This window comes from Callorhinchus milii, unplaced genomic scaffold (genome assembly GCF_018977255.1).
Source record: "Callorhinchus milii isolate IMCB2004 unplaced genomic scaffold, IMCB_Cmil_1.0 Scaffold3, whole genome shotgun sequence".
NCBI classification, from domain to species: Eukaryota; Metazoa; Chordata; class Chondrichthyes; order Chimaeriformes; family Callorhinchidae; genus Callorhinchus; species Callorhinchus milii.
The window spans coordinates 30257217-30394145 of record NW_024704744.1 but is presented as its reverse complement, the minus strand read 5'-3'; the positions used below and the strand labels follow the sequence as shown (position 1 = coordinate 30394145).

General features: G+C 39.9%; 1 protein-coding gene across 4 annotated transcripts; it reads left to right on the top strand.

Annotated features, from left to right (window-relative positions):
- The first annotated feature begins 25864 nt into the window (after positions 1-25864).
- Positions 25865-107222, top strand: l3mbtl3 (L3MBTL histone methyl-lysine binding protein 3). 4 transcript variants are annotated; one of them, XM_007899247.2, is made up of 22 exons: positions 25865-25898; positions 39017-39168; positions 42153-42264; positions 45072-45231; positions 48445-48592; positions 49248-49347; positions 50752-50846; positions 52336-52440; positions 54292-54427; positions 55417-55508; positions 56868-57019; positions 59953-60029; positions 61882-61967; positions 62932-63042; positions 64421-64535; positions 70066-70168; positions 80465-80632; positions 82315-82449; positions 96576-96655; positions 97733-97896; positions 98428-98490; positions 106365-107222. In XM_007899247.2, the coding sequence occupies exons 2-22, from the start codon at positions 39052-39054 to the stop codon at positions 106506-106508; spliced, it is 2463 nt and encodes an 820-aa protein (XP_007897438.1). In that variant the 5' UTR covers positions 25865-25898; positions 39017-39051; the 3' UTR covers positions 106509-107222. The 4 variants fall into 4 exon arrangements, with proteins under 4 accessions (XP_007897438.1, XP_007897437.1, XP_042189214.1 ...); XM_007899246.2 differs by lacking the exon at positions 25865-25898 and adding an exon at positions 25922-26041; XM_042333280.1 differs by lacking the exon at positions 25865-25898 and adding an exon at positions 26337-26419.
- Positions 107223-136929: the final 29707 nt, after the last annotated feature.

Sequence of the window (136929 nt, the reverse complement as noted above, 5' to 3'; positions counted from 1 at the left end):
GATGATGAGACTGTTAGCTTTAATTTGAGGTTTGAAACATGTCACTGTGTCACAACAGTATAAGTATCCTCTTTCTTTACAATGCTATTGCAGTAAAACATGTGGGCAACTGTTCTCCCTGCATCCCTCTTGAAACTGGTGTGAAGGTTGAAGAAACACCAGCAAAAATGAATGAGCTACAATTGTAACATGTTCAGTGAAAGGCAGAACTCAGACCGCTGCGAAAAAGACAGGAAGTGCCAGAAAAGGCCACATGGGTAATATATAATTTTGAATAAATAATTGTTCCAGTGAATCTTAATATGATGTACTGTTGTTGCAGTTAATTAGTGTGCATTTCATACAAAGGAGTGTGCCAGATTACATATTACTCTTGTAATTGCTATGGTAATTCGCATGTTTATATTATAGTGAACAACAGAAAGTTCAAGTTCTAAAAACTTGCACTGTCTCAAAACAGCATAATCTTTCTTGGAAGCCTTCCAAAACCTGTTATTGGTATCACAAGTGTTCTTATACTTAATTTTAATTTTACTTAATCTTCTGATTTGGCATTAAAGTGCTCAAAATGTGTTTCGACCCACCCAAGAGATGATTGGTAAATTTATGAATCTTGGGAGTATAATCTTATGGGATTTCTTCATTTTACCCTCACACTGCCAGGCTTGGTAACTTTTATGAGAATTGGATAATCACGCTTCAGACAGAGGTCTGACAATTTAGACCAACTAGTGATTATCCTCCTTGGGGGGCAGGTAAGTGGGGGCTCCAGGGTGACATTCTTGGCAACGGAAATGTCGGAATCTCTGTCGAGATCTTGGTAATCCAGTTCCTGAGCCAGGCGGTCTACAGTATTCCAGGGCACTACTGATGACAGCACAGCCAGCCTGGCTCATTGGCAGGATTTGGAAGGGCAGACTGGTCACTGGGGTCATCTCGCTCAGTTCCTGTTAACATTGCACCCTAATGGGTAGAGTTGTCCTTGCTGGACAAGCCGTGGGAAAACTTGCCAGACAGCGATAACAATGCCAAGTTATGCGGTTTTAGCTGGTTGCACCCCAGAGTACCCCAACACACACTCTGGGGGCCGCAAGCTTTGGATCTTGCCTAATACTTTCCAGTTTGGGTAAACAGGATGTATCCCTCCAGGGAAGGAGTACACATTCCATGTCAACGATCTATCTCTGGAATTCCCATGTGTAGGTGGGATGCAGGGAAATCTCAGTTTGGTTTGGATACTCTTAAGCATGGTGATGAGTCTCATCTGTGTATCCGACACCCATCAGACCCCCAAAAAAGCTAAAACTACATCTGTGCTAAGTCTTCTGGCACCAGTAATGATATGGAACATTATTGCACCCATTGTGCTATAATGATTAGGTGTAAAGACAGGAGTCATTCTTTGAAATACCAAATTGATATTTATCTGTTTATTTACATTGTTTGTGGCAGAATTTCAGTCCAGTGAGTAAGAATTGCCTCTGAGTACTGTTGGAGAGAACGTGATACAGGAAATGAAAGAAATCATTACCCTCCCCCCTTCTCAAATCAAAAAATAAAGGAAGCCAAACAACACTGAATCAAGACACAGGTTCAGGGCATTTCAATCTTTTCTATGTAATTGGTTCCTACAAATATTGAACACTGGTGCTCAGGCATTAGAGGTAGTGGCAGCTGGGGACTCCTCATAATCCAATGTGAATGTAAAAGCAGATACCCTGTCTCCACGTGTAATCACTCTCTGGTGCAGTTCTGCAAGTTAAATGGGAAGAGAAAATGCAGTACAACATGTCCTGTGATACAAAAGTGTAAAAAATCCAAATATCTTTCCAGTAAGCTTTTCAGTGGTTCTATAGTTCAACGGTTCAATTGTCTGTTAATTGAAAGATCGATGATTCAAATCCACCCAGAAATGATTTTTTCTTGATTTAAGATTTTGACCTATAATGACTGATTCCATTGTCAGCCTGGCTCAGTTGGTAGCACTCTCACTTCTGAATCTGAATGCTGGGGACTCAAGTCCTACGTCCATATTTCAAACTCACGTTAGTGTAGGTCGACATTCCAGTGGGATGCTGGAGGTGCACTGCTTTGTCAGAGTTACTGTCCGTCAGATGAGAAGTTAAATTGTGATCCTGCCTGCCAGCTCAGGTGGACTTTAAAGATCTAATGACACTATTTGAAAAGACAAGGGGTTTTCTCATAGCTTCCTAACCAACAGTTGAGCATTTACTTTAGGCTGTTTGTGAAACATTACTGCGTGCAAATTGACTGACAAGCTTGCTTACTAATACAGTCACCAAATTTTACAGCAATTACACGTGAAGCATTTTGAAACATTTTGATTTCGGTACGACCTGTATATCAAATGTACAGATTATTGGGTATTACTCATTGTGTAATAATAATCCTTACATTTTTATACAGCACCTTGTCACAAGGACATCTCAAAGTGCTTCACATGATATACTGTAAAAATATAGTTACTTTGTATTTTTGTAGGCAAACATGGCAACCATTATGCACAGAGCAATGTCCCATAAACAGCCATGAAATGAATAACCAATTTTATTTGAGGAATTGTTGGCCGGGATACAGGGAGAAACACCCTTCTCTTTTGGGATAGTGCCTTGGGATCTTTAACGTCCACCTGAACAGCATGTGAGATCTCAGTTTAATATCTCCAACAGCAACAACAACAGCAACTTGGATTTATATAGCACCCTCCACGACGGACAGCGTCTCAGACCGCTTCACAGTAACGGATCCCGGGACCGAGCCAGGGGGAGGGGAAGGAAGGTGACCAAAGGTGCGGTCGAAAAGAAAGGTCTTCAGCAGAGACCTGAAAAATAGGAAGGGTGGGAGCGAGGCGAATGGAGTGAGGAAGGGAGTTCCAGAGCCTCGGGGCATAGTGGCTGAAGGCACGGCCACCGAGGGTGGAGTGGAGGACTTGGGGGACGAGGAAGAGGCCAGACCCAGAGGAACGAAGGCAACGGGTACTGTTTTGAGGAGAGAGGAGGTCAGAGAGGTGGGGGGGGGCAGAGGAGTGCAGGTACTTGAATATAAGGGTGAGGATCTTGAAATCGATCCTCTCTGGGATAGGCAGCCAGTGCAGTCTGGCAAGAACTGGGGTGATCGGGGAGCGGATTTTCGTGCGGGTAAGAATGCGGGCGGCAGAGTTTTGAATGATCTGGATTTTATAGATGGTAGTGGTTGGGAGACCGGCGAGGAGGGCATTAGAGATGTCCAGCCAAGAGGTGACAAAGGCATGGACCAGAGTTTCAGCAGCTTTTGGGGAGAAGTATTGGCGGAGATGGGCGATGGGTCAGAGGTGAAAGAAAGCAGTGCTGATGAGGGACTGGATGTGGGCGAGGAACAACAACAACAAGAAGATTGCATTTACAGAGCGCCTTTCACGTTGGGAGGACGTCCCAAGGCGCTGGACAGTTGGGTCGGGACCCCAGCAGTGGGGAAATGTCAGGGTGAGGGGAGGGAAGGGAGGGAGTGAGGAGGGGGTAGAGAGTCAAGAGGTGAGCTGAAGGCACGGTTGAAGAGAAAGACCGGCCTTGAAGGAGGAAAGGGAGGAAGCAAGGCAGGCACTGGGGGATCGAGTTCCAGAGCATAGGGGCTGCGAGGCTGAAAGCCCAGCCACCAATGGTAGGGTGGTTAGGGCGGGGGAGGTGGAGCAGACCGGAGCCAGAGGAACGGAGGGTATGGGCAGGTATGTGGGTGGATAGTAGGTCGGAGAGGTAGGAGGGTGCAAGGCCGTGAATAGTCCTTGTAGGTGAGGATGAGGATCTTGAATTTGATCCTCTGGGGGATGGGGAGCCAGTGGAGGCGAGCGAGGGTGGGAGTGATGTGGTCCCGTAGACTGGTGCGGGACAGTACACGAGCTGCAGAGTTCTGAATGACCTGCAGCTTGTGGAGGGAGGTGCCGGGAAGGCCGGCGAGGAGAGAGTTCCCGTAGTCCAGCCTTGAAGTGATAAAGGCGTGGACCGGTGTTTCAGCAGCGTGAGGGGTGAGGTAGTGCCGTAGTCTGGCGATGTTCCGGAGGTGGTGGAAGGCAGTGCCAGCTGTGGCACGGATGTGGGGAAGAAAGGACAGTTCAGGGTTGAACAGAACACCAAGGTTCCTGACTGGCTTTGAGAGGTGGAGAGTGCAGCCTTGGATGCTGACGCTGTCAGCGCCTGAGGTGTGGAGGCGCTAACGCGAGCCAATCAGGAGGGCCTCAGTTTTGCGCACATTGAGCTGAAGAAAGTTGTCTCTCGTCCAGGACTCGATGTCAGACTGGCAGGCTGTCAGGACATCGGTGGTCGTGGAGTTGGGGGTAGAAGAGGAAAGGTAGAGTTGGGTGTCATCCGCATACATGTGGAAGTTAACCCCATGTCTGCGGATGTCATCTCCAAGAGGGAGCATGTAGATCAGAAAGAGGAGGGGGCCAAGGATGGATCCTTGGGGTACCCCACCAATGACCGGGTGAGAGCGGGAGGAGAAGCTGTTTGTGCAAATGGTTTGTGAAGCAGAACTCGAACCAGGCGAGTGCGGTCCCACTGAGGAGGATGGCGTGATCGACTGTGTCGAACGCGGCGGAGAGGTCCAGGTGTAAACGGAGGCAGAGGGAGTCCTGGTCACAGAGAGAGAGGATATCGTTTGTGACTTTCACAAGCGCAGTCTCTGTACTATGGGCAGGGCGGAAACCGGACTGGAGGACAGTACCTCCAACAATGCAGCACACCTCAACACTGCACTGAAGTATCAGCCAAGACTACATGAGTTCAAAGTCCTAACATGAGCTTGAACACAGACCCCTTTGACTCAGAGGTGAGAATGCTATCAACTGAGTAAGGCTGACACAAAATTATGTATTACATAAAAATGAGGTCCAACATCAATAGTTTGTCTAAAGAGTTAAAAAAAAATGTTGCAGCTTTGTGCAAGGGGAGAAATTTTTATAGTTAGGATTTGCTCAACCATTGAGTTAGGCCAATAATCTGACTATAAAAACAAGGTCTGTGGAAAAAAAAGGCAACTTGGACAAATGGGCACTATATGGATGGTGGCGAACAGACTGCAAGGATGATGCTGGCCAGATTCTTGAAGGTTTTTTTTTATTATGGCTGTTATTGAAGGTTTGATACTGAGATTGTTGTCTTTTGCAGGAAATGGCTTAACTAAATTGATATCCCATAAAAGTGACATCTGAAAAATAATTTCCAGCATAAAAATACTGTCCTGCTAAGAGAGAAACCAAGTAGGTGGCTGAGGCTTTGGATGTTACCTTTATAAGGAAGCTGGGTTGTAATCCAAAATGTATTTTAACAATGTCCTATAATTATGGAGCAGAAGGTGTTTAGATATTCTGCAATTTTGACCCCATATTAACAAAGAGTGAGTGAAGTTGAAGAGAATGATTCCATTTGTGGTGCTGAATTAAGTTCATAAATTTCTGTCATGAATTTTGACATTATTAATTTCTCTTCAGAAGGCAGAAAATGGCTTCCTTCGGGCAAACTAAACCAAAACAAGGAGACAAAATCCTAAAATTAGACAATTGGAAGTAACATCAAAAAATGTCTTCGTACAAATTAAGGGTTACAAAAATGTAGCTACCCTGGAAGAAATAAATGCAGAATTAATTTAAGTTTTTAAAAGGAATAGAAAATAATAATAATCTTTGCATTTGATATAGAGCCTTATCATGTTATCGAGACACCTCAAAGTGCTTCACAGAATATACTGTAAAGTAGAGTGACTGTATTTTGTGGGTGCAACGCAGCAGCCAATTACACACAGCAGTGTCCCACAAACACATAATTGAGTGACCAAATTATTTTTTTTGAAGGGATTATTACCCCCGGAAAAACGATTCGCTTATGACTAACATATCAGGTTCCTACTTACTGCTAGGTAAACAGAGGGGTCTGCAGTAAAGAAAATTGCCCAATGTTTCTCCTTGTCCAAAAAACGAACCCTGGTCCTCTCGCTTGCGAGGCGAGTGCTTCAACCACTACACTACAGGACTCCACTTAAACACTTGGAAAGTAATGTATTAAAAGATATGGAAAAAGAGCACGAAAACGGGATACAAAATATTTAGGGAAAATTCCATCTTGGCCAAGATTTATGTATTAACATAGGAAGGCGGGTGAACAAAGCTGTGAAGAAAACGGAATCCCATGATTTATCAATAGGGGCATAAAATATAGAACCACCCAAGCAATGATTAACTTCCCTGAATTATTAGTTGGATTTCATTAAGAGTATTGTGTCAAGTTTTGTTTACTCTACTTCAAGGAAGACATCAGAGTCATAGCGATGATGCAAAGAATATTTGCTGATGATACCAGGGCTGAGCGGTTTGAACAGATTAAATTAACATAATTGGAACAGAAAAGGTTGAGGCCTGATAACGATTTTAATAGAGTATATGGGAAGAAATTATTTCCTCTGGTAGGCGAGTCAGTTGACCAGAAGACAGCAATTTAAGATAGTTAGCAAGGAAGCAAAGGGGGAGATTTTTTTTTGCACAGAAAGTTATTAGGATATGGAATGGCTTAGTGAGTGTGATGATTGTGACATGATCTGTATTAGCGTTCAAGGGGGAACCAGATAGATATCTAAAGCGGAATAATCTGTAGCTGTATGGGGAAAAGGTAGCTAAATGGAACTGAGTCGATTGTTCTTTCAATAGCCAGCACAGAAACAATGGGCCGAATGTCTGCCTTCTGTCTTGTAAATTTCTATCGTTCTACTCTATTAGCATTTTTTTAGCCTTAATTTTGAAGCTAGTTTTCTGCATTTCTATTAAGAACTACTGAATCAGTGTCCTCACCAACAATCTCACAAATAAAAATTGGGCGATTGCAAGCATCACCTCCATCCTCGCTTGGCTCCACTGGCTCCCCATCACTCAGAGGCTCCAGTTCAAGATCCTGGTCCTCACCTTCAAACCCTTCCATGGTCTTGTTCCTTCCTACCTCTGTGATTTCCTAACCCCCCTACTAACCTGTCTGCTCCCTCCGCTCAGCGGGCTCCGGCCTGCTTCACATCCCCCGCCTTGCCCGCCCCACCATTGGTGGGCGCGCCTTCAGCGTCTCTGCCCCCACCCCCTGGAACTCCATCCCACAGTTCCTTCACCTCAACCCCTCCCTTACCTCCTTCAAGACACGTCTCAAGATCCTCCTCTTCAATCGTGCCTTTGGTCATCCTCCTATCCTTACCATCCTCGCCTCCACCCCTCCTGATCCCAACCACCAACTCGGGTGCGGATCCCTGACTGTCCAGCGTCTTGGGATGTCCTCCTAACGTGAAAGGTGTTATACAACTGTAATTTGTTGTTGTTGTTGGACCTCCTCCGTGGCTGTTCGTGGGACATTGCTGTGCACAAATTATTCACATACAAAAAACACAGTCATACCACTTTACTTTATATCCTGTGAAGTGCTTTGAGATATTTCAACAATACGGTAAGGCATTGTATCAAATGCAAAGGTTATTACAGTATTATTATGATATAAGTGACTTCAGAGGTCAGAATGATTTCAACAATTTGCTAAATTTGGATGCTCTGAAATGCTACATGACTGGAGTAAATCTAGACCCAGGTGAAAATTCTCTCCAGTAAAGCATTGCCGTGATGTAATACATGGCTGTTCTCAATGGTTTAAATAGCTTTCCCCTTTACTGTACCGCTTTAATATGGTTCTCTAATACATTTGCGGGCAAGTTACTTTTACCCAGCCAAACATCACTAAACTTCATAACATCAAGCTCATACGTATCATTACTGGTAACATGAGGAGAATAGCTGTAGAGACAGAATTAAAAAAGAGACATTTTTTTGTCTTGAAACCAATTATAATATAGTGCATAGTCTGCCCTTATTGTTTCTATGGAAACTCTGTCAGGGCAGCCTGTACTAAAAATGCACGGGATCCCAGTCAGTCAGAGTTCATCGGCATAACTGTAAAGCAGATTTCAGGAGTAGCCAAATTACAGCTTTCAGACATCACAGTGATAAGAGCAGACTGTTTAGTTCACTTCTTAACCACAGATGAATTGGATGGCGTCTGACTTATTGGTGTACCCTGCTTATAGGATATTTAACAACTTGTTTCCAGATATATGTTCATCAGTGAATGTTTGATAATGAACACAATTGATCTCTTGGGGAATGTGTTTGTTCCCTTTTCCTGAATATTAATTTTTAATGCCAATTTCAAATATTCTATTTCTCAGAAACATTCCCTCTAATGTATTGTGGATGCTTTGTTTTATCCACCTAAAATTGGTGCCCAGTTATAGTAACACATACCTGCAATAGGTTAAATGGCCTCCTACTATGTGGTAGGTTTCTACATAACCAGGGCAATCTTGGACCTCTGCTCCTTGATTTGCTGCAAAATAATAATAATAAAAATCCTTACATTTGACAAAATCCCTTTCATGTTAGGAGTATGTCTGAAAGTGTATTTTTTTAGGCAAATGGGACATGCCATTTGCACACAAAAAATTCCCACAAACATTCATGAAGTAAATGACCAATTTTATTTGTGGGATTGTTGGCTGGGACACTGGGAGAAACGTCCTTCTCTTTGTTCGAATAGTGTTTTGGAATCTTTAAAGTCTATCTGAACAGGGAGATGGGATCTCAGTTGAACGTTTCATCCAAAGGATTTTATAGAAAAAGTGCTAATCATCTTTGAATCTGGATATATAATAATATAATAATAATAATCCTTGCATTTGATATAGCGCTTTTCACATATTCTTGATATCTCAAAGCGCTTCACAGAATAGACTGTAAAGTGAATTGACTGTATATTTGTGGACAAAACATGGCAGCTAATTGCGCACAACAGTGTCCCACAAACAGTTGGGGATTGAAAATGACTAATTTATTATTGTTTTATTTTAGAGGGATTATTATTAGACGTGTGGAGTAAGGAAACTTGCCCAAGATTTCGCCCTGTCTGGAATTGAACCCAGGTGTCTCGCTTGCAAGGCGAGTGCTCTAACCACTGAGCTACAGGAGTCCACAAGATCCTCTACAGGATCCCATCTTGAAATAAGATTGGGAAAGTAATGAAAGTTGGAGTGAAAGACAGAGAGAGAAAGAGAGACAGAAAAATGGAAAGAGGAAGAAGATATAATAGAGGACAAGAAAGACAGAGACAGCAAAAGGAAAGTTATTTTTATTGTATTAATGTTTTGAAATGTTTATTTTAGTCTTATCAGATTAACATTACAGTAATAAAGTTACTTCTAATATCAGCTTTATTACTGGGTCAAAGTTTAATTCAGTATCACAGTGTGAGAGCTGAAATCATGAAATTGATCAGCCCAAAGTGCAGTACTTCCTGTTTTTTGTGCAATCTAAGGGTTAACAGTTTCTTCTGAGAGTGATCACATCATTTTATTTTATTACCTGGCAACAGGTGGTGAGTCACCTGTTGGTGGGGTGGAGAGCATTTCATTATGAAAGAGGTTTTCTGTTTTTTTTTATTTTAAATTGTACTCTCTAATTCTTCTTCCCGCTAAAGACTACACTCACTTTGAGATGTCCTCCAAATGTGAAAGATGCTACATAAATGTAACGTGTATTGTAATTGTACTATACATTGCTTCCGTGGCCAATTTCTGTAGAGAAATCATTAGGGCCAAGGCGTGGTTTGAGACTGCTCAAACCTTTGGTTCTACTTTTACTTAAATCGATTATCCTGCTTGTATTGATGGCTCTCTTTATTTTAAAGATTAGAAAGTTAAAGCTCCCATCACTCTATCCAAAAAGAGAAGAGAGTTTCCCCCCAGGAGCCAATAATCCACCAGATAAAATTGATCATTCACTTCATTGGCCATTTGTGCAAATTGACAACAAAAAGATTACATTTGGATAGCGCCTTTCATTTCGGAAGGACATCCCAAGGCGCTGGACAGTGTACAGCATTTCAGACCCGAACTGGGGTCGGGGGGGAGAAGGGAGGGGAGGGCAAGGGGGGGTTGACCGATGGTATGCTCAAAGAGGAGGGTCTTGAGGCGGGACTTGAAGGAGGCTAAGGAGGGGGGGAGGCGGAGTAATAGGGTATGGAGTTCCATAGGTTGGGGGCAGAGTGGCTGAAGGCTCTCCCACCAATGATGGGGCGGGTGAGTTGGAGGACATGGAGCAGGCCGGAGCCAGCTGAGCGGAGGGAGCGTGCGGGTTGGTAGGGGGTTAAGACTGCCATGTTCAACTATAAATATACAGTCACTAAATTTTACTTGCTCCCCCTCTTCCCTTTTTGAAGGCACATCTCAATATGTACCTCTTTGATTATGTTTTCAGTCATCTTTCCCAGCCTTATCTCCCTTGGCTCCCACCCTCAGTTCGGTTGCCCATTCAGCACTGTGAAGGCGCTTTGTGACATCCTCCCAAAGTGAAAGGCGTGATATAAATGTAAATTGTATTGTATTTTCTTACAGCAATTCACTCTGAAATGCTTTGAGATGTTTCCACAATATAGATGCTATATCAAATACAATAATTATTATTATTAGTGTCAGCCCTGGCTCAGTTGGTAGTGTTTCATTTTTAAGTCTGGAGGTGATGACACTCCAATGTGGTGCTGGGTGTATGATGCATTGTCAGAGGTGCCATCCTTCAGCTGAGACACTAATCCAAGGCCCTGTTTCGGTAGACGTTAAAAATCCTGTGGCACTATTTGCAAAGAGAAGGGAATTTCTCCCAGTGTCCTGGCCAACAATCCCCCAAATAAAATTGGTCATTCACTTTATGGCTGTTTGTGGGATGTTGCCATATACAAAATGGCTTCTGCATTCTCTCACAACACACACAATTACTGCACTTTACAGTATATCCTGTGAAGCGCTTTGGGACTTCCTCCTGACGTGAACGATTATACCAAGTGTACCATATATCAATAACAAATGTAAGGATTATTATTATCTCTTCTCAATCTTTGGAAAAGGGACAGGAGTTTTGCATGATTACTGATTACTCATTGAAGTATTCCAGACACTGTGAAATATCAACAAAGCTGGATACCACATAACAAGTTCAGCTCTGAGAACCTCTTAATTTAGAGTTCAAGAACCCAGAATCATCCTAGTTGCTCTTCTTTGAACCCTTCCCAACTTCAATGTACCTTTGGGAGAGTTGAGTTGGAGTGTTGCTGCATGTTGGCATATCATGGATATCTAGATTTCTTATTTCAGAAATACTGTTAAGAAATAATAATAATAATCTTTGCATTTGATATAGCGCTTTATCACGTCTTTGAGACGTCTCAAAGTGCTTCACAGAATATACTATAAAGTGAATTGACTATATTTTGTGGGCGAAATGCGGCAGCCAATTGCGCACAGCCATGTCCCACAAACAGTCGTGGAGTGAGTCACCAAATTATTATTATTTAAAAAAAAATTTTTTGAAGGGATTATTGGCCCCAGAAAAATGATTAGCCAATCAATTAACTAGATTGTTCATCATTGGTAGGTAAACTGGCGTGTCGAGTAAGGAAACCTGTCTAATGTGTCTCCTTGCCCAGGAATCGAACCCAAGTCCTCCCACTTGTGAGACAAGTGCTCTAAGTAATACGCGACAGGACTCTGCTCAAACTTCACCTTAAAATATCTCAAATGGGACCTCGCCAATGATCAATACAAGAACAAAAATACGTATTTTAACTTATAGCTACTTTGTCTCAAGATGCAACTCAGTACAGTGTTTGATTAGTTTTGTTGACAGCAGCTTCCCGTTTACTCTAAACGACCATCGAAAGAACTGTAATAACATCCAAATCACATACATACCGTTTTCCTTCCCCCTCTCTGCTAATGCACATCCCCATATTTTGCACGTATTTACTGTTTGATGTTCCACTATGAATTACTTTGCATTTTCTCCATTAAAATCCACCTGCCATTCCTTGCCTCATTTGATGAAGTGCTCAGATCATCTTGTCTATGAACTAAGCATAAATTACTAATAGTTACCACTGAATGTGACTTCACATTTAACAATATATTACTCATGCAAGAAATTAGACATTTTAGGAATTAAGAACAGATTGTGGGCTAAGAGCCAAAGTACAGTGACGTTTCTATGCAATCTGCTTTAAGTTTCAAAATGTTGAGCATTGTAGTTTTTTTTTGTCTCACACACTATCTTTTACATGGAACATTACACCATTTAACAAAATTGATCAACTCCATGGAAAGAATAAATAGATCTTTTGCATGAAGTGGACCCAAGGGAAGCTCAAGTTAATACTATTAAATTAGTTTTTCTGTCCTCTCACCCTCCCATTGTTTGTCAAGGAGATCACAAGAATAAAATCAGTGCAATGTTTTATAGATAGACTATTCAAAACTCCTATGGGATGAATAGAGTGAACCTCAGGTTTTTGATAAGGCTTGTTAGTGTGTTTAGCACAAAACTGTGTGGGAAAGTGAAAAGAATTGCTCTGTAAATCGTCTCAGATTCTTTTGTTTTCACATTACTTGAGGTCGAGGACATACACTGTCATGACAGCAGCATTATGTACTTCTCTTGTTTTCAAACCCACAAATCACCTCCTGATTCACCCAAAGTTCTAATCCTTTTTGAACTCTAATTCCCGAATCTACATTATTATTAATAATAATTATAGTGATCACTAATATTAATAATAATCCTTGGTATTTAGTATTGCACCTTTCTTGTCAGAAGGACATCTAAAAGCACACAGGATTCACTGTAAAGCATAGTGGGTGTGTATGTTTAGGTGAACGAAGGAGCCCATTTAAGCATAGCAATGTCCGACAATTAGGAGGACAAGTTTGCAGGGCTATGGGAAGACAGCGGGCAAGTGGGATTGATTTGGAGAGCTCTTTTCAAAGAGCCGGCACAGACACGATGGGTCGAATGGCCTCCTTCTGTGCTATATAATTCTATGATTCTACGAAACAACCACAAACGAATGAGCAATTTTACCTAGGGGATTTTTGGCCAGGACACTGGGAGAAACTCCCTTTATTGGAGTTATGAAAACAAAACTAAAAATTGCAATCAAATATTTCTACCAGTTGTTGTAGTGGAGAGAAGAATTTTCCTGAACACAAAACACAGTCGAATATTAAAAAAAATGTACAAATGCACATTAAAACCCTGGCTTTACTGACCTTTGGTGGCAAGCAAGAGTTGTCATATTATCAGTAGTTTTGCCGGAAGATCAGCAGAATGGCAATGGAAGAATGATGCAAACTTGTGCCAAAAGATCCCCAATTCTTATTGACAAGGACAGAATATCACCTTTGGGTAAAAGTTCGGTTCAGCATTATGTGCAGCATCTTTGATGATGCACAACCATAATTGGCAATTTGTGTAACATCCTTCCAAAAACTTCCGAACTCAGAAGCAAGAGTGTTAGGAACTGCACCAGGTTGACATGACTACTTTTTCACATTTAATAATCTTCATGGGCTGACTGGTGATCTTATCTTTAAGGCATTTCTTGTCAGATTGGTTTGGAATCAGAGTAAGGTGTGGTTAGTTAGAGGCTGTGGGTTTATCAGTGCCAATACAGAATGTGACAGCTGCATCCAAGATTACACCTTCAAAGCAAGTGTTCTTTAGGAATAGGACAAGACTGTTCTACACTTGTAATGTAATCCACTTTGTGAAGGGGTTCCCTTTTGGCTTTCTGTGCCTGATTCAAAACTTCACTCTTTCAACCTGAGAATGGATGTCTTCTTAATGACATTGTTTGACTTTAGAAACAAAACATCACAACTGCCTGATTCACTGTCACTTTACAAGATGTAAATGATTATTATTCAATAATTAAAGCCTTATTAATCATACATGAGTCTGGAGCCCAATATTAATGAACAATAAAATTGAATCAACCATGTACATTTCTTGCTGAGAAGCTGTCAGGAAAATGTAAATGCACTGCTCTGTGTCTACAGCAGAAACTCAGGATCAGAGGTTTAGGTCATGTGAGTAAATGCTATTTTTTCAAGAAAAGGAACTGAATAGAAATCCCATTTTTTTTTCCAAATAGGAACCCCATGGAGCTGCTGTACATTTTCTACCTTTATAACATGATGGTGCCGGATGCAGCACAGGATAACTAAGCCCGGTTTAGAAGGAACAGAATCACTGGAGCATGGCCTGGTTTAAATTAACTTGAATGTGTGTGTATATAAAAGACCTTGAATTTATAATTTGTTGTTCTATGCATATATGTAAGATCACATTTAAAACTAAAACTATTTGTTGTCTGAAGAAACTGTTCTTGTTATACAGTATAATGACTGAAACTGGTTGAGGCCAGGACACTTAACTCACTTGGAAAAAAAAACGTGATGGCATGATGAGAGGACAAGGATGGTAGGGTGGTTATTGTGGAAGAATGAGAGCAGATGAACTGAAGGGCCATCTTCATCTAAATCCTCATTTGAGATCTTGTGATCGATATACAGTTTGCTCTTTAGGTTCTATCTGATAGTTAGTTCAGACTTTGTAATGTCAACACTGTTAGGACTCGTAGAAGGGTTTTTTCAAGCCTTGTGATTTAGGGTTATAGAATTAATTAATATATGTAATGTGGTCTGAGAGGATTTGCCCTTGTTGCTATTAGAACCAATATGTGATACAGAGCACCGACCTATGTATCTCAATTACAGGCTGTTACAGGAAAATGGAGTTGAAATGTCAAAATTGCACTTGCATAAAGGTATCTAGATTGTGGTCCTATAATATTTTTTGCATCAAAATATTAACACGTAGGTTGCACTTTTTCAGTGTTAGGTTCCAGCAGGGTCAAAATCTGATGGCCATGCACATGCTGTTTGCAAAACGAGGCTGTCACCCCAGCTCAATGTGTCTGCCATGTAATAATAAAAATAATAAGTTTTGCATTTGATATAGCACCTTATCACGACATTGAGAAGTCTCAAAGCTCTTCACAGAATATACTGTAAAGTGGATTGACTGTATATTTTGTGGGTGAGACGTATAAAGGTCAATGGGAAAATTAAATGATGCAGAAACAACATGCAAGGTGTGAGCTCTGGTCAGGGCGAGGGGTGGGTGCGTAATGGTGTGGGAGATGGGGAGCCTATGCTTCCTTTCGTGGGAGGGGGCTCTCTACCTCTTCTACCTCCTACCGCTCTACCCAAGGGAAACACCATTAGGGATACCTCTCTCTTTCCATCTCACAAACATATGGGATGGATTGATACAAAGGCAAGTGAGCAGGACGTATGGCTGGAAGCTAGGGGTGTAAACACAGTCTACAAACAACAACAATTTGCATTTATATAGCACTGCATCGCGTACATATGGCAGGCACATTGGGGATCTTAAATACTTATTTAATATAATTATTCTTGACATCCTACTGTTGTACTTAGTCATTAGTTAGTTCTGCATGTTCATATTTCCTGTACAGATATATATCAAATGCAAAGATTATATTGTTATTTCTAGGAAATTCTTTTGAGTTCACCAGCAAAACAGGTGGCTGTGTATAGTATAGTTAATGGGTTTTCAAAGAAAATTCTTGTCGAAAAGTAGGACTTCTTTTTACTCTGACTACTGTGTCAGTCATTGCCTTTTGACAATCTCTTTCTATTCTTTATGAAATTATCATTACAATGGGATTTCCCATTACAAAGATTGGTTGGGGATGATGTATAAAAGGACATAGGATTTAGAAAGACATAGTAAAAAACTCATATAGACCTCTATGGGTTATATCTTCATCTCCTTTTTCCTTATGGTTGTCTCTATGCTGATTCTTCAAGGTGTAGATGACTTTGAATGGTTGTATCTGTGTGTATGAAGAAGCAATGGTGATAGCTTAAGTGGGGGAGAAATTGTAGGTTGAACCTCGCAGGGAACATTGTCAAATGCTTTCCAGTCTGAAGACGACTGGGAAATGGTTTAGCAAGTGCTCGGAGATGCATGGCCTAGTTACCAGTGCAGACTGCAAGCAGTGCCATCAGGCAGGGGAGTTGGAATTACAAGCTCATCTGTCTGCACAACTGCACTTATGCCACTGCTGGCTGATTCTGCTGCTGTTGCTCTGATTACCTGCAGTGCTTGTGGCTTTGCTGGTGTGTGTGGTAAGTATAACAGGGGTAATCCTGTCGAACAAGAGCAGATGCTACCTGTGAGCTGCGCTTGTGCTTTCCCCAGAAGTCCAGGATGTGACTGCTACTTCAGCTAATAAAACACAGGCATATACTGCTGAAACATTGCAATGCTGTGTGCCATTCAGTGATGACTACTAATTAGAAAGAAACACTATGTTTGTCACAAGCATTTCATGGCTGCATTATCACAGTCATGCAACCAAAGCAAAATTATGCACCTTCCTCTGGCCTGGTATTTAACTCTCCCACTGCAATATCTCGTGGGGAGAATTATGTATAGGGCTTCACTTTGAACTCCAATGTTTTTTCAGCATTAAGATAGAGATACTTGTACAGCTAACATTTTAATAAAGTTCCAAATGATCCTTTAAGTATTTTGGGGTCCAATAGAGTCTTAAAGGGGTCAGGTTTGAGTAGAGGTTGAACAGATTTTCATCATCTCTGTTTATACTGCAGCAGTGCACAGTGTAGAAACAATTTCTTTGTGAAACCATCTTCTCAAGGTGGTCTGGGCACAAATGAAATAAGTCTAGATTCAGATGAAATTTTGTCCCGAACTTGTGTAGGCACAGGCTAGAAGATCCCAAGACTCCAACCTACACTGACTTGTCACTGAGCACTGAAGGCAGATGTCTGTCAAGATAGCTGAAGTGATGAGGAAACTCCGAGGCTTGGGGTAACAGCTGCTGGAGGGGCTACTTGGAGTCCAAGTTTGTGAACACTTGTTGGTACATCCAGTGCCTGGAGTCCATCTTTATTTGGTTTGCAAAGAGGTAAGAAGATGCTGCTTAAGCTCTTCACCTCCAAATGGTGGAACCATTGCTCAATGGGAAGGGATGTGTGCCTGAGCTGTGGGCAGGAAGATGGTGGCAATGCTCTCACACGTTTCATGCTGAGGTATGTTGCCCACAAAAAACTCATAGAAGTTCTTGATACCTGCCATCCAACTAGTGAGAGCTCAAACCCACACTTATCAGATGTCAAATTACCAACTAGTGATTATCCTCCTTGAGGGATGGGGTGGAAAGGGGGATGTGGAGATAAGTAGGGTTTCCTTGGAGTTAAACTGGCTTCAAGGTGACGTGTTTGGCAATGGTATGTCAGAATCAAGCCAATCCTCTGTGATAGTTTCGGTAGACCAGTTTCTGAGCCAAGTGAGTTCGTTGTACTCCAAGGCACTGATGAAGGCATAGCCACCCTATTTCATCGGCAGGATTTGATAGGGCAGACACTGGGAGCAGGGATTCTTCCCATTCAGTTCCTGTTAACCCTGCAAGTGAAAGCCCTAATGGGTAGGGTGGTCCTAGCCGGACATGCAGTGGGAAAGCTCACCAGATAATGCGTTCCATGGCAACCTATGTGGTTTCAGTTGGTTAGACTCCAGCACACACTCTGGGTTCCCCAAGTCATGAATCTTTTCCACCTACACCTAATGGTCTTCAGAATTAGGTAATAATAATAATAATAATATAATAATCCTTGCATTTGATATAGCGCTTTTCACGTCTTCTAGACGTCCCAAAGCGCTTCACAGAACACACTGTAAAGTGAATTGACTGTATATTTGTGGGCGAACGCGGCAGCCAATTGCGCACAGCAATGTCCCACAAACAGTCGTAGATTGAAAATGACCAATTTATTATTGTTTTTGGTTTTTGGAGGGATTATTATTAGGCGTTTGGAGTAAGGAAACTTGCCCAAGGTTTCGCCCTCTGCCTGGAATTGAACTCAGGTCTCTCACTTGCAAAGCGAGAGCTCTAACCACTGAGCTACAGGACTCCAAAGCAGGACTCCAAGCAGGATTAATTCCTCTACGGAGAAATTGCACATTCTATATCAATAAATATCTTGGGGTTTTCCATGTAAGGTGGGAAGCACAAAAAGCTTAGCTTGGCATGGATACACTTAAGTATGGTGATGGGTTTCTGCATGTATCAAACACCCAGCTGACGAAAATAACGTATATGAAGACTTTTATGAGGTGTTAGAGAGTGACTGCATCTAATGAAATATATCTCAGGAAAGATTCAGGAGAGAGGGAAACAGGAACAAAATTGATGAGAAAAAGAAAAGCTATTGGAATGCTTGTTCTGTTTATCGCCTGCAACTTATATGATGAAACACAGCTGCAAATCCAGGATCTGAATATTGCATAACTTGTTCTATAAAAAGTCTGCTCTTTCTCTGTAACTGCTGCAGACAAATGCTGTGCGGAGACGTTTCTCCCTGTTGGTTAGTGAAAGCAACTGAGGAGAGTCTCTGCTATTCATATAGCCCAGAGTTATTGATGGTCTATTCTTAATCTTGCTCCAGTATTCTCGATTCTACAGATCATAGAAAACATAGAAATCTCAGAACGTTTACAGTTCAACAAGAAGTTATTCATCTGATTGTGTCTGTGCCAGGCCTTGCTTGCCACTATAGTTATCGACTATTCTATTCCCCTGTTCTTTCCCCATAACCTATAATGATTCTGTTTAATATTTAAAAAATAAACTTTGATATCACGTTTGTGATTCAGATGCACGTTAGGGAACAACCTGTTGCTATTTGAAATAAAAGTGGATTTGTTTTATCTCCCAGTTTTCCTGGCTTATTCCCTTCCCTCCTTCAAACTCACACCACAAATTCTGATTATGTAGCTACACATTTCATTGTTGTAGCACATATGCCTGGATAATGCAACAATAAAATACAATACAAATTTACATTAGTATAGCATCTTTCAAGTTGGGAGGAAGTTCGAAGGCTCTGCACAGTCTAGGGTTGGGAGGATGAAGATGAGAAAGATGCCTGAAAGAATAATCAAACAGGAAGGTCTTGAGGTGGACCTTGAAGGAGGCAAAGGAGGGACGAGTTGAAGGGACTCTGGGATTGAGTTCCAGAAAATCAGGGCAGATACTCTGAAAGTCCGACCACCAGTGGCGGGGCAGGTGGGATGGGGAATGTGAAGCATGCCAGTGCCCGCTGAATGGAGGGAGCTAGATTTGTATGAGTAGGTTGCAGAGGTAGGGTGGGGCAAAATTATGGAGGGATTTAGAGGTTAGGATGAGGATCTTGAACTCTGTCTTCTGGGAATGGGTAGCCAGTGGAGAGGGGCAAAGATAGGGGCGATAGGCTTGCAGAGAGAAAGGACACAAACTGTAAAGTTCTGGATAGTCTGCAGCTTGGGATGGGCATAATCTTGCCTGCATGTGATGAATGCATGGTTTCGGGTCATGGTAGCCCAAGGGGACAGGTAGTGGTAGAGGTGGGGGAAAGCTGAATGGGCCAGAGAATAAATGTGAGGTTTAAAGGATGGTTGAGGGTCGAACAAGACATGGAGGTTCCGCACAGACTCCGTGAGGTGGAGTGTGCATCCAAGTAATTTAATGCTGTCAGCGCCTGAGTTAAGTTTCATGCACATATATGTGGAAATTAGCCCCATGCCTGTGGATGACATCACCGAGCAGGGGCACGTAGATAATAAAAAGGAGAGGACCAAGGATATACCTATGAGGAACAAGTGATAATGCGGGGGCAGGAGGAGAAGCTATCCAAAGAGACAAAGTGGAGACATAGGGTTAGGTAAGAGCGAAACCAAGAGAGGATAGAAACATGAAGGAGAGGAGGGACAGTGGAGATGAGAAGCGTGATCGATATAACTTAAGGACAGCATAACAACATTAATGTAATCTTATGATTACATTGAGATTTTCTTTTATGTGAAAGATGCAAAATAAATCTAACTTGTGGTAATGTTATATGTATTCAGATGATGGTTAACTCAGAGTTTGAAACGTTTCACAAAGTGACATATTTCCATCAGTAAGTATCCGAAGCATCACTACAGACAGGAGCTATTATACAAGTTTCTAGTTGTACTCTATACAGACTTCTCACATCTGTAAGAGTGTTAATACACATCTACTGCTCAGCTCTGGTGTTCCTTACAGTAGGTTCACTTATGATAGGCAACTTTTTTGATAATAGGATAACATTTGCAAGATTTTATAACAACAATTAGTGATTAATGCATGTTATCACATTGCATTTACATTTTAGGCCCAGAATGTAACAGTGCAATTAAACCGTGAAAGAGCATGTGTTTGTTCTGGTATTTCATTCTGTAGTGCATTTTAAAGTGCACCTCTAAATAGTGTGTATGTTCAGGTCATTGTGTAATTGCTATTGCAAAAATAGATGATGTTCTTCATTTGTGGTCTGTGTTTCATTTTCTTGCTTTTGCATGAAACAAATGCATGCAATTTCAGTAGAAATCCAAGTCCTTAGCAATTTGGTAGGAAGGTTTGCTGCCCAGCAGGCTAATGGCAGTAAATGTCCTTATTATGCTGGAAACTATAATGCTCCACATTTATAATAATCCTTACATTTGATAAAGCACCTTCACAATGAGTTTCACAGGATTTTACAGTAAACTGTAGTGATTGTGTATTTGTAGGCGAACGAAGCAGTCAATTTGTGCACAGCAGTGTCCCACAATTAGGCATGAAATGAATGACTAAATCTAACTGAAAGATTGGCCGGGACACCGAGGGATAATCCATTGTCTTTTATCCATTTTATTTAGTTTCCAATGCTCATAGGATCACTGGAGGACAACAAACAACAACAACNAAAAAATTACATTTGTAAAGCGCTTTTACGTCGGGAGGACGTCCCAAGGCGCTGAATACCATAGGTAATCCACAAATCCTGTGACTTGTTTTTCCAATTTAGCTTCACTTTGGCTGAATTGTATGTGCAGTGATGCAGTGACATTGGGTCTAATTTGCAGGATTTTATAACAGGATTCCTTAATGAATTCCTGGGGGCTGGAGTGCTGTACTTCCAATTATCAGAAAGAATCTCCATTTGTGCAATACAGATTCCTTAGTAAGGAATTCTGTTAAGAAACACTGCAAATTTAACCCCCTAATTCTGCTAGATTTTGAACCCTTCTAGATACTCATGTCATTTAAGGACTAAAATATTAAAGTCATATTTGATTTTTTTAGGAACTGGAGAAAATTTACTTTTTGTTTTGCCCACAAAATACAATCAATCCACTTTACAGTATAACCTGTCAAGCGCTTTGAGATGTCTCAACATCATGATAAGATGCTATATCAAATGTAAGGGTTATTATTATTATTCAAAATTAAAACTCAATTCAGCAATTTGTCAAATGCTAAGAGAATAGAGTATATCTTGATTAAGTTGGAATTTCGCCCCCTGAATTCCTCAGTAAGAATTTTGGAATAATACATTTTAAAAGTGACCTCAAAATCAAAGTTCCACTTTGGTGTTTTGTCTCTTTGCATCTCTGTGAGTTAACTTATTTACTCACTAAGATTAAAGAAGCACGAGCTGAAAAACACAAAACTGTAAAGTGGAAAGATATCACCAAATTTCCAATATGGTTTGAAAGATTAATGATAGGTTTCTACTGCAAACAAAACTTAAGCTGTTCTGTGTAGCCACACTCTAGTTTCTGACTGCTTAAATAGTCTGCCTGGATTGCATCTATATTGAGCTTAGCTCAGGACAAAAATGTTGCTGATTTCAAAAAAGAATAACAATGCAGAAATTTGGCTTACCACAGCTGCCATCATCCTTTCTGAGGAGGTTAGAAAAAGTCTGATGATCACCCATTTCAGTGAATGGAAAGTCCATGCTAAGAAAAGAAACATTGTTCACCTGATGGCGGGTAATATGTGCAGACCCACCAAACCACCCTTGACATAAAAGATTTCACAAGCACAATTGCAGGATAAAACTACAGTTATGTCTCTTGCAAAAGAACAATAGAAGAAACAAAGGAAGCAAAAGACAATGAAGATAATGGTTTAAAACATATAGTGCTGTTTTTGAACGGGTCTTCAATATAGAGTTTGAATTCCATGTACTACCTGGCAAACATGGGTTTAGATTGGCCACGTAATTTGGTGAGTGCATTAAGGCACAGTTACAAGTTAAATTCTTGGTGCCTCAATGTGCAATGTCATTTCCTGACCATTCACTTTACGGTTGTTGGACCTCGTTGTGCCCAAAATGGCTGCTGAGTTTATCAGGAAAATATTTACCATACTTAACTATAATAACAGTAAGTGTTCTGAGACATGATAAGGCCCTATAACAATACAGTTTTTTTATGTTGGCTTATTCCCATATTGTGTTGGCCTGGCTCATTTGGTAGCACTCTTGCCTCTGAATCAGAAGCTTGTGGGTTCAAGCCTCACTTCAGGACTTGGAAATCATATAATCTAAGATATCCGTCCAATGCAGTATTGGGGGTGTGCTGTGTTATTGGAGGTGCCGTCCTTTGGATGAGATGTTAAACCACGGCCCCATTCTCCAGGTGGGCATTAAAGATTCCATGCCACTATTTGAAAAGAGAAGGGAGTTTCTCCCAATGTCCTGGCCACAAATCCCCCAAATAAAATTGGTTATTCACTCAATGCCTGTTTGTGGGACACTGCTGTGTGCAAACTGGCAATTGTGTTCATTCATAAAATATACAGTCAATTCACATTACAGTATATTCTGTGAAGTGCTTTGAGACGTCTCGGAGACGTGATAAGGCGCTATATCAAATGCAAGGATTATTATAATTATCATTATTATCTATGCGTCAGGTCTATTCTATCAGCTATCTATCATTGACTTCAACAATAAGTTGCATTTATAGCATCAGTTGGAGTCTCAGAGCGCTGTTGATTCTCCAATACATTCTAAGGTTGGAAAAAATCTACTGGGGAGAAAGTCCACCTCGATTTAATCTATTTTTGTAGCACTGAGAATGCCCAGAATTAGACAAAGTTCTTTTCATGTAGTTTTGTAAGCTGCAACTTTGAAGTTTCGAATCAATGCATCTGGAAAGGATCAGAGAGTAATTTACTGCGTGTTAAGGTGCCACACTATGACTATTATAAACCAGTTTTGAATGAATTACTTCAAATTCCCAAATGGCAGGTATCACAGTGCTGCTGAAAGGGTGTTGTTGCAGTCCCTGTGTGTTTGCAAATTAAGTGTCTTGCAAGAATTCCTCCAAGAAACAACTTAACACTCAGCAAATTTCTTTCCATCTAACAAATAGTTGCGTAGTGATTAATGCACAACAGCATGTCAAATTGTTTTCAACTTTAAAAATATCCTTATTTCTGTTACATAATTGTTTTTCAAAATTATAGAATCATAGAAGGTTAGAGCACTGAGGTCCATTCCCATTGCATCTGACCTAGTGCTGGTCCTCCCACTGGAGATATCTTCTTTAATCTGATTTCCCAGCTCTTTACCCATACCTTTAAATATTATTTTCCTCGAGTATTTATACACTTCCCTTTTAAGTGCTTTTATGGACTTGCCTTTAACAATCTTTTGTGCAAAGCATTCCATCTTATGATAACCCACTGTGTAAAAACATGTCTTCTAATTTCCTTGTTTTTTCTTCTGCTACTGAAACCTCAATTTATGCTCTTTTGTTATTCATTCGTCTATCAGTTGCAACAACCGTTTTTTACACTAGTAAACAATTAATAATTTTGAAACCCTGTTAGATTCCCCCTCAACGTTCTCTTCTCCAGTGAAAACAGTACCAACTATTCAAGTCCCCACATACCTATAAAGAAATTGCATTTTTATTAAGTTAGACTAACTTCCTGCCTCTGTCTTATTCCCTCTATTCAGATTGCACCTGAAGACTTTCCTCTTCAACCATGGCTATGGTTATCTTCCCTCTCTCCTTGGCTCAGCATCAAATGACATCATGTTTCAGCTCTGCAAAATGCTAACTGCATGAAGTGTGCTATATAAATGCAAGTTGGTGTTGTTGATCTAACAGCAAATGTTAGGAGACTATTTGATTTTAGGGTGTTTCATAGCCAAGCTTGATCCTACCGTCACGTGATACCTACACAAGCAACCTTTCAGCAAGAATTTCTGGAGCTTAAGAATGGCAATTCTGTTTTACAATCCTTACACTAACCAAGTCAACTGTAGTGCCCAACTGCTGCCTCGGCTGAAGGGTGAGATTCATGTTTGTATGGCCTTGTGTCAGGGCATTTATCCAGTTGATCAATAGGAGCTTTACCATAATAATAATAATCCTTGCATTTAATATAGCACCTTATCATGTCCTTGAGATGTATCAAAGTGCTTCACAGAATCTATTATAAAGTGGAGTGACTGTGTATTTTGTGGGCCAATTGCACACAGCAGTGTTTCACAAACAGTCATAGATTTTTTTGAATACTAATACTCAAAGCTTCTTTTCCCTGTCTTTTGGCAATTTTCTCCTCCAATTTTCTTCCTGTCTTTCCCGAAGAGTTTTGCTAACGTTTTTCTTCTACTGAGCTAAAACTAAAGTTCCTCAGCGTCAGTCAAATTCCATCTTCTTGCTCAATGCTCATTATTCAAGTGTCAACCTTGAATGGCTATTTGATCGCAGACGGAATCACAACCGTAACTTATCCTATCATCTCCCGACATCAGGCGTGGTGGACCTCAGGCTAAGGTTGTTGGATAACTAATAGGAACGGGAATCCAAGCTAACTTTTTCTCTCAGTAGGACCAGTTTAGCACGGCTAATGTCTCCCTTGCTTTGATCATCTACCTTAGCACCAAGCGCTCTGGGACGTTACCTTGCATGAGCGGCGCTATACAAAATGCAAATTGTTGTTGTTGTTTTGGTGTAGAGCAGACCCAAGGATTGAATCTGGGAAAACTTCCCAACCTGTGTGGCAGGAAGTTCAGTGGCTCACTGAACAAACTTGTTGGGAAATTGGGGAGCGGTTATTATTCCTCCTTCAATGTGCATCAGCGTGATGATCCATGACACTCCTGCGGCTTTAGTGAATCATCCCATATTTATATTAATTCTTCCACATTTGTGTTATTAAAAAAAAAGTATGGATTTTATGAATGGAGCACAATTACCGTGGAGAAACTGTCCTGCAAATTTTACTTCCATACCCGTGAACATTCTTGCAAATTTCAACCCCCACCCCCCCAAAAAAAAATCTCAGCTGCACTTTAGCAAAACTATGCCTAACCTTTCACTAAGCTGAGCAATTTCTGTGATAATGTCTCAGCTCTGTTTGCATACTTTTGTGCACATTGCAGAGCTGCTCCCTGCCAACTCATACCCGAAAGAAGGTAATAGTATCTATCTGCTGAAACTTGCGAAACCACTTCAGACGATAAAGAGGGGAGCAAAAAAGCGTTTGGAATCAAATCGACCTCTTCTGCGAAGGGGGGGGGGAGCAAAAGCAGGAGAGAGAGAGAGAGAGAGAGAGATCAGCTTTGCAATAAGGAAATGCGGGTCCGGGGGGGAAAAAAAGGCACACCAGGTTGTGGTGTAAATAACTCTTTTAAGGACATGGATGCGAGCAAGTTCCTTCCTCGCCGTGTGTGTGTGTGTGTAAAAAAAATTTTTTTTTGCAGCATTTCCTCGGGCTAAATGTAGTCCAGGTTTTGAATTAATACGCGCAGGTTTCGATTCCAGTCCTACACACACACATATATCTATATTTATATAATATGCACACACACACACACATATATATACATATATATATATATATATATAATATGCACACACACAAAAAAAAACTGTGCATTGTGTTTGGGGAGGGAGGGGAGGGGAGGGGAGAGGGGAAGGGAAACGACACCGAGAAGATGATATGCAAATAGGGAAAGGAAGAGAGAGAGAGAAAAAGGGGTTTTGCAAAGCAGAAGCCCACAGAAGGTGGGGTGAGGAGCTGGAGTGAAGTGACTGTGTGAGTGACTCCCCTCCAGTCTCTCCTCTCTCTCTCTCTCTCTCTGCAGTTCCTCGCTCAGCAGCTGTCTGTCGTGCGCGCCTGCGCACTGGGCCACCCCCGGAGGGCTTTTTTTTATATATTATACTCGTGACAGAATTTGGGTAAGAAACGGTGCAATTTTGTTTGATATTTTTTTTTCCGGTGCGGGTGTGGGGGGGTGTGGGGGAAAAAAAAATGTATTATTTTTTTCCCCTTCTCTCGTTTGTCCTTCTTCTCTCTTCCCCATTCCCTCCCTCCCTCCCCAAAAAAAAGAAGAGAGAGAGAGAAAAAGAAAGAAAGAGAGAGAGAGAGAGAGAGAAAGAGAAAGGGGGGGGGGGGGAGAAAGCAAGAGAAAGAGAGAGAAGGAGAGAAGGAGAGAGAGAAGGAGAGGAAGAAGAAAAAAAATTACACCAGGACGAAGCCTCTCGGACATCTCAGGACAAATAGCCCTGTGCACTCCTCCTCCCTCCTCCCTCTCTCTTTCCCCCCCTCCCACAAAGGTATGCCACTTGTTTATTTCCCCCTTCCCTCTCTCCCCCCCTCTCTCTCTCCTCTCTCTGTGTGTGTGTGTGTCTCTCCTCTCCCGTTTTTTTTTTACCTTCAGTGTTTGCCCGTTCGCTGTTAAAACTTGCGTTTAAAAAAGTAGTTGCAGTGGGAGAGAGAGAGTGAGTGAGTGAGAGAGAGAGACTGAGTGAGTGAGTGTGTGAGAGAGAGAGAGAGAGAGAGAGTGTGAGAGCTGGTGCAGGGAGAGCAGAACAGTCTCTCACTCTCCACTCACTCACTCACTCACTCACTCACTCCAGCATTTCGGAGAAAAAAATAATTTTAATTATTAGAGAGAGACAGAGAGAGAGTGCGTGTGAGTGAGTGTGTGAGAGGGGGAGAGAGGAGGAAGGTAATAAATTGCAGAGACAGACAGAGAGAGAGAGAAAGACCCAAATAGATAGACAAATAGAGAGAAAGAGAGAGAAAAAGAGAAAGAGAGAGAGAGAGAGAGATCCTCGCAAAACCGCAAATAAAGCCGGAACACAAATGCATTACAGCAAAAAAAATGCAAATGGGGTGTTGTTTTGGGGGTCAGAAATGTAAGATGATGATGATGATGATTATTGATGATGATGATGGTGGTGATGGCTATTGATGATTATTGCGGTGCGCGTTATTACTGTGCGCGTTACCATTGTGTTGAAATAATATTAATAATAATAATATTAATAATAATAATATTAATAACATTGAGACAGAGCAGCAGCAGCTGCTCCTCACATCACTTTGGTCCCCATTTGTCCTTTGCTGGACGTCTGGGCGATGCCTTGTACCCCCTCCACCCCCCTCTCCCCCCCCCGGGTATGTGGTGTCTCTAACACAGGCAACAGACAGGGAGAGAGGAGAGACACTCACACACTCTCTCACACACTCTCTCTCTCTCTCTCACACACACACACACAAGCGTTTTAAATGCAACGTGTCTCCCCCTTCCTTTTTTTTTAGGCCTTTAACATTCAATATAGACTCCGCCATTTTGAGCCACTGCCCCCCCCCCCCCCCCTCCCCTCATAAAATAAAATAAAATAAAATACAAGAAGTGTTTTGAGGAAGAGAAATCTCAGAGAGAGGGAGAGGGGGGAAAGGAGGAGACGAGACATGACATGGTTTTTTGGGGGTTTTTTTTGTGTGCAACTGGGTGGGGGGAATGCTAAATGCTGGCACTTTTTTTGGGGGGGGTGGGTTGGGGTGGGAATTAATGTTCTTGTTGCATATCAAGTCTTTTTGAGGTGCAATTTAAAAATAGTGAAATTTCTCCAGGATTTGGTGTTGGGTGTGTTTTCTATAAATCTACATATAAATGAACTGCCTTTCCTCTCCCTCTCTCCCTCCCTCCACACTCACACTGTGTCAGGAGGAGTCAGTGACAGGTTTTATTTGCCACTCTAACACCCCCCCCCCCACCCTCCCACACACACACACACACACACCCCAGAAAAAAATGATCAGAACTCCCTCATCAAGTTACATTTCTTGTCAAATTGTGTTGAAATGACCTGTTAAATGCTCAAGTCTCGACATTTCGAAATTGTGCTTTTCCTGTTGTGTGTGTTTTTTTGTTAAATCCCCCCCCCCCTCCCCCCCCCAAAAAAAAGGTTTGGAGTAACGTTTAAGTTATTCCACAGTCTGAAGCTAAAACAGGGGAGGTAATGACATTAAAGTCGCCCTCCATAAAAGCTGTCCTTTCTTTTGCTGTTTGTAATTTGAAACAACATAGTTTGAGAGGATCCTGGAAACTTTCAAGTGCAAAACATGTTTTTTTTATTTATTTATATATAAATATATATATGTGTATCTATCAAGTGGTGTGGGGCGACCCCAAGTGGTGCCTTGTGCAGTGGCACAACCAGAGATCAAACTTTTAACACAATTGACAACACACAAACACCATATTGTAAGGCGAGTGATCCTATTCAAAGTATATTTCCTGAAGTCGATGCTGGACGTTGGTTACTTTAAGATGTGGGAATCTATTTACCCCGTGTCTGAAAGGGGCTTTCTATTTTATCTGCTGTGTCTCCCATGAGAGTGTTTTATTGTATTTTCTGTTGTTCATTATACAGTTTAATGTCAGTGGAATCAATGCAGTCAGTCCCACCTATTACCTTCCTACAGGTGAGATGGTGTGATAGATACCTATTGCATCTGCTACTGTACCTCATACTACTTGAGAAATGGTTTCAGGCAGCCTTTGGGTTTAGACACTTTACCTAAGAATTTACATCATTGCTGCCTTGTTAATTGAGTGAGTTTAGCCATCAAGGAATAATCTTGGGAAATGTGTATTTAATTTTCAAGCAAGACCTGTCCTTTCAGCAGTGGTAACTTTTCCACAAGGAGAAATAATAGTTTGAATCGTCTTGTGCATGGCAGCAATTAACCTAACCCGCTGCTTCTCCTCGGGTGCTTCTTGCAATCAGCGAGTAGTAACGAATGAGGATTTTGTACCAAATCTGTCCTGCACTAACTATTTTAAACCTGATGCCCTTTTAAATACACTTCCTGTAACATAAGAACATAATTTGCTAGGCGAAGGAAAACCAAGGTCCATCCAGTTCACCTTCCACCATCCTGGCAGTCACATGACATATCTTGCCCCAAACTCTACATTATATCCCAAGATATTATTTCTGAATAGAAATCTATCTAATTTGTTCTTGAATGAATCAGCACTTTCTGCTTCTTCCGTCTCCCCAGGAAGCCTGTTCCATGCGCTCACTGAGGTAGTGTTTCCACAGATTCGTTCTGAATTTACCCCCTTCATTCACAGGCTGGGTCCTTTGGTTCTACTGTTCTGGACAAGATAAAGGAAAAGGAAGAACTTGCTATATGTTATCTTCAGCCACCGTCTTTAATAATGATAATAATGTACTTGCATTTGTGCCTTATTTCAAAACTTCTCACAGTAATTACTGTTAAATGTGGCAACTATAACTGTAGGCATAGACAAACAGCAGACAATTTGCATATAGCAATGTCCCAGAAACAGACAGGAAGTAAATAACCAAGTTCATTGGAGGTTTGTCGATCAGGGAAACTCTTATTTTTAAATAGTATCATGGGTTTTTATCATCCACTGTACTGAATAGGTAGATAGGACTTCAGTTTAATATCTCATCTGAAGAACAGCACCTCCAACAATGCAGCATTGTAGGGTCAATCTAGATTATGAGCTCCAAGTCCTCAACACGACTCTGATCCAGGGGCAAGAGTGCTGCTATCTGAGCCAAACTGGTTTGTGCACTCATAGAGGGGCATTACAGACTTTCAGCATATTTAACATGAGCAATTTGATTTGTTTCTCCTCAGCAAAGAATCCAGGTCAGACTGATAAACAGTACCCTGTGAGAGTTAGGAAAGATTCTGCACTTTCCTACTCTATTAGAACATTTTTAAAAAATTGTATTCTAAGTGCATACCGTTATTACTGGGATGACCACTCTTTGTGTGATAAATATTGTTTAAAAGTTGGATCAAAACTACTGTGTATTGTTACCATATTTACTGATTCAATTATGTGTTTCATACGGAATCCAGGAGAGTGATTATGGCAATTGGCATGATTTTCAGGGTAAATATTACTAACCCCAGCATGCTAGATACTACAAGAATCCCTCTTGTCAGGATCTTAAAACTTTGGTGAGGGTTTATATCCTGCATGTTAAGGCTTGTTTGGCAACAACAGTTGTTGAAGTGAGCAATAAGATTCATGCAGAGAGAAGGTACAACTTAGAGTAGTGGTAGCACCCTGAGTCAGGTTGTGGGTTCAAATCCCACGTTGGGACATGAACTCACATACTCTAAGATGACACTCCAATGCAGTGCTGAGAGAGAGTATGTTTCATTGTCGCAGGTGCCGTCCTTTGGATGAGATGTTAAAGTGAGGTTTGATCTGTGTGTTCAGGTGGATGTTAAAGATCCCATGGCAGTATTGAAAAAAGGAGAGTTCTCCTGTTGTCCTGGCCGACAATCTCCCAAATAAAATTGGTAATTTGTTCCATGGCTGTTTCTGGGACATTACTGTGCAAATTGTGCTGCCATATTTGCCTACAATTACATAATCACTCCACTTTACAGTAAATCCGTGGAGTGCCTTGAGACTTCCTTCCGACGTGATAAGGCACTAGACCAAATACAAGGATTATTATTATTATAATCAATAAGATTAGTTCTGTAAGAAGTAACATTATGTAGTCTTGTTAGAAAGAGCATTGCTCTTTATTATAAGACTCAAACTACAGACGCTCATCTCGTTTCAAAGCTTCTCATACGAATAAGAGGAAAAAAAGATTTTGACTAAGCTTACCTCCACTTGACTAATTGGATTAGCCAGAAACCATTAGGATGGGGACAAGGACAAGGGCAATTGAATGCAAACCTGATTATAAGTACTTTAGACACGCGCTCAAAGTGGGAGGTGTCTAGACAATAATTCCTCACTGCCCAATAATGACAGGAGTAACAAAAGAACCATGTGGTCCTAACCATATCAATGACTTGTAGAAATAAATGACCATAGGATTTCAGGATTAAAAAGAGACGTTCTGTGGCAGTAGGTGTATCAGACTTTTTATCTTTGAAATTAATATTTAGTTAGATTCCCTGTTTTTAAGGATGGGATACAGTGAACAAATTGAGCTGCTCTCTTATTGGGTACATTAAACAACATATTGCACTACTAAAACTATAGGTTGATTGATTTTTTTAAATTAAGGGAATGGTCTCCATTATAACATATACCTTTCAATGCCTCAAAGCACCTATATGTATGTTTATTGACGACAAAAAGCAAACAGAATGAATATCCATCAGGCCACCCTTTGCAGTAGCCTTGTTAGAAATTTGTCAGGTTGGAAGCAGCTTCACAAGGTCCATTAAAAGAAATCTCCTTTTCATAATAAGATGGTGGATTTGCGAAAAGCATTCAAAGAAGAATAAAGTTTGAAATGTTTTGGTGTTCTTTGACACAGCTTTTTTACATGTCCTAACAGGGTAAGGCAGCAATAAACAAGATGCAGAATATGGTGCGCCATGTGACTAAATCTGTTGAGTTCAGATGCCCAATAGGCATGTTCAAGTGACATCGTGCTCTGGTTAGCTCGTACTTGGAGTACTCCATACAGTTTTGGTTGCTGTGAATAGAGGGGTGTGTGAGGACCATGGAAGTGCAAAAGAGAACAAAAAGGATGATTTCTTCATTTGGAGGGATGAGATATCAAGAATGACAGGGACACTTGGGCCTTGAAAAGAGATGTTGTAAATTGGACCTTATGGATGTATATAAGTTGCTAAATGTGATAGGAAAATTAACCTCAGAATAAAAGTTTTAGATGCCCCAAAGCATAGTAACATTGGAATAGGAGTGGGCCATTCAAATGCAATGAGCCTATTCCACTATTTTATTGGAACATGGCAGATATTGTCATCCCATTTCCTCATCTTTTCTCCTTATATCACTTTACAGTATATCCTGCAACGTCTCAAAGACGTGATAAAGCACTGTATGAAATGCAAGCATTATAATATATTGCTTAATGCCCTTACTTTTCATCTAACACTTAAGCAAATCAATCGATGCAGCAACAAAGACACCAGGAAAAAGACCACAGCGATTCAAGTTTGTGAAGGGCAGTTTTTGGATAAGGATTAGGAAATATCTCTATATCCAGAGGATAATCAATAGCTGTGATTGATTACCAAAAATGCTTCATTTAAGAAACATTTTGATCTTGTATTGGTTATGGTGAGTACTCTGGGTGAATGAGATCAAATGGGCCAAAGACCCTTATCCATCTGTACATCTCTTGTGCTACGTATTGCAGTCTTGTGTACCCTGTTAGTGTTTGTGGCAGGTATGACAGCTAAAAATGCAGCAAAGTCCTTTCGCCTACCTCAGCCTGCAGTTTAGACGCACAATACAATTTAAATGTACTATAACAAAAAGGGTAAAATGCACAACATTTGTGATTGTACATCAGATAAATTTTTGCTGTGCTACAATCATTAGAATTTATTTTTTTCCCACTTGGTTTCCACTGATCCAGTTTATAAACCAAAAAATTGCAAATAGCAAATTTGGAGCCATGTTACTTTTTAGGATTGTATGAAATAAATTTTTAGTTACTTTTAATAGATAATTTATGATTTGTAAAGTGATTTGACTGTAAAAATAGCAATAAGCTGCGATGAAGAGATGAATACTCAATAAGTTGTTGTGAGTTCTGTCTTCCATAAGCGTAGGCTACAACTAGGGTCCATATAATTGTAATATGACAACAACAAAATTACATTTGTATAGCACCTATCACATCGGGAGGACATCGCAAGGCGATGACATACTGCAACCTAATTTATTCATTGAGGGACCAGCCAGAAACTTTAATATTCTCCATATATTTAAAAAAATTGTCTATTGGGTTTTGAGTTCATGAAAATTAGTAATCAACCATTAGTTTGTAGCTCTGGGTAATGGGTGCCATTAATTGTTACCTTGGATCCACTAAATGCACTGTAAGTACATTAGATTTACTCTGTGGTTACACCGACATCTAAAATATGCAATGACTATTTGAAGACCCAATCATTTTTCAGTTTAGGAAATTCTTCCCCAAGACTGTAAATCATAGAATTTTAGAATTGTACTGCCCTGAGGAGGCCATTCAATCAATTTTGTCCATATCAGTTCTTTGAAAAAAAATCAGTGTTCAGAGAAAACCTGCAATTCCGTTTGGTCAATAATCCTCCTTCAAACTAGTCATTCATGACTTTGTTCACAGCAATTTATGATTAGTAATAATGGAAGCATAGATAAATAGTTCATATTTACCATGGCATACTACAAACTAGATATAAATCAGTTAATTAATAATGCAAAATAAATTGTATTAAAATTAAAGGAATGAATGACTGAACCAGTTATGATACCAAGTGTGTTCCAATAATGAATGATCACATACAATATGTACAGCTGGCATACTGATGAGAGTGTTACTAATAAGCCAGTTAGTTCCTTAAATCAGTAGCAGAAAAAGCAAAGGCTGAATTACTATACATATTGAGAAACCAATTAAGGCTGAAGATAAATTGAATTTCATGAGTTTGAAGAAATTAATTTAGATTGAATTTATTGATCAGCTGCCTGGTTTAAAAAAAACATTTCAAGAGCGATAGCTCTCACCTTACATCGCCAGTGGCAATCTTTTCCAAGTCCTATTTAAGTATTATACCAGCACAATTATATAGTGATGGAGATGGCGTGTAATCCAGTTAATAGATATGATACAGCTATTTTTTCTTTGAAATTAAGTGTTGTTTAAAAAGAGCAACCTTAGCAGTTCACTCAGTGGTCTGATGGATAAAGGCACTGCTTGGTTTAGGTTGGGACGTCTTTCTGACATGAAGGGCGCTAAACAAGTGTAATTTGTTGCTGTTAGTTGACTAACCTTAGCCAGGAAAGCAGTTGGAGGCACTGTAGCTGGCTTGTTGGTTAGGGAAAGGCAAAATCAACCAGGTTTCATGTCGCTGATTGCTGCCCAAAGATTTCTCTTTAAAGGAACTTATGCAGTAATGATAGGTGAGGTCAGGATTTGGCTTGGCTGTGATGACCCCCACCATCAAATAGCCTAGGAGCATTCATTGACTAATAAATGGCTATTTGTACATTGTACCTGATGATACCCATGAATCTTTATCCCAGCAAGATTCAGCGTATTCAGAAGCAAGAAATTGACAAAAATAACAATTTACATTTATATAGTGCCTTTCATACCAAAAAAACATATCAAAGCATTTTGCACACAACTGATTGGGAGCTAGATGTAGGGTCTTAGGAAACACTGCTTCAAAAAAGTAAAATCACTTTAAATTCTTTATAATTTCAAGAAAGTAAGTACTTCCAAGTCTTTTCAGAATAACCCAAAGTTGAAGTCAGCTCATTAAAATAACAAACATGGAGCACACCCAGTGTTTTAATCTACAACAAAATTACATTTATAGAGCGCCTTTCATGTTGGGAGGACATCCCAAGATGCTGGACAGTCGGGGGTCAGGACCCGAGCATGGGGGAATCTAGCTTCTTTACCAAGTGCAGCACGTGATAATTTTGTTTTAAGAGAAGTGGCATGTTGACACTGGAAAATCGCTCATAGTGCAGTCCTAGTCTTTAGATGTCAGGTGCCGACCAGACTTAGTTGGTAGCAATCTTGCCTCTTGAGTCCAAACCCACAACTTTTGAGATTTTGAACTCACAGTTTGGGCTGACACTCCAATACTCTGCTGGGGGAATACAGCATTGTTGGAGGTGCCATCTTTTGGGTGAGATCTAAAACCAAGGCCAATTCAGGCAGATGTTAAAGATCCCTTGGAATTATTTGAAAAGGGAAGGGAGTTTCTCCTGCTGTCCTCACCAAGAATCCTCCAAATAAAGTTGATCATTCTCTTTATGGCTGTTGGTGGAACATCGCTGTTTGCAAATTAGCTACCGCATTTATCCACAAATTCACAGTCACTACACATCCTAGTAAAATCATGGGAAGCATTTTGAGATCTCTCTAGACGTGATGAGGTCCTACATCAAATGAAAAGATTATTATTTTAATATTATTATCATATTTAAATATCCTGGTGTTTGCATGTGTGGAACATGTGAAGTTGTCATACTGTCTACAAGATAACATTATACATTTTGCTTATATGCAGAACCTCCACATAGTCCTGTATCTACCAGAGCTGCACATGAATAAATGATGAGATTTCTCCTGATATTTCTTGCTGGTACTGTTACTATTATTTAGATAGTGGCAATTATCTACAATGAATGGGAAATGTGTAGTTGTTACTGCGGCAGAAGTCCAGTGACAATGGTCATCTAGGAACTCGCAGTGACCACAGTGACCAGTGTGCTAAAACTCACAGACTATTGGTACAAAGTCAGCAATAGAGCAGATACTAGGAAATAGGAAACTAGTAACTCAAGAGGTTTTTAAAAGTTTCTAATAATTTACCAAGATAGGTAATCAGGCAGCATGAATCTGTATTAATGAAAAAGTCCAATAATGTATCAAATAATAGTGGCGACGGAAAAGTACTCCTCTAGAAAGCATTAGAGTTACTGGTGCCTTGTGACTAGAAAAAGCACCTTGGCACATAAAGTGCATTTCTGGCAGGGTATCCCATGTAGGTCATGTTGACTTTGTGAACCCTCGTTTTCTCTAGGAGGGCTTTTTAGCTCCAGTGTCAAACAAATTCAGGGATGAGAGCATTTAGTTTGGGGCCATTAGTAAGAGTTTGAGGAAAAAAACAAAACCACTGGTGAGGCACTGGGATGGGAGAAACTTATAGTGAATCTGGTATCAAGAAACAATGAGGTTAGAGAAAGGTGGGAAAAATAGATGAGAACATTAAAAAGTAATTAAACGTTTTGATCTTCGCACTGGGCAAAAGATTTAACAGATGCTCATGGAACTGGGAAGAATCCCAAGCTGGTTGGTGACATCACTTCCAGTTTTGGTTGCAGTTATGTTTCTTTTGCACAGGAAGTGATTACAGTATTTGTGTATTCGTCAATATTTGTAGACTGAACTGCATCAAAAACAGCCACTGTTTAAATTGTTGTATTTCAACATACACTGTTTTGCACTGAGAAGTTGAAGCAGTAGCAGAGATTAATGTTCAAGTCTCTAAATATTGTCCCAACTTTTTTTAAAAAAGAGCATGTTTGCGTTGTAGTAGATTTAGAACTTCTCAATGTTAGTTTGGTAGTACAGCAGGGTATTACATACGTGGAAGATACACGTTCAAGGTTAGGATCGTCAACAAACTCAGAAAACAGTGCAAAGCAAATTCTGATAACCAACGCTCCATGCAGTGAGTATACAGGGATTGGGTTTGCTATTAAAGGACTCATCCTTAATCAAAGCACTTTTTATTGAATTCATTTCTTCCCTTACAATTATCTATGTCTGTTATCTAAGTTGCACACTTTACAAGAGTGTATACTGTTTATATGTCTTTTGCTGTGGTGCTAAAACAGGTTTCTTTTAAAAACGTTTGCTTTAATGTAAAGTAGGACGCTTAAGCATTGGACAGTATTTACGTTGGCTTGACTGTGGGTGAGTAATGAAGTAGATGCTGAGTTCAGGCACATGCTGAGCAACTTCTGGTTGCAATAACCCGTGCTACACATTGGCCCAAGATTTTACTAAGTGAATTGATCGAATAAGCACTAAAGCTGGTTTAAAAGTTGTGTATTTCTTATTTCCCATGCTGCAGTTGTTATTAACTTTTAATTTTAAATTTAACCCTTGAGTGCTTTCAAATTGTACCCTTTTAACATTATATCTGAGGAACTGATTTTGCCTATTTCTCTGAATGAAGATATGTTTATTTTAATGTCAATTGGACATTTATGCCAAACTATTTAAATGTTGTAGAATTTGAAGCAGTCCAACAAAGCATTTTATGATGGTGAAGTCCCAATGACTGAGTTATATGAAAACTCTGTCAGTATGACACAATTCTCCTTTGTAACAATCTGTATATTTGTGTACCATAAGTGTTGCACATTAACATTTGATTTTCGAAAGGTAAGGAGATAATGGTACACTTAAACAATCTTTTGGTTCAGACACAGTTGGAATGTTTTGTACAGTTTTGGATACCTATAAAATCAATAGAAAGGTGAATTGTGGGATGTTACCAGGGATGAGAGGATTTAGTGTTGAAGAAAAAGTTAGATGTTAGGGCTTTTCTTTTACTAGAACTAAGAAGGTTAAGGGATGACCTGGTTCTCTGCAACCGTGCCTTCACCTCCCCTCTCGACTCTCTACCCCCTCCTCATCTCTCCCTTCCCTCCCCTCACCCTGATCATTTCCCCCCTGCTCGGGTCCCAACCCAACTGTCCAGTGCCTTGGGACGTCCTCCCGACGTGAAAGGCGCTCTATAAATACAATCTTCTTGTTGTTGTAAAGGTTTACAAGATAACGAAAGGTTGTGTTAGGATAAATAGTAATAGATTATTTCCACGGTTAACATGGCATTAAGTAGAGAACATAAATTTAAGATATGCACCAAAGAATTCAATAGGAGGTTAGATAAAATGTATTTACACAGAAGGTAGTTGAAACGTGCAGTTCTCTGCCCACAAACTGTAGTTGAGACAGTGTGTATCTGTTCTTTTAAAAGGGATTGAATCAAATAGATTCTTGAAGAGGAGAAAAGTTAAAGAACAGAGTGGATGAGCTGAAGACTGAAAACTGTTCGATATTCTGTTTAGTGGCTGTCGCTATGATCTTCTCCTACCCCACTCTTTTCTGTTTTATTTTTGGTCAGCTGGGTGCTTGACACATGTTGAAGCCCATTACCCTGCTTAAGCGTATCCAAACATGACTGAGAGTTCCATATATGTATGCCACTTACACATGGAAATTTCCCAATTCTGGAATAGAATGCACACTGTCTTACTAGAGCGAAGCATTCTGCTTACCTGATTCTTACCTAATTGTTAAGCACAATTTGGCAAGTGCCAAGGCTTCAGGACCCCAGAGTGTGCGTTGGGTTTAACCTGCTAAAACCGCATAGCTTGTCATCGAGGTCAAGGTCTGGCAAGCTTTCCCACTGCTTGTCCAGGCAGGACCATCCTACCCTTTAGGGCGTTGGCTTGCAGGGTCAAAAGGAGCTGAGTGAGAAGAATCCCTGCTCCCAGTGGCTGGTCTGGCCCTCCATTCCTGCCAACGAGTGAAGCTCTCTGCCTGTCTCTCTGCTTGTCTCTCTGTCTGTCTCTCTGTCTGTCTGTCATCATCAGTGCCCTGGAGGACTGCGGACTGGATTGGCTCAGGAATTGGACCACTGAGACTGCCACAGAGGGTTGACTTAATTCTGACATTCTATTGCCAAGCCAGTGCAGCTCCAAGTAGACCCCACTTACCTTTCCCCCCACTAAGGGGATCAGTTCATGCCTAGCACCCACACTGTCCCCGTAAAACGCTTCAAGGTGTTATCTTACACAAAGGGTGCTATATAAATGCAGGAAATTGTTATTGTAATACGAGTGATTTTGTTTGTTCAGCTTTTGGTTATGAAGAATGGGGATTCCTTAAATTCCACTGTAGTACAATAGATAGTGACAACATTGTAAACAGCAGCCACTGAATATATGTTTAGCTACACTTTGAAGACAGTTCTTTAAACTAACTCTTTCACCATTTAATGGGTAAATATCTGAAATAATGCTTTTATAATGAACATTATATTAAAGATTTAAATTAAAGTATAATATTTTATTCGGAATTTTCAACTCCATTCTTACACAACTGTCATAGAAACAGAAGTATTTAGTACAGAAAGACATTTAACGCATTGAGTGAGTGCCTTTGCTGTTCATACAGCATTATTAGGTCACACAAGGTTGTTCTTTTTAAATTAATTTTCGATTTCTTTTCTCACATCGTTTTACTGCCAGGAGTATATTCAGTTCCCCTTTGAATGATTTCATTTATCCAGCCTCATAGCCACTTGATATGATCATCTGATGTGTTTTCTTGTGCTGTCAATAGACATTTTGCTGAAATAAGAACCGTGAGCCTCAGCAATGGAGAAGAGCATTGTGGGTGACTTCGCCTCTGCTACCGGCAGCCAGGACTTCGATGTTTTCAGTGCTATGGATTGGAAAGATGGGATAGCCACACTACCGGGGAGCGATTTAAAGGTAAATATTGAACAAACAAAATCACATTTCTGTGTAAAATCCAATTGACAGTAATGTTGCAAAAGAAAGCAGAAATGTCATTGGAACAAACAACAACAAAATTATATTTGTAAAGAGGATGTCCCAAGGCGCAGAACATTCGGGAATCAGGACCTGAGGTGGGGGGATAGATTGGACTGAGGGAGTCAGGAAGGCGGCTGAAGGCATGTTCAAAAGGAGGATCTTGAGTCATGCCTTGATGGAGGCAAGGGAGGAAGCGAGTCGAAGGGATGTGGAATGGAGTTCCAGAGGGTGGGGGCAAAAAGGCTGAAAGCCCAGTCGTCGATGGTAGGGTGGGTCGGGCGGGAGACGTGGAGCAGACCGGAGCCTGCTGTGCAGAGGGAGAGGACAGGTTGATAGGGGTTCAGCAGGTCAGAGAGGTAGGAGAGGGCAAATCCAAGAAGGGTCTTGAAAGTGAGGACGAGGATTTTGAATTCTGTTCTCTGAGGGATGGGGAGCCAGTGGAGCCAGGCGAGGGTGGGGGTAATGGTGTAACGGAGCCTGGTGCGGGATAGGACACAAGCTGCAGAGTTCTGGATGATCTGCAGCTTGTGGAGGGAAGAGTTGGGGAGGCCGACAAGGAGGGAGTTTCTGTAGTTGAGCCTTGATGTGACGAATGCATGTATGAGTGTTTTGGCGGCCTGAGCAGTGAAGCAGTGGCGGAGTCGGGAAATGTGGCGGAGGTGGGCGAAGGCAGAGCGGGTCATGGCATGGACAAAGACAAATTAGGAGGGTGGATAGAACTATAGCAAGTTAAATTAAAATAGCAAATGTGACGTAGTACAGTTTAATCATACGAATGCTAGATAAGAACTTGCAAACAGAGAAGGACTGCACACCAGTCCTTGCCAGGCTCCACTGTCTCCAAATCACTGAACGTATCGATTCCAAGATCCTCTCACTTGTTTTCAAAACACTTTATTCCCTCGCAACTCCCTACCTATCCAAACTGTTTACCCTCATTCCACCACCCGCTGCCTCCGCTCGGCTAGCATTTAGGGTGCTATATAAATGCAAGTTGTTGTTGTTGACTTGGGGAGGTAGATGAACAAAGGTATTTAAGGATTCAAACACATGAGTTTCAACCAAATGCAGAAGGAAATCAAAAGGATAATGGTGGCTGGGATTCACAACATATGATCTAGAATATAGAAACAAGAAAGTGCTGCTGCAGTTTAACCCGGTGATGATTGTATCTCATCTGGAGTATTGTGTTGAGTTTTGAGCACCCAGCCTTCGGAAACATATACTTGGTTTATGGGGTGGCCAACAACAACTTGCATTTATTTAGTGTCCTTCACATGAGGTAGTGTCCTGGAGGGCTTGACAGTAGCGGAGTCTGACCCCGAGCCAGGGGGAGAGAGAGGGGGGAGGTGACTGTAAGCACGATCAAAAAGGAAGGTCTTGAGGCGAGATTTGAAAGTAGGGATTGAGGGGCAAGGCAGAGGGATTGAGGGAGAGAGTTCCAGGATTTTGGGGCGTAGTGGCTGAATGCATGGCCACAGATGGTGGAGAGGAGGGGACGAGGGACAAACTGAAGGCTGGAGCCAGCTGAGCGGAGCAGCGGGTGGGGGGAATGGGGGCGTAAGCGAATAGGATAGGTAGAGAGATCCGAGGGGATGAAGGGATTTGAAAACGTGTGAAAGGATCTTGACTAGTGATGATTTGCCAGATGAATCCCTGGGATGAAGGGATTTAGCTGTGATGAGAGGCTAGGTAGACTCAGGTTATATTTCTTAGATCTGAGGAGATGAATGGTAATTTGATTGGCTTGTTTAAAATAATAAAAAGAATGAAAGGGTAGATGGGAGATGATTTGTCTAATGTTCGGTGTCCTCTATCATTCCCGTTCCCTGAAGGCCATAGAAGTATCAGGCTTCAACAACAGAGTCAGACTCATGTGCCTGCTCTGTTAATAGCACTCTCATCTCTGAGTCAGAAGGTTGTGACTTCAAGCCCCACGTCATGACTTGGAACTGATATAGTATAAGTTGATACTCTAGTGCAGTGCTGGGAGTGTGTTGCATTGATTGAGTTGCTGTCCTTCAGGTGAGATATTAAACCAAGGCCCCATCTGCCTATTCTGTTGGACATTAAAGATCACGTAGCACTATTTGAATAGAGAGGAGAGTTTCTCCTGGTGTCCTGATCAACCATCCCCCAAATAAAATTGGTGATTCTCATCATGGCTGTTTGTGGGACATAGATGTGCACAAATTGGCTGCTGCATTCACTCACAAAACAATCAGTTTGCAATATATCCTGTGAAGCGCTTTGGGACATCCTTATTACGTGAAAGGCACTGTACCAAATGCAAGGATTATTACGACTTTTCTACTCCTCCCCAATATCCTCTTGGGTTCCTGACCTCTGAAGGTCATAGAGGCATAATTAATTGGAAATTTTGAAAGGGAGATGGATAGACAATTGGAAATTAAAATTATATGGAGAAAAGGCAGGGCAATGGGATTAAAAGATCTGCCATGATCTTTTATAAATTGCTCAATGGCTGAATGGAGTTCTCCTATTCCCATGTTTATAACATTTGCATTGTCACAGGGTCACTTAACAGAAGTCTTGTGTAAATACATCATTTGGTTAGATGTTGTGATTTATTTCTGCACAGTTTCCTGTCCCAGTCAAACAGGTTGAAATAATGATAATGAGACCGCCGAGATTGTGGGTGAGTGCACTGGCACCAGAATAGTGGCATTGTGATACCTGTATCCTTTGCAGAAAACATTACAAAAGCTTATGATCCAATGGCATTCTCTCATTTAACTGTCTTCACTCCTGAAGTGCATTAGCAGTTGGTTGTGACAGGTGGAAATAATTTGTCATGCTGGGCAAAGTTCTTTTCTGAATTAATATAATAACATGTAGTTTCTGAATGTTATGAGTCATATTTTATTGGAAATGATCCATTAAGGTTTCTTTACGTGTAGTTTAGAATAAATGAGTTTGGTGCTTTGGAGATAATCACAGACGAAGCAGAGGTGGAAAGGATAAAAAAGGCCAGTGCTACTAAGACATGGAATGTGCCTATTGTGCATGAAGGTTAGTGTGGCATTTTGAAACGTCTTTATTTGTGCGTGCACTAAGTGATCTTGCCCCTCGCTCACTAAGCAATCCATCCTTATGTGTGTACTGCTCGTTCTTCACTGCTTCTGCCCTTTCAGCCACCAGCCACTCTCCCCCCCTCCATCCCCCACCTTCCTGGAAATTTTCCCAAATTTCTTGTCTAGTGCCTTCTTTCACTGCCTTCAATACACTCATAAAATGTACCTTTTTAACCGTACTTTTGGTGAACACCCTCATTTCGCCCACAAAATATACAGTTAATTCACTTGACAGTATATTCTGTGAAGCACTTTGAGACGTCTAGAAGACGTGATAAGGCGCTATATTAAATGCAACGATTATTATTATTATCCTTCCCATTGTCACTGTGAAGCACTGTAAGACGGACATTCATTCCACACGAAAGATGCTATGTGAATGCATATGTTTGGAGGTTTTTTTCAATGTGTCTCCAATATTCCTATATCATAGGAAACAAATCCAATCCAAAATTACATTTGTAAAGCGCCTTTCGCGTCGATAGGACATCTCAAGGCACTGAACAGTCAGGGATTTGCATGTCAGGGTGACCGAAGGCTGGGTCGAAGAAGGGTTCTTGAGGCGTGCCTTGAAAGAGGCAAGGGAGGGAGCGAGGCAAAGTGAACGTGGGATAGCGTTCCAGATGGTGGGGGCAGCGAGGCTGAAGGCCCGACTGCCGATGCTGGGGCCGGGCGGGGACATGGAGCAGGCTGGAGCCTGCTGAGTGGAGGGAGTGGAGAAGTTGATAAGGGGCTAGCAGGTCGGAGCGGTAGGAGGTGGCAAGGCCATGGAGGGCCTTGAAGGTGAGGGCGAGGATTTGGAACTCGATCCTCTGAGGGATGGTGAGCTAGCAGAGCCGGGTGAGGGTGGGTGTGATAGGGTCACGGAGCCTGGTGTGGGAGAAGACACAAACTGCAGAGTTCTGGATGATCTGCAGCTTGTGGAGGGAAGAATCATAGAATATTACAGCACAGAAGGAGGCCATTCAGTCCATCGTGCCTGTGCTGGCTCTTTGGAAGAGCTACAATCAGTACTCACTACCATGCTCCCCCATATCCCTGCAAATTTTTCCTTTTCAAGTACCTGACTAAAGTTTTTCCTTTTCAAATACCTATCCCTTTTAAAGTTGTTATTTAATCTGTTTCCACCACACTTTCAGGCAGTGCATTCCAGACCATAACAACTCTCTGTGTCTGAATAGAATGGTCAAAGTTGCAGTATTCCTGAACATTATTCCTTTTCCTAATTATGGAATGAGGTTAAAATATGTTTTGAAATACTGATTTCTGAATAATTGTAAGATCAAAGGCTGGAAGAAAATTCCTGGACACATTCATCTTGAATTCCATTTTGCCTGTATAATGTTTGAGTGCCAGAAAATAGCCTTTCTGATCTTATGTAGAGGATACTAGCCTAACTCAGTCTAAGACTGTGTTCTGTGAATAAACCTATAAAAGCTCAATTCCACACTTGAAAATGACTATAAAGACATTGTTTAAATGTTTAGGCTCAGTTAATACATTACAAATTGCTCAATTTAAATCATTATGGTTTATTTCCATTCCTCCTTCTGATTGAGGATTTGCAGGAGAAATGTTACAATTCCAAGGGAACAGGCCACTAGTATATCATTAAATAATTAAGTTAGTGAGTGCTGGCAAGGTAATCAACATTGTGGCATTAATAGATGTCGCATTTTAGCTCTGTCTTAGAATGATTTTACGCTACAAATTGTGTACTGAATTATAAAGTGTTTTCCATCAGTCAAAAGTAATGCCTTGAAAAATATGTTCAAAACCCAAATCAGTTAATCTAGCATCTGAGACTGAACATAAACCTGTATTGTTTGCACATTTGCTCTTCCAATGTTAGTCACAATATTCCCCTATTCCAAGATGTACAGAAACCAGTTACTGGCCCTGCCATCGCTGCACCTGAGATTGAGTGAGTCAGCAGCAACCGGGGATCGAACCTGGGATTTTCCTGATCTATTTTAGAACCTTATCACATGACGCATTTACTTAGCTGAACATTTTTAATTTACATTTATTGACTAAATTTAAAAAAATATTAGTTTACTGTAAATAAAGACTATTGGATTTTGGCGAAAAATGAGAAAAGGTGCATGTGGAATCAAATCCTGCAAATGAACATGTTAGGAGGGGTTTGTAGATCACAAAATTGTTCCTGATGAAGAACGCCCTTTGGTCCATCTGAGTTCAGCCCTCCTCATCACTGCATCAAGCTGCTTTTTAAATGAGTCAGCAACAACAACTTGCATTTATATAGCACCCTTCACGTGGGGTAATGTCCCAGAGTGCTTTATGTCCAGTGTCCTGGCCTCTACCACTATGTTATATACGTGCACAGGTGACTTCAGTGGTGGAAAAGCTCATGAACCAAAAAATCGCAAATATCAGACAAAAAGAACCTCAGGATGTAAAGTGTTTTTTGTGCACAGACGATATGTACGTCTTACCAAGATAGGAGAAGCCAGTTATAGTGCCCCAGCGTTGCCGTGTTAAGATCAAGCAACTCAGCATAGGCTAAAAATTGAAATCTGTTCTGAGGCAATCTTAGGCATCAGCAAAGTTTTTACTGGTTAGTATAAAATACATTGGACATCCTTGCACGTGACACACTTTACAACCTGAGCTCCTTTTTCCAACAATCATGCCATTTACGCCTTGATGCTGCCGTCTAAATGCTTTTACAGTCCCCTTTATCTTGTCCTTGTGAAATGACCGATATGTTTTGTCAATTAGTTTTAGCTGGAAACTCAGCACCAACACTGACAACTGAGGAGGCCCCCAGTATGGATGGAATACTTTGCTGTGAGAACTGTGGCCATTATGGCACTCCAGAGGAATTTAGCCACAAGGGCAAGTTTTGCGGTGTAAAATGTGCTCAGCAGGCAAAGGAAAAGTAAGTGCCAAATATTATTTTTTACTTGGGGCTGGGTGGGAGGGAATAATGATCATAGGATAACAGTCATTTTACTGTGACATTTCACACATCAGCTGTACGAATGACATTATTATTTTACTGTAAATAAAGACTATTGGATTTCAGTGAAAAATGGGAAAAGAAATGAGAAATCTAATGTAATAAAAAGTTTACAACAACAACAAGATTACATTTGTATAGTGCCTTTCATGTCGGGAGGACTTCCCAAGGCGCTGGACAGAGTACAGCATTTCAGACCTGAGCTGGGGTTGGGGGGGGAAGGAGATTGGCCAATGGCATGGTTGAATAGGAGGGTCTTGAGGCGGAACTTGAAGGAGGCAAAGGAGGGGCGAAGCGGAGTGACTGGGGGATGGAATTCCAGAGGTTGAGGGCAGAGTGGATGAAGGCTCTCCCGCCATTGGTGGGGCGGGTGAGTCGGGGGACGTGGAGCAGGCCAGAGCCGGCTGAGCGGAGGGAACGGGTGGGTTGGTAGGGGGTTATGAGGTTGCAGAAGTAGGGTGGGGCGAGGCCATGGAGGGCTTTGTATGTGAGGACCAGGATCTTGAACTGGATCCTTTGAAGGATAGGGAGCCAGTGGAGTCGGGTGGGAGTGCAGGAGATGGGGTCACGGAGTTTGGTGCAGGAGAGGACATGGGCTGCAGAATTCTGGATTATCTGCAGCCTGTGGAGGGAGGAATTGGGAAGGGCGACAAGCAGGACGTTTACATAGTCGAGCCTGGAGGTGATGAAGGCATGAACAACAGTTTCAGCGGCCTGAGGGGTGAGGTAGTGGCGGAGTCGGGCGATGTGAGGGAAGGCAGAGCGGGTCATGGCTTGAATGTGGGGGAGAAAAGACAGTTGAGGGTTGAACAAGATACCTAGGTTCCTGACTGGCTGGTGAGTTATAGTGTGCAACCATGGAGGTTGATGTTGCCAGAGCCTGAGGTGCTGAGGCGCTGGCGTGAGCCAATCAGGAGGGCCTCAGTCTTGTTCACATTCAACTGTAGGAAATTTACCCTCATCCAGGACTTGATGTCCGACAGACAGTCTGACAGGACAGCAGGGGTACTGGAGTTGAGGGTGGAGGCAGAAAGATAGAGTTGGGTGTCATCCGCATTCATGTGGAAATTGACCCCATGTCTGCGGATGACGTCACCAAGGGGGAGCATGTAGATACTAAAGAGGAGAGGGCCAAGGACAGAGCCCTGGGGAATGCCAGACGTGACATTGCTAGGGCTGGAGGAGAAACCGTGAGAGGCAATGAAGTGGAAACGGTGAGAGAGATAGGAATCAAACCAGACAAGGGCAGGTCCATGAAGATTGAGTAAAGCGGAGAGGCGATGTATGAGGATGGAGTGGTCGACAGTGTCGATGGCGGCAGAGAGATCGAGGAGGACAAAGAGATAGAGGGAGCCATGATCACAGATGTTCAGAATGTCATTAGTGACTTTGACCAGGGCTGTTTCCGTACTGTGGGCAGTGCGGAAGCTGATGAGAAGGGGTTCAAAGAGGGAATGTTGAGAGAGAAAGGAGCGGAGCTGGGATGCAACGACTCGTTCCAGGACCTTGGAGAGGAATGGGAGGTTAGAGATGGAGAGGAGGGATGGATCCAGGGAAGGTTTTTTCAGGATGGGGGTGATGACGGCTGTTTTTAGCAGGGTGGGAACTGAACCAATGGACAGGGAGAAGTTGATGACATCGGACAGGATTGTTGTACGTACAACCAGTATGTACGGGCTGTCTCATTTAAGCAGTGACACCTATGGAATGCATTTCAACAAGTCGGAAGAGAAAGGGGAGAAGAAAGTTGGGCGGAGGCAGGTGTTCTTTTGGGAGGTGGTAGCTTTAATGTAATTTTGTTGTTGTGCTTTGTATCTGAGCTGATTGGAGATCTCTGATTTGGGTTAGCAGGCTGCAGATTGCACATGACAGGAAATGCTCAGTGCCTGTGCAGCCTGCTAACATTGGCTGATCAATCCAGTTCTAACTTCTCAGATCAGCACCTGACTTGACTGCCGGTGGGTTAATAAATACTTCATTTTAATTTTTAAGAAGACATATTTATAGCGCTCAGCCTCCCCTGATTATCGTGGTGTTTACACGCACTGTAGTAGAAAGAAAGAGAGATTGAAACTGAGGTAAGGAAGAGAAAGAAAATGTTAAGAAAGGAACAATTTAGGCAAATTTATTGCAGCATGGCAGGCAATGATTTTTTCCCCCATGCCCTCTGAAATGCAATCTGTGCCAGTGCCTCACAATCCATCATCTGACACAAGGTAGTGGGAGAGACTGCCTTGGGACTCAAAGGTAAGATCTCTGGTAAGGAGTCCAGTGTTCAACCACTTGGCCTATTGTGGAAACCTGCAACAATTGTGACACTCCGCATTGCAATGAGGTTCATCCAATGGTTAAACTTCTTCATGAATGTTTTCATAAAGCAAAGGAAGACATTTACCACCAGCTACAAAGTCTATGTGTTACTTATATGTTATTGATTTCCTTTGACATGCTTGTTTGTTAACTGGCAGGTACCTTTGATTCATTTTATTGTTTGACACACTGGGCTGGAGAGCAGCAAGATCAATAAACATTTTTCAGTCAAATCGTGAACCAATGTACTTAATATCTAGGTTTTCAGTATATTGTGCATAGAATGTATGTATCCATTTATGCATCTACATATATTTGATATTCATAAAACCATCAAAGGCTCCAGCAGTTATGTAGCTTAATGGTTAAAGCACTCGCCTCGCCAGCGAGAGGACCTGGGTTTGATTCCCGGGCAGGGCGAAACGTTGGGCAAGTTATCTTACTCCACATGCTTCTGTTTACCTATCAGTAAGAGGGAACTCGCTTGTTCGTCAATTGGTGGATTGCTTTTCTGGGGATAATAATACTTTTAAAAATAAATAAATAATAATGATTTGTTCGTTTCAATCCACGACTGTTTGTGGCACACAACTGTGTGCAATTGGCTGCCGTGTTTCGCCTACAAAATATACAGTCGATTCACTTTGCAGTATATTCTGTGAAGCTCTTTGAGACGTCTCGAAGATGTGATAAGGCGCTATATCAAATGCGAGGATTATTATTCACAACTTCTTTTAAAGATCTTTCAGTGGGGAAGGAAGTATCTACTGAAGTCACTGACTTCTTGTTGGATTTATTTACTAGGATGCTATTACATTGCAGGGAATCTATGTTGAAAAAGGAACCATCGACATGTAATAGTAATGAAGTTTCCAAGTGTAGTCGAAAAAAGAGACAAAAGCCATCTTTGACTGCAAAGGGAGATACTAAAGAAAATGGCGAGTTGCCAAAGGAAGAATATGAGGACATTGTAAGTGTTATTTTTCCATTCTATTTGGTAGGATAGCTTATAATATTTTGTTTCTTCATAATAAAGTGATGCTGGAGTGCACAGCCCATGCAAAGCTTCGTGTTCCAGTGTATATGCTAGATTCTCTCAGGTTTATCACCATTTTTCTTCAGAATTGTTAGTAAAAATTATCATAAATGTGTTTAAGATCTCAGCTTTTTAAAATGTGAGATAGTAACTGAGCATAAAAGTAATATAAAACCAAATAGATTTTAACATTAATGTGTTTGCATGGTACAGTGATTATTGCAATTCATCATGGATGAGTAAAATTGTGCTGTTGTTTTGAGCTGAGCTGAGTGCGTGAATTCCCTCCGGACTGCTGAAATCCCAACCTCAGCCTTGCTGCTTTGTGCAGAAGCCTACTGGAAGCAAGGCACCTCCCTGCAAGCAAGAGGGGAATTTGCAGAGATAGTCATTGCTGCTCAGTTGTCACATCCTCCTGGCAGCCGTTGGAAAGCTGCTGGCTGCCCTTTTTGCTGATCAGTTGCATTGCTTGACAAGAAGAGAAATGGGAAGCGAATAGAGGGGAGTTTATAATCTTCAAAATAAGTACAATGTAACTCGGTGACAGTAAGTCAGTGAAGCCAGATATAATTTCATTTGTGCAATTTAGGAAGAAAAACCAGGAGAGCAGAAGATGCTGAAAGTAGCCCAGAACAACCATGTCAGAGCTCGCAGGAGAAGAAAGGGTGACTCTGGATTGCTGAAACAAAGTAAGTTGAGATAATATGAAATCTTACACTGATAATGCAAGGCTTGAAACTTCATTGAGTTTAAAATAATATAATAATAATACTAATCCTTGCATTTGATATAGCGCTTTTCATGTCTTCTAGACATTTCAAAGTGCTTCACATAATATGCTGTAAAGTGAATTGACTATATTTGTGGGTGAAATTTGTGGGTAAAAGGAAGATATAGGTGATTTATTACCAAAGAATATAATTCACTATTTTTACTTTATGGGATTTGTATCTTGAATAGAGCTTGAATTATTGTATTGAAATAAGGACAACTGTAGACTGTTACTTGAATTGTTTTAGAAGTAGATCTGGAAGAGTGATGCACATTGTGTCGCTGTTGAGGAAAGTAAAGCTGTATTTAATTTAGTTCCACCCTGTTTGTTTTGCTTTGAAACCATTTACCTATCCTTAGTTTGTTGCATTTGTAAAACACGTGTGTTGAGACATTGGATATGCTCTGTGTTGTGGAATGAAAAGGTTGACATATTAATCATGTTTACAAGGGGCAAATTTGACTTGTGCCTGCCTGATTTTTTTTACAGCCAAAGTAATCCAATTCCCTAGTTCTCTTCTAGTTTATATCCACCATTTGGGTAGGAGCTGAAAGGAGACTTTTCATCGAATCATAGAATCTTACAGCACAGAAGGATGCCATTCAGCCCATCATGCCTTTGCCAGCTCATTAACAGCTATCCATTAGTCCCACTACCCTGCTTTTTCCTATTCAAGTACCTAACCAATTCACTTTTGATAGCTACTATCAAATCTGTTTCCATCATCCTTTCAGGAAGTACATTGCAGACAGTAACAACTGTCTGGGTGAAAAAAAATTCTCCTTGTCTCCCCTCTGGTTCTTTTACCAATTATCTTAAATCTGCGTTCTCTAGTTACTGACCCAACTGCAAGAGGAAACAGTTTTTTCCCTATTTACTCTTATCAAAACCCCTCATAATTTTGAACACTTCTATTAAATCTCCCCTTAACCCTCTCTGCCCTAGGGAGAATAACCCCAAGCCTCTCTAGTCTCTCCACATAGTCATAGTCCCTCATCCCTGGTATAATTCTTGGAAATCTCCTTTACACCTTCTCCAAAGCCCTTACATCCTTCCTAAAGTGCCCAGAATCAAATTATTCATTGTTGATTCTATTGGTAATTTTAATGCAACATAAAATTAATGCAGATTTGTAGCTTTAAAGATCTGTTGTTTACTGGCCATGACTGTTTTATGTGTAGAAATCCATCCACATTTATTGTTTTACTGTTTAAAAGGTTTGAAACTCAATTTGGCTTTGTGAAGTTCCTCTTTACTTTGCATATCCATGAAAAGAAAACCTTTTTTCGCAGCTAATATGTTTTGAACCATTTTTTTCCAGCTTTGACTTTTGATGGCAAAAGGAAAGTCTGGTGTTGGGCATCCTATTTGGAAGAGGAAAAAGCTACAGCAGCACCTACTAAGCTTTTCAAGGAGGTTAGTTCTTAAGAGCTCTGGCTAATATTTGACACCAGTTTCTCAGAAATAAAGTAGAATGGGAATGTGCATGGTTTTGGCCACGTTGCAATTGAGCCCCTCCTAGCATCTTGCAGATTAAGGCCTTTGGATTGCAGCCCTTTTACAGCCTGTAAAATAAGATGCATTGTGAAAGGATAACCCCTTCGAGCACTTCTTGTCTCTCCTTTATCTGCAGGAGACAAAAGTTTTCTATTGTGGGTCCAAGAGATAGATGACATCATGATTATGATAGAGTAATAGTTGCCATGATTATTTGCATTGCTCGGTTAGCCAGTAACAAGAGGGTACAAATTTAAAATAATCACAAAATGAATTAAGAGGGAAGTTAAAAAATATTTCTTCATTGCCAAGGTAGTGGCAATGTGGGAATCTCTACTACACACCATTGTTAAAGTGGAGTCTATAAATTATTTTAAAAGGGAATTGAGATGGACGATTGAAAAAGAAGAATATTAAAGGGTAGGACAAGCACACAGGAGATTGGGATTAGACTGGGTGACTCGTGTGGAGAATCTTCTCCATAAGTGCAGGCTTGATGGGTGGAATATCTTTCTGTGCATTAACATTCTATGAATGCATGATAAGCGATTCTCCTACTGATACTGACTGATTTTTGTAATGGGCAATTACCATCTGAATGGCATCTTGTGTTGTCTGATAACCAGCAAATGAGATTAGTTGTGCAGATCTCCAAGTAGACTGTCTATCCAGGCAAATGTGAGGTTGAAGGTAAATTCTACATTAAATAATATTAAGGCTATGTTATCATTGTTCGTAGCTTTGTTAAGCTGTCGTAGAATATTTTGTTGAAACATGGGAGCCATTCAGGAGCAGTACAGCAGATGGTAGTCCTGTAGCTCAGTGGTTAGAGCACTCGCTTTACAAGTGAGAGACCTGAGTTCAATTCCAGGCAGGGCGAAACCTTGGGCAAGTCTCTACTCCACACGCCTAATAATAATCCCTCCAAAAAAACAAAACAATAATAAATGGGTCATTTTCAATCCATGACTGTTTGTGGGACATTGCTGTGCACAATTGGCTGCCGCGTTCGCCCACAAATATACAGTCAATTCACTTTACAGTATATTCTGTGAAGCGCTTTGGGACGTCTAGAAGACGTGAAAAGCGCTATATCAAATGCAAGGATTATTATTATTATTTATTATATGCTTATAATGTATTATAAACTGCTGAAAGTTTTGTTAGTTTATTTGTTATATAATAAACTGACATTTAGTTTTGGTAGAATATGATTTATTATTTTTGATCATTCTAATTGGAAGCTTGAATAAATTAGTTTTTTTTAGATACCTGTGGATTTTGTATAGTTTTTTCTACTTTATTCCCCATTATTAAGAGAGAACAATGTTCAATTGCTTTACATAGACAAAGTATGCTTTTTCTAAGATAAAATCTAATTGTACTCATTTCATTTGTTGCATTTCAGTACCAGTCATTTCCACAGAGCAAAAATGGATTTAAGGTTGGATTGAAACTTGAAGGTGTGGATCCAGAGCATCCGTCTATGTACTGCGCCCTTACTGTGGCTGAGGTACATTTCAATAGTGTCTGCAAAATTTAACCAAATGTAGAGACACAAATTTGCATGTGAATGTGCAAATATAGTACATGCAAATTTAGGTTTGTCCACAAAATATACAGTCAATTCACTTTACAATATATTTTGTGAAGCACTTTGAGACGTCTCAAAGACGTGAAAGATCAAACGCAACAATTATTTTTATGTGTTATTTGTTATCTTCATAGAGAAAAATAGATTATTAATGAGTGATGGCAAGGCAGAACTTTCTGTTTTTTTTCCAAAAAAATACGCTGCTAAGATTGACACTCATGCTGCCCATTTTAAAAATAAATCTATATAAACTGGTTATTTTAGTTTCCAAATGTTCATGTCACATTTTTCTCATTGTAAAATATTTTTAGATATTGATTACTAGGAGTTAGTAAAGTCACTTGGAGTCAGTAAAATATACTAGTTTGGGAGTGAAGATGCAAGAAATAATTTTATTATTTGTCAATTGTTCTCCACCAATGTATTTTCCTCCTTTCCTCTCTTCACCTGAAGGTGTTTTCCATCTACAATATTAGGTTTCAAAGGTAACAGTCACTCTCCAGTATCCTGACTCAACGATTCATGTTATCCATGTTAGAGTCCTGACACAGAGTGTTGGCGAGTTATTTGACTGTAGGGAACATCACAATTGAGTTGGTTTCATTCTTATCTGATATCTTGGCACAGCATCATTTCAAACAATGATCATTGAGTCGTGATCAGCAATGGAAACCATGGCTAATTTACCCCTCCCAATCATTGAGGTATTAAGGCCAATTGTAGTTTCAAAACATGTTTTGGCTAAGGTCAGCGAATGCAACAAAGACCTCACTAATCTGTGGGGCTCAGATACTCATTGGGTGAATTTGTGAGACATTGTGGAGCCCGTTCAATAGATCTCACAACTTTTACCTGGCCTAAAAGATGCTGTAAAGGAAAAAAACTAATTTAAAAGAATCTGGCAATGAGCACTGAAATGAGAAATGCCCCACAGTGATTTTGGTTTAAAAGATCCTCATGCTGTTAAAATGTATTAAGTGTTGACAATGTGCACCAAGAAGGGGAAAATTTGAGGGGTTAGAATAAATGCTGAATGTCACAAGACTGCAAAATAAAGAATCTTTTGCCTGTAGTTGTGGGAATGTGGATTTTGTGATTTGAGAGGTCTGTGTTTTTCTGGGTCAACTAGGTTTTCTTACATTTGCCTCATTACTGAGTGAGAACTGTTCCTCAGCTACAATATTTGCAGATGCGTAAAACAATATGTCTTAGGAATCGCAAACTTCGGGGATTTTTGGAAGAAAATCCAATTGGAAGCAAGCATTCTCTTTTGCTATCTAACAGTGAAAAATTGGACCCATCGGTTATTTTGTGGCATTTTAGTTTGGAGGCAAATTTCTAACTCATAGGATATTAGGATATTTCTAACTCATAGAATATTAGAGATAATTCTCTAATTGAAGATGCATTTGAAACCACTGGAGAACACGATGTGTTTGGGTGCAGAGGTTGATAGATTTACCAGTGATCCTAGAATCTTGCTGCTCGTTGACTGGAATACGTCTGTTGTACATATTTCAAGGGAAAGCAACACTTAAACATTTGTTCCATAAAATATTTTAATGTCTTAATCTCAGATGTCTTTTCCAATATCTACACTGCTGTCCCTCAATCAAATAATAATTATTTGATATGTGTTACCCACTCTAGGTCCTATTGACCAATGATCACAGAAGCAATCCCCTTCACATTAAAATAAGAATGTATTTGAATGCAGGATTTTCTTCCAATATACTTAAAAGTTGACCTACGAATAAACTGACTTTACAGGTATGTGGCTACAGAATACGGCTACATTTTGACAGATACTCAGATTGTTATGACTTCTGGGTAAATGTGGATTCGCCAGATATCCACCCTGTGGGCTGGTGTGAGAAAACAGGACATAAACTTCACCCACCAAAAGGTAAATCCCAAAAAGGAATTCATGCACATTTCTGTAGATCATTGTAAAAAGTGTTTTTTTTTAAAAAAAAGTTAAAATTACTAAACACAGAAAAAAGTTGTTTAAACATACTATCGAAATAATGCAGAGCTGTTTTAAGGTTCACTTCCTCCTGGAAGTTTCATTTTAGCTGTTTTGTCCCAATAGGTAGAGTTAGCTCACAGGTAATGTTTCACAATATACGACTGGTATTCGGATGATAATGATATTTGTAAATGAATGTTACTTCAGAATTTCCCAACAATTAGTAACACAGTAATTCATTGTCAGTATCGTCACTTCCTGTGTTGCACATACTTGCAGGAAGCATCACTGATGTCAATGACAACTTGAGTGCCAGGAAATGTTGTCAGCTGCAGCTTGATAACCCTGAAGTTAGCTATTCTTTAGCACCTGTTTTATAACATAACTTCTGAGATATTAGGCCCAGCCAACTACACTATAATAAGGTTTTCATGTATTTCATCCTCCTGCTTCACTACTGTCTTGTTCAATAGAAATTGCACAAAACTCAGAAGTGTACTTCAACGCTAATAAAATCTCTCCTCAATGAGAAGAAAAACATTGGAGTGTTAATAAAAATATGTAATAATATTTGACATTTGAGGCAGTTGGGGGGAAAAACTTCTGCCTGTGTATTTGTCAAATTTGAAATGCCAACTGGAATGACTTTTTAAACCTGTTACTTTTCAAAAATGAAAAGTTTGAAAAGGACATCATCATTAAGTTTGCTTAAAGATAACTACGTATTCGGTCAGAAAGGTAAATAATTAAATCTACTTTGTCTCAGCAATTTTTTTTCTCATAGTTACCGATGAATTTTGGAAATTGAGTTTCAAGCTTTGAAGTTAGGGAACATCATAGTGCGTGGTACTTCTCTGCATTGATGTGAATAAGAGTTAATTATGGATCAGAATATTGTCTTTGATTGTTACTTTCATCTGTTCCAGGATTCAAAGAGGATGAGTTTAATTGGCATTTGTACATGAAGATGTGCAAAGCTCAAGCTGCACCCAAATCCCTATTTGAAAACCAAAACACAGTAAGCATAAAAACTGTAATACATTCTGGTTTAAGAAGCATGATAAACTCCACACTTGCAATGCCATAAAACACATGGTTTATTANTTTTTCTAANTTTTTTTCTCTTTACTCAATCTTCTGTGAAAGGCAAAAATTCTGTTGAGTCGAATTTCACAAGCATCTCCCCCCAATTGGGCCCTTCATCATATTTGAGTCTGAGCACTCGAGTGCCAGCTGGCTGTTCAGCCATGAGGCCTTTTGTAGCTGAGGGGATGAGTGGACATACAATCTGCCTCCAGTCCTTTCCCACTGCTGTTTTGTAGCAGCCACACAAACCTCCAAGCAGTGACTTGCCCATTTTTCTTGCCTCTGTAGGGAGATTCTTGCCCTCTTCACCAAGTGGTGTGACTACAAATTCTGTGTTGGTGCCACCGCATCACTGGTTTATATTTATAAAATAGTTATAACATAGAACTTGTGACTCTTTAGTTCTGTTTGGTTCCCTCTCCCTCATGTCTAGATAAAAATATGGTGGAAACTTTGAGGAAAGTTTTTCACTGGAGAATTTGAGCCACAGTTAAGCTTCTGCTGTTGAATGGAATGCAGTTTGTAACTTTTTCCTGAAATGGTGTAATTTTCATGCACAGATGAGGACTTGCAGACAAGTAGCCGTACATAGCTCAGCTAAGATGAATGCTGATGGAACTCTGCCAGACAATATTTTGGTAGTATTGATGCCTCTTGCCACACCTGTCTGAGGTTTCTGAGTAGTTCAGTGGGTTAAGCACCAGCAGACTTGTGATTGGAAGAATCTGGGTTCAAATTTCAATAGGTCCACTTGGTCTCTCGCCCTTTTTGAGGTTGATAGAATGAGTAGTATGTCTAAAAATATCCTACTTTGGAAAATAAGTTAAGTGGGATCTTTGTCAGGTTGAAAGCCAGCTAGGTCCAGAGCAGTCCAGAGTATGCGTTTGAGCAGTAGTGGCTAACCTGTGGCCCATAGGCCGGAAGTGGCATAAATCAACATGTTCAATCAAGAAAAATTATTTTGTTTGGCCAACTGTAAAGTTTGGCCATCCATTGCCTCAGAGCTTTGTGCTTGCTGGGTCAGCACACCTTATACCTTAAAGCTTCCACAAACTCTAAATGTTAGGGTGATCCTAGCTGGACAAGTCGCAAACTGTCTGGTTAGTCATCAATGTTTCATTATAAGACTGCAGTTGCTGATGTGTAACCAATATTAGAACCTTGGGACATCCTCCCGACGTGAAAGGCACTATACAAATGTAATTTTGTTGTTGTTGTCAAATATAAATACAAACAAATGCTGACATGTCATACAGTAATCAATCTAATTTAAATGTATTTTCTTTTAAAGACAATTACTCCACTAGGTTTCCGTGTTGGTATGAAGCTGGAGGCTGTAGACAAGAAGAATCCAACATTTATTTGCGTGGCCACAGTAGCAGATATGGTGGACAATCGTTTCCTCATGCACTTTGATAATTGGGATGAAAGCTATGATTATTGGTAAGGAAGCAAAATGCAAAGTGTTTTTGAAGCAGTCATTCAAGAGGTTATATATATTATACATAGATCTAAACACTGCCCCATTAAGCTACTTTTATTAAGCAACTACTATTTGGAGGTTTTTAACAGCCCCCACACAAACACATACTGTGAACACACACCCCAAACACGCTTGCGCCCACATGCTCGCGGCATACACACACAAACAAAATCCAGCTAACATTGTTTGTGCTTCAAGACTTTGATACAAGTGAGATTCAGATTCTAGATTGGCTCAAAAAGCTGAAAACCAACAGGTACCCCTGAATTGAACAAACTGTATTTCAGAGAACTTAAGGAGACAAGGCTAGAGATTTGAATTGCATGTACAGACTTTTTGGTGGAGTCAATCACCACCACTGAGATTTCAACAGACTAGAACCCAGCAAATGTTGTTCCATATATAAGAAAGGATTCAGAACCATACCTGGCAACTATAGATCCATTAGCCTGGCCTCAATAATTGGAAACATTTGAACCGAGTCAAGAAAGAAAATGGAAGATGATAAAAATAATTTACAAAATAGCAGCCTACTGGGATCAGAAAGGATAGATCTTATTTGACCAACCTCATAGATGTTTTTGAGGAGGTGACAGCCCTAATTGATTGTGGAAAGTCATATGAGGTAGTCTATCTGAACTTTCAAAAGGTGTTTGACACCTTCACAAACTGATGTCACTGGATATGAAGGACAAGACGTGGACATGGATTCAGAATTGTTTGAAAGGAAGAAAGCAGAAAGTAGTTGTCAAGAGAGCTAGGTCAAGATGGGGAAGTATTAAGTGGGGGGTCTCGGGAGTCTGTACTGGGACCTCTTCTGTTCTTTGCATAAATTAATGACTTTGATTCACAGGTTCAGATACCAAGTTGCAGGAAACTGGAATCATAGAATGTAGCAAAAATCTCACAAGAGAGTTTGATGGGGTATGACTTGAGCTGATGAATATCAAATAAAGTTTAGTACAGATAAATGCAAGATACTGCGTATCTGAAGTAAGAATAGGAGGCACGTGTATTCCACGGATAGGATAGAACTTGCAAAAGTGGAAGATGAAAGAGATCTTAGAGATGGTAGTTGACTCAACTCTCACAATGTCAAAACAATGTGAGGCAGCAACAAAAAAGCCAACTGAATGCTGGGCTGTATTGCCAAGTCACTTGATCAGACCACCACCTAGAGCAATTACAGTTCTGATCTCAAGACGCACTGCAGGGTAGAGCAACAAGAAAGATCCCCAATGTTAGACAGATGTGCTTTGAGTACCGATTAGACAAGCTGGAGCTCTTCAGTGTAGGCGAGTTGTCTCAAAGGAGACCCTGTATAGGTATACAAGATTTTAAATGCGATTGAGCAAGTAAACTCCCAAACAATAATTTGAGGTGCACCGAGACAGCAAAACAATAGGATACACGTGTATTTCTTTACTTAGAACGGTAATTAACAATTCGGAACAAGTTACGAGAAAAGGTGATTTGAGGCCTGAATGCTGAACTCATTTATAAATAACAGCTTGATCTGTGATGGGCCGATGATAGGATGGGTATTTTAGAAAGATGAGACCAAATACCAATAATCCTTACATTTGAGAATCATAATTTTTGTGACTGAGTTAAAGGGCCTTCATCCAAACGTCTATTGTGATCTCTTGTGAAATATTTGAATTAACATTGTTTATTATAGCACTTGTATACTAACCACCAGAGGGTGCTCTTATAAAGAGTTTAATTATTAGTTATTGCAGCATACAGCAATGGGAGTTCCTGCTTTCATTGGTACCAGTTTACGTGTAATGGAGTAAAATTTAAAAAATGCAGTCTAATATGCAAAGATTCAAATGGGATTTCTTAAGTAAAAATTCTGAAAATGCGTCACATTGACCCGTGGAAGCGCCACTTCAACGTGATATACTTTGAACAAGCAACTAGCTCCTGTGCACCAATCAATACCTCAGCTAAGTTTATTTAGTATGCTGGTATCACCATTATTTTGTCTTTGTGGCTTACATTTTAATAACATCTTAATATAATATTTGTAATTACCTATTTAATAAAGTCCCAAATTTCACATGCAAAATAAACCAGCTCTGAAACTACCCTAATGTCTTTGTGTCATATGTAGGTTATAAAGTATATGTTAGCCTGGTTCAGTTGGTAGATCTCCTTCCCCTGGTTCAGAAGGTTGTGCGTTCAATAATGTCAGAACTTTGAGCTATGTCTTGGCTGACTCTAAGGGAGCTCTATATTGTCAGAGGTTCCATCCTTCAGCTAAGAAGTTAAACCCAGGTCCTGTCTGCCTGTTCAAGGATATGTTAAAGATCCCATGGCACTATTCAAAAATAGAGGGGAGTTTTACCTGGTATCCTGGTCATCAAAACTCCACGTAACATTGGTCATTAACTTGGTGATTGTTTCTCGGTCATTGCTGTGTGCAAATTGACTGCTGTGTTTGCGTACAAATATATTTCAGATACTTTATGAAGCATCTTGTGGAGTCCTGTAGCTCAGTGGTTGGAGCACTCGCTTTGCAAGTGAGAGACCTGAGTTCAATTCCAGGCAGGGCGAAACCTTGGGCAAGTTTCCTTACTCCACACGCCTAATAATAATCCCTCCAAAAAAAAAACAATAATATATTGGTCATTTTCAATCTACGACTGTTTGTGGGACACTGCTGTGCACAATTGGCTGCCGCGTTCGCCCACAAATATACAGTCAATTCACTTTACAGTGTGTTCTGTGAAGCACTTTGGGACGTCCTCCCGACGTGAAAAGCGCTATATCAAATGCAAGGATTATTATTATTATTATCTTGACTTGTTCTCAACGTTTTAGATTCTGTATTAAAAGCGACGTTATTATATGACTACTAATGTGCTATAAATTGCCCACTTCTCAGGTGTGATGCTACGAGTCCATACATTCACCCAATTGGATGGTGTCAAGAGCATGGGAAAAGCCTTACCCCTCCTCCAGGTAAATAGTCTTAAAAGTCCACAATGGTTTTTCATAATATTTAAATTATTTTGGGGGCGGGTATTCGGGTGTTTGACACATGAGGAAACCCACCTTAACAGTATCCAAACCAAGCTGAGGTTTCCCTGCATCCCACCTACACATGGAAATTTCAGATGTAGATTGTTGGAATGAAATGCGCACTCTCTCCCTGGGGGGATGCATCCTGCTTACCTAATCCCGGAAAGTAGAGGTGCAGGTTGGCAAGTGCCAAGGCTTGGGGACCCCAGAGTGTGTGTGTTAGAGTACTGCTGGAGTCTTAACTAGCTAAAACCACATAGCTTGCCATTGATATTATAGTCTGGCAGTTTTTCCCAGCTAGGACCACCCTACCCGTTAGGGCTTTGGCTTCCAGGGTTAAATGGGAGGTGAATGGGAAGAACCCTGCCCCCAGTGACTGATCGGCCCATCCCTGTCCTCTGATAAGCCAGCCTGGCTGTGCTATCATTAGCAGTGCCCTGGAATACTGCGGACCCACCTGGCTCAGGAACTGGACGACCAAGACCACCACAGTGGGTGGGCTTGATCCTGACATTCTGTTGCCCAACATGTCACCTTTGAGTCAGTTGAGTTCTACTCCAAGAAGACCCTATTTCCCCCCGCCCCCTCCCAAGGATAGTTGAAATTAGTTTGAAATCAAGGTTTTGAAGATCAAATTCATTTTCTGTTGATCTCCACCAGAATTAGATTGTTTTCATTGCACCACTTTATGTGTATTGATTTTGCTCAGTTGGTCCTGATTAGAAGGTTGTACCCTACTTTAGGCTGATATTTAAGGGTAGTTCTGAGGGATTCCTGCATTAACGGAGATGTCATCCTTTGGGTGAGATTTTATATCATGAACCTGTTTCCCTGTCCAGATGAACATTAAAGATTCCATAACACTATTGTGAAAAGGAAAAGATTTTTCTGAGGTTCTTGGACAATATTCTTCCTCCATTGAAATTCAAAGAAACAACTAAATTGCTCATTTCATGTCTGTGGCACATTGCTGGTGCAGTTTGACTGGCATGTTTGCTGACATATTAGTAATAATTGCACTTTGAAGTAACTTGTTGTACCAAGCTCTTTGAGCATTTTGGCGTGATGAGACGTGTTATCAAATAAAAGCTTTTTATTCTTAGAATAAGACTTTGTTTATATCTAAAGTATACTGAAGAAACATTAACAGTTCTGGAGCAGATTTGGTCATTTTGCTACTGTATTAACATATCTTGCTGTTATTTGCACGCTACAGTAATACAAAATTAACATATGTTAAATTACTCCAAAGGAGACTTTGGTTTAATGCTGCTGATACCATTTGTAATAGTATATACAGCCAACTATATTAGTCACAATTTTCCCCAGAACTTCATCAATTGTTTTAACATCCATACATTTGCCACTCTTCCTGTAAATTTCATGCATTGGGGATTTTGTACAACATGTGAAAATCATATTTTGATTAAATACCTCAGCACATGATGATCAATCATAAAATATTGAATTATTAAATCCAGCAACATCCTGTAAACATATTTGCAATGCAAGAACTCTGTTATGGTGTAATTATTTAGGCAGAGAGTGGTGAATATGCGGAATTGTTATCCAAGGAAATGATGGAAGCAGATTGTGCCAGCAGATTCAAGAGGGAATTAGAAAACTATTTAATGAAGAGATTAATTGAGAGATACAGGAAGTCACTCAGGACATTTTTAGGACATGCCAGGGGGCATTTTTAGTATTCTGCAATTCAATGTAATATAGGCCTTTAATTGTTGCACTGAAACTGAGAGAATTAGCTTTGGGTTCACATCTATATTTCTAATAGGTTATCATGATCCTAAAAGATTTTCATGGGACAAATATTTAGAGGAAACCAGCTCTCTGCCTGCTCCTGCACGAGCATTTAAATCGGTAAGTAACTCCTCAACAAACCGCTCGTCTTGTTTAAAATTGTTATTCAATTTCAATCTTTTTGCATTGTAGCACTTCAACATCTTTCAAATGATAGTTCTTTTGTCTTCAGTTTATTTTCAAAAGAAACATTTTTTCTAAACAAATCTTGCAATTCTTCAACCAAGACTGATTCCATTTTTTTTAATAAGGCAGTGAATTTGACTTTTCTTAATTCATATTTTATACCATATTTTATATTTTATTTCTAGTTCTGAATTTTTTTTTGGTCAGCCAGGTGTCTTGTCAAATACAAAAACTCATCATCACACAGAGGGTATCCAAAGTAGACTGTCAGTACCACTATGTAAGCCACCTATGTATGAAAATTTCCGTGTCTGGAATGGAATGCGCACTCTTTCCTGGAGGGACGCACCCTGTTTATCTATTTTCTGAGAGTTTTAGGTGTAGGCTGGCAAGAGACGAGGCTTGCAGATCCCAGAATGTGCATTGGGATACTGCTGGAGTGTAACCAGCTAAAACCATGTAGGTTGCCTTTAGAAGCACCATCTGACCACTCCTTGTCCAGCTACGACTATCCTTCTAATTAGGGCTTTGGCTTGCAGGATTTACAGGAGCTGAGTAGGACGATTCCTTGCTCATGATAACCAATCTGTCCCTCCAAGTCATGCCAATGAGCTGACTGGTCTGTCATCAGTAATGCTCTATCTGAATTACCAAGACCATCACAAAGGGTGAACTCAATTTCGACATTCCATTGCCAACACATCACTACGGAACCAGTTCATCTCCAAGGAGTTCCTGCCCCCCCCCCCATTCCCCCTTCAGGAGGATAGAAGATTCTGAATTGTAAACCAAGTTTGGGATATTATAAAAACCTGATTGAGATATGTGTGACCTACACATTAGTGTTATGGTAGTATGTTCAGTCTAAAATCAATTATCCTGTTTGTGCATTGTTCAGCGACCTCCTCATGGATTTCAACCCAATATGAAGTTTGAGGTTGTTGATAAACGAAATCCAATGCTCATCAGAGTTGCAACAATTCTAGACGTTGATGATCATAGAATAAAGGTGAGTTGAATCTATACAAAATATGGTTATGATTGTAATGTAGCTCAGGCAATGTTGCTGGCTTTGTATGTGGGTGTGAATTAAAAAACGGTGATGCGATTCTTAGCCTTCAATTCGTGGTCTGTACTGGGTTAAACTATTGCTTTGAGGTCTACAGAAGACTGTTTGTGGGACATCTCTGTGAGCAACTTGCTGCCACATTAACCTACAAAATGCAGTCACTGCATTTCATAGAAAAACCCTGTGGAGCGCTTTGAAATGTTGTAACATGATGAGGAGCAGACTCAAATGTAATTAATATTAGTATTCAGATTATTAAAATTGGGGCACTGCAACTGGCATCATTGTGTGCATGCTATGGACCCTGATTTATTCTAGTCTAACTAATCTAGCGCATCCTAGGTTAGTTACATTATGAAAGCCCTCCTTCTACACCTGAGTGATGGAATGGGACTGCAGGAGAACACAGAGATAAATCATAGAAGCATTTGAAAGTTAGAGCAAGGTCTTAAAGTCAGTGCGCTGGAGAATAGGGAACTAGTGAGGCTGGCAGTGATGAGGGTGATAGACTAATGGAGCCAGTGTGGGAAAGGATAGTGGAGTTCTGGATGATCTGTATCTTGTGGAAGGTTGAACTGGGAAGACCAGTTAGGAGGATATTGGAGAAATCTGGTCTGGAGTTAAGTTGTGAATGAGGATTTGGGCTTCATTGGGTTGAGGTAGAGACTGAAGCGGGCAGTGTTGCAGAGGTGGAGAAAAGAAAATTTGGTCAAGGATCAGATCAGACCTGAACCAGAACAAAGGCTGAGATTGCACACTGGTTCTGTTTGCTGACGTGAGCAGCAGGGGAGCTTAATACAGTTTGCGCCAGAGATGAAGAGGCTATAGCAACAGTTTGGTTTTGTTAACATTTGGTTGAAGGAAGAGGAAGCTCTTCCAGGACTTGATGTCTAAAACTCAGTTGTAACTTATTTCACATAACAGCCTCCAGCTAGCTGAGAATGGAGAAATTTGTCCATTAATTTCGGAAGTAGAAAGATGCAGCATTACCCATTCTTTAGACATAAGCCCAGTCTTTTTGAGCGCTACAATATGTCTCAGTTCACTAGAATTACCTATACAGTACAAATTCAAATGGTGTGAGGTCATTTATATTATAGGGGAGGGGGTGAAAAATTCTGCCTTTGCTAAGAATTCATAGTCAATTGAGCTTTGAATCAATATTTAAATTCAGTTAAAGTGCCAGTAAGTAATTGAGAATTATTTGAAATGTTTAAAAACACATCTTGCCTTCCTACTTTTGGAAAACATTTTATACAAACTGCAAAACCGAGTTTTATTGTTTGACACAATATGGTTTTATTACCCTGCTCTTCAGGTACATTTTGATGGCTGGAACCATGATTATGATTACTGGATTGATGCTGACAGCCCTGACATCCACCCCGCAGGGTGGTGTGCTAAAATTGGACACCCTCTCCAGCCGCCCATCAGTAAGTTGAAGCTATTCATATATTCCAGAAAGCTCCTTTGTCTCAAGGAAAGGTTGTTTGTGAGGGGCGAGAGCTGTGTCTCATTATCCACATGGTGATGTCATGTGCAAGTGATGCTTTTTAATGTAATCTACGAGTGTGATTGTAAATGAAAACTCACCAAATTCCTTTTATTATTTTTGTTTATTTCTTGCTATAAAAAAGCTGGTCTATTGCTTGTCTGAAATGAGGCAGGATAAATTGATGTGTATGAATAAATGGTTACTGAATTAATGCTTTATAAACTAGTGATGCTCTCTCTTTGAATTTGCTACTTCTGCTACACGTTATTTTGCACCATTTATTTTGATGGACATTTCTTAAAAATTGACTTTCTTTAATCAGAATTTGGTGGGAATTCAATTTTTTTCTACATTCTCTGACAGCAAGACACTGAATCAAATCTCATTTATTTGAAATGAGATATGATATAGAGAATGAAGAATTCTTCTAAAAATAATCTAATATGATCCAATGACATGAGTTTGACTGGTAGCTTTTTTTAAACAAACAGGTAGCAGCAGTAGTTAAACAAAAAATAACTTCATAATGGCATTAGAAATCCTAGATGTCTGGTAGACGATTACTTGCAATAATCCAATTTGGAGTTTCTGTTGATATCATCTGTACTGGTGAATCGGATTATTGCAAGTGGTAATCCTTTGTCAATCGTATAATATCCCTTATACATTTTGTTGAGATGTATCCCCAGACAATTAAGAATATCTGCATCTTGTCACATATAATATATAAATAGTTAGCATCTTGAACAATATAATACTTCGGAATTACTATCATCAGATAATATTGTCGACGTCTTCTTTTATGTTTTATGCTTAATATTGCCCTTAGCTTGTCATAATCATTCCTTATGCTTTAATTGTATTATAGCCACCAGACAGCTTGTCTAACAGAGCAATGCTATTGGCAGCCCAGTTATACTGTGGTCTCTGTATTGTTGTCTGTTGCACTGGGAAATGTAAATAAAGTAGAGTCTGCATACATGCACATAAAGTATTATATAACTTGCCCATAAATGAAGGTTATCTTACTATTCAATGTAAAAGAATTGTTTACTATTTACTACTGTTAAAAATCTTTAACAGTAATAATAATAATAATCCTTGCATTTGATATAGCGCTTTTCACCTCTTCTAGACGTCCCAAAGCGCTTCACAGAATATACTGTAAAGTGAATTGACTGGATATTTGTGGGCGAACGTGGCAGCCAATTGCGCACAGCAAGAGGTTATGGGAAGTCATGGGAATTGTCTGACAACTTTCTTTCAATGACTGGAGGTGTACTGCAGTTGGTGAGAAGCTCATGCATTTTGAGACTGTCTCCTTGATGTTTTGCAATGCTTGTCAAAACTCCTAGGGTCCTCATAAAACTTTTAGTTTGTTGATGCTGGTTTGACGTGATAGCTACATCGAAACCATTGGAAACTCTGCAGTATAAATGCCTGATCAAAGATTGACGGTGTATATGATTTAAAAATATAAAGTTGAAACCCAGCATAAAATGTATTGGCTTGATCTGTTATATCTAGCATGTAAATTTATGTTGAGCATCTCTTTTACATTTGGTATATTTTTCCAGTGTTATTCATCCTCTTTCTCTATGCTATCCTTAATTCCTTAATACAAGAAAGTGGGTGGGCAACATGCATCTGCTCTTCAGCTCTCGAGACAGCCTGGGGTAATCCATCTGTTGGTTTGTTTTCTCACTCACTTGTCATCTTCACTCACTGNTTTTTCCTAATAATACAATTGATTATCAGGGACATTGGCATGTAAGGAACTACAGGTGTAAATACATCGTCATACCACTCTGTGACATTCATGAGTCAGTGTTGTGTTGTGCAGCACAACTGAGCCCCATTTTAATCCAAGTACGTTCGATTGTTTTTACAACTGGTATTGTATTATTTCGATTGAAAAACCCAAATGAAGTGCAAAGGCATGTGTTAATATTATACTTTGCCTGATTGGTGTAATTGTTAATAAATTGAATAATTTGAGAATCAGAAATTAGGAATACGTAAACAAAAATAAATGACTTGCCCGCAGTAAATTAGATAGGAATGTTGCATTGCAATGCCTGATGGAGAGCTTTGAATAATAGATGCTAACAGGCAAATCAGTGCTGTATCCCCTGGTACACAGGGTAAATGCAGCATCTTTGGTTCACAGAAAATGCCCGTTAGCAGTAAGCAGGTTGCAAGTCTTAAAATAACATTTGGTCCTTTTCAATCTTACAATACTTGAGTGAAACGCAAGCTGTTGTTTGTATCAATGCAAATAGATTGGTAGTCTTATAGTATAGTACAGACCACATAGAAAGTGTTATCACTAGTCATTCTATAATTAGTATATACGAGTCGAGTGTGAGGCTGACCTTGGTAGCAATCTCTCCTCTGAATCAGAAGATTGTGGGTTCAAGCCCATGCTAGGGGTGCATGGCATCATTGGAGGTGCTGCACTTTGGGTGAAATGTTAAACTGAGGCCTTGTCTGCCTGTTCAGATGGATGATAAAGTTCCCATGGCACTATTTGGAAAGAAATGGGCGTTTTCCCAGTGGCCTGGACCACAATCCTCCAGATTAAATTGTTCATTAATTTCATGATTGTTTGTGGGACATTGTATCCCTCTGAAACACTATCCAATGTGAAGGGAGCTATATAAATGCAAGTTGTTGTTGCTGACAATGCTGTGTGCAAATTAGTTGTCACATTTGCTGAAAATACACAATAACTACACATTACAGTTTTGATAATATGATGAAAAGCTTCACTCAAAGTACTTCACAGAAACAGCCATGAAGTGAATGACTTCATGGAGAATTGTTGGCCGGGATATCAGGAAAAACCTTTATCTCTTATCGAATAGTGCTATGGTATCATTTGTCTGCATGAACAGGCAAATGGGACCTTGGTTCAATATCTCATCCGAAGGACAGGACACGGCAAACCCACTATCAAAAATTATTGATTTAACTGCAACATTGTCACCAGGGCAAGCTGCTATATCAGAAACATTGACGATGCTCATTCATAAAGATCAGAAGCATTTGGGTCAGAAAACATTGATCCTTCTGATTTGCACTGAGAACCAGCAGGTTGATCGCGAAGTGATAAATAATTATAATTCTGCCGTGCTCAGTATTTATGCTGTTTCGTAAAAATCGATAATTCCATCAATCATGAGCAACGGCTAACAACAAAAGTATTTTATATTCAATATAGGTGCAAATAAACCTTGACACATATTGTATAGGAACTTTTATTGAAAAGCACTTTATGAGCTCAATCATCTGACAAGTGTTGATCCTTCCTGTTGGAATAGATAGGTGAGAGATGTTTGAAATGAAAAATGAACAAAATAAGAAGGTACACTTGGGGTCTGGAAAGATGAAGCATGAAGCTCCCTTTTTTTTTCGGGTGAATCTGGGCGAGGACTCAATTGGTTTAGAGTAGGAAGTCCAAGTAACCTTCTTCACAAGAGATGAAGAGAAAACCAGTTGGCTTAGCTTAATTGAGTTGCTCGCTAACAAACCCATTTCAACATCCATCTACATCTTCCTGTGCCTCCTTTCCCAAAAATCGTATATTGATGTTATATGATTTCCAACAATGCACGGTGTGGTCCAGGGCAGACACCGGGGTTTAATACTCACAACAAAATTACCGTATGAGAATACCGCATAGGATGCCATTATTCAATTCCTCATGCCAGCAGCCTTGCCTTTCAAGACTTTTTTACCAAAGGGTTCAAGAGTATTTTCAACACAAATTGGCACATATCAAAAAATCACTGAATTGACTGCAGTGTCGTCACCAGTGCTAGCCGTGGGATCAGACACACTGACTGATACCTAGCCACAATCATTCCGACAGCTCACTCTCTGCAGCCGATGCCAGTACATTCAGCATGGTTTACAAAACTCAGAGTTGGCATTTGGAAAGGTTCTAGGCCTCAGTCTCACAAGCCATAAATATTGGTTATTATCAGCGCTGGTTCCACTGACGAACAAGATTTATCCAAAATGCAAATGGACTTTAAGGGAAACTGGAGTTCAGAGTAAATTCAGTAGGGTAAAACAAGCCTAAATTGACACACTTGACCAGCTAGGTAATAATCTGAGTTGAGAAGAAGATATGTCAGGGAACTTCCTCTCTATGAAGGGGAAAAGACCAGTCAAAAACAGTCACTTTGGAGCTGTTCCCCAAAGCAATATTAGAGCTGCAAGCCTGGAACAGAGAGACTCAACACCTGAGGAACTGTGTTTTCCAGGAAGATGCTTTCTATTTTGCTTCCACTCCCCAATTACCAATTGGCATTGCTGAGCTCTGAGAACCTTCACTGAGTGTTCAGCTAAATCTCTTCAGCTAAATCCAATGTGGCGGGTTGGATAAAACATGTGCTGGTGGCAGGCAAGAGAAAAAATAATTGTGATGGTTTGTTTCAGATGCTGCCCACAAAATACAGTCACTCCACAGTATATTCTATGAAGCGCTTTGAGATGTGTCAATGACATGAAAAGGCACAATATCAAATGCAAGGATTATTATTATTATTTTGTGGCTTTATGGTTGGTTAGTGTATCTAAAACATTTATTTGAGAAGCAACATGAATGTTCTCACAATGTGATTCATCAGGAAACACTAAAGCTCATTCTCCTTCCTGGGCCAGTATGTAAAATAATTCTGTTTTCACAAATTAATCTTGATTTGCTTCACAGGGATAATGTTTGCCTACAAATACACAATCAGTACAGTTTACAGTAAATCTTGTGAACCATGTTAAGATGTTTCAATGATAAGATGCCATAACAAATGCAAGGATTATTATTATTGGATAACTGAACCCATACGTACTGGAAAGTTCCTTGTTGGTCTCGATAAAAAATCATAGAAATTCCCAATACTGCTCATGAACTAAAGTGCATAGATACTGAATTCAAATGTTTATGTTTTGTAGGCAAGATGCTTTGGATGTGGAACAGGAAATGTAAATCAGTCTTCTTGCTCCACATAACTGTGCTATGCTGGTGCGAATGGAACTGCTTTGCTCCCAACAGAATAGAAACAAATTCAAAGGGATGCTGTTCCAATTTTGCTCCTGTTATAGATAACTGTATATTGAATCATACAAGCATCATAAATTACACTTTATGTTGAAGGAGGGCAAACCTTATATAGCTAACCTTACTTAATATCGCTCATATCCATATCATCTGTTGCCCACAAAATATACACAGTCACATTACATGCTATACCAATTGCAAGGATTATTATTATTTGATAACTGAACCCAATAAGTACTTAGTTGGTCTTGATTTAAAATCAAATAACTATATATCCTGCGAAGCACTTTGAGGCATCTCGACAATGTGGTAGGCAAGGATTATTATTTTGTTAGTTGCATAAGTTACTCAATTAAATCTGTTTCAGCATTTCAGCTCTAATATTTAACTTTGGTGCCAATAGGTCCATTGGAGCTGGTGGATGCTTCAGAACAGGGAGGATGCCCGACTCCAGGATGTAAAGGGATTGGTCACATAAAGGGAGTGAAACACTCAGGCCACCACAGGTAAAAGAATAAAGTATCTTGAATAAAGCCTCAAAATATTTTTTCCCTCAATATCATTTTGCAACCTTTTTTTGTTTTCAATTAATGGATATGAAGACTGGAGGAAACTCAGTTTGATGCTCCAATGCAGTGTTAGGTGAGCGCTATACTGTAGTCGGTCCTTCAGGTCCTGTCTGCCTGGCCAATCACCCAGCCCCCACCCCCACCCCCTCTCCCCCATAACAAATTGGTCATTTGTTTTTTGGCTTTTTGGGGGAAATTGCTGTATGCAAATTGTCTGTTACATTCTCAATACAAATTTATTCAAATACAAAGTCACTACACTTTACAGAACACTTTATGAAGTGCTTAAAATTGTTTCAACATGACAAGGTGTTATATCAAATGTTAGGATTCCTATTTTATGGTTTAAAATACTTTAAAATATTTTTAAAAAAATAAAAATACTTTATTTATCTATAGAGAGTGCACATTCCAGTACGCAGGAATTTCCATGTGGGGGTGAGATGCGTGGAACTGTGTTTGGTTTGTAGACTCTTAAGCATGGTTTCTGTATGTGTTAAGCACTCAGCTGATCAAAAAACAGTTATCCACTTTCTATGTGGTGTCCTTCAACAACAGTAACAACTTGCATTTATATAGTGTCTCGTGCAAGTAGTCTCAGCGCCAATTTGCACATAGCAATATCCCACAAACAGCCATGAAGTCAATTGTCAATTTCTGTTTGTGTGATTATTGTCCAAAATACTGAAAGAATTTTTTTTCAATAATACTTTAACTTCCACCTGAATGGGCAAATGAAATGGGTTCTCGATTTAACGTCTTATCAGAAGGGCGGCATTTCCGACAATGCAGCACACCCCCAGTACTTCAGCTTAGAGTATATGAGTTCCAAATTTCAACTTGGGGCTTGAACTCGCACTTTCTGATTCAATGGTGAGAGGGCTACCAAATGAGCCAGGCTGATACACAATATGTTTGAGGCAAGTGAATAAGGAAGTGTCTGTGAAAGCATACTGCAAAAGGGAAGCCTATTATCGAGGCTGTGTTAGTGTAGTAAAAAAAGGCAGCCAAGCAGCAAAGGATTGATTTGTACCAAATACCAACAACTCAGGTCTGGAGGCCACCAAAATCTGTGTGCAGATCTGATCTAGTGTACGTAATAAGTGCTTGACATTGAAAACGTTCTCACCTACAATAACAATCATGTTTCTTCGGAGGGAACATAAATTACTAAAGAGCTTGCCTCAAACATATTTGACGGAATGATGGATTTTTTTCTAACACCTAAAATCTCTCTCCTTCTGCCATGTTAGCTTCAATACCTACTCCCAAGTACATTTTCCGAAAGTAACTCTTTGAAAGTTACCGAACTTGGACTGTCAGCTTTCTGGAGAATGCTGACATGTTCTATTTTACCTTGAAGGCAGAAGGTTATGGATTCAAGCCCCACATTGGGCGTTTGAGCTCATGGATTAGGCTGACTCTCCAGTGTAGTGCTGGGGTTATGCTGCATTGTCAGCGATGTTAAACCGAGGTCGTTGTCCGCTTGTTCAGGTGGACGTTAAACATTCCATAGCATTATTCAAAAAGCCAAGGCAGCTTGCCTACACTTTGCAGCAAAATCCTGTGAAGCTCTTTGAGGTGTCTTGACAACATAAAATGTTTTATCAATGCAAGGATTATTATCATATTTGTTGGGATTTGTTTCCATTTGTTTTACCCAGAGCTAGTCCCACCCTTCTCCAGATGTAATTGCACATCCCTTGCTGACTGATATTGCAAGCATATCTTTGAGATTTTGCTGGCACATGCTTAACAAGGTCTCAAAGCTGAAAATGTGGACTTCTTTTTACACCACTAATTGTATTTATAATTCTTCAGAGCATGCATTCTTTCAGCTGATGTGTAAAAAACCCTGCTTTAAGTCCTGAATTCCGCTATTTTTTTGTTATTTTTATTGCTAACGGGTCAGTATTTTTTTAAATTGGAGCACTGTAGCATCCACTTGAGAAGAATTTGAATAGAAAAGGGAGTTTCTCCTGGTGTTCTTGCCAATAATTCCCCAGAAACGTTGAACATTCACTTCATGGCTGTTTGTTGGACATTGTTGTGCGCAAATTGTTCACCTTCAAAGTACACTGTCGTTACATTTTACCATAAATTCTGTTAGGCACCTTGAGACATCCTCCTGAAGTAAAAAACTAGGAAAAGCGAAATGCATCCTTAGTCCATAAAAACAATTGTGAGAAAATGTGAGAAAGACCATCTGTCTGTTTTATCTCCTCATTTCTGTCAGGGTGCACATCTTATGTTGCACAGTAATTTAAAACTGCACTTTAGCTTTTTTATGAGTGTTTTCAAAATAGTTGTGTTAGTTGCTGTGGGAAATGACTAATGAGTACTGTTTTTGTAACCATTTTATAAAGAATTAAAGCAAAAATAAAACATCCAGGGGAATTCTTTTTTTTAAAATCTGCTTATGTGTGGGAAAGGAAAAACAATGAATTACATTGATACAGAATTGGACAACAACTCTTCAACATCACTTACAGATAAATAAATATTGCTCTGCTGTGCATTGTATTGTGTATTGGACAACAGTCTAAGTAGGGGAAAAATGCACCATTAGAAAATTATAACCAAACCCACAAGCTTTTATGAAGATTTAACAGTACTGTATTCCAAACCCATTGCAAAAGGTTTTCCTTTTTTCTTTTTGGCAGTCAACAATTCTAAAAACAAGTCCTAAGAAAGATTGCACATTATTCTGAAGATGATTTATATTCTATGGCACTTGATGTATCTCTTCTCCCTAATGTATCAAGTTCACACAAGATGTATTGACATTTTGTCAGGTTTTTAAACAAATGTTATTATTCCTGAGATGACACTATTCTTTATTTAACTTTTCCTTGGTTGGGAAGATGAGAAGAAAATATCACATATCTAATTGGGACTGGCTCTCATGAGAGAATTCAATTTTCACTGGAGAAGGATTACACTTGTTATTTTCTCCTAAATAGCAACAAAAAATTACATTTGCATAGCATCTTTCATGTCGGGATGACGTCCCAAGGCGGTGGACAGGGATTTGAACCCGAGTAGGGGATCAGGAGGGGTGGAGGACAGGGAGGGTAGGAGTAGGAGAGTGGCCGAAGGCGCTTTCGAAGAGGAGGGTCTTGAGAGGTGCTTTGAAAAAGGCAGTGGAGGGAGGAAGAGAAGGGGTCTGGCTTCCATAGGTTGAGGGCAGAGAGGCTGATGGCCTGACCGCCAATAATGGGTGTGCTGGGCAGGGGAAGTGGAGAAGGCCGGAGCCTGCTGAACGGAGGGAGCGGACAGGTTGTTATGGCGTTAGCAGGTTACAGATGTAGGAAGGAGCAGGGCTTTGAAGGCGAGGATGAAGGTTTTGAACTCTATCCTCTGGAGGATGGGGAGCGAGTGGAGCCGGGTGAGGGTGGCGGTGATAGGGTCACGGAGCCTGGTTCGGGAAAGGACACGAGCTGCAGAGTTCTAGATGATCTGCAGCTTGTGGAGGGAAATCTAAATAACTGGACTTCCACAAGTTTTGTAACTAGTGTAGTGTAATTTTAAAATCTTATTGGATTCTGAGTTTGCAGTTCAACCCAATTTAAGATATATGCAGAGTGAAGTCCATTTAAAATTAAATTGCAGGTTAACAAGAACCAAGGCTTGAGGACCAAGGGCCAGATTGTGTGTTGGGGTACTGGTAGAATTTAACCAGTGAAAACCAACTGGGTTGCCATTGAGACCAGCAGATCGGGTCTCAATGGCAAGTCCCCCCCTTCCCATTAGGGCTTTGTTTTACAGAGTTAACAAGAATAATCCTGTCTCCAGTAACCCGTCTGCCCCTCCAATTCCTGCCAATAAGCCAGGTCTTCTGGGATCTATTTTGCTTTTAAGTATGGTAGTTATTGGGGAAAGGGAGAACATAACTAAGAAAATGCTATCTCACAATCCAGTTCCACTCAGCTGGATTGATGGGCTGTTTACTGTTACTTTAGTTTAATCTCCAGTATGAATACAATTGGAGGGCATTTGAAAATTATGGTTGCGGTTACCTACAGAGTAAAAAGAGGACTAAGCAGTTTGTGTACAGATTTAATGCCGTCAGTAACCCAAAGCAAACAAAACTGTAATGAAATTCCCATATCACATTGACTGGAAATTGTATTTCACAACTCCCATTCCTCATGTAATCATCACAAATTCACAATATGGGAGCTCCATTGTTTCCCTGTTTTCATATTATGTGAAGCAAAAATAAGGATAGGATTAGAACGGTGGGTGGATGGGAAAAGAAAATAATATTAATTTTATCATGTTTTCTGTGGTTTTCAAGTGCTCAGATACTGCATCCTGCTTCTGTACCATTCAGCAGACGGAGGATGATCCCTAGATGGAACTGAAACTATATATATATGTTCCCCGGGGAATATCATTCTGTCAATAGCTGGTTTAATTTCCACTTGTTCATTGATTGCTATTTGAAATCTGATAAGCCTTTAGAGGGAAGAATTTCCACTGAGGTCCAGATTTATTCCATTGATGTAGTACTTATGTAGTAAAAGAGTATCCAGTATTTGGTAGATTCTTAAATGCAGTCTTAATTTTGAAATCATTTTTTCTGTAACAACAACAAATTACATTTGTATAGCGCTTTTCCCAAGGGACCCACACCCAATCTGGTGGTTGGGATCAGGAGGGACAGAGGGCGGGGTGGTAGGGGTAGGAGGGTGACGGAAGGCACGGTCGAAGAGGAGGGTCTTGAGATGGGTCTTGAAATAGGCAAGGGAGGGGGAAAAATGGAGGGACTGTGAGATGGAGTTCCAGAGGGTGGGGGCAGAGTGGCTGAAGGCCCGCCAGCCAATGGTGGGGTGGGCAAGGTGGGGGACATGAAGCTGGCCGGAGCCAGCTGAGTGGACAGATTGGCAGAGAGTTAGGAGATCACAAAGGTAGGAAGGAGCAAGGCTGTGGAGGGCTTTGAAAGTGAGGACCAGGATCTTGAACTGTATCCTCTGAGTGATAGGGAGCCAGGTGAGGATGGGTGTGATATGTAACCACTTTTAAGAAGAGAAATTGATTTCAGAGTTACTTTGCCAATTCTGGACACTAAAATGCCACGTGCCCTGAAACACAGGAACACTCCCCCTCAATCTATCTGCCTTGTGCTCTCTCTCCCCTTTTTCAAGTCCCACCTGAAAACCTTCCTCTTCAACCGTGCTTACGGCCACCTCCCCCCTACCCCCCATACCGGGCTCGAAGTCAGGCTCCACCACTGTTAAGTGCCCTGAGACTCTACCCTGCATGGAGGGCACTATATAAGTGCAAGTTATTGTATATATAGAGTAAATCTAGACATTTTTATAAGCCTTTATTTTTTTTTGGTCTTAAATTAAGAGGACATAGGAACAGGAATAGGCATTTCAGCTATTCGAGCTGTTCTGTTCCGCTATTTAATTAGATCATGACTGATCTGTACCTCAACTAATACTTTCAATTCCAATTTCCCGCTTTCTCCCCATATCCCTTAATATCTTGAGCTACCAAAAATATATCAACCTCATTCTTGAAGGTGTGGATGGATCCAGCATCCACGGCCTTTTGGGGGAGAGAATTCCAGATTTCTACCACCCTTTGAGTGAAAAAATGGTTCCTGATTTTTTTTTGGTCCATATTCGATGACCTCGCATTGAACTCCATATGTTCAATGGACTCCATCAAGTCCTCCATGGAGGACATATGAGATTCTATCTGTCAGTATTCCTGAAAGCATGCATCCTACTAATATACTTCTGGCCTCAAAAAAGTAGAACTCCGTTATAAGGTGCCCTCTTATAACATTGGCTTGTTTATAAAACAGGTTCCCTGTCGGCTTGAGCACAAATAAGATGGCTTTCCACGTATAAAAAAATGCCCGAGTTCCAGGTCATAATTTTTAGAAAGCAGAAAGCTGGCCTTTCATATGTATGGTGGTACCATTGGTCATTTGACATGATGATGTAGAAGTGCTAACTGGTGATCAAATATATGCTTAACAACAACAAAATTACATTTGTATAGCGCCTTTCACGTCAGGAGGACGTCAAGTATATGAAACAGAATCATTTGGTGGAATCAGCATTTTTGAATGTGGCAGTTGCTCTTGTCCGTATGTTCTCACTACTAGTAACAGTCTGTGAAGGAAATGCTCATTCTCAAAGATAAGTCTCGTCTCAGGTCTACAAGGATCCAGGATAGATTGAATGAACTCGCACAAGTTATTGAGCACAATTTGATGTGTGCGGATCCCTGACTGTAATAAGTTTTGATCATGTAGTTGACATATTTGCAACTATGCAGTCGCGCAGGGAAATATTTTAAAAGGTATTGTTGCATATTTTGTATCTGTAGTTCAGAGAACTCTACAGATGTGATCTGCTTTAAGGCCCCCATTATCCCTTAATCTGGCCCTAGTAATCAGAGCCAGATTCAGGAATGGGGGAGCCCTAAACCAGATCACATTTGGGGTCTAAGACTGGTTGGGATTTTAGTTAACCTCAACTACCGCCTTAATAGCAGGGTTTGTACCATGGTATCCAAAATCCATGTTATTTCTGGTCTGAAGAAACAATCCAATGCCACCCAGTTTGACACTACTTTCTGTGTTGTGTGTTAGAAGCTTTTTCCTTCTGATGTGAATGTGAAAAGAAAACTAGCCTAGAAAACGGTATTTAAAAAGTGCAGCTTAAAAGTAATCCAAACCTTCTGCTAGATTTTCCTGTCGTAGGGGTGGTGAGAACCGAAGATATGCATTTTCACACCGTGCACAAGTATTAATGTTAAATATGCTGAGGCACTATGGTACAGATGGAAAAATAGTAGCACTTGTAATCTAAAACCTTTGATTCTAGAGACTTTGTTTAAACAGGAGGTTGAAAGGTTCATACAATCTAAATTATTTCCTCTTGATTGTATTGACTTTGCAGGTAGTTCCAGAAGTGCTTCTGTTAGCAACTAAAATCAGTAACCTATAAACTATCAGCCTAATGGAAGATGCTGAAGGTCAACCCCGGGTATATTCAGTCCCATTTTCAGAACTATAAACAGGCCTCAGTTATTTTTACTGTTAGATGATGTACTTTTATTCCTTATGAGAATATTCTTCTTTTAGATCAAAACAATTTGGGAATTGAATTTGAAATCTAGCTGATTTTTTTACTCATTTGTCCCCCTTTCGAGAGCTTATTTCTGCATGTTACTATTGCGTAAACTACATGAGAAATGGGTTCAGACTACAGGTGAATGACAGCATGGCATTGACGTTTGCAGAACTTAGAAAATTAAACGCCTGGTGATGTGGCATGAATATACAATGCTTTTTAAATTCTTTTACATAAAACATTTGATCGTTTAGAATATCTAAAGAGTAAAGAAAGTGTCAGTACATTTTGATAGAGTGCAAATACTTGCCTGATTATTAGCACAGTTCTGCCACCAAAAATGATAGTCATGTAAATTGTGTCCTTTAGGATTAAACTATTTCTGCTTTCTCTGCCGTGCCCAGTTGCTGTGAAGTAAGCATCTGTGGTTAACAACAATTCTGTGTCAAGCAGCATGGTGACACCATGTATTAGCATACACAGCACTGTGCACACAGGCCTGTGCCTCCAGTTCAATATGTGGCCTTTTCCTGCCTGTGGTAAAATGAATCTTCATGGAGAAAGGGCAGGAAAATACGACTGAAATGATTGCTCTTAAAGGAGCTCTCACAGACACAATAGGCCGAATGGCTTTCTTCTGTGTTGTAAATTTCTATGGTTTTTCCATAAACGGTGGGGGAAAGTTTTCACGCTGCTCTTAACCACTTCCTGGATGTTCCCTCAATAGCAGGAGCCTATATTTTCTTGTAGAATGGCATAAAGGAGGTTCCGGAAAAGGGGGTGGGGTACAGCTTTAGATTCTAAAAACAGATGTAAGTACCTGACCTGGGGATGTTCTTGCTGCTGGCATTGGGTGCCTGAAATGGTAAAGTGTTCCTTCACTTTCCAATGAGTGCAAAAATCACAGGCATATATATCGTTTTTTAAAAAACAGTATATATTGCAGGGTGAGCAATACATTTGAAACATGAAAGGGACCCTGAATGATTTTGACTCATTAACAAATATATGCCCAAAATATGGCTAACCTATAAAATAATTAATGGATGTTTTTAACCTTTATCATTCTTTAGTAGTATAATTACATTTTTCTGGAGTTTTATAGATTGCAATTCTCCTTTTCAAAAAAAAATTGCAGCTTACTGTTCACATATCAAAATAATTGAAGGGCTCAGCTGGCCTGGTTTCAGTGTGGATTTGACAATGATAAGGATTGATTAAGAAAGAAAAAGAGTAACCACTGTCTTCAGCACCATGGTTCACAAGAGAACTTCAGATGAAGAAGGGCTTCAATTCATTTGATCTTCTCCCTTCAGAATACCTATCCTATCGTCCTTTCATTACACCTTCAAGCTGTTTTCTGAAATGAATCCAGCACCCTGCCGTCAGCCATCCTCCTGGTAACTTATTCCCTTGAAATTGCCCTTTGTGACTTCAAACCTGTACCCTCTCTGCTGCCTTGGCATATCTGAAAGTATTGTTCTGGGTTCACTTTCTCAATGCTATTTTAAGTTCAGATATTTCAGCACTTTATTTGTTGTTTCTGATTGCTGAGAATGATATTTTGTTGCAACTGAAATATGGAATACAAAATCTTGTACTTACTGTGCCTTTCACACAGGTTTAATGTGAGATGACTCGCAGTCTGTACTGGGATCCCTCGTGTTGTTTGTGCATGTTAATGCCCTGGATTCACGGATCCAGTTATATGGTAGTTACATTTTCAAATAAGGGAATTGTAGAACCAGAAGAGGCAGCAAAGGTCTTACAAAAAGAATTTGATAGGGTATGCATGTGAGTTGATGACTGCATTTCTCTATAGTGAACCTAATTTTGTAAAGTACTACATTTAAGAATAATAATTCTTGCATTTGATGGAACAGTATTTATTCCCAAATCTGTTGATAGCAAAAGATGGGTTTGTGTTGCAGTTTTCCACCAGTTCATTAATTAAGTAAAGGGGTTAATTAAGAAAGAGAATGTACTTATGAAAACCGCAATGTTTCTCGACTATTAAAATGGTATCTTCAGAATGTGTGGTATAATTAAACACTATTAATAGACATTTAGTTTGTAAAAAAATAACATTGTAATTGATTTTATTTCATTTGTACATTTGAGTTTCTCAAGGTGATGGATGCCAGCACTGGAGAATAGAGCAGAATAGACCAATAGAGCACACAGGGTTAGCACCAAGCATTGCATGGTCAGATGTAGTATAAAGAGATACAAATTAAAGCTTGTCCCAACAGCGCATCTCAACTCCTACTGCAGAATGGCATTTCCGATCTATCAGTGTTAATTTTGTTCATTTCCCAAGCCATCGATCCTTGTGACATTCCAGAGTAAGCTTGTTAATGCATGTTTAATTCTGGGCTGTTTGTGTCCGCTCCCATTAGATTGAGACTGCCCTGATTCGTTTCACATCACGGCCAAGCAGGAAACCTTAAGAAGAAATGTTCACCCTCTTGTCTTTGAGACAATTCTGAGACATTAAATACCGTCAATGAGACTGGTGATATTATTCTGTGATTAAAAATGTGATCAAAAAGAGCTGTTAGTTATGTCTGGCCTCTGGAACGGGGGTGGGGGCAGAATCCCTATTGATAATATAATAATAATAATAATAATAATCCTTGCATTTGATATAGCGCTTTTCACGTCGGGAGGACGTCCCAAAGCGCTTCACAGAACACACTGTAAAGTAAATTGACTGTATATTTGTGGGCGAACGCGGCAGCCAATTGCGCACAGCAATGTCCCACAAACAATCGTAGATTGAAAATGACCAATTTATTATTGTTTTTGGTTTTGGAGAGATTATTATTAGGCGTGTGGAGTAAGGAAACTTGCCCAAGGTTTCACCCTGTCTGGAATTGAACTCAGGTCACTCGCTTGCAAAGCGAGTGCTTTAACCACTGAGCTACAGGACTCCACGGATAATAATATAATAACATAATATCCGAGACTCTAATTGGATCCTAATATTCCAGCTTTCTTGTGCACCCAGTCTTTCGGAGACGATCTCTCAAAAGAGATTAAGCTGAACGCAAAAAAAAAATCTGTGACGTTAACCATGAGAAAATATGTTGACCATTATTCGCCAACTGTAAGAGGTGTTCTTTTCTTGCAGTGCTATAGGCTGCCCATATTCTGAGATCAACCTGAACAGAGAGTCTGTGATGCAGGATCGTCTCAATGGAGAAATGCCACTGTCTAGTCCTGGTATGCCGAAGAACAAGAAATTGGAAGCGGATAGAACAGAAACAACACCTAGTTCCTCTAACATGACGTCTCATGGGTCTGTAAATCTGATTTGCTCTTTAGATTTTTTTTTTGCTGTTGAACATATGTCTGATGTGACATTTTTCTAATTGTCACACATTTTTGCATCATCACCATTAATAGATTGGAATTATTTCTCAGATTAATATTGAAGAGGTTGGTATTTGTTTTACATATGAAGTCTGTTGAGTCATCCATTTAATCAGGTGATGTCACATCCTGGTCTGTGTTGACTAAATCTTTAGTCACAATTCCTCCGTTTTGGAAATCTCTTCCAAAACCTCCTTAAAATTGCTTCCTGAATTCAACGCCCACGTTTTTAACTGCGCTTTGGTTAATTTTTTTTCACTGCTCAGTGCTCCCCATGATATTTGTGAAACATTTCAAATTGCTCAATAACAACAATCGTAATTTGACATTTATACGGCACCTTTTACGTAGGAATGATGTCTCAAAGCACTTCACAGAAAATCTGTGAGTCCCAGCTGGGTGGGGGGGAAGAGAAAGATATACAAAGGCAACCGTAGTTGATAAGAAAGGTTGTAAGACAGGCTTTAAAGATGGGGAGGGAAAGGGGGATGAGGGGGAGGGTATCTGGGATGGAGTCAGCAATTGTTGGCTGATCTCAGCTGAGACAGTAGTTTGAGTTATACAGCTTGCCTTAGCACTTCTGGGCTCTGGAGAGGGACAGGAAGTCCAGGACCTTGTTCCTCATTGTTATGCAGTAACCCCTGCTGGAAAGTGGACAGTATGAAAACAGGATCAACTGTAATGTCATTCCATCTTAAAATAGCCTGGCAGCTCTCACTGGTTGATGCTGTAATGGGAGGGTGGATATTCTGGAAGGATAAAATCAAATGGCCCAAAAAGCCTTCATTCGATCCTCTCCTGTGATATATTCAAGCGCTCTGGGACAATACCCTGCCTGAGGGGCACTATATAAATGCAAGTTGTTGTTGTATTCTGTGATAGAAAATATGAAACAGCATTGGCAAAATAGAAAAGTAACTTGGGTCGTGCTCCTGTTTTGATGCAGTATTGGGAAATTGTTATACTGTCTTCGTAATTATGGTGTTGATGCACTTCTTTTACACTTCATTAGCCATTCTATTAATAATAATAATAATCCTTGCATTTGATATAGCGCTTTCACGTCGGGAGGACGTCCCAAAGCGCTTCACAGAACACACTGTAAAGTGAATTGACTGTATATTTGTGGGCGAACGCGGCAGCCAATTGCGCACAGCAATGTCCCACAAACAGTCGTAGATTGAAAATGACCAATTTTTATTATTGTTTTTGGTTTTGGAGGGATTATTATTCTGAATAACTGGCCTCTCACTCAGTTATTTCATTACTCAGATGGAGAGGGAATGTTGTGACATCTGTCAGCTGCTTTGTCTTCACTTTCTAATAATGATCTTATTGTGCTAAGCATGTAAATTATATTATATTCACTAGACTGAGATTTGTGAAAATATTGCTGTACGGATTTAATGCATTAAGTATTCTTTGCCAGGTTGAAATTAAAAGTGGTTCTGTCAAATAATGTCCTATTATTTTTCTGTAAATGGGAGTCCAAATTATTCATACTTTTTAAAAAAAATACTTGATACTTATAACTATTGAATAATAATTTTGAAAATGTAATAGTTCCGATTAATATTTAATTTATAAATTTACCATCGTGACCTGCAGAAAATGTACAACAGATCATCGAATGTCAGTACTTCCTACAGAAGAAAAGAGGCAAGCTGAGGAATCTATGTCCGAGGAAGAACCACAGCAGAAGAAAAGGCTGATGTGTGTTAGTAAAGGAAGAAAGTACCCCAGGTCAGTGCTGTAATGTTATTTAGGGTAAAATCCATAACTATTAAAATGTATATCCTCCGTGGACAATCCATTTGTTTCAGTGCAGGTAGATAAATATATTGGTTGCCTATTTGAGATTATGATTTATCGATAATGGACTGACTCATTTACAAAACAACTTGATGTAATGGGAAAATACAGAAGAACCCCATTATTAATGTGTTGTTTGGATTGCTGTTTGGATCCATAACAACAAACATTGGGTTTTAATAACAAAGTCGAAATTGAGAGCACAATGTCACTTCTGATGTGCTATCTGTGTATAAAGAAGTGGGGCTAATGTCACTTCCTGAAAAATATGTACTTTTAGCACACTGCTTATGCGTTCCACGCTTAAAATTGTCTGACTTCCAGATAATCGGGTCGTCACCAATGTCACTTTCTGCATGCAGGGTGTGACACAATGTTCCTCATGGTGACTTGAAATCTGCAAGAGTTGCCCATCTTCATTCATTGCAACCCAAAATATTAGAGAATTGTCTCTACAGTTTTTAATTTAATTTTATTCAATATGCCTTTCTAGCAATTGCACTTGTCTAGAAAATTTCCATTAATCTGTCACTGTTGCGCGATCCATAACTTCAATAGCTGAGCTCAAATTGAAATTAGCAGCAGGGAAGCTGGGTCTGTGAATGACCTCAACTGTCTCATTGCCTAGAATCAGTAAACACGTATCATTCTGTAGATCAGTGGCAGAAATAACATTGCTAAATAATTAGAAGTGTGGCAACTGTCATACAGATAGCATCATTGAGGGGATGATTTTTCTGTTTTCATGGAGTGCAGGAGAAAAATGTGTTTTCTGAAACTTATGAGCCTAGCATAGCAGCAAGAGAAAGGCTGCAATGTTCGTTTCAGTGAAATTGTATCAGTAAATGACGAGACAACCTGCAGTGGTGAGTATTTCACGGTTCTGTCACCTCGAAAGAGCCAGTTGATTCCATTGAACTTGAAAGTCTGAGAATAAGCTGTGGAGTGCAAAATTGCTTCTGATTCTGAAAAAAAAACGTCCCATGTTTGTGCCTGGACAATCTTAGTGGCATTAAAGTTGAAGCAATCTATGACCTTCTCTGCCACTGGCTTTACATTTTCAATGGGACTCTGGAGCAGCTTAAACTCTTCAGTTCCAATCTCGTTGGTGATCCTGAACCTGTTCATGCACTGGTTAGTTATGGCCAGGTAACTCATAATGTATTCCTGGAGATCTATCACACAATATAGGATCTTGAGCCTCTGTGGTTGCACAACTGGAGGACTTGAACTACTGGATCTGCAGTTTCTCCTCAATTTACATCGTTCTGCAATGACTGCTACACCCTTGCTCTCCAACTGACAAATATTGTAAGCACCTCCAATTTTTGTGGGTGAACAGGGCAGTGTAATTCTGTGTTTTGTGGGTGAACACGGCAGTGCGGCATGCATGTATGTCTATATGTTAGAGTGCTCTAACCACTGAGTCCTGTAGCTCAGTGGTTAGAGCACTCGCTTTGCAAGCGAGAGACCCGAGTTCAATTCCAGGCAGGGCGAAACCTTGGGCAAGTTTCCTTACTCCACACGCCTAATAATAATCCCTCCAAAAAAACTAAAAACAATAATTAAATTGGTCATTTTCAATCTACGACTGTTTGTGGGACATTGCTGTGCGCAATTGGCTGCCGCGTTCGCCCACAAATATACAGTCAATTCACTTTACAGTGTGTTCTGTGAAGCGCTTTGGGATGTCCTCCCGATATGAAAAGCGCTATATCAAATGCAAGGATTATTATTATTATTATTATTATATAATATGTATATAATATAGATTTACATTGTCCGCTTGATTTAACAAGTTGTCTTCTCTGCTGCCAGTTGTTGTGCACAATCATTGCTTGGTTGCCCTTAGTCTCTTAATGCTTCTCTCAACACTCAGTGCTATCATTGTTATAATTGTTTCAAAATTTCTTAATAGAGAAAGTAATCATTTGTTGCCAGCTACCTCAAAATTCAAGTATGGTTCCAACCATTCTGAGTCGTTTTGCTTTGCAACCAGGTCAACATTTGACAGGATTTTCCAGTGTCAAACGTAGCAAAAACTGTTGTCAAGCAAGTTATTTTGTCTGTGGTGCTGACAGGCTAGTTGAGCTGAAACGAGATAAGTTACTTGTGACGCTCAGAGGGTTACATTTAAGCTGTGATTGAAGAACTGGAGGACTTCAACCCTGAGAATAGATCTCTAAGCACTCCTACATATATACAATCTCAATGCCCTTGGTTGCCCCTAGAATCATTCCTGGAGAATAGCTTTTCTAAAACAACATTTACAGAATACATACTTTCATCTTCATGAATTTTCTGAAAATAGTTGTTTCCCCCATCTCTTTCTGCAGTAAAGATGTGAGAATCAAGTGTGCTGCATTGATTCCCATCGCATCCATTTGATTTGTCTTGAGAGGTTTGATTTGATGGAAAATGAGTTCTGATAACGAGTGATTGCACGTTAATTGGTACCTAAAAAAAGCCTCTACTTTGAAGGCTTGCGATGCTACGTGGCTGGATTTTTTTCAAGGAGCACAAGTTTAAACTGCAGTGCTGACCTGGTGTACCATCAATTATTGCAAAATGCTGCAAAACCAAGGTAGCTCTCCCATCCCGCTGAGCATCAACATTACTGACCACGTGTCACTTCAGTTGGAGAATTTCCCATGTTATCATCACTTAGGACCTTTTGTTCAACTGCTGCAACTAACCTAGGCATTAGGCTCCCTAAATGTTTAAAGAACCTAATCCTCCTGCAGGAGCAAATTTGAAAACCTCAGTTAGATTCCTGTGGAGTCCTGTAGCTCAGTGGTTAGAGCACTCGCTTTGCAAGTGAGAGACCTGAGTTCAATTCCAGGCAGAGGGCGAAACCTTGGGCAAGTTTCCTTACTCCACACGCCTAATAATATTCCCTCCGAAACCAAAAACAATAATAAATTGGTCATTTTCAATCTACGACTGTTTGTTGGACATTGCAATTGGCTGCCGCGTTCGGCCACAAATATACAGTCAATTCACTTTACAGTGTTTTCTGTGAAGCGCTTTGGGACGTCCTCCCGACGTGAAAAGCGCTATATCAAATGCAAAGATTATAATTGCTGTTTGCAATAATTGCTGTTGTCCCGGGGGAGCAGGTGGGTTTGAAAACTGTCCTGGATTTCAGGTGGACGAGGGAGTTGAAGGTGGAAGAGAGGCGATCATAGAGCAGCTTGACGCTGCTTTAGGGTCACTGCGGGTGGAAGGCCAGAGGGATTGGAGGTCTGAGGATGAGAGGGCCTTTGTGAGGGTCTTGGGGGGGTGGGGGGGAGCCTTTTCCATGGGTGGAAAAGTATGGTTGGGGGCTTGATGGAGGAGAGAGGGATGCGAGAGGAGAAGGAGATGAGGAAGTGGTCTGAGAAGGCCTTGTCCGTGATGCACAGGTTGGAAAAGTCAAGGCCATGTGTGATGACGAGGTTGAGGGAGTGGCCATGGTTGTTGGTCAGTGAGTGATGTGGAGGGTGAGGTTTAGGGAGGAACGGGGGGCAGTGAAATCTGAGGAGGTGATGCAAGGGGAGTTAAAGTGGAGGTTGAAGTTACCCATTATGAGCAGGACTTCTGAGCAGAGGGACAGGGAGGAGAAGAGAGCGGACTTATCGAAGAGGAAGGAGCCAGGTGGTTTTTGGGTGGCGGTAAAGCCCAAGAATATCCATGTGCCTATCCAGAATGAGGTCGTGGATAGTGAGGGCTTTATTGGAGAGGGAGCGGATATTTGTAAGGAAATGTGGATGTGTTTGCTGGTGGGGGTGTTGTGGAGGAGAGAGTGATATGGAGAGAATTTGAGGTCGAGAGACGACTGTGGAGTTTGAGGAGTGGCGAGAGGTGGAAAGGGAGTTGGATGAGGGAGGGGGAAGGAGTGTACGCCTTTCAGAAGCATTACTGCGGAGAGAGTGAGCGATGGGACAGTTGGGGTGGCTGCTCTGGGACAACTAACTCTGGGTATCACGATGGCCCTGGCAGAGTATGCCCAGACTGGAGCAGAGGGAGGTAATGGTGGGTTCCAGGAGAGAGAGAAGGTGAGGAGAGCGGTGGGAGAGAAGGCCAGAGTGGGAGTCGCGGATAGAGGAGGATAGGAGGAGGAGCATTTCCAGGGGGAGCGGCTCGGGTCAGGGCAGCAGCCAAAACGAGCATACAGAGACTGGGAGCGAGCAATCATTATATTTCAGTGCCTTAGTAAGTGCTCCCATCATGAAAAAGAGCTTCCCTCGCCCGCTTTTTGTCGACCGAAATCTTCGGCCCTCGCTGCTCGGTTTACCAAAGCCCAATCTATTCAGCTCTGTTCAGTAAGATTATAGTGAATCACTCCCTGTGCGCTTATATAAGTGTAATGCAATTTTAAAACTATAATTGAATTATAATGGCATGTTTTTTAACTTAAAATTGAATTATGATTATTTATAAGTGCACAGGGACACATTTGCAAAACTTACCAAATGGAGCATCTTAACACTTTGGACAGAAAGTGCATTGAATGGAGCAGATTAGCCATCCAGATCGTTATTCCAAGGGTAAATTTGTGTTCAGAGGACAAAATATGATAAACGGAAAGAAAATGCTTATTGTTTGATTTAAAGTAGATTAAGCCCAGTGTTATGATCTAAGCAAATCCAAACCAAAGTTCTGAGAGCTTGGATCGTAATCTTGAAAGATTTGTTTTGGTGCTTCGAGCCACAGCATAAACAATTAAAACACAAACCTTGGCTCTCGCCAGCCCATGTCTAATACTCTCCAGAAATAGGTAAGCCGGGTGAGAGTGCACATTGTATCCCGGACACAGAGAAATTTCCATGTATAGGTGACGTCCATATGTGGAACACTCAATCTGGTTTGGACACTTCAGTGATAAAAGGCCTAATCTATCCAGTCTTTCCTTGTAGCATTAAACTACGAGCCCTGGTATCACCTGGTAAACCTACACTGTACTGTTTACATCATTGCTATATCCTTCTTATATCGTGGAGACCAGAACTGGACACAATATTCCAAATGTGGTCTAACCAAGATTTTGTATAAATTTAAATGTAACATCCCCTCCTTTTTATATTCTATTCTTCTGGGTACAAAGCCCAATACCCCAGTCTGAGCTGATTTCGGCAGGACATCTTGACATCTCTTGATATTTGTATAGAGCCTTGGGACATTCTCCCAATGTGAAAGGCACTATATAAATGCAACTTGTTGTTCTAAGCGAAAAGCTGTTGTTGTTCTAAGCTGCATAGACTGTACAGCAACAAAACAGGCTAGTCCATTCCACTGTTTATACTATATATCTTCACCAACCAACGCTTACACCCTCCCATACCTCTCTATTCCTTTCTCCCTAATGTGTATATCTAGCTTCCTCTTAAATGCATCTATACTATCTGCTTCAAGCACCGCTTCAAGCAGCGAATTCCACATTCTTACCCTCTGCGTAAAGTAGTTCCTCCTAAATTCTCTTTCAGATTCTGTAGAGAATTTTTATACTTGTGTCCCCTGGTTATGGACTCCCCAGCAAGTGGAACAGCCTTTTTCTGCTAACCTTGTCGAACTATTTTATAATTTTAAATGCTTCTATTAAACTCCCACCTAAACGTCTCTTCTCTAGAGAAAAAAGGCCTAACCTATTCAGTCCTGAGAGCAGTAACCTACCAGTCATAGTCATCTTAGTAAACCTACACTGTACTTCTGATTTTGGTCCTTGTCTTGGCTATCTACTTCTCTATCATCAATTTATGGTCACTATTCCCAAGGTGCTTCCCACATTTAAATCCCCAACCTGCTCAGGATCATTGTCGATAACCAGGTTGAGCAATGCTTCTCCTCTTGTTGGAGTTTCTAAATATTGAGACAGAGAAGTGCTTGTGCATCATTGCAAAAAACTCTATCCTCTTCTCTCCTTATACTTCCTCACAGTTGGCCTTGGAGTCTTGATCTAGGGGAAAATCATTCAGTTATACTGTTGGGAGCAGTTTGGAAGAGATCAAATACTTGACCCAAACAGTCACTCTGCAGCAGCGTTTCCTGGGTACCATCAGCAGGGAAAAATAAAATGGCAGCAAAATAAATATGTACATTTTCCAAGTATAGAAAAGAGTTCAGTATAGTTTTAAAGACCGAGTTTGAGGGGTATTTTTTAAAAAAAGCAGTGATTAATTGGAGGTTTACAATACTTTTGAGCAAGGATACCTCATTTGCACTGTTTCAGTTGTATCGGTCAAAGCGTTTCATGATTTCTCAGACTCAACAGAAAACAGAAACGACTGTTTGTGGGACACTGCTGTGCGCAATTGGCTATATTGGCATTTGTGGACGAAATTGGCATTTCGCCCACAAATATACAGTCAATTCACTTTACAGTCTATTCTGTGAAGCGCTTTGAGATGTCTGGAAGATGTGAAAAACGCTATATCAAATGCAAGGATTATTATTGTTCAATCTGTTTATGGGAGCATATCTTTTAACCGCTGGTGTATTGATCCAAAAATTAGGTAGGGGAACCTGTGACCTATTCTCTGGCTGTTGATGTTAAACTATGTTGTGGATTAGGATTTTGTTTTTCTTTAAAAATACTAAATCATTCAAGCAGTCACATATCCAAAGACTGGACTGCAAAATGATTGTCGTACGAATTAATGGCACACTTAGAAAATTGGAAAGCTGAATGGATTGATTTTCTTCCTATTTAGCTTTCATGAGACACAAAATCCTGACTTTTGCTTGAAAGTAGGAATTTATTTGTAAAGCAATTGCACAAGCAATTGTCTGCGACTGCATTGTCAGGAACAAACAAGATGACTTTGGTCAGGGGGGTAAGTTTATGCAGACAGATGCTCTTTTGAGAAACTCTAGCAATTTAAACTTTAATTGCCTTCCTGTCTGCAAATAAAGCCACTGGATGAAATGATAGCGTTACACTATTAAACTTATTGTCAAGGATCAGAAACACTCTGGGAGGAAATGATTGGGATATAATTACTGTAAACAAAGAGAAAAAAACAAAGACAGAAAAATTGTATAAATAGCAGAATATTGTTCTTAGTATTTAAAGTGATAGAAAAATTGAACCTTTAGCTAAAAAGGAAAAGAATAAATCTTGTCGTATTGGATTATTTTAATGTAGCAATCTCTGGGGAGCTGATCTATAATGTTGATTGATATATTAGCACAGGAATTGTCTGCATATTCTTCCCATTAATGAGAGTTTGTTACACTATAATATGACATTTTTTGTATTGGACTGGATAGTCGCTGCCACAAATGTTGTTTGAAAAAAGTAGTTTACTGTACTCGTAGAAAATAAAAAAGAAATCATTTTGTCTATTCTGTAATCTGTGTTTTCCTGAAACTGTTAAATTCTTGAATATTACAGGTGAAATGGCCATCTGCTACAATAAATAATAAGTAACATTTAAATATAGCATGTGACTCCATTATGTAAAGCAGGATTGATTATATTTTGGCTGCATACATAGCACATGCATATATGCAGCTGATATCCTCGCTCCACATGTCAGCCAGCTGTCATGTGGGAAGAGATTTGATAATAATAATGATCCTTGCATTTGATATAGTACCTTATCATATCTTCAAGACGTCTCAAAGCGCTTCCCAGAATATACTGTAAAGTGTAGTGACTGTATTTTGTGGGCGAAACGCAGCAGCTAATTTCGCACAGCAGTGTCCCACAAACAGTCGTGGAGTAAGTGACCAAATTATTATCATTATTATTATTTTATTTGAAGGGATTATTACCCCCGGAAAGCGATGCACCAATTGACTAACAACCGTGTTCCTACTTACTACTAGGAAAAATACCTGAAGCAACATTACTGATGTATAATAACGTATAATGATCCTTAATGATTTATTGCCAATATGCCAAGTACAAATTACATCAGTGAGGTTTGAGATGAGCCTTTATTTTCTCTGCCAACCTGGTGACCCTGATGACCTGGAAGTTGACCATTCTAGCACAATAAAAATGGTTGACAATTAAGAGGTTGTAACGCCCTGACTTATGCGGTTGTAGTTCTTGAAGACATTTGCTTAGAATTGTGGCCCTTATCAAAATATCAGTGATTAAACCTGCAACAGGTTCACCTCTGTGCACTGGAGACAACACCTAGGAACAATGCTTCTCATCACTTTTATATATGAAACGGAATAGGTTAACTGGGTCATTTGCAGTGACTAGGTCCTTGATTTGCTGTGTTGTATTTCACATTGCATTTTCTTTTTATGTGACAAATGTGCCACAGGTGATAAAACACAGCGCATTATTGCAGTTCGAAAAGCCATCCAAAAAATCCAAAAATACCCAGCACAGCTAAGCAGGCCCTCATTTCTTTTAAACTAATTGTGTGCCCATTTAGCAGTTGGCATTCATTAGTGTCATCTTCCACTAAAAACTAAGCCTTCAGAACTTTATATATTCTACATAATCTCCATCTCAGTTCACCTTTCTCTTTCAGAAGGCAGGAGCAAACGTGAGGTAACATAGGTTGTTTGCCAATTATACTAAAATTTGTCTCATTCAGGTTAGGAGAATTAAGTGAAGACTTTTTTTGGTCAGCCGGGTGTCTTGACATATGTGTCTTGACATCACTGTGTTTAAGGGTATCCAGCAGTGAAGATGGACAGAAGCAATATGCGGATAATAAATATGGTAATCTAGGAAAATACAGTTTTAGATACATTTTACAAATGAAAATCCAAAATATGAGCTGTAGTTATAGAGTTTTTGAAGTGATGTGCTTCATGATCAAAGCTCACAAACTTGTGAGTCAGTCTACACTGAACAATGTTAGATTTGTGACCCATTTTATTAAAAAATCCTTCTTTGATATTAAGAAACACTTTCATTAACACATTTTGTATTCTAAAACCCTCTTTGATCTTCAAAGCCCCATTGTATGTCAAATCCAAATTCTTGATCATTTCTTCCCAGTTCCTTGTTTACAAGATCACAAGATTGATTTGGATGAAGAAGGCTCTTTGGCCCATTTTAATCTAATCCTTGCCAAATGTCTGCGCAATTAGCTGCCGCGTTTCGCCCATAAAATGTACAGTCAATTCACTTTGCAGTATATTCTGTGAAGCGCTTAGAGATGTCTCTGCCGCCTTCAACACTGTCGACCACTCCATCCTCATACATCGCCTCTCCGTTTTTCTCAATCTTCATGGATCTGCCCTTGCCTGTTTCAATTCCAACCGTCACACCGTCACATCTGGCGTCCCCCAGGGCTCTGTCCGTGGCCCTCTCCTCTTTAGTATCTACATGCTCCCCCTTCGTGACATCATCCACAGACATGGGGTCAACTTCCACATGACACCCAACTCTACGTGGATGACACCCAACTCTATTCTTTCTGCCTCCAGCCTCAACTCCAGGACCACTACTGTCCTGACAGACTGTCTGTCGGACATCAAGTCCTGGATGAGGGCAAAATTCCTACAGTTGAATGTGAACAAGACTGAGGCCCTCCTGATTGGCTCCCGCCAGCGCCTCAGCACCTCAGGCTCTGGCAACATCAACCTCCATGGTTGCACACTGCAACTCACCAGCCAGTCAGGAACCTCGGTGTCTTGTTCGACCCTCAACTGTCTTTTCTCCCCCACATTCAAGCCATGACCCGCTCTGCCTTCTCTCACCTCCATAACATTGCCCGACTCCGCCACTACCTCACCCCTCAGGCCGCTGAAACTCTTGTTCATGCCTTCGTCACCTCCAGACTTGTCTATGCAAAGGCTTGTCGGCCTTCCCCACTCCTCCCTCCACAGGCTGCAGATAATCCAGAACTCTGTAGCCCGTGTCCTCTCCGCACCAAACTCCGTGACCCCATCTCTCCCATTCTCGCTCGAGTCCACTGGCTCTCTATCCTTCAGAGGATCCAGTTCAAGATCATGGTCCTCACCTACAAAGCCCTCCATGGCCTCGCCCCACCCTACCTCTGCGACCTCCTAACCCCCTACCAACCTACCCGTTCCCACCGCTCAGTCGGCTCTGGCCTGCTCCACGTCCCCCAACCCACCACCCCCCACCATTGGCGGGAGAGCCTTCAGCCACTCTGCCCCCATCCGCTGGAATTCCATCCCCCAGTCACTCCGCCTCGCCCCCTCCTTAACCTCCTTCAAGTCCCGCCTGAAGACCCTCCTCTTCAACCATGCCATCAGCCACCCCCCTTCCCGTCCCCCCCAACCCCAGCTCGGGTCTGAAATGCTGTACTCTGTCCAATGCCTTGGGACGTCCTCCCAACGTGAAAGGCGCTATACAAATGTAATCTTGTTGTTGTTGTTGTTGTTGTCTCGGAGATATCTATCCTATATTTTCCCATTGCAACATCAAGCTGTTTATTAAATTAGTTCAGTGTCCAGTGCTCAATCATGCTTCCTGGTAACCTGTTTCAGTCACTAATTACCCTTTGGATGAAGAAGTACTTCCTGATATCTGACCAGAAGTTGTCCTTTGCCTCTCTAAACCAATGTCCTCTAGTTCTGCCGCGTTTTTGTATCTGAAAGTATGATTTTACATTTATTTTCTCAGTATCATTTAAATATTATGCATCTCTATCAGTTCCCCTTGTCTCTTTTCAAGACTGACGAGCCCTGTAATGTTTCTAATAGCCAATTCCTTAAAACCTTGCTGTCCTCTCCAATGCCTCAAGGCCTGGGAAGGGGCACAGGGGCCAGAATGGTACCCAGTAATCCAGGTGCAACCTGACCAGAGCTCACTTTACAGCTTGAGCGATTCAACATTATACACCTTGAAATCTATGTTTTAATCAAACATGTGTAAGATCCACTCTAGCTCTTGGCCATCTGGTTACTCATAGGCTGTGCCAATAGAAAATTGCGCGCATACTTTCACCACATGTTCCGCTACAAACCTGCTACAAATAGCCCTCGGGCACTAACCTTTACACACAGTGAGCTAGGTCCCAGGCCTCTCACGCTGTTTGCTCAACTCTACTATTATTGCCGGAGTGGCTTCAATCGCGCAGGTGCAGTGAATTTTGGGATAGCTGAAGCAGAGTATGCGGGAAATCAACTTCGCTAGTGAGTAAACCTCGATAGGAAAAACAGCTGCGTCACACTACTGTACTGCGACAAATTCTTGGTAAGTGCTGTACTATTCAAATTAAAATATTTAGCATTTTAAACATAACTACATTTTCAGGAAATATGTACCTATAGTTTTAATCAGGTTTGTTTCACTTTTTAGGTTGTTCAATACAAAAATGTCCAAACGTTTTTGTAAATCCCGTGAGGAAACCAAGGGGCAGCTCGTCTCATTTTCCGTCCGTCCCTCAGATAGAACTGTACTCTATCCAGATAACCTTTATGAAGAAGGGGGCAGATGCTTTGCCGCGTTCACTGTCACACAATTGACCAACAACAACAACACATTTTTATTGCGCTTTTCAAATCGGGAGGACATCCCAAGACGATGGACAGACAGAGTTTCGGACCTGAGCTGAGGGTCGGAGTGAGGGAGGTGGGAGGGCAGGGGAAAGCAGGGAGATCAAAGCACGGTCGAAGAGGAGGGTATTAAGGTGGGTCTTGAAGATAGCGAAGGAAGGGGCAAAACGGAGGGATTACGGGATGGAGTTCCAGAGGGTGGGTGCACCCTGTTCACATTGATGAACACATGAAATCTTGGAAGCATTGTGAACGCAAGGCAGTGGCAATGAAGAAAAAAATGAAGGTAAAATACTTTTGATATATATAATATTAAATGAAAATGTATCATTATTTGCTTTCACTTTAATTTTTAAAAATTGCATGATTACAAAAGTTAATATCCCTCCTTTTTGATTGAATTTTAAAAGCACATAAAACAACCACAGCAAACAAAAACAAATAGCAGAACATTTCTAACGACAAAGGCATCATGAAGATCAATTTTTATTTTTTCCTTTGTAGGTGGATCTCAAAGACAACCTGCTCCTACAACCTGCTTCTCTGGAGCCATTGCATCATCTATGGAGAGCAAATAATTCATATTGGACTTTGTGCGGTGTTTGACTAGAGCAGACAAACCATTTAAAAAAGCTCCTGCCTTCCAAGAGTACATGACACAGCTCCGTAATACGTACTTGAATGAGCTTATTCCTGAGAATGAAATGTAGGTTAGCAACAAAATGCGTCTCAATAACACCAACCAACCCTCCCCAATCCCTTGCGCAATTCAGCAAATACTTCCTGCAATTTTTCAAAGCGCTCCACAATTTTTTTGCAAATATTTCCACACTTTTCTAATGGCCCAGCTGATAGGTGCAAACATGTTGATCTTTGGGACAATTGCATTTTAGCAGACGGATCTCTTGCAGAACCTAGTTAGTTACCTTTTGCAGTAAAGACTGTACAAAACCTCATATTTGCGACAATCACACTTAAAAGTGTTTTGGAGTTACTGTCAAAATAGCTGCAAATTAATCATTTGATAAAACAGATCAAGTTCACTCGTAATATTTTGAATTTAAAATGTTTCAACTTTTCTTTGAAATGCTCCTGTTGCATTTTTTTAAAAAAATACAAAAGCTGCAAAATAGTTTAATAAGTTGTTTCAAGATCTAAAGATTAATTATCAACACTTGAGAACTGACTTGTCACTGCATATCTCATTTGAGTGCCAGCCTGTTGTGGGAAACCGGGAAGTAAAGAGGAATATCCAGCACATGTCAGCATATGGAGATCAATTTGTGTGATAAATAAAAATGCTAATTTGTATTGGAGACTACTCAAATAAGAAATGTTGTATAAATGTGATTTAGGATTACAAATATACATGTTAATGATGTCCCCTGGAGAGGTCCTTTAAGATATATGTATATCAAAGTACTCCAAGAGAAGGACTGATATTTTAATCCTAAATAAAACAATGACAAGATAGCCTTGTGTCTGTCGTAAACTGCAATTTATGCTTGTAATTGATTGCTGAATTGTTAACCAGGACTGTATACTGGAAAGCAGCAGAGTCATTGTCTTCTGAACTGTTTAAATATCAGTTTTCTGCATGATACAGTATTGATTTGTTGCATCCTGCTGAAAACCCCATGTGTGCTATTACTTATCCAGTTGAAACTCTGATACTGAGGAAATTCGATATTTATAACTGATATGGGTGAATGGTTTCTTTGTTCCTTTTCAGAAGAAAAGTGAGAATGTGATTTTGCATGTGTGTGTTGTGTGGGGGCTGTGTGTGGGTGCAACGGGTCAAATAAAAGAACGATGAAAACCAAGGATTTGTCCTGAAGAACCGTAACGTAACATATTATTTAGATTTCTGTCAGAGTGACCGAATTAGTCAATTTTATGAGTGGAAATCTGAATCATGTTTTATAACCACCTGTAGCTTTTTTATGCACCCACGCTTTTAAAATACCAAAATTATTATTAAAGTATTGATGTGGTCTTATTCTATTGCTTTGTTACCATATATGTTATCTTAGTGACTCATGGAAGTTATGCCGCAAACTGTAAATTGTAGAGTATTGTAATTCAGGTACAATAACAAAACATGGTTGCACAAAAGGGAAATGCGGCCTTCATAGACACTTTCAAGCCATCTCGCAGACATTCCAGACTTAATCCCACAAGTGACTAATTACAATATAAATCTGGAAATCTGAAAACAATACATTGGAGCTTTGTTCGAATGCCTTGGTTGGGTCCATAAAACCCACCCCCCAGTAGGTGACTGGCTTCTGTGCTAAAGAAATGCCCAAATTCTGGGTCATCAAGTCGCATCCGATGTCACCTCCTGGTGCTGTCACATAGATGGCACTCCAGAAGTGACGTTGACAGCATGGTAACCAGCTGGCACACGGGAAACAAGCCAGCCAGCTGCACACGAGCACAGTGAAGAGCGTCCACAATCCATTCACGTTATAAATGAACCAACGTTATAATGAAGCACATTATTATGGATTTACACTGTATTTCCAAAGTTGTTGGCTAAACTCGTGTTTGTTTTTGATCATTAAGTTGTGGTGCTAAAGGAATTGGCTACATCAATCCATTACTACTTAAAACTTTCCTCTGTTCTCTTCTAGAGCTGGACGGCCACTGAAACATCCCAGGGTAAAGGAGGTGGAAATAGAGAATAAGACCACCTGGCAAGATGAAAGCAAAGGTAATGGAGTTTATAGAATTCTCATGAGTATCATTGAATCAGACAAAATGTGAAAAATCAAAATTATTGTACAATACTTCCCTAAATAAATATTCTCAATGGGGTTTTAGCCGCATTGGAAGATCTCAAGCTACACCAAAGGCAGCTCTGAAGAACATTTCTCAGTAAAAGAAGATCTATTTCGTGGTTCAGTTAAATACATTCTTTTGAGGTCTGTCCTGGTTATCGCAAAGCCTTTCTTCAAAATCATTGCCAGTGTTCAGGCCAAATGTCCCCGGTGTCTGTGAAAGGGAGAAAAGATGATTGTTTCCTGCACAATCAACAAACACTGCGCCTTCTACATATCCCCCCACTGTCTACTCCCCTGTAAAGCAAAGGGGGTTTTCAGCCATTCTGGCGCTATTCTCTAGAAGTCTATCCTGGAGTCCTTCCAACTCATTCCCTTGAGATGAGAGACTGCAATTCACTTTCACAAAGGACCTATTGCAGAGTTGGTGGGAATGTTTAAGAGGCAAGTAGATAAAAATACCTGGCGAACAAGAGTATGAGAGGGTATGGAGAAAAGGTAGACACATGGTACTGAGTTAGAGATCATCCATGATGTAAGAAAATGGGCTGCTTGGCCTACTTCTGTTCCTATGTTTAGTGTATGGAGTTATAGGTCATCCAAAAAGCTGGATATTGAACATCTATCTGATTTTTAATAAGTGCAACTCTTGGTTTCTATTTTTGAAACAATTTTTATACATGTGACAAAGGTTTAATCTCTTATGTTCATTAGTACATTTTTTGACAAGCTGGTGCAGTTACTCCCAAAACACTTATATTACATAAATGAGTGTTATAATTCAGGATAATTAAAGACTGCCAACATTTCAACATTTATTTTTGAAATAAAACAAATTTTCTTGGGTTTGAAGACACGTTTCAGAGAAGTTTACATAGCTTGCACTACACGGGGAGATCTAGAAGTCTTTGTGTTTATGGTGACCTTGAAATGCTCTGACAGTCTGTTAATAGTTATTGAATATAATCTTTCCTTGTTCAACCTTCCAACACAATATGTGTTGTCCACAGAAAATGAGGATTTCAGTTTACAGCAGGCTCTGCACCAGTCAGTGTTTCTGTCCTCGGTGTCTCCTGTGCCAAGCCTGCCTCTCTGTTGGGAGCAGCACAGCAAACTTCTTCCTGGGGTTGCTGGAATCACCGCCAGGAAAGTAGTAAAATGGACTATTAATGAGGTATGTACCAAACAACCAAAGTCACAAATAATATTCTCTCCATCTGTGACCAGGGCTCTCTCTGCCTCCTCGTCATTCATGAACGCTCCACTGCCGGCCGATCGGAGGCAGTGGGGGGGTGAGCAAGTCGGAAAGGTAGGGAGGTGCATGAAGGGATTTAAAAATGAGTGAGAGGATCTTGAAGTTGATCAGTTCAGTAATTGGGAGCCAGTGCAGCCTGGCAAGGACTGGTGTGATGGGGTCTAGAGTTTTGTGCAGATTAGTATCGGTCGGTGGAGTTCTGAGATAATTGTATTTTATGTATGGTGGAACTATAGAGGCCAGCGAGGAGGGCATTTGAAATGTTTTAGACATCCTCATGACAAGAAATGCAGTATACCAAATGCAAGGATTATTATAATGCAAATTAATAATGTCCTGTGTGGATGCTATTTGGATGGGAGCCATACTTTTCAATTTACTGGTTATTATCAGTTTTGCAGGTTTTAATTATTTATTGTGAAAGTAATACAGTTCTGATATCATTTGCAGGTCTCTGAATTTATACTGAGTTTGCCTGGTTGTGAAGAACAAGCCAAAGCATTTAGGGAGGAGGTAAGTTCAAAATGTAAAAGTGGAATAGGTGATGATTTTAAAATTCCCGGCAGAGCAAAATATTAGGTACGTCTCCTTACTCCACACACCTCTATTTACCTGCAGTAAGTAGGAATCCAATTGTTAGTTGATTGGCAGATTGCTTTTCCAGGGGTAATAACCCCTTCAAAAAAATGTTAAAAAATAATTTGGTCAGTTAATCCACGACTATTTGTGGGACACTGCTGTGTGCAATTAGCTGCCGAGTTTCACCCACAAAATACACTGCACTTTTCAATATATTCTGTGAAGCGGTTTGAGACATCCAGAAGACGTGATAGGGCTCTATATCAAATGCAAGGATTATTTTATATATATATATATGTATATATATATAAAATGAAAGCTATAACAAGCTGCAAGTTCTATCTGCAGGACATTGGTGTATTACTTTGGAAAGTCATGAATATAAATTCAATGGGACACTACTATTTTGATAATGATTGGTACTTTTTTATAGTTCCTGTTGCATGAATAATCCACTGGAGATTTGCAATATTGGATTTGAATTTGCATTATGCATTAAATTCATTTTGCCATTTAGTGTGCAGGGCTTGAATATGGCTAAGTTTGTATTCTGAAATCCAGCAAAGTGTGAAAAGTGGCCAGAAAGTGATCTTGGTTTATTATTTCAGCTGCCATGCTGTTTTTAGACCTTTTTTCAACCAAGAAAAGTAAAACATCCAATGAATAGGCTAGATACCAATGCACAGGTCTGGTTTTACCAGCTTTTGGTGTTCCAAAGACAACAATTTTAATTTCAAAATTGTGAGTCCCATTTAGCTACCACAATACTCAATACTCTTAACCACTCACCTTGCAAGCGAGAGACCTTGGTTCTATTCCTGGCAGGACAAAATGTTGGGCAAGTTTCCTTATACCACATGCCTCTGTTTAACCTAGTAATAAGTAGGAGCCCACTTGTTAGTCAATTGGCGGATCGCTTTTCCAGGGATAATAATCCTTCAAAAAAAAACAATAAAAAATTACGACTCTTTGTGGGACACTGCTGTGCACAATTGGCTACTGTGTTTCACCCACAAAATATACAGTCAATTCACGTTACAGTATATTCTGTGAAGCGCTTTGAAATGTCTAGAAGACGTGAAAAGCGCTATATCAAATGCAAGGATTATTCTATAAAATATAGGGTCTCATCAGCTTTCTTCACAGCTTTGTCTACGTGCTCAGCCACCTTTAGATTTACATGTTAACTTCATACAGAAATAGAGTTGCAAGTATCCAGTTTATGAGTATCATATTTTATACTCCAAATTCATTCAGGTCAGATGTTAAAGTTCTGTCTTCCAGTTCAAGTGGGTGTTAAAAATCCCGTGACATTATTCAAACAGAGCAGATTTCTTTCCAGTGCCCCTACCAACCCATCAGATAAATGGATCATTTAGTTTGTGGTACCTTGCCGTGCACACATTAGCTGTGCACATTTTACCTACGCTTGAGAGCAATTACCTGTGAAGCATTTGAACACGTTTTAACAATAGATGCCCTATATAGGTTAATTATTTTTGTATCACCTTCATATTGTATTGCATGCTATTTTGGATTAAGTACCGAGTATTAAAATTCCAGTGTGATATGAAGGCAATTACTCTTCGATTTCAGTCAATATAATAACTTTTAGTGAATGGTATAGTGCATCTGTGTGGCCTCGCAATGGGATTTATGAAAACATTTGTAAAGATCAACACAACAACAATTTTACATTTATTATATAATAAATGCATTCACAAGTAAAAATAGCTCTAAAATGTATCACCTGATGGTCTTCTGTGCCGTAACTTTCTATGGTTCTTTAGTATGACACATCATTGCTGGAGCAAGTTGCTTCTGCCTGCAGGAAAATGTGTTGTATTCAGTGAATTTACATACTTATTGTTTTGTGTAGAGGCTTATGAAAATTTGCAAAACTAATTCTTTCCCAAAATAGTGAATGACAGATTTAGCAATTTTTTATATTTATTGTTTTGACTGTTGTGAGTCCTGGAGATAAACAATAATCCTGGGACTCATAAAGGAAATGGAATTCAATCTTCATAATTTTCAGGGGAATTTTCAAATGTAAGCTCTATATATAATATATATATTCCCTTGTTCTGAGAGCCTTGATAAAACAGCTTTAAAATTGAAATCGTATTTAAGAATTTTCAAATTTTAAGGCACAAGAGAGGATTGAAGAGTCTTTAGCCCATTTCATCTCATTCTTCCAGAATAACCATTCTACCATCTATTCATTTTCAGTATCAAGTAATTGCTTAAATGAGTTCGATGTACTGGCCTCAACCATATTTCCTGGTGACTCATTTCAGTCATTAATTGCCCTTTATATAGAGGTAAGCGGGATCTCAGGGAATAAACTGTCTCCAAGCCTGGCAATGGAATATTGGAATCAAGTCAGAGCTTCTGGGGAAGTCTCATTAGTCCATTTCCTGAGCCGGCCAGGTATATAGTGCTCCAAGCATTGCTGATGACAGACCAGTCAACGGGGTTCATCAACAGAAGTTGGAGAAGCAGATTGGGAGAAAACTACTATCTGTCTTAATCCCTCTGATAAACATGAAAAGTAAAACCCTAATGGTTCAGGTGATTCTTCCTAGATAAGCCGCAGGAAACTTGCCAGTTGATTTTCGAAATGGCAAGTTGTGTGGTTTCAGTGTGTATCAGACACCTGGCTGATAAACATACTCAAAACAAAAATACTTCCCGGTATCTCTTCTGAAATTGCCTCTAAACTTCGAAGCTATTGCAGTGCTATCTAAAATTAAAATGTGAGACTCAATTATTTCCATGAGTGTACGCGAGTTAAAAAGAGGGGCATTATTCCAGTGTGACGCATCTCATTGTTCAGACCTTGTTGGGGGGAGAATTATTGTCCTCTAATTTTACTGTCTTTTACAACTGTAGCACAAATTGCTCAGTCCATATTTACTGACAGGCTGTGAATAATTTGCTGTCCAGCAATATTGGTAAATTTATCCAGAAGCAGAGAATCACTCCTTTTGTCTCTGAGCGATTGTTCAAAATGTAGTACATAGCTAATTTGCAAGGTTCCATTACATTTTGGATTGGTTTGACATGAACACAAAGGAAAGTATGCATTCATACTAAATGGGGAGGATTGGAAATACGTAGTCGGTTTTCCTTCTGTACAGAAGCTATTACAGACACCAGCTATTGTGCAAACGCAAAACCATAAAACTCATTGCATCTAAAATTAGGGACACAAATTTAAAGTGCAAATGATCTTTGTAATTTGCATATAAATGTGATAATTACCAACATGAAGATGAGGTAGTTAATAATTAATCGTGGCCTTGTCTAATTTACATGATGCATTGCAGCTAATTTGTGTTGTTGTCTGTCAAATACTTTGGCAAGCAACCTATCAATGTAATCAGCTTCATCTTGCAGTGTGAACAATCAGCTTCATTTTACAGTGTGTATAATCTGCCTCAATAAGAAATGGATACAGGTTGTTAAATGCTATATTTATCAAGTCTTTATAGTTCACCCTCAAAAAAGATGTTGCTTTATGCTAGGTAAGAGGTAATTGAGTTATGACAGGCACCAACACAGGTTATTATTATTATTATCCAGTAGTGAGGTTTGACACTTGACAGGCCATTCTGAATACATTGTACACTGTAGGTGTAAAGTCTAAACTGCTTCTGAATGACAGCAGAATATCAGCCTCAGATACTCGCTTAATTCCACTCCACACATTTTTAAAATTTATACGAGAGTATTCACAATATTTTTTAGGATTATTTTCACACAATTATTTTACCTCACATTGTGACAAATGTGAGAGTCCATGCAGCAGAGCTGGCACGACATAGCTTGAATGGTAATGTCGTTGTAGAGATGATGTTCTGATTGCCGATCTTGGCAGATGCCAATCTTCTTAAACCCTACCAACCTGCCTGGTCTCGCCACCATCTGTAGTCAGGGTTTCAGCCTATCTGCCCCCACTTTCTGAAATGCCATCCCAGAGATCCTTGGCCTCGCCTCTTCCCTTGCCTCTTTCAAAGTCCGTCTCAAGACCTTCCTCTATGAACCTCACCATTGCATATATCCAAATAGGCCCCTCAAAAATCATATATAAAATATACACTATAAAACTTGGATACTCTTAAGTATGGTCATGGGTTTCCGCCTGTGTCAGACTCCCGATTAATCAAAATAAAAATAGCCATGAAGTGAATGGTCAATTTTGTGTGGGGGATGATAATAGATGTTGATTAAATTACTAGTAATGTAAATAGTCTCAAGACAACTGGGGAGAAAGGGAATAGAAGGATATAGTGAGTAGAGTAAGGTGTGGTTAAGATCAATTATAAAGGGGCAAGTTTGTTGCACCAAACGCTGTTTCTTCTGTCTCTTGTGGCCTCTGGATTCCTGAACCTTCACTCCCTTCAGGCATGATCTTAATAATAATAACCATCATCCTTGCATTTGGTATAGAGCCTTATCACATCGGGAGGTCATTTCAAAGTGCTTCACAGGATTTACTATGAAATGGAGTAAATGCAGGTCAACGCAGCAGCACAATTGTGCGTAGAGAATTGCTTCCTAATTATTTTTGTAATACAGTAGTGTACTTAAAATGTAATGTACACATTTATAAATGCATTTGCTGCAATAATTGAAACCAGAGAATTTACTGTAATCAGATTAAAAATCTAAATATTATGTATCATAATTCAGACATAGTGTGCCCCTAATGCCTTATCTATCTGGAGATTTTCATTAGGCTGGAGATATGTTATTTTTCAGTATCCTATTGATGTCAGTCACTGATGCACACTAGTATAATGAACATAGTCTCCAAGGTACAGAAGGCCCTGTTTCCCCAGTTACAGCTGTATAAATAGACACAATTGTTGAAAGAAAACAATTTCTAATCAAACAGCTGTCACCCATAAAGCAAGCAGCAATCTAAAGCCAATGTAATACCACATCCATCGCTCTACACCAAGGATTCACTGAACTGCAACATCCTGTTTTCTAAGCTCTTACAAATTCTTCTTTTATTCTACTCTCATTACAGCTGTGCTAGCCTAATTATTATGAGTTAATAAATAAATGTCAGCTTCCCTGCCTTCTCCTAGTGTTTCATGTAATAATAATGATAAATAATAATCCTTGCATTTGATATAGTGCTTTTTACATCTTCTAGACATCTCAAAGCGCTTCCTGTATTGCTTCATGGGCACATCCTGTTCATGCATGTAATTCTAGGATGGGCATTGCTCTCACTAAATCACTAAAAATCCAGTTCATCTATCATATTTCAGACTTAGTGTGCCTGTAATGCTTTATCTGGAGTCCTGTAGCTTCATGGTTAGAGCACTCGCCTCGCATGCAAGAGGACCTAGGTTTGATTCCCGGCAGGGCGAAATGTTGGGCAGGTTTTGCTTACTCCACATGCCTCTGTTTACCTAGCAGTAAGTTGGAACCCGATTGTTAGTCAATTGGCGGATCACTTTTCCTGGGGTAATAATCCTTTCCAAAAGCAAATAATAATAATTAATAATCCGGTCACTCAATTCACGACTGTTTGTGGGACACTACTGTGTGCAATTCGCTGCCGCGTTTCTCCCACAAAATATACAGTGAATTAAGTTTACAGTATATGAAGCGTTTGAGACATCTTGAAGACGTGATAACTCACTATATCAAATGCAAGTATTATTATCTATCTGGAGATTTTCATTAGGCTGGAGATGTTATTTATCAGTATCACTATTCAGTATCCAATTGTGCTGCTGTGGCAGTGAGTGACCAAATTATTATTATTTTTTGAAGGGAATATTACCCTTGGAAAAGCGATCCGCCAATCGACTAACAACTGCTTATGTTACTGTACTGTACTTAACTTAAACAAGTTGTAATAAATAAACTGACAGTGCTGGGGGAGAGGGCTGCTCTGTCGCACTGACAGCTTTTCGCTCTGCGCAGGCGCAGTGTGTGGTTGTGTGGATGGATCCTCCTTGCCACATCACCCCTAGTGGCCCCGGACGACTCAAGCATACAGTCAGCCTGGATATAGAGTCACTGAGATCTTTTCTCTTGGATTGATGATATATCAGGAGTTCACTGTATTTCTAGACGTGTGCACTCAGTAGTTAGTCATATAAATGACAATCAGAATCAGGGACCTTGTCTGACATAACATATCAATGAATTTCAGTTAATTTTGTCAAAATATAGACGTCTGGCCAGTATGCCACATTTTGTGGAGATCTGAAACTATGTCCCGGACTCTATGGTGACCATTTTTTGTCTCAGAAATCCCCTCTTCTCTGTCAACGTCACTACATCTCTGCTTCACCACTCCTTAAACTTTGGTAACCCAACCAAAACTGGAAACTTATTGTGTTGATAATTGTGGTCATTTAATAGCATAGCATGTTGTTTCATTATTCACATTATTCTGGGGCCAAATTGGCCAAGTGCCTGTAATATTTAAAGTACCATTTCACCTCTTAGACTTTCTTAGCTCTTTAAAACTAGATGTCAAGTCAGTCCACCAAAATAGACAGCTTAATATCTACATTAGAAGTGCATTGCTCTGGGTAAAGTTTATTTACTTTGCAAAAATATTTGTCAAACAATTGTGTGTATGTGTGTGTCTGTCTGTGTCTATGATTGTGTGTGTTTCTGTCTGTTTGTTTCTGTGTGTCTGTGTGTTGGTGGTGGGAGGCAGATGATGGTGGGAGAGAAAGAGTTAACAAGTATTTCTGTATATTTCTGTCCTTTGCGTACAAAATCGAATTCACGGATTTTTAAATCGCAAATAAAAGTAGAGAGAAATGAGTTTAAAATAATAATGTGGCTGCTCAAACCATGACAGTTTATGGGGCGTCGCTGTGTGCAATTGGCTTTCGCCGACAAAACACATGGTCACTACACTTTGCAGTATATTCTGTGAAGCGTTTTGAGACGTCTCGAAGACGTGATAAGGCATTATATCAAACACAAGGATTATTATTATTATTAATTCACAATTCTTATGCTTTTATGACCCAGGTGAATGTTGGAGCTCAGGGCACCAAGTCCAAGTTTGACTGGACTAATGTGCAGACAACAAATGCAATCATTCTAAAGTTTAATGTAGCACTTTATTGACAGTGACCTGGTTAATACAGCAGTTTAAGTTGTATGAATAATTTCTTGCTCTTAACTAACTGTTCACAACTGTTTGTGTCATTAACATTGGATTTGCACCACTTATCTGTACAATTGAATACAAACAAACTGTTCTGATTTAGCTAAATAGTTCTCTAAACCAAATCTTGGGTCAATTATTGTAACCTTATTAGAAGATCTGAGGCCCCAAATTTAGGCTTCAGATTAATTCTTTTGAAGAAAAATTAAAAACAAATTTAATTGTTTAAGACTTTTCTAAAAGAATTATTATTAATATATCAAATGCAAGGATTATTATTATAGAGTAAGTGAATGACGCATACAATGAAAGGTAGTTTCTTACAAGGAGTCATGGTTGTGCAATCTTAGACACGTAACATTACAGTGTACCTGTAACACAGAAGGAGTGAAATTACAGGGTCGGAATTATGTTCTCATAAATGATTGCAAATTACAGGCTATAATTTTAAATTTTAAAGAAAATTGTCAGTGAATAAAATGCTTTTACAGTTTAATAATGTGATCCATTAGTCAGTGGGTAGTGTCACTGCATTGGTATCTTGTATGATTAAGCTCAGAAAGAAAGAATAATTACTATTGGCATTACTCCTTTATGCTCTGGATCCAGATTGAACATATATATTTCAACTCTTATTTTTCTTTAGCAAATTGATGGAGAAGCATTTCTACTACTGACACAAACGGACATTGTGAAAATAATGAGCATTAAATTGGGACCAGCTCTGAAAATCTACAATTCCATCCTCATGTTTAAGACGGCAGAGGAGAATGGACAGAATGAGCTTTGAAAAGACTGAAACTACAGCACTGTGCCTGTAGACACCTGTTTGTATGTTGAGGCTCATCTCTAATTCAAAGCACAAGAACTATCTATTGAAAATGGAACTCTATAAGGCTATAGGTCAAAACTACTGGAATATTTACTGTTGACTTGACGGATGCGCTTGGAGAACTTCAGCTTCCAGCAGTACCAAGCTATGGGCTCATCTTTCATCCATTTCCTCAGGACTTGATTATGCAAAAACTTCCCAGCGAAAGCTGACGTGGACTTTCTGTGATTGAACTTCAAATTGTATATTTAAATGTTGCTAAGGAGGTTCTTCTAAGACCTGGACGCTTGATCTAATGGACACTAAAATGTCTTGATTGTTCTCATTGTTTGATTTCCCTTCCTTCATTTGTAATGGAATGATTTGTTTTATGATATTGTGTATACAATGTTCCCATGTCGCAGCAGTATCCAAGAAGGGCAAATTTCATTGTCCAGGAGAGTGAAATTTATACATGGAAATATATATTGAAAAGCCAGCATCATTGGACTTATTTAACTATTTGATTGTGTACATTTTTAATTTAATACCTGAAGTATTAATTTGCTTCTTAATTACTTCAGTAAAAACACACAGTTGAAATTCTCTGCTTTATTTGAATGTTTCTGGTTTATTAAATATTATGTTACAAATTGTTGATGCAATTATTTGGTGAGTGCATTTACACAGCAAAAGGTTGAGTGAACCACAGATGCAATTAAATAGTGTTACTGTAAAGTCATAGAGACAGGCTGTATTTTCTACTCATGAAGCATTCATCTTACAATAGTGCTTTAATGAATTTCCACTGAACCAGGGAGATTGTGTGTTCAATAAAAGAGTTTGCAGTACAACTAGAAAATTCTGCAAAAAGCACAACGGTTCTCTCAATATTCAAAGGGTCAAAAGTTAAATTAAAGTTTTGGGTACAACTTTACCAAAATTGGAACAAATATTTGTTTGGAAAAGACTGTGAAACATAAATCAGATTCTGTTCAAGAAAACATGTATATGGAAAGAGGCCCCAAGTTTCCTTTCTACTTTCTACATCCTTTCCCTGACCAGGATAGCTTTTTTTTTCCATCTCTGTCACATTGCCCACCTCCGTCCATACCTCACAACAAAGTCAGACGAATCCCATGTCTTTGTCAGTTCCCATCTGGACTATTCCAATGCCCTCCTTGCTGATCTCTCCAGCTCCACCATATACAAAATTCAATGAATTCAAAACTCCGCCGCCTGGATACGCACCCGCACGAAACTCCGTACCTCCATCACACCAGTCCTTGCCAGGCTCCACCAGCTCCCAATCACCGAACGGATTGATTTCAAAATCCTCTCACTCATCTTCAAATCACTTCTTGCTTACTTAGGTACCTCCCTACCTACCCGATCTGCTTACCCACCACCCGCTGCCCCCACTCAGCTGGTTTCCTCGTTCCCCTCCTTTCCACCATCGGTGCCCGTGCCTTCAGTCACTACGCCCCAACTCTGGATCTCTCTCCCTCAATCCCTGCTCTGCCCCCCCCCTCCCTCCCTACTTTAAAATCCTGCCTAAAGACCTTTTTGATTGTGCTTACAGTCACCTCCCTCTTCCCTTGACTCAATATCAAACTCTGCCACTATCAAGCATTCTGGGAAGCTACCCTGCGTGAAGTGAAGGGTGTTTTTTAATAAAGAATCCTGTTTGATATTGATGATAAGATTCCACCGTATTCATGTTTGGGTTGTCTGTCTGAAAAATGTGTCATTAATATTTCTTGATCTTGTTGAGGTCAAGAATCACATCTAATTACAATCCCAATTAAACAGCTAATGGATCATTAAATGACTGTAAGGTCCCCTGTGAACCTTAAAAGGAGCTTCTCGGTCTAGATAATCTAATGCTAGCCTGGCTCAGTTGGGAGAACACCAAGCCCTGGGTCAGAAGTTTGTGAGCTCAAATCCCACATTTGGACTATAATAATAATAATATAATAATAATCCATGCATTTGATATAGCGCCTTATCGCATCTTCAAGATGTCTCAAAGTGCTTCACAGAATATACTGTAAAGTGAATTGACTGTATATTTTGTGGGCAAAACGCAGCAGCCAATTGCGCACAGAAGTATCCCAGAAACATTCATGGATTGAAGTGACCAATTTATTAGGTTTTTTTAAGGAATTCTTACCCCCAGAAAAGCGATCCGCCAATCGTTTAACAACCGGTTCCTATTTACTGCTAGGTAAACAGAGTGTGTGGGGTAAGGAAATTTGCCCAACATTTCGCCTTGCTGGGAATCGAACCCAGGTCTCTCACTTGCGAGGCGAGTGCTCTAACCACTGAACTTAGGATCTTTAACATCCATCTCAAAAACAACCTTATCGCCAATTCCAGGGATAGTTTAGGCTAAAGTCAGTGCTAAAGAAGTGCCATATTGTCAGAGATGTCATCCTTCACATGAGGCCCCCGGTTTGTTTTTGAGATGGATGTTATAGATCTTATGGCACTTTTCAAAAAGTGAAGGAAGTTTTGCCCAATTTCCTGGCCAACAATCCTTAAGAATAAATTAGTCATTCACACTATGCCTGTTGTGGAGACCTGCTGTACACAACATGGCACACAATAATTATTCTAAAGTATTTATTAACTTTTATTTTTTTGACTGCACAGACACTACCCTTCACAATAAAAAATTGTGAAGCATTTTGAGATGTCTCAATTTTTAAGGTGTTGTAACACACAAGTTCCTTCCTCGAGTTCTCACCCAAAATGAATCTTTTCTAACATTTTATGTTTTAATCTCAGAATTCCAGTATCCACAGCAATTCTTCATGGTTTCAAGTTTACAGTGGAGGTTTCTTTGCAACAGTGTCTTAAGGGGATTATTTTATTAGGAAAACCACTCTCAATGCAATCAGCTTCTGGAGCAGAGCTCCTATGGGTCAGCGTGACCTACTTCTGGATAACGAAAAAATCTGCACTCAAGATTCTTACTGAAGAATCCTGTTTGGAATTGCCGACAAATTCCACTGTATTCATGTTTGGTTTGTCTATTTGAAAAATGTGTGCTTACAGCAGTCATCTAATATTTCTCTTGATTGTACTGCAGAGCGTGAAAACAGAACGTATGGTTTTGTTTAGCCCCATTAAGATTAATATAATACAAATTTATATTTATATAGTGCCTTTCGTCAGCATGATGTCCCAAAGCACCTAACAGTACTAGCTAGTCACCCGAGCTGTGACTGGGACCCAAGGGGAGCATGAGGGGAAAGGTGACCGAAACCTGATGCTTGCTTCGCAAAGGAATCAGTGGGATCAGTAGGTTTGAGAAAGTCACAGAGATAGGGTGGGGCACAAATGTTGAGGGATTAAAGATTGAGACTGAGGATCTTGAACTATCCACCGGGGATGGGGAGCTAGAGGAGATGTTTGAGGTTGTGGGTGATAGGCCCATGGAGCCTGTTGCAATGAACAACAGGAATTTGTAACAAGTGTTAAGGAATTTTATCTTTGGAATTTCATCCTCAGAAGGCTGTGTCAGAGTCCCTCTGCTTCCTGTGACGTGACTCCCAATATCAAAGTCCCCATTTTTGTGTTTCGGATTTCTTATTTGGCATTCCAAGTAAGAAATACTGCAATTTAAACTCCATTGTTGCCAATTTCTTAATGTGTTCCTTTAAATAGCATAGGAATGGAAAAAATATGCAGAACGATGAGAAGTCTCATTTTTTAAAGCAAATAAGGGATTATTTTGTTCCATGTGCTCTAGCCAATGCATTCACTGATGTGGGTTAAATGCTACTTTTTACTCAATACATATTGCAAATTTCTCATTGAGCATCTACTAATAGCCTTTTCAACGTATGCATAACAAATTAAATATACAAAAATCATGCTTCTAAAATTTCATCTATAATTTCACAGTGCAAAATCACAAAACCAATCAAATGTCAAACAGAGTTTAGCTCTGATGCATAAAACAAATAACTCCCATAATAATAATCCTTGCATTTGATACAGCGCCTTATCACATCTTCAAGACGTGTTAAAGCACATCACAGAATATACTGTAAAGTGAATGGACTGTGTATTTTGTGGGCGAAACGCAGCAGCCAATTGCGCACAGCAGTGTCCCACAAACAATCGTTGATTGAGTGACCAAATTGTTATTATATAAAGATATTTGATGCCAAATGCATAATGCTACTTCCATAAGGGGCAATGTAACTTTGACGAGTTCTCTCATTACTGCAAATGCTCAATTATACTTTTAAGCCCATAGCTTTACTTTGAGGTTGCATTCAAGGCCCTAAGGTTTGACTGCACTGGATTAGTGCAGCTGCTTCAGGCAAAGGCTATGGCCCAAGAGAATAGTAAGTTTTGATGCAGAATAAACAGCCTTGTAAAAGATTTAATGTGTACTGCACAAGGGGATTTAACGTGACGTGATTATATCACAATGAGACTCACTGCATCACACTGGATATATGGCAAGTACTTTACATCTCTGGAGCATTTAAACCCTGACCTCCACGGTGTTCAGAACAGGCCCATTTAGTTCCGATATTAACGTAATCTTTTTACTTGTTTTAGGGATCCCTTCATTCACAAACTAAAAAGTGGTCTTAATTTACAAAATTCAAAAGACACATTGAATAGGAAGTATGCAGGTGTGCCCCCTTGTTCTCAATGACAAAATGACGAAAGTGGGTTGCACATTCGAGTACTGGAGTGCAGTTTTCGACCTTCAGTTAGCCTTCTCGCAGTTACTGGCTAAATAAAATATTTAAGAGTAAAGACACTATTCTGCTAGCTGGGAGTCAAAGACATGCGTCAGAGGTCAAATTCATAGCCTGGCTTCACAGACATCAGCAGAACAGTGCAACGATGGTGGGGGGAGGAATCCACCTCTGATACAACTAGGATGATCCCTATTCAGATATTTCTAGATCCAATCCACATGTTAGAACCCAATCTTTTGTGGTCCCTACTAGCTTTTAAACCAAGCAACAAGTTAAATATTAACAAATCGTAAAATACTGCAGATGCTGAAAATCTGAAAACAAAAGCAGAAGTAAAATATATATAAGATGGATCCAGTGTTGAGCAGTGAGTTCCCTTTGTGATATAATCCCCTACCAGTGCACTTGTTATTTTATACTAAGAAATCTGAATTAGCTCTCAGTAAACTCAATGATTACATGAATCAGTGTGGACATCATTGCACACCAACTGCTTGAGCGTGCTGGCTGTCAGCACTGACCCCCACACTCAGCAATAAGAAAAGTTAAATGGAATAAATGTCCCATGAAACTCATAACTTTCATTGCTAAAAGCAGAGTAAGTGTAAGTGATATTAGTGACAACTGTAAACCCATCTCAACATTCAGAAGACACATTACAAATAGTTTTAAGTTTTACCCTTGACTGAATTTCCTAATGAGATCAACTGCTCTATAATAAATTTCAATCTAAGCTCTGGTTTACTGGTTCTACATAGTTTGATACCTGTGATCATTGGCATTGACAAAATACAGAGGCAAGCTAAATCAGTATCATAAATTAGTCCCAAGTCTATCAATGATGCTGGAGAACTCTCACAATTGTATAGACTTGCTAGTGAATCTCCAATACAGTGCTGGAGGAGTGGTGGGGTCCTTTTGATGAAATGCTAAGGTTCCATCTGCCTGTTTGGTGGACATTAAAGATCAGATGATACTGCTCGAAAAGATAAGGCAGTTTCTTCCAGTGTCCTGGCCAATAATCCCCCAAATGAAATTGGTAATTCACTTCATGGCTGTTTGTTGGAAATTGCTGTGCACAAATTTTTCGTCTAAACGTGCACAGGGAATAAAATTCTGTGAAGCGCTTTGAGATGTGCTCCCAATTTGAAAAGAATAAAGTCAAATGCAAGGATTATTCAAATTTAAGAAGACAGACCTACCCTTTAATCCCAATACGTGACACGCTGAGAATAATTGACCTTTGAAGCACAGTCACAGTGATGGCTCAATAACCTAACCATTCGAATGAAGGGTCACGCCCAAAACATTAAGCCATATTTTTGTTTTTGATACTGATTCATGTGCTATTCATTTTCAGCATTTCATTTTATATCATACAATGTTACAGCACAGAATGTTTGTTGCCCATCACTAACTTCTCAGGCAACCAAAGACGGGCAATAAATTGGTCCTGACAACATCACCTAGCTACTGAGGCAGACTAGGAAAAAGCTTGAAGCATGTAGAAAATCAAGCCAGTTGGGACAGCCTGTCAAATTTGTATAAGTGGTGTCCCTATAAACAGTGTAAGTATAATAAGATAAACTGCCTTATACTGTACTGTTTCAAATCCAAGCAGAGTGCATTGCAGATAAATATTATAAGGCAATATAAATCATAAAAGTCTGTTTTCGTTTTTGTTCTTTGTCATTGACACACGTTTTCTGGTTTAGTTGTTGTACCCCCACATAATCTAATTCTTTTGTAATGGAGAGATCGTTCAGGGGTGGATCATTTTGGAGAATAGTACATATATAATAAATAATAGGCAGTCATTTGTCCCTCCTCCCCATACAAGAATAGTTATGAGTTCACAGCATGATATACAGAGGTGATAATAGTTTATGTGCAAGGGATCAGATGTGGAATTTTAGCATTCTGTTACTATTCAGAGCCCAAACTATTCTCAGTAAATTAATAGTGGGGTTGTCAGGATTTAACTGTAATCAGAATATAAATTACACTCTTATTAAGTGCACACATTATAATTGGCCTTTCTAAATAAATCCTCTTAAATATTGGGCTTGAATGCAGTACAGTACCAATGTTAAATAAAATGGGTGTAATTTAGGGAGTAAACCAATGCTAAAATGTGTGCAAAATTCTGAAGCCTTTTTGAGAAAAAACAAATCCCATAAAAAATATGAACCAGACTATATTAATAATAATCATATTTAACATAGTGCCTTTCATGTCAACAGGACTTCTCAAAGCGATTTATAGAATCTTACTGTAAAGCATAGTGACTGTGTATTTTATGGGTGAACAATATTAACTGCTTGGTAATGGCTAGCCATTAGATTACTCATTGTTTCTGTACTTTTGAACAGTCTTAAATCAATGTTATTTACAGCTTTCATCCCTAAATATGGATACAAGTTTGCATACAAGGCCCGGATAAATAGTTTGAAAAGCAATTACAATTGTGAACAGCTTCTTTGAGTTCAATTTCTCAGTTGAACTTCATACAAGTTGATTAATCTGTCTACAAATATTAAACATATGCGGACCTAATTCTAACTTATCTGTTCCTGTGCTTAAACTCAGGGGAAGAAGTTATCATCCCATGAAAGCTCTCAAGCCTCTCACCTACAGCTTTGGTTGAAGGTGTTCTCACACACAGCAGCTGGTATTGACAGCAAGACAATAGTCATTGCAACCTTCATTTAGTAGCTGTTTTTTTAAATAGTGTAAGTTGTGGAGACCTTGACCTTGAAGGGGGATGACTGAAATGGAAGCTGAGAAAATTCTTTAAAACACCATTTTCCAGAGCATCAGCAAAAAGTATAAATTCCAACAGAGTCTAGATTTTTTCTATTTAAGTAGCATAGTGTATCATAGCATATGTGTAAATACAGCATTAATTGTGAAGCTGATTTCTGTACACTTTTTAGAAACTTTTTATTTACCAAAATTGGCTCAAAGTTAAGACGAAATTCAGCAATTTATCAAATTTTGATTGCCACGAAATACAGTAAATGTAGAACCAGGTGAACTTCACCCAAATCCAGTATTCACTTTTGTTGCATGTTGGTCAAGTGTACCTTAGTATGATTTCTTTTCACAATGATATACAACAAAAATATCCTTGTATTTGATATAGTGCCTTATCACATCTTTGAGATGTCTCAAAGCGCTTCACGGAATATACTGTAAAGTGAATTGACTGTATATTTTGTGGGCGGAACACAGCAGCCAATTGTGCACAGCAGTGTCCCACAAACAGTCGTGGATTGAAAATGACCAAGTTATTGTTGTTTTTTTTGTTTTTTGGAGGGATTATTATTAGGCGTGTGGAGTAAGGAAACTTGCCCAAGGTTTCGCCCTCTGCCTGGAATTGAACCCAAGTGTCTCACTTGCAGGGCGAGTGCTCTAACCACTGAGTTACAGGACTCCACGGTTGAAAGAGATTTTTTCTTCAGTTGAAAGAGATTTTTTCTTCAGTTGAAAGAGATTTTAAATGAGGTCATTGCCTAAAGGCTCAAGCATTAATAGAAGTAAAGACAGAAACTGAAAATGTTTCTGAATCTTGAAGTCTTCCACCTCACATTTGTTAGCGTGATGTTCGGAGATGGGCATGAATTAGTGTCCAAATAGACACAAGAAAAATTATCAATCAAGTTGACTGTTTCTCTTTGGTAGATTGAAATATTAGAATACTTATGTTTGTGTGAGTACTTTATAATGTAATGGTATCTTACTTGTAACAATAATGGACACTTAACTTTCAAAGAAACAATCTGCAGCATTGAAAGTAATGAAATAGTTGTATCTCTTAATTAATGATGTAATGATAGTTTTTAAGTGAAACAGGAGTAAGTGCTGCTGTAAACTAGAGATCTTGTTTCTTTTTTCACACTGTTAAGCAATTTGATGACATGATAAGGTGCTACAACATGCACAAGGATTGTTATTATTATTTATCTCAGATGGGTGTCTGAAACCCATCACCATACTCAAGGTTATCCAAACCGGACTAAGATTTCAATATATGTATGCCACACACATATATCATTTTTAGCATCAACTTGAGTAGACAAATTTAATTTTATATCTTAGTTTAGTGTCTCATCCAAAGGATGGCACCTCCAACAATGCAGCACACCCCCAGCACTGCACTAGAGTGCCATCTTAGGCTGTGAGTTTAAAGCCCCGATGTGGGTTCAAACCGATAAACCTATGACTCAGGTGTGAGCGTGCTAGTACCTGAGCCAGGCTGACACCTAAATAGTTTAATTGGTGCTGAATTATTAAGCAGCCGATGCTTGTACTGGTGAATATCAGTGACTGTAATTCTTTGTGAGGAGCATGGAGAAATGCTGCTGATATGTGACGCTTGTAAATGGATCTGACACGGATCTCTGAGTACAGCTGACTTAAAACAATTTATGGGGAACATTAACTTGCAAGGTATTAGTTAAATTTCCACACCAATCACTTGAGCAATGTATAAAGGTGACCGAGCCTTGAACTATGAGCAAGGTGCTCATCTACTGCTGAATGCCTCTGCACAGTTAACAGAATGCTGTGGGCGGAACTAATGAACACAGTATTTCAAAATGGTATCGCCAATCATCCCTGGTGCACTGTACAAACTGTGACTGTGGCAGTTTATAGTTGAAAAGCTGGCTTCAGTTTCAGAAGATGGTTCAACAATCTTTCACCATATAATAATTCATGTTTTTTAAAACATTTGCTTTCAATCTTATTTGGAATTTCTGGTCTCCTCTGCTGACTTTCATTTGAAACCTCCATCAGCACCAACACTGAGGGGCTTAATCTCAGCATGTTTGTGGTGTAAGTACTTGAGGAATATAAATGAATATAAAATATAAAATGCACAGGGGAAGTGCAAGAAAATGGGATTAAAGTAGATAGCTCTAATGGGGAGTTAACATTAGCACAGGCAGAATTGACCAAATAACCTTTTGTACTTAAATTCATACAATTCTATGGTAAAACTCATTCATTCATCCATTTTATTATTATTATCTGTCATTATATTACTGTTGAGCAAGATTTGGTTGCAGGCAGAATTTTGTCAGTAAAAAATAACAGCACTGGTGATTTTATCTATATGTGAGGAAAGGCGAATGCAAGAGATTTACAGTAAAAATAGTTGAATATTTCATGAGAACCACAGTTGTTTCCATTAAATTATATAAAAAATATGTTTTCGTTTATAGAGACTTTTGTTTATGAGTTAGTAAACTAATTATATCTTCATCAACTATTTTTAATTTGTTCCCATAAAATTCTGGCTGTGTGACATGTTTGTGAATCAAACTACTGTCTCAGGCATGAAGTTCGATCCTGCCTCATCTGTCTCACATCAGTCTGCATTTTTTTATATTTATTTCTTCCCTGTTCCACTGCTCCTCTCCCGAAGGAGCTTATTTTATCCTTCTACTGTGCAACTGTCCTATGCATAAGTATTCTACCAACTTCAAGTTGTTTTCATTGAAATCTGAGAGTTACAGTTAATGTTGGCAAGATGTTCAACCACAGGGAGCATCAACATTAACAACAATTTACACTTATAATATGCAGTCTCTTGCATATTTGGAGAACATCTCAAAGAGCTTTTCAAAATTGAGCGGAAGTTCAAGCTGGGAGGCAGATGACTGGGTGGAGCAGGGTGGGGTGGGGAGATGGTGTTAGTGTTCAGAGGGATTTGGGTGTCCTTGTACACCAGTCACAAAAAGTTAGCATGTAGTTGCAGCAAGCAACTAGGAAGGCTAATGCATGTTGGTGTTTATTGCAAAAGGGTTAGAGTACAAGAGTAGAGAAGTCTTACTGCAATTGTATAAGGCCCTGGTGAGACCACACCTAGAGTATTGTGTGCAGTTTTGGTCTCCTTATTTAAGAAAGGACATACTCGTCTTAAAGGGGGTGCAGCGTAGATTCACTAGGTTGGTTCCTGGGATGAGGGAGTTGACCTATGAGGATAGGTTGACTAAAACTAAGCTTATATTCTCTGGAATATAAAAGAATTAGGGGTGATCTTATAGAAACATATAAGATTATTTTGGGGCTTGACAGAGTAAACAGTGTGAGACTGTTTCTCCTGGTAGGAGAATCTAGAACACAGTTTTAAGATTAAGATTAATTAATTAATCTTAATTAAGATTAAGGGACAGCCTTTTCGAACAGAGTTGAGGAAACACTTCTTCACTCAGAGGATAGTGAATTTATGGAATTCTCAACCCCAGAAGGCTTTGGATGCTCAGTCCTTGAACATATTCAAGACTGAGATTGATAGATTTCTAAAGGGTAAAGGGATTAAGGGATATGGGTATAGGCGGGCAGATGGAGTTAGGTTAGAAGATCAGCTATGATCTTATTGAATCACGGGGCAGACTCGAGGGGCCGAATGGCCTGCTCCTAACTCTTATGTTTCTAGTCCATTATGGGAGAACCAGAAGAGAATTTCATTTGGAAGAATGTGCTGGATAAAGACCGTTATCTAAGAACCCAGTCCCATTAACCACTATAATTTGAGTGGTGATTTACAGTCTAGTCCATCTCCTGTTATTTGCCTGTGGGTGGATGTGTGCTGCAATTTTTTATTTTACTCTTAACATTTTACCTAGAAAAACTAGTCACTGCACTTGATAATAATTACCGTAAGCATTTTGAGACATTCTGACCTGAATGGCGCAATAAAATTACAAGTTCCTTCTTTCTAGACACAGTGCAACAACTGTAACAACAACAGCCATTTGCACTTATATTTCACCTTTCACATAGGATAACATCTAAAAATATTTAACCGAGATGAAGTGGAAAGCTGAGCAAGGCGGAAAATAAAAGGATTGGGTAGGAGGCAGTTGACTAAAGGCACAGTCAAAGAGAAAGGTATTTAACGCAATGAAAGAAAGTGTAAGGCAAAAGGATGTGGAACAACAACAACAATATTACATTTGTATAGTCCTTTCACGTCGGGGGTACGTTCCAAGGCACTGGACAGGCAGAGTTTCGGACCTGAGCTGGAGTTCGGGATTGGGGAGAGTGGAGGGCAGGGGGGAGAAGCAGGGTGATCGAAAGCACGGTCGAAGAGGAGGATCTTGAGATGGTTCTTGAAGGGGCAAGGGAGGGGGTGAGGTGGAGGCAATGCAGGATGGAGTTCCAAAGGGTGGGGGCAGAATGGCAGAAGTCCCACCCGCCAATGGTGGGGCAAGCGAGGCAGGGGACGTTAAGCAGGCGGGATCCCGCTGAGCAGAGGGAACGAGCAGGATGCTAGGGGGTTAGGAGGTCACAGAGGTGGGGGGAGCAAGGCCATGGAGGGCTTTGAAGGTGAGGACCAGGATCTTGCTGCATCCTCTGAGTGATGGGAAGCCAGTGGAGTTGGGTAAGGATGGGGGAGATAGGATCACGGAGCCTGGTGCGGGAGAGGACACAGGCTGAAAGAGAGTGCAGAACAAATATGGATATCTCACAACCCTGACAGCAGAGCATAGAGCTGATATTTTCACTTTTTCCCAGCTGGAGAATAATGTTTCATTATTGATTTCACTGGTACAATATTTAATCCTGTGAGAAGTGTTGCTTTGGTTTGACAACCAGCCGTTTTAAAGACTTGCTCAGAGCCAGGAGTGCCTGTGGCTATTTTGTGGGAAGATTATTGTTTGAGGAGCAGGATCCACATTTAATATTTTCTCAGTGTTGGCATGGCTTGTTGTTTGGGAGATTGGTGGTTGGGAGGAGGATTATTGCACGTGGAGTGCCAGCTGTTATTTACTTTACTCTGTTGTGTCTTGCCATACATAGATGCATCAATTGGTAAGATCAATTCCCATTACCAGTGATAGTATCCTTGTGCTGAACATCCAGCTCAGGTCTGAGAATACAAATGCAGTACAAATGCAGGCAGTCAAAATAGATTTGTTCTCAATAATACTCAATTAAAAGTCTTTGGGTGGTCAGATGGATCACTGCCAAAGGAAGTCCAATACAGATAATTACAAACTGTAATACGATAATAATAATAATAATAATAATAATAATATTAATTGCATTTGGTTGTAGAATCAGGAGGACATCCCAAAGGATTTACTGTGAAGTGGAATGACTGTGTATTTGTAAAAGGCAGCTTCCTGATTGAGCACAGCAATAATAATAATTCTTGCATTTGACATAGCGCCTTATCATGTCTTTGAGATGTCTCAAAGCAAATCACAGAATATATTGTAAAGTGAATCAACAGTATATTTTGTAGGTGAAATGTGGCAGCCAATTGCGCACAGCAGTATCCCACAAACTGTCGTGGATTGAATAACCAATTTATTATTATTATTTTTTGGAAGGAATTATTACGCCCGGAAAAGCGATCCGCCAATCAAATAACAACCGGGTTCCTACTTACTGGTAGGTAAACAGAGGTGTGTGGAGTAAGGAAATTTGCCCAACATTTTGCCCTACCGGGAATTGAACCCAGGTCTCTTGCTTGCTTTAACCACTGTGCCACAAACATCTATGAAACGCATGACCAATTTGAGGGATTGTTGGCCAGGACACCTAGAGAAACTCCCTTCTCTTTTCAAGAAGTGCCAACAGATCTTTGACGTCCACCTAAAGAAAATCAGGCCCTCGGTTTAACATTGACTTGAACAAAACAACCTTCTTACTCAGGGGTAAGAGTGTCATATACATTTTTCCTATTCTGAATGCTCACTGCCAGAATCTGTAAAGTTGGATGATACGTCCTTCGGATGAGACATTAAAGCAAAGTCCAGTCTGCCTGTTCAGATGAATATTAAATATCCCACGGCACTATTCAAAAGAGAAGGGAGTTACTCCCAACGTCCTGGCCAACAAATCTCCCAAAATAAAATGAATCACTCTCTCCATGGTTGAATGTGAGACATTGAGTGGAGTCCTGCAGCTCAGTGGTTAGAGAACTCGCCTCACAAGCGAGAGACTTCAATTCCCGGCAGGAAGAAACCTTGGGTAAGTTCCCTTGCTCCACATGCCTGAAAATAATCCTTCAAGAAAAAAAACAATAATAAATTGGTCACTTCAATCCACAACTGTTTGTGGGACACTGCTGTGCGCAATTGGCTGCCACGTTTTGTCCACAAATACATACAGTCAATTCACTTTATTACAGTCTATTCTGTGAAGCGCTTTGAGATGTCTAGAAGACGTGAAAAGCTCTATATCAACTGCAAAGATTATTATTATTATTGCTATACAAAAACTGGCTGCTGCATTTCGCCCACAAAACACAGTCAATCCATTTTAGAATATATTCTGTGAAGCGCGTCATGCCTCGATGACGTGATAAGGTGCTATAACAAATGCAAGGATTATTATTACTATTAATTTACTGAATTTTACAGAATCACTCCTATAATTCCATCCTCACTTGTTTTGAATAACTTCTATCAACTTAAAGTTAAGTACCCTTGAGATGCAATCTAATATTTGATTAGCTTTGTTGGCAGCAGCTTCACATTGACTAGAACCATAAGTGAATAATAATAATAATCCTTACATTTGATATAGCGCCTTATCGCAACTTCTAGATGCCTCAAAGCGCTTTACAGAATTTATTGTAAAGTCAATTGACTGTATATTTGTAGGCAAAATGCAGCAGCCAATTGCGCACAGCAGTATCCCGCAAACAGTCATGGACTGAGTTACCAAATTATTATTATTATTTTTTTGAGCGATTCACCAATTGACTAACAACCAGGTTCCTACTTATTCCTAGGTAAACATAGGCGTGTGGAGTAAGGAAACTAACATATGATTCACTATAAAATGTAAAATGTATATTTTGCAGACAAATACCAACAACAATGAACAAAGGATGTATAGAAATAGCACTTAACAAGTAGCTAAATGCAGTTACAAAATGCAATTGCAAAATGCACTGCATTGTCTGGGCCCTTTTACAAGTTTCTTTCACAAAAATGAGCTGTTTGCTACTTTCTGCTATCTCTTTTCTTTAAATGTAATGCATCATACTCTTTAAAAAAATATTTGAAGTGGCAAGAAAGCTGCATTTTAATGATAAGCTTTGAAGACATATTGCTAAAAATGTTTTTTGTGGATTAAAGAGCAGAATTGAAACACACCTACACCAATTCAATTTTTTGTTTAAGAATTTTGTTTGAAATAATTTTAAGGAAAATGTGCCGTGCATTATAATAAAAATACTAATAATCCTTGTATTTGATATAGCGCATTATCACGTCTTTGAGATGTCTCAAAGCGCTTCACAGAATATACTGTAATGTGAATTGACTGTAAATTTTCTGGGCGAAACACAGCAGCCAATTGTGCACAGCAGTGTCCCACAAACAGTCGTAGATTGAGTGACCATATATATATATATAATTTTTAAGTGATTATTACACTCAGAAAAGCAATCTGCCAATTGTCTAACACTGAGTTCCTACTTACTGCTATGTAAACAGAGGTGTGTGGAGTAAGGAAACTTGCCCAATGTTTCGCCCTGCCGGGATTCAAACCCAGGTCCTTTCGCTTGTGAGGCAAGTGCTCTAAACAATAAGCTACAGGACACCACAATTGGGGACTTCTGTGCGTTTCGGAAAATATTTTGCAATTTCTTTTGTTAAAATTCACTCTTTTTACATAATACTCTGCTCTGTTAATTAACAGCAGGGTTCATAATCGTATGCAGCTGAGCAGCAGATAAGGGCAAGAAATATGTCAACATAGATCACATCATCACAAGGTTTGGATAAAGTAGACCCTTTGCTGCATTTGATCTAATCCTCCCAAAATAACCTACATCAGCGCTTCGAGATATTATCTTGTATGAGGGTCCCTATACAAATGTGAGTTGTTATAGTACAACAGGAATTTTCATTTATATAGCGCCTTTCATGTTGGGAGCATGTCCCAAGATGCTGGCTATGCACCCAAGCTAGCGGTGTGGGGTGAGGGGTGATGTGGGGAAAGATGGTAAAAAAGCACGGTAAAAGAGGAAGGTCTTGAGGCAAACCTTGGAGGGGAGGGAAGAAGCAAGTCAAAGAGACTCTGAGCAAATACCCTGAAAGCTAGACTGCTGATGTTGGGGAGGGATGTGAAGCAGTCTGGTGCAGTCTGGGAGCGGTCAGGTTGGTGAGGTGGTGGCTGGATTGGTGGTATTGTATCACAGTCCTGTTACAATTCTAGTGCTGCACTGCAGCACCGACCCAGACAATCAGTTCAATTCCCATTTTAGGACTTGAATCCACATTCTACCGACTAAACCAAACTAACACAAGAGGGAGCTTAATATTTTGGGTGAGACTCATCAGACCTGAAGAGTCATACCTATACCACTAAGGTATTGTAATGCACTTGGGTTAAATGATGTAATACAAGGCTAAACAGGGCAAGCCTGTAGATAATAAATAATAATAATACCTGCATTTAATATTGCGCCTTTCATGTTAGGAGAGAATCTCAAAGCACTTCATAGGATTTACTGCAAAGTGTAGTGACTGTGCAAGATGAAAGCCCTACAGGCATTTGAAGGTGAGGACAAAGATCTTCCAGTTGATCATCTGGGGCATGGGAAACTAGTGAAGCTGGTGAGGATAGAGGTGGTGAAATCATAAAGCCTGGTACGCAAAAGGATACAGGCTGCAGAATTTTGGATGATCTGGAACTTGTGGTGGATGGACCCGAGCAGGCCAGTGAGCAAGCCATTTGAGGAAGTCAATTCTGGAGATGACAAAAGCAGGGATGAGAGTTTTGGTTGGTTGGAGATGAGGCAGCAGTGGGGGCAGGTGGTGTTGCTGAGGTGGAGGAAAACAGACTTGGTCTGTGCTCAGATGAAAGCTTTGAAGGAGGATTGAAGATCAAACAAAATGCCCAAGATTGGGTACTATTCAATCTGTTTCGCCCACAGAGAATTCGCTTTACAACATATTCTGTGAAACGCTTTGAGACATCGTAATTACATGATAAGGTGCTATATCAAATGCAAGGATTATTATTATTATTACTAGTTCCATGAGCTATAATGAGCAACTGAGGAGGTTGTTGTGCCTCACATCACTGTCTGCTTTAAAAAAGCAGATTGGAAGCATTATGAAGAGTTAATAATATCCTCTGATTGCTGTCCAGATCTGTTGTCTTTCATTAAGAAAAAATCATTACAGAAATAATGACAACTGTTGACATGGGAAGCACAGCCAAAATTCTGGAGCTAGCAGCAGGAGGGAGCAAAGTCAAACTTACATACAGCTGATCTGACAAGCTCACTGAAGCCTCCCGAATTAATGACTGTGCTCTAATAATATTAATTCAGCTGAACCAGTTTTGTGTTATGAAATCTAATTTGTGATATTTATAAACTGGATTTGTTGTGCAAATTGCCACTTTCAATCTTCGAATATGAGAAACGCTTTGATTTGTCTCATTGGCAAAACATCTGATTCCAAATTCCTCAAACGATGCACAGAATGAGTCTGCTTTACTCAAAATAATTCACCTCAATTATATTGACAGAGGAAATAGAGAAGGACATTATTTGGGGAGGACAAGTCTGCAGGGCTATGGGAAGAGAGCAGGGGAGTGGGGTTAATTTGGATAACTCTTTTCAAAGTGCTGCCCACAGACACAATAGGCCAAATGGCCTCCTTCTGTGCTGTATAATCCTACAATTCTATGATTCTATTGTGTGATAGTAATAATAATAATCCTTTCCTATTGTTATGTTGTTTCCTTCAGGTTATGTTTATGGAACTATAATTCTTTACACTGAGTTTCAAAACAGCAAACGAGGAGATCAATTTTTTAGAATTTCTTAACAGATTTCTTAATTAAGAAGTGGATTTCTTCCGTAAATTTTCAATATTTATAGTAATGCTTTCCACATCCTAATAATCTCCTGTACACAAAACTACTTCTAACCTTCCCTCTTATTGTGTGATAGTAATCCTCAAACTATACTCTCTTGTTATTGCCTACCACTCTATAGCCGTCCTTCAGATAAGACATTAAACCAAGGTCTCATCTGCCTGTTCAGGTGGATGTTGAAGATCCCATGGCGCTATTCAAAAAGAGAAAGGAGTTTCTCCCAGTGTTCTACCTAACAATACCCCCAAATATAATTTGTCACTCACTTCATAGCTGCTTGTGGGACATTGCTGTGCACACCTGGCTGCAGTGTTTGTCCACAAAATACACAGCAAATTCACTTCACTTCAATCCTGTGAAGTTCTTTGAGGTATCTCAATAACATGATAAGGCACTATATCAAATGCAAGAATTATTATTATTATCTTTTTCTCTGTCCCATCTGATCAGTCTTCTCAGTAAAAACAGCCCTAAAATTTCAAGTGTCTCCACATAACTATAGCCTTTCCATCCTTGGTGTTATTCTAGTGAATTACCACTGTATCATCACTGCAAGACTCCCCACTGCTCTCTGGCTATAGACGTAGAAAGTAGTAATTGCAGCAAAACAAAACCCAGCTGGTGGACATCTTCATATTTAAATGTAAGTGCAGTGGTGTCACTGAGGGAGAAAGCAATATTTGAGCAGCAGCAATATTTCAACCAGCAAAACATGCAATAAAATATCACCTTGACAGTAAAATGTGTCTGCAAACCCTGGACTATCCAGTGTCTTGGACATCCACCCAACATGCAAGGTGCTATATAAATGTAGATTTGTTGATGTATCACAAATCTTCTAGTAACTGTTGGCTGTTGTGTGAGTATATTAAATTAGAATAGAATAAAAATGGATCAACAAGTTGCTCTTTTTTAACCACATTTCATACTGTACTGAATTTACCCACATTATTTAATCTCCTGAGGCAAACAGTAAGACTGCCAGAAAAACAAGGCTATGTAAGATTCCACACTGATCCCCAATGGAGGCCAGAGAAACTTCATGGTGCCAACATTACAAGTGGCATCACTCAACCCTAAGTAGTGGTTTCCCCCACTGACTTATAATGATAATAATAATCCTTAATTTAATATATAGTGCCTTATCACATCGACAAGACATCTCAAAGTGCTTCAGAGGATATACTGTAAAGTGGAGTGACTATATTTTGTAGGCAGAACACAGCAACCAGTTTGCGCACAGCAGTGTCCCACAGCATGGTCTCACAGCATGGTACTATAGTCCCAGCAGCACAGTAAACACTGTGTTGTGTAGGGCATTTGATTTTACTGTTTGTACTTATTCTTGTAACCTTCAATTCAGTTCTCAAAGAGCTATGTTAAAAGAGTTGATCAGCACAGTATTAAGGGATCTTATGGAGCTATATAAGATTCTTATTGGGATAGAGGGAAAGTACACTTCGAACAATAACTTACGGTGGAGAGGGCTGCATAGAGGTATGTTTCGCAAAGTCGGACCAATCCACAGGAATCCGAGGTGGTTTTAGTTGATGAGCCTGCCTGACTGATCACTGAAACTTGAAAGTACAGACAGGTGTGGCAAAGCCTCTGCTGGGTAGATGATTTGAAGTGTGCTTTGTGACTACTATTTCTTATAACTAAGAGCCTTGTGCCCCAAATCCTTCGGTTCTTTAAACTTTCTCTGAGGCATTAATTTGCTTTCAAAAGGAGTGCAGCCAGGCAAAATTGCACGCAGTATTCCACATTTATAAGACGTTGGTTAGACCACAATGAAAATATTGTGTACAGTTTTGGGATCACATTATGGAGAGGAAGAGAGCTTTGGAGAGCAGAGCACAGAGAGGAGAGGAGAGGGAGTTTGATAACATAGAGAGCAGTGAGGGCAGAAAACACAGCACAATGTCACACCTTGCGATTTCAAACCAGGACTTTAGTATTTCTTATTTTTGATTTTTGTTTGTCTGTTACTAAATTTATCCATAAATCCACTAACCACAGTTGTTTTTTGCTTTAAGTTTGTTTGTAATAGTTTGTTTGTAATAATATTCCCATTGCCCCAGGCTCTCTCACCCTCCTGCCCTGTTCTCCTTAGCCCCCACCAATGCTAGTGGGCTGACAATACTCCTGTTCTTTGTCTTGGGGTGTGCATTTTGGCAGGTGCCCCTGACCCAAGCTGCCCCCCCTCCCTCTAAATTCCCCTTTTTGTGTTCCTCATCTTCCATTACTCCCGCTTGGTACTCCTCCCGTACCACCCTCCCTGCCTCCTCTGCTATCCCATCATCCCACAACCTCCCTCTTTCCACCCTGGAATCCTCTGCCAGGCTGATCGTGACACAAGCCGCTGGTTGTCCAACAGCAGCCACCCTGGTCATTCACCTCATGGCTGTTTGTGAGACATTGTTGTGTGCAAACTGGCTGCTGAATTCACCTACAAATACAATGTCTACACTTTATACTGACACCTGTGACACACTTTGACGATGTGATGAGGTGCCATATCAAATGCAAGGATGATAATAATAATAAATTATTATTAATAAAAACAGTTACAACATTTTAAATTGTGTGAAGACCTTCCAGTTATTTTCCAGTAATAACACACTACTTAAAATGAATTATTACTGTTTTTTTTGTTAACGATAAGAATCAGCATAGGTAAGAAGAAGCTTGATTCATGTATGAGGGAGAAAGGAATGGAGGGGAATGGAGGGGTGTTAGGCTGTGGAGCATAAACTGTAGCATGGACTAGTTAGGCTGAATGGCCTGCTTCCATGCCATTGCATTTTGTTTAATACTATAGGTGCAGAGGAGAGGAGATGAGTGGGAAAAAATTGAAGAAAAAAACATTTTACTTTAACTACTTTTGTTCAACATTATTACTTCAGTTAATTATGTTCATCAAAAGCTTTCACAATAAGTCATAAAGCAGAGGTTGTAAAGCTGTTGCCAACATCCCTGTTCACAGCTGTCTTGCTATCAGCCTTATGTGCCATCTGTTTCTTGCTATTAAGTCAATTTATGTAGTACCCAATTTGTTATTCTCTCATTTGTATTGAGAGCTTCCACTGCAGTCACAAGTCCCTTGCTGGACACCTAAGCAAATAACATCTGCTAGTCAAACTCAAACTATCCATTTGCTTCATTCTCGAATTACTTTACCAATTACAAAGAATTTGTTTGGTCAAACAGCTTTCCTTAACCTTATACTGGCTTCAAATTATTGCTTTTTCTCTTACCAAATGTGTTCAAGTTGATCCCTTTATGATAGACTCCAATATTTTTCTTGATGCAGATGTGCCATGTGACAAGCCCTATAATTTCCAGGATCGTATTTCTGATTTTTTTTCAAAGAAAAATAAGAACAATGTGGTATTTTGAATCTTCAGATGTTACTGTCATCATATTTAATGAAATGTGGAAAATTTCACTTCTCCTCTCATTTCCTTGTGTATTTTTGATAGTTTCCATCTGCTTTTTCTGCTTTGTGAATATTTTTCAAAGGGAGATGAACTGCTTAATTTACTCTTCCTATCTCTCTTCTCTTAAAGACAGCAGCTGATGCTGGGGACAATTTTACATGTGCTTAACCATATCTTACTCAAGTGTGAGTTTAGACAGCCAGGAATTGGATTATTACGACATCTCCCCCAATTGACATTCCCCATTTAGAAGATCCCTATTCTCATTCCACTTGTATTTAGGGTTAATAAAATCCCTTATAATTATCAACTTCCATTTCCCTGCTGCACTTTGTTATTTGTTGAAATAAATTCTGTGTCAATTCCTTCCTTTTGTTCCTCTATGCAGCAGTTCCCATCAATGAGTTATCACATGGAGAATCAGCAATGCTGACAGGCTGAGACTACCTGGTCAACAACAACAACAACAACAAGATTCCATTTATTGAGCGCCTTTCACGTCGGGAGGACGTCCCAATGCGCTGTACAGTTGGGTCAGGACCCGAGCAGGGGGGAAATGGTCAGGGTGAGGGGAGGGAAGGGAGGGAGCGAGGAAGGGGTAGAGATTTGAGAGGGGAGCTGAAGGCACGGTCAAAGAGAAAGGTCTTGAGACCGGCCTTGAAGGAGGAAAGGGAGGAAGCAAGGCAAAGGCACTGGGGGATAGAGTTCCAGGGTCAAGTGATAACTCATTCAGTTTTAGTCCTTGAAGAGCACTTTAGAGGTTCATCTGCTCCATAAAGTGACCAAGTCCATTTTGGGGGTGGGGAGGGAGGTCTGAGTCTCATCAGGCTGAAAAATAAAACTACCTTTATTGTTGGGTACAGTCAGTCAGAGGCTAGTTTCAGATACTCAATATGCAGGGTTTTTAAAACAAAAAAATATATATAAGATGTTATAATTATCAATGGTTAGAATTATTAATAGTAATTATTATTACGTTTGATATATTGCACCTTTCATGTTAGGCGTGTGTCTCAAAACACTTTACAGGATTTTACTGTAAAGCATAGTAAACTGTATATTCTGTAGGCAAACAGGCAGCCAATTTACACATAGCAAAAAAAATACAACCGCCTACAAACAGTTATGAAATGAATGACCAATTTTATTTGGGGGATTGTTGGTCAGGTCACTGGGAGAAACTCCCATTTATTTCTTTTCCAATATAATAATAATAATCCTTGCATCTGATATACGCCTTATCATGTCTTCGAGATATCTCAAATATGTCCAACTGAACAGGCAGAAAGGACATTGGATTAACATTTCATCCAAAGGATGGTATATCACTTGACAATGCAACCTCCACCGCCCCCCTCCCCTCCCCCAGCAGCACAAGACACTGTGGACTGACTAAAGACTGTAGATTTTTAACAAGCCAATGGAACTGTCACAAACTTGAAACATTTACCAATAGTATCAGGAAAATAGCTTCATATTTCACTGTGATATTGAGGCACTTTAAATACTGGTGTTAAATCAATACTAACATTCGCAACACCTGCTTTTCTGGACAAAATTCAGAGCTACGTTTTTATTGCTGTAAGTAACTTTTTCAAGGATGCTTCGGTCACACAGCTAAAGGGTATCAACAGCTTTGTAGAGTGTCAAAAAAGTGTAATATTTGATATGTAGCAGTCTGCAATGTGACTCAGGAGCCGTGTTAAGAACTGGAGCATGGCAAATGTTATCTTTAAAAAAAAGGAACCTAGAAATTCTAGATTAATCTCTTGGCATGACATCCATAATGAGCGAAATCTTTAAGAAAATCATTCAGGATGTTAGGATTGTTTCAATTATCAAATGGCACCTCCCTTTCCTTTCACTACAATGGTTAGATTCAGAGACGCCAGTGGTCACTGTTGCACTACAGCACAATGTGACATTTGAAAGCAAGAATACTGGCTCAACACTTGTTTTGATCAGTAAAACTGACATTCAAATGCTGCACTCCCTGCTGGTATCTCAACTACTGACTGGCCTCAAGCCCAATGGGTAGGTTGAAGTTAATTGGAGGGGGGTGAGGGGGTTGAGGGAGGTGAGGGAGGGAAAGGTAGGGGAGTGTGTCAAACCTGTAGCCAGTCGCCTGGTTTGATCATTGTTGCTTGGCCTCGATCACATTTACTGATGATTCTACACAAGTTACAATCTTCACATTGACAGATAACAGCTCACTGCTCACTGCACTCATTTGAGAATGTAATTCGACGAGCAGATGAGGGCTATTCCACAGTAATGTGTCAATTGAATTTTCATAAGGTATTTGATGTGCGACTTTTCAGGATGGTGACAGCTTCCAGAACTAATTAGCTAACTGGAAATGAGCTGAATGGTTTGGTCACAGAAGCTGATGGCGATAACAGAAGTCCAAACTCATAGTGAGGTTCTTTAAAAGGACTCCGAGCCAATTAGGTGTCAGGTGTCAGCCTGGCTCACTTGGCAGCATTTTTGCCTGTGTCAGAAGGTTGTGGGTTCAAGTCCCATATTCAGACTTTGAGTAAATAGTCTCTAGGCTGACACTCCAGTACAGACAGGGCTTGGAGAGAGCTGATTATCAGATCAGATGTTAAAGATCCTATGGCATTATTCGAAATTAAAAGGGAGTTTCTCCCAGTGTCCTAATCACTACACTTTACAGTAAATCCTGTGAAGCACTTTAAGACATTTTGTTGATGTGATAAGGCACTATAATAAATGCTCTAATAAATGCACGGATTATTAATTATCATGCAGGTACTTCTTCTAGTAACCTGATGTTTGTCACCCCAAATGCAAGAAAATAACTTTGGGTTACGAGAAGGAGTCTCCATTTATGACCCAGAGCTTTTATTAAAGAATCCTGTTCAGAAATGTCACATGTTAGGCCCCAATAAGTGGAAATAGCCCTCTCTAGGACAGTGATGAGTGAAATTTTGCCCAAGCTCATCTGCTCTTGATTTTTGTTTTGGTCAGCCAGATATCTGACACATGAAAACCCATCATAATACTAAGAGCATCCGACTTGCATTGCTGAGAGATCCACAGTGTGGCCAGAGGACAACATAAGTTAAATAAAGAGCAAAAAAGCTCTGCACCAATTAAGCAGAGGGATATTCAACTAAGTAATCATGAGGCAATCTACATTGCAACAGTAAACATCAAATGTTAAATCATCAAGAACTTTCCATTTTCAGAGGTGGAGAAAGAAAAGCATTTGGTGTGATTAATAATAATAGTAATCTTTGCATTTTGATACAGAGTCTTTCATGTTCGGATGACATCTCAAAGGGCATCTCAATGACTGTATATTTTGAGGCAATGTTACTTTTTATTAATAATTTTCCGAAGGTTTCCAGTGAAACTGTTTTCTAATAACAGTTTGAATCTCAAAAATATTTTACTATATTTTACTATAAGTCAAAAGAAGTTACTCTGAATTTGTAGAGATCACTGTGAAGCTGGCTACAGTTGGGCTTGCAAACTCCCACATCATACTTATAATAATCCTTGTATTTGATATAGAGCCTTATCACATTGTCAGGACATCTCAAAGCGCTTTTTATAATACTCATAGTTTCTCTGCAATCTCTAGGATTAACTTGCTTCTCCTATATCAACACTGGAATTAATAATAATCCTTACATTTTGTACAGCATCCTTTCACATCAAGCAGACGTCCCAAAGTGCTTCAAAGGATATTCTGTAAAGTGGTGTGACAGTATGTTTTGGGTGTAAATGAATTGATTAATGTTTGAACAAAAAGACACATAATATCCCTTGCAAACATCAGTCTAAGCCCACCTAAACTGTAATGTTTGATGATAATTCAATACTACATTTCCAATAATATCCACCATGTCTTCACAGATGTTAACTAATGATGGCAAAAAAAAGGAAAACCCTCACACACCCAATGTGTAAACTGCTAACAGCAGTGCACTGCATGAAGAGCTCAGTAATAGACTGACTCCATATGCTATGTCTCTCTAATCACAAGCGAATTAGCATTTGATGCTGTGTGTTGAAAATTTAGAAATTTTGCTAAAATATTTTAATTCTGTACATCATTTTGGCAGAGGGCAATTTAATCCACAAGCAATTCGTCCATGTGGGTGGATAAGAGCTAGCTGTTACCATTCTCAAATCTGCAGATTATCACATTCATAAGAAAAATCAAATTAGTAATTCTGAGACATAATTCCAAGAGGTATTAAATTGCTCATATAGGATTTATGTAGGATTGTGTGTAGGCATTCTTTCTGTATGAGTTGACTAATCGATTATTAGTGAGCTATGCATTTTTGCTGCGATGAGGCGCATTTATTAAGGCAAAGAATATATGAAATAGAATAAAACCTGGATGGAAAGCTATCCACCCAGGTTTATAGTTAAAAAATATCAAATCCAATATTGCACATAATGTTGTGGTTGCTAAGGTAACAAAGGGCAGAGATCAAAACTGCAAGAATTTAAAAATGTAACAGCATAAGTATACGGTCAAAGTAATCCTAGAGCTCAATTGCAATTAATTTGTTCTCAATTCATACCGTCCTAAATACATTTTAAAAGGTTTTTTCTTAATATATATTACTGAGAAATGATTTAACTCATTTGATATGGGCAGGATAACATAAGAATGGTACTGCCCTATGGGATTGTCTTTGATTTATTATAACATTACCAAGTAGTAACGTATGAAGGGCTTGAGATGGACATAATACACCTCTCATGCTTTCTCAGCTCAGCTCAACATCCTAGTTCCAAAATGGTTAGTGTCCTGGAACAGGCTTGATAGTCCGAGTGGCCTCCTTTGATAAAAAAAATTTCTGTGGACAAAAATTTGCAATACTTTCAAAACCCTTTCCTTGTATAATGTAACACAAGGGGTGGCAAATGTTATTTTTATACTCTATGGATCATTCTCTGGTATGTTATTTTGCAATATTACATACAAAGTTCATATAACTGACAGTGTTAGAGGTTTGGTGCCAGTGATCAAATCATGTAGTTGAGCAGAAATGCACGATTTTAAGACACTGATACTGTGATTTGTGTCACTCTATGCTACATATATTGCTTGAATATGTTTTAAACAGATTAATCCATGGTAATTGTGCAAATGTGAAGAAGACTAGTTACTCATGATTTTATTGCTTTGATTTTATCTTCTTTTGTCGTGGATTAAAATACATATTCTGGCAGTCAGTTTTGAATTTCCTCTATTGAGGGTCCAGCAGACTGTTGAACAGGATCAAAAACGTATAAGAGAATTACATTGCTCAACTGTGTCATGCATGATGTCCATAGATAGGTAGACAAAATTTGATTCGATTTACATTTGATCATTATAGTAAGCCTTCAAATGACCAATGTTCTTAGTCGTTTATTCAAATATGTTCATGTACAAATGCCTTTGCAAGATTTTTCCATGTTCTCAGTGAAAAGGAAGTTTCCACAGATTTACTGTTTGGGGCCTATTTTGGCAAGTGGCCCAACATGGAAACAAAATTGATGGTGAATTTAAAGTCCAAGATCTTTAGATATAAAGTTGAATCTGTATTTTAATACTTTGGGGTATGTTTTCGAGAATACTTCTTTCAAGCAGGCAATTGAGCTGCTGGTAATTATTTGGCTCTCGTATCTTCCTATCTTTGTAACCTTCTCCTACCTCACTCTTCTACTCATCATCTCTGCTCAGCTAACTCGGGCCTGCAGTGGAGTCCCCTCCCCTATGCCACCACCAGTGTCTAAGGCTTCAGCTATTACACCCCTAACTTCTGGAATCCTCTCCCTCCCTTCCTGTATCTATCCATCTCACACACTCTCTATCTGTCTTTAGATCTTAACTAAAAACTTACCTCTTGAACCACAATTACAGTCACCTACTCCTTCCCCAATCCTCCCCTTTCTTCCTCGCTTAGCATCCAACTCTGTCCTTATGAATCATTCCAAGACCTTATTCTAAATGAAGGGCACTATATGAATGTATGTGATTGTTGCTGTTGATAGGTGGAAACAACTGTGAATTATTGAATAACACAAAGGCAAGAAATTAACAGGACTCACACAGCAATATTTGCACCTACAGTTTATAGGTCTATATGGCTTAGCTCAAGTACATTATCTTGCAGTTTATTGAAAAGACAAGGGGAAAGAAGTGCAGGAAAGGGACTTTGAGGACAGTGTTGTTTTTTAAATTTATATAAAATCCTGGACAGACCACATTTGGAGTGCTGTATGCAGTTCTGGTCACCATGCTGGAAGAAGATTGTGGCAATGTGCAGTGCAGATTTATTATGATGTTAGCCTGCCTGAGATCACCTAACACAGATCATGATTCAAACCTGAAACCTCCTAGGATATATAGCACTGCATTGGAGCAGTTCCTTTGCCCACTGCCATTGGGAAAGCTGAAGAAAGAACTTGTACAAACATATTAAAATACAACCACTATTTGAAATATTCAACAATCCACAACAACAACAACCAATTGGAGGAGATGAAGTGGAGGCATTGGATCAAGTAGGAGAGTGAGGTCCAATGGAAGTGAATGAGGGAGAAGAGGCGAACAAGGATGGAGTGATCAACAGTGTCAAAAGCAGCAGTGGGGTTCAGGAAAACAAGGAGACAGAATATTGTTAACATCTATGAAGCTGGTATGAAAACTATACAGTTGAAGGCAACTATTCTGTGAGATATGAAACACCTCAAAGGGCATATTCCACTCTGTACTCTCCACGTAGCACATTCAAATACGTGGGTTATTCCTCTTTGCCTTCAAAACCCTTATCAAGACCTAATTTTTTAACCACACTTCCAGTTATCTATTTTTATACTACCCACCCCCCCACCCCTACCACCACACACACATACACACAAGCTGTAAACAATTTGAAACATTTTCCTGAGGTGAAATATGTTACATAAATGTAAATTGTAATCACCTTCTTGAAATTATATTGGAGTTATATATAAGCACACTGGGAAGAAATCCTTCAATATATCCAACAGAGGAGAGCAGCGCTTAGCTCACATCAGCAAATGTGCTAACATGACTGCAAGGAGCAATGTAACCCCCAAAGACCTCATGGTGTGACTTAGATATTTTGGGAAAAAGCATTTCATTAAATAGAATAATACAATGAAACAAAAGTAAAATCTTGCAATGGCAACATTTTATTATTTTGTTAAAAGAGGTGATTGTTTCTGAGTAACTGGAGGAGGAAAGAAAAACAATATGTTAAAGATCAATTGTTATCAATAAGCAGATTCACTTCTGCATATTTTTCACACTGATTCATAGACCGGTCACAGGCTCTTCAATTCAAAACAGATGTGGAAATGCTGCAAAGCCCTTGGTTATATCTGCTTTGCAGGAAGGATTGTGATCTGAGACTTGTGGTTTCTTGCAGCTGAACCGGGTAAAAGCTTTCAAATCTTGAAGTTAAAGGAATCAATCAGTGTGCAGAGAGAAATTAGATGCTTTGTAACTAACTGCAGGCACCGGTTTCCGTTAATCTGTCAAACAGCACATTCCTTTTAGTTGCACTATCGCTTGAATAGGATCGAAAGAAAATAGTAAAAGATAAGTTAAAATCAAGCTAGATGTTAAAATAAACCCTTCTGCTTCCTCCTCAACCCCCAAACAAGCACTAAATATTTCACCTGACCTTGAAAATTTAATTCTGTTCGTCTTGTAGCAGAAGGAACGTATTCTGCTTATATAACCCCAACGCCAGACTTTAGCTCACCCTGTCATCTGGCACTGTTTTTCCCCCTCAAAACAGCCATTATCACCCCCACCTTGAAGAAACCTTCCCTTGACTCATCACAGCTATCCAGCTAATGGCCCATCTCAAACCTCCCTTTCCTATCCAAGGACCTTGAGAGAGCCGTTGCCTCCCAGCTTCGCTCTTTCCTCTCCTCCCACTCTCGCCATGAGCCCCTCCAATCTGGTTTCCATGCTGCTCACAGCACAGAAACTGCTCTGATCAAGGTCACAAATGACACCCTGACCATGTGTGACTAGGGTTCCCTCTGCCTCCTCGTCCTCCTCAACCTCTCCGCTGCCTTTGACACCGTGGACCATTCAATCCTCCTCCACCATCTCTCCTCCCACCTCATCTTTCAAGGTTCTGTCCTTGATTGTTCAGGTCCTATTTTTCACACCGCCCACTTCGTTGCAGCAAATGGCTTCTCCTCCAGCCCCCGCACCGTCTCGTGCGGTGTTCCTCAAGGCTCTGTCCTCGGTCCTCTCCTCTTCACCCTTTACATTCTCCCCCTTGGTGACATCATCCGCAGACATGGGGTAAATTTCCAAACGTATGCGGATGACACCCAATTCTATCTCTCTGCCTCCGCCCTGAACTCCAGGACTACTGGCGTCCTAACTGACTGCCTGTCCGACATCAAATCTTGGACGAGGGACAACTTTCTCCAACTCAACGTCAGCAAGACCGAGGGCCTCCTGATTGACTCGCTGGCTGACAGCGCCACCACACCTCGGGCGCTGGCAGCATCAGCATCCCCGGCTGCACACTCAACCTCACTAAACCAGTCAGGAACCTGGGTGTCTTGTTTGACCCTGAACTGTCCTTTCTCCCCCACATCCGCGCCATGACCAGCACTGCCAACCACCACCTCCGCAACATTGCCAGACTCCACCACTGCCTCACCGCTCAGGCTGCCGAAACCCTTATCCATGCATTCGTCGCATCAAGATTCAATTATGGAAACTCCTTCCCCATCGTCCTTCCCAACTCTTCCCTTCACAAGCTGCAGATCATCCAAAACTCTGCAGCTCGTGTACTCTCATACACCAGGCTCCGTGACCCCATCACTCCGACCCTTGCCTGACTTCACTGGTTCCCCATCCCCCAGGGAATCAAGTTCAAGATCTTCATCCTCAATTTCAAGGACATCTATGGCCTTGCCCCCTCCTATCTCACTGACCTGCTGACTCCCTACCAACCTGTCCACTCCCTCCGTTCAGCAGGCTCCGGTCTGCTCCATTTCTCCCGCCCGACCCGCCCTACCATCAGTGGCCGGGCTTTCAGCCTCTCTGCCCTCACACTCTGGAACTCCATCCCACAGTCCCTTCGCCTCGCTTCCTCCCTTGCCTCCTTCAAGGCCGGTCTCAAGACCCTTTTCTTAGATCGTGCTCTAACTACTGAGATACAGGACTCCTATATCACTCACTGGTCTTCCCTCATTACATTGTCAGTTCTTGTTTTTCTTCTCATACCATGGGTACTAATAACCTAAAATGTGGCTTTATATATTTTTTTCCAATTTTCTCTCCTCCGGTTGGTGTTAATTTCTTATAGTTTCACAGGCATCATCACACTC

What these genes read in the sequence shown, in the direction of transcription:
- l3mbtl3 (XM_007899247.2), top strand. Translation starts at nt 39,052, where the DNA reads ATGGAGAAGAGCATTGTGGGTGACTTCGCCTCTGCTACCGGCAGCCAG. An exon ending in TGTGCCTATTGTGCATGAAG is followed by an intron (nt 42,265 to 45,071) that starts GTTAGTGTGGCA and finishes TTTGTCAATTAG; the next exon opens with TTTTAGCTGGAAACTCAGCA. An exon ending in TAAAATGGACTATTAATGAG is followed by an intron (nt 97,897 to 98,427) that starts GTATGTACCAAA and finishes TATCATTTGCAG; the next exon opens with GTCTCTGAATTTATACTGAG.